At 46.4% G+C, this 141,864-nt stretch overlaps 7 protein-coding genes across 12 annotated transcripts in view; 3 read left to right on the forward strand and 4 right to left on the reverse strand.

Moving 5' to 3' along the window:
• Positions 1-11,997: 11,997 nt before the first annotated feature.
• Positions 11,998-21,440, forward strand: LOC108921482 (T-box transcription factor TBX2b-like). Its single transcript, XM_029249487.1, has 7 exons — positions 11,998-12,718; positions 13,549-13,816; positions 15,879-16,025; positions 17,308-17,384; positions 17,614-17,774; positions 18,497-19,044; positions 20,038-21,440. The coding sequence occupies exons 1-7, from the start codon at positions 12,372-12,374 to the stop codon at positions 20,437-20,439; spliced, it is 1,950 nt and encodes a 649-aa protein (XP_029105320.1). The 5' UTR covers positions 11,998-12,371; the 3' UTR covers positions 20,440-21,440.
• Positions 21,441-34,050: 12,610 nt separating this feature from the next.
• Positions 34,051-37,636, forward strand: LOC108921481 (T-box transcription factor TBX4-like). Its single transcript, XM_018730954.2, has 6 exons — positions 34,051-34,283; positions 35,207-35,354; positions 36,094-36,246; positions 36,330-36,418; positions 36,532-36,716; positions 37,110-37,636. The coding sequence occupies exons 1-6, from the start codon at positions 34,168-34,170 to the stop codon at positions 37,634-37,636; spliced, it is 1,218 nt and encodes a 405-aa protein (XP_018586470.1). The 5' UTR covers positions 34,051-34,167.
• Positions 37,637-50,880: 13,244 nt separating this feature from the next.
• acaca (acetyl-CoA carboxylase alpha) lies at positions 50,881-85,937 on the forward strand. Of its 3 annotated transcripts, XM_018731246.2 has the most exons (54): positions 50,881-51,075; positions 52,305-52,566; positions 55,177-55,309; positions 55,392-55,530; positions 55,692-55,801; positions 55,894-55,975; positions 56,434-56,532; positions 56,628-56,734; positions 56,848-56,958; positions 57,032-57,241; positions 57,429-57,599; positions 58,243-58,404; positions 58,533-58,696; positions 58,981-59,131; positions 59,218-59,321; positions 59,438-59,665; positions 59,819-59,969; positions 60,480-60,614; positions 60,697-60,843; positions 60,921-61,109; positions 61,187-61,287; positions 61,495-61,583; positions 62,916-63,040; positions 63,140-63,253; positions 63,340-63,453; positions 64,900-64,989; positions 65,127-65,245; positions 67,598-67,621; positions 68,937-69,080; positions 69,335-69,437; positions 70,054-70,161; positions 70,331-70,387; positions 70,637-70,681; positions 70,834-70,875; positions 71,834-72,049; positions 72,574-72,729; positions 72,901-73,104; positions 74,900-75,055; positions 76,363-76,509; positions 76,647-76,916; positions 77,082-77,179; positions 77,406-77,526; positions 77,607-77,717; positions 79,665-79,808; positions 79,916-80,036; positions 80,503-80,599; positions 80,788-80,884; positions 81,060-81,195; positions 81,362-81,539; positions 81,846-81,958; positions 82,209-82,363; positions 82,509-82,679; positions 84,515-84,651; positions 84,982-85,937. In XM_018731246.2, the coding sequence occupies exons 2-54, from the start codon at positions 52,334-52,336 to the stop codon at positions 85,106-85,108; spliced, it is 7,056 nt and encodes a 2,351-aa protein (XP_018586762.1). In that variant the 5' UTR covers positions 50,881-51,075; positions 52,305-52,333; the 3' UTR covers positions 85,109-85,937. The 3 variants fall into 3 exon arrangements, with proteins under 3 accessions (XP_018586762.1, XP_029104902.1, XP_029104903.1); XM_029249069.1 differs by lacking the exon at positions 70,637-70,681; XM_029249070.1 differs by lacking the exons at positions 50,881-51,075; positions 52,305-52,566 and adding an exon at positions 52,782-53,103.
• A 3,730-nt stretch (positions 85,938-89,667) lies between these two features.
• Positions 89,668-96,979, reverse strand: LOC108921480 (LIM/homeobox protein Lhx1-like). Its single transcript, XM_029249400.1, has 6 exons — positions 96,768-96,979; positions 96,214-96,666; positions 94,683-94,906; positions 93,506-93,786; positions 91,335-91,506; positions 89,668-90,253 (listed from the first exon to the last, which is right to left on the reverse strand). Exons 2-6 carry the CDS (start codon positions 96,381-96,383, stop codon positions 89,880-89,882), a joined length of 1,221 nt encoding a protein of 406 aa, XP_029105233.1. The 5' UTR covers positions 96,384-96,666; positions 96,768-96,979; the 3' UTR covers positions 89,668-89,879.
• A 25,312-nt stretch (positions 96,980-122,291) lies between these two features.
• Positions 122,292-126,345, reverse strand: mrm1 (mitochondrial rRNA methyltransferase 1 homolog (S. cerevisiae)). 3 transcript variants are annotated; one of them, XM_018731017.2, is made up of 6 exons: positions 126,239-126,345; positions 124,420-125,226; positions 123,680-123,773; positions 123,314-123,434; positions 123,105-123,224; positions 122,292-122,754 (listed from the first exon to the last, which is right to left on the reverse strand). In XM_018731017.2, the coding sequence occupies exons 2-6, from the start codon at positions 125,202-125,204 to the stop codon at positions 122,705-122,707; spliced, it is 1,170 nt and encodes a 389-aa protein (XP_018586533.2). In that variant the 5' UTR covers positions 125,205-125,226; positions 126,239-126,345; the 3' UTR covers positions 122,292-122,704. The 3 variants fall into 3 exon arrangements, with proteins under 3 accessions (XP_018586533.2, XP_018586536.2, XP_018586534.2); XM_018731020.2 differs by having other exon boundaries at positions 124,420-125,243; positions 126,239-126,294; XM_018731018.2 differs by having other exon boundaries at positions 124,420-125,312; positions 126,239-126,294.
• A 1,476-nt stretch (positions 126,346-127,821) lies between these two features.
• On the reverse strand, positions 127,822-132,216 carry LOC108921349 (dehydrogenase/reductase SDR family member 13-like). The gene is made up of 5 exons (XM_018730803.2): positions 131,641-132,216; positions 130,053-130,171; positions 129,809-129,932; positions 129,031-129,357; positions 127,822-128,531 (listed from the first exon to the last, which is right to left on the reverse strand). The coding sequence occupies exons 1-5, from the start codon at positions 131,765-131,767 to the stop codon at positions 128,272-128,274; spliced, it is 957 nt and encodes a 318-aa protein (XP_018586319.1). The 5' UTR covers positions 131,768-132,216; the 3' UTR covers positions 127,822-128,271.
• Positions 132,217-133,151: 935 nt separating this feature from the next.
• Positions 133,152-141,864, reverse strand: part of LOC108921479 (PHD finger protein 12-like) — an 8,740-nt gene continuing 27 nt past the window's right edge. Inside the window, exons 1-15 of one of the 2 annotated variants that reach the window (XM_029249463.1) lie at positions 140,578-141,864; positions 140,254-140,489; positions 138,461-138,533; positions 137,700-138,090; positions 137,411-137,531; positions 136,908-137,040; positions 136,581-136,745; positions 136,302-136,451; positions 135,409-135,979; positions 135,193-135,237; positions 134,961-135,095; positions 134,718-134,816; positions 134,445-134,527; positions 134,104-134,242; positions 133,152-133,636 (exon numbers count right to left, since the gene is read on the reverse strand). The exon at positions 140,578-141,864 is cut by the window's right edge and continues 27 nt beyond it. In XM_029249463.1, coding sequence (XP_029105296.1) covers positions 133,263-133,636; positions 134,104-134,242; positions 134,445-134,527; positions 134,718-134,816; positions 134,961-135,095; positions 135,193-135,237; positions 135,409-135,979; positions 136,302-136,451; positions 136,581-136,745; positions 136,908-137,040; positions 137,411-137,531; positions 137,700-138,090; positions 138,461-138,533; positions 140,254-140,489; positions 140,578-140,619 — 2,757 coding nt within the window. In that variant the 5' untranslated portion in view covers positions 140,620-141,864 and the 3' untranslated portion in view covers positions 133,152-133,262. Of the gene's footprint in view, positions 133,637-134,103; positions 134,243-134,444; positions 134,528-134,717; positions 134,817-134,960; positions 135,096-135,192; positions 135,313-135,408; positions 135,980-136,301; positions 136,452-136,580; positions 136,746-136,907; positions 137,041-137,410; positions 137,532-137,699; positions 138,091-138,460; positions 138,534-140,253; positions 140,490-140,577 lie in introns of both variants that reach the window. The other variant, XM_029249461.1, reaches the window with a different exon arrangement.

A 141,864-nucleotide genomic window follows, 5' to 3' on the forward strand; every position in this document is an offset into this window, starting at 1 on the left:
AATGCATAAATGTAATGCAAATATACAGGTCAATGAAAATGATACCATTTGAAAGCAGTTCTAATCAAAGACTCTCAAAATGCATTTGTCCCTTTTTTTAGATTTCTTAATTAAATTTTTCCCCTGCAGCACAACAATACAATAGTTGATTCTGCTGACTGGTTCAGAAACACAAATTCCATTTCCCCAACCAGACAGTTCACGGTCTTTATCTCTTCCAGCTCAACCAATGCAGTCTCTCGCTTTTGACTTTTAGTCGAATTTCTGCCTGTTGTTGTGCTGCTGGGTCAATGTCGTCTCTTGCTGACCGCATATACTGCCTGCCGAATTTTCTGTTCTCCATTTGTGTCCCTTGTCACTGTGACTGAGTCCATCAGTCTGGTTGCTAGTCACGCTATTCTTCTTTTTCCTCCAGCTTTTTCATTTATCACCGTCTTTTTGAGAGAATCCAGTCTTCTCATGATGAGTCCGAAGTATGATAGCCTGTGTCTCAGAATTTGTGCTTCCAGTGAGAGTTTTGGGTTCCTTTCATCCATGATCCATCATTTTGTTTCATGGCTATCCGTGAAATCAGAACTCTCCTCCAGCACCACAGTCAAAGGAGTCCATGTTTTTCCTGTCTTGCGATTTCATTGTTCAGGTTCGAAATCAATAGATGGAATTTTATAGAGGGTACCATTGACTGAATAATTCTAGACTTTTTTCCAGGGGATACTAGCACATCTGAGCTCCTTTTCCACATCCTTCATTGCAGCTTTGGCAAATGCTGGTCTTCAGCATGTCTACTGACTGTTGGATTACTTGTTGTTCATTTTGACCCCAAGAGACAAACATACTGCTCCAGTGTTGAAGTATTCTTTATACACTGTGCATCGTAAATGTAGACAGGGAAGTGGAATGGGAGAAAGGGAGGAGTGCGGCAGAAGTAGGGAGACTGTTTATAGGAGTGAGAGAAGTTGGGAGATGGTTTTTTCCTCCCTATCTGCTCATCCCATTTTTTCCAAAGCATTCGATATTGACCACTAAAGACACCTACTACGCAGTTCACTTTGGTTGGACCAAGCGCCATGCAGTTCTGGGGAACAATCCAGTCTGAGTGCAGCCATTCCCCTCGATGCTGCCAGGTGGCCTTCAAGCCCGCTTCATGACTGAATGAATCATTTGCACGGTTGTTTATTATTCGAGGCCGGCTCCCTGGATTGATTAACTCCTCTGTGATGTTTGGCAGGGCTTCCCTGCTGCCCGATGTTATCGCTAACATTTCTTTAACATTAAATACAATGTGTATACAACAACGGGCGATTACAAAGCAATGGCATTTAATCTAATCTTAAAGGATACACTCAGCTCCGTGTTTCTGAAAACACACCGTTTAAGATTCATGTGCACCCTTTTATTTAAAGCCCTTCCAATAATGTTGATGATATTGGCAACGTTTTTCTCCAGTTTGTGAGTTTTTCCACATCGACTTGGTTTTGTCAGAGCTGCACTCATTCAATTTGTAATGCAAAGGTCCGAGAGAAGGTCCCAGTTAAGGGACCTGGGTATTTACCTGACTCGGACCGGATATCTGCGGGACAAACCATTGCGTCCTATAGATTGTGGGTATGTTCAGCACTGAAGGATCTTTTTGGTAAGAATTTTAATTTTCTTCCCAAATCCAAGGAAACGAAACACATCAAACCACAGGTTTCATATCATTCCAGCTGAGTTTCCCGAAGTGTGTGTTCCTGCTGACATTCTTAACCTGAAAGGCAGTACCATATTCATCTCATAAACTTAATGTCAAAAGTAAAAATGGATAACAGTGTTCCCCGAACATATCCAAGTGTGGTCTTCTTTCTTCCACTTCCCAAGTGTAGGTTTTTTAAATACCGCTGGTCAGACAACACAATGTGGGAGGATTTGCAGCAGTATGTGGAGAAACACATTGCTTTCCAGCTGTCCGGCCTTAAGGAGGTGCTCATACCGTTTCAAGTAAAACTCAGTTAGGGGAAGTTGTGTCGTAGTCTGCGTTCCTCCACGCCTGTCGCAGTCACACAGACCTCCCAGGCCGACTGCCCTCCTCCTGCCCGCACTTCCCCATCGCATCTGGAAGGGTTTCGCAAGTCCTGAAAATACGACACGCCGGAGAGCAAAACAAACACCACATGCAGCCAAATACAATTTCACACTGCAATTACAAAGTTCCAAAAAAGTGCAATTGAGCTGCAAATTATGGGGGAGGAAAGTTGCAAGCTTCCCTCTTCACAAAATTTCCTTTTGTTAGGGCGGTTATTCAGCAACAGGGGCATGACAGCATACGGTAGTTGTGGTGGGTTTAAACGGGACGTGGAGATACAGGTTTCTTCTTTCTTCTTGGAGAAACCAGTCTGAAGTGGAGTCGAGCAACCTGTCTGTACTATAGTATGAGGCTCATTGGTCACCCTTCACTGTAGGTGGCCTTGTGTGGTTTCCTCATCCTCAAGTCTGAATGTCAGTGCACACAAACCACTGATTTTCCATTCCAGAAAGTCTCCAGAGTTGAGCCTCGTCGCTTCCTGTACTTCTGAACCGTGCTTGGGAAAAGTCATATGTTATAGAATTGTTTGATGTCTGTTAAAATAGTCTTTTGTCCACAATTATGCACTTTCACCAGGGAAACCAGTCTGGCTCCTTAGGATGGATGGACAAAGACGTGCTATTATTACTTATCTGACACTTTTATCCAAGGCAACATACAGTGTTATACTTGTAAGCTAAACTAATTTCAATTATTTATACAGTGCAGCATGGTCATTTTTACTGCGTCAGTTCAGAGTAAGAACGGAGATCAAGGGTTCTACAGCAATGGGAGGGATTCAGACCCAGGAACTTATGACACAGCCTGCTGCCTCAAATTAAGACAGACAGATCTGAACAAGGGGCTTAAAGTAAAACTCAAACATGAGCGCAAAGTAAAGATGTACCGTGAGAGATTCAAGGTTCTCTGCATACGAGGAAGACTATTTAAGGTTCACCGAGTGCACTCCAGCTGTACACTAAGTCCAAATGTCCTGGAACTGTATTTGAATGTTTTAGCAGAAAATGTTGGTCACGTTCCCTCCGGGCTCGCCTGTCGAAGAGAACACACTCTGTTTCCCAGAGACCCTCTGTTTGACCTATGAGTGTGTAGCCGAGCCTGTGTGTACAGTGAGAAGTGAGCAGAGCGTGACAGCAGCCTATGGTCCTTGCTTTCCCCTCAATGCGCCCCAAAACTCCTGTTCACCTCGAGGTCACTTTTGTCGGCAAAACCAGGACCTTGACAGTAATGTGCTGCGACAGTGGGGAGCGGTGAAGAATAATTCCTGTGCTGGGAACTGTCATCGCAGTCTCCCCACCCCTCACCCTGCTCATTGGATGACACAGGGGGGGTCCGGACGTCATTGTATCGGTTATCCCACCTTCACCTCATCTATCCCGTACAGCAGCCTGCTAGCTTGGCATCTGTAAAAGTGGGACCACAGGGGTGGGAGGCTGTTTTCTGCTTTGCATAGGGGCAGATGGTGGGAAGTAAAAGAGGAAAAAGCCACTGAAAATGACAGACAAGTGGAAAGTGAGAGGAGAGACTGAAACGCGCTGTTTGGCTGCGTGTCACACAGAACCAAAGAGACACATTCAAAGCAAAACCGTAACAGAGAGACCAGGATTAATCATTATTAATGGTGACATTATCAACAATAACGATGCGCATTTATTATTTGTCAGATACTTTTCTCCAAAGCAATGCACAACTCGGAGTAATCAAAAGTGTTTCGGCAACGGAAGAAGATCCTAAAGAGCTGGATTGTCAAAACACAGCTTTTTTTTGTCCGATTCCACCGTGGTCACATCACTCAAGGTAGCTGCCTGTAGAAGTGACATTCGAATAGCAAATACATACATAATGCTTGCAGAAGGTGTTGGAGTTATTTATGTAGCTATCAGGAGAGAAATTACTCTGAAAGCAACGTTTTGGGACCTTCTTGAATGCTGGGAGGGATTCGGAAGTTCTAGGGGAAAAAAGGGATTTGTTCTTGCAGATCAGAGGCAAAACTGAGACTTTATCACGTAGGGGCATAGTCTTCTTGCTAGGGTGTGGTGAGCGATCAGGTCGTGTAGGTTTCAGGGTAGGTGTCCTTTGACCGTTTTATAGGCTATGACCAAAGTTCTGGGCACCAGGTCGAGTTAAAATGACAATAAGGGCTACAGGGGTGGGTTCAATTTACTCGTATGTTAAAACGGCCCCTAGTACACAGCAGTAGGACAAGGCTGTACTATAAACATGACTGAGGTTTATTTGGAGTTGGCAGCCCATAGCCTCACTTTTGACCCCACTGTTATAAGCTTCTTCTTGCATGGAGTACATATGAAGTGTGCCAGCTGAAAAACATGCACACTGTCTCTGATGATCATGGCTGCAGCATCATAGGTTATTATCAGCTGGAGAATGATGCCATTCGGGTTAGCCAAAGCCCCTTCCCATCTCTCAATCTCAAACCATCCCCAACCTCAAGCTACTTTCACTCCACGCCTTGCTGTAACACCTGCGAAAGGTGTCCGAGGCCTACTCACCGCAACAAGCAAACATTCTTCTTCCCTGCCTGGGTTGCAACGAATGGAGGTGAAAGAACCGTGGAGAAGTAGAAGGGGTAAATCAAAAAGGAGCACAACCTGTGGAGGAGGGTGAACCTAGAAGGAGTAGAGGAGGACATATCAAAGAGGAGGAGAGTCAGGAATTTTTATTAATGGTGTATGCTGCCCTGGCCCCGGATCATAGCTTTGATTACAAACTTTATTAAGTCAAACTCTAAGCCCATTCGTCTTGTGTGAAGCTGGTGAGGTCACATCCCGTTTTCCACTTCCCGCAGCTCAAACTATCAACATCGCTCTTCACCTGCAGCGTTAGCACGGTCAAAAGCTATGTTTGCTCCTTTAGAGGCTCTAGGACTGAAATTAAAAAGGATGAGGCTGTTCTTACTGCACATTGGCTCAGGGCACGTGTAGTGAAGAATGGACAGAGAGCCGCTCATTTTTCTTTTTAAAGGAACCCGGCCCATGTTTTCTCTTATTTCTGCCAGCCCTTGATGTCTGTTTGTAAGCTTCCCATCTGACTGCTGCCAAAATTCCTTCTTGCTTCCCTAATCTTCAGAACTGAAACTCACAACCTGCCAAATTAGTGCCTCCACGCACAGGCCTGTGCTCCTAGTAGGAGAACTAATCCCGAGGCACTGCGGCACTCCACTGCTTTTGATAAAATGAACCGAAACAAGACAGGATATACACGACTTCACCCAAATCAGCCGTTTTATTTTTATGTAACTTTTGACTAACTCTGGTAACAATCTGAGATGGGAATGAAACTTACACTTGACACTTTACACTAGAAAATTCTAGTATCACTGGTTGAAAGAAGCACCTTATGGGCTGTGCCAGTATGAACCAAGACTTCCCTTCAGGGCTTTTGGCCCAGATTTATCAGTCAGTGATGGACTCTGGTCTTGACTGAATTTTATCATTTTACTTGATTGGGCAATTCACCAAAAAGACTTTTCTGAAATCTCTAATATCCTAAACAAAACTCATTTTTAGGTTTTTAGCTTAAAGCAAATATCAGCATTTTTGGGATAATAGAAAATGGGATATAAATTTGCTTTAATGTAAATGTGTCATGTCTAAAGTGCAGTAAATATAAATAAATGGACACTGCTAAATCATGTTTACGTAATATATTACTTATGGCACTGAAAAATGTCAAATTATTTTGGAAAAAAACCTGTACTTTATTTGCATTTCCATATTAAAAATAAGAATTAAGAAAAGAAAAATTAGATATGTTAGATTGTTTCTTCAGATATATTTCATGCAGATAATAAAATGAAAAAAAGTTAATTTACTTGCTATCTATAACTTAAAATTGTTCCACTCAATCTGTTCTTTTTTCGTATCTTTGAAGAAGCAGATACAAATTCACTATTTTGTCTCATGACATGTTATTAATAATCAATAATAATTACGTATGCGCAGTTTCTAAGTAGTTTATAATTAGACACTAGTTGCTAAGACAAACCCTGATAATTATTGGGATGAGCTCACGTTGATTTACTCTTTGGACATTTATACAAACAGTCCAAGGCACAGAAAACCATCAGTCGTCATATTGATTTATGAGATCGATGAGATCAGGGACATCTTAGAAAAGGTTCATCATAAACCATAAACCTGTGCGCTCTTACAATGATTACCAGTTTATATAGCTGAATACTTTTTATTGTACCAGCTCAGAGTAAGAACCTTGACCAAGCGTATTACAACAAGAGGTAGGGTTCGAACCTGGACCCTTACAGTGCAAAGTCACACCATCAACTAATATGATACAAGCTGTGATTTTTTTTTCTTTTATTTAACTGCACCTAAACACATTGATACGTTAACTAATTTAAATGCGTGTAATGCATGAATTCCATCAGAAGGTGAAGTGATGAAATAATTAATGATTTTACATTGCTATAAAAATGTGAACATCGGCGCAAAACATCCGTCTGCTTGAATTAGTTACATGTCACTAATATATTTTTAAGTTTGCACTTATTTTACTGTATGTGCGGGTTTATTGACTTCGTGCTTTTTGAAAGTTTATTTTAAAGAAACACTTCTGTTCCAAATGCACACAATGGTTTTTAAGTTGTAAATAGAAGGTCTGAATGTTGTAATTATACTGTATTTATTTCTATTCAGTGATTTAGCATTTTTTTCCAAAGTGACTTATAAGGTTAAGCTATTTACTATAATCACTATACTGTTTACCCATTTATACAGCCAAGGGATTTCTGCTGGAACAACTGAAGGATAAATACCTTGCTCAAGCATAGAGGAAGAGAAAGGATGGAGTTGCTTTGTTGAGTTCAGGTAAATCGAGGTGTCCTCATGCAGCAGGTGTTTCCCAGCCACCTGATGCCCTAAAGGTCTCTATGTTCAGGTCAGGTGCTTTTCAGAACAGGTTGGTCAGCCATCCTAACCTAGACAACATGGGGCAGGGCACAACCATCATAGCCATAACCCATTCCACCTGTCTAGAAGGTCACAGACGCTGGGATGACATTGTTCCCGTTGGGTAACTGTAGAGCCCCCCCATGATACATGAGAACCCCGTGAATCTACCTGTCCTGTGCCTAATCACAAGTTTTTCTAACATTCACCATTTGCCCCAATTTTGTGAATATAAGGCTTTCTTTAAAAGATGTATAAACACCGAGTTGGAGGTTGGCGATGGTTGTTGGGGGCTGGTGAAGGTTGGAACTTGGTGAGAGTTCCTCAGGGTTCCGGCAGAGTTTGAAAGAGATGGTCGGTGTTGGTGAGGGTTTTTGAGACTTGCTGAAGGTCGGTAAGAGTTGCTGTGACTTGGTGGAGGTTGGAGAAGGTTTGTGAGGGAAGGTGAGGGTTTCTTGAGGTTGCTCAGGTCTGGTGAGGCTGACATTTGTTCATTTCCGTCCATCAGCTGTAATCTGCCCAAGCGATGGTGACAGGGGCGCCGGGACCCCCGCCGACTGGGGCCAGTGAGACAACAGGGCCTCGGAGAAGAGTGAAGTGCACAAGTCTGCAAACAAAGCAGGGAAGTGAGGGATTAAAACCAGACTTTAATGAGACGGAGGGGGGATGTGGAGGAATATAAACAGGCAAGGAGCAGGGGATGGAGGGGGTGAAAGAGCGGAGCAGAGGAGCATGGGGGGTGCGGGTTTGGTGGGGGGATGGTGAGGCTCCAGGAAGGAGTGTATATACACAAATACACACACGCACACACACACAGGAGGAGGAGGAGGGAATATGAAGGAGTTTGATGGCCCTTAAACGGTCTGGCGCCAGAGCTTCAGTCCATGGGGTAAATTGGGGGTAAATAGAGCAGGAGGGACGGGTAAAGGCCTGGGGGGTGATCCTCATGATCCTGCGGTACATTTTTCCCTTATAGCTATTTTTTCCCCACTATTATTATTTAATATTTGCTTTACTTTGTTTATTTGTTCGCTCGAAATAATTCACCCATAAATGCCTTCCCAACAGACGTGGCGTTTTTCTCAGTATCCAGTTGGAGAACCTGAGTGTGAGTTTGAGGATCTAAAACCCTTCAATAGAGAAAAATAACGCGGGAAATAACGCACTTCTCTTCTGCCTTCTGAAAATGCGTTTTTTTGTGATTCTGTACCCTTGGTCAATACAGCGCATCGAACAGTTGAAAGTATCCTGGAAAAAAAAAAAACTTGATGTAATAATATATCATAATATTTTACAAAGTGTAGCGCTAGGCCATGATTTATTATAGAAAACGGACACTTTTTTTCGGGTCGCTTTTTTAAATGAGAAAACCCGCCGCAGGTCCCGACCCCCCCTAGGAATCGATTTTCATTCTTAAAAAAATAAATAAAAATCAATTTCCACTTTTGTTCACATGCTTAGTTCCCATAGTGTACACAGGAAAATTTCATTTGTAACGTCGACTTGTCGTTAACAAATTTATTTTCGGGGGGGGAGAGAAACTGATGAAATACGCAAAGGGAAAAGAAATGAACAAAAGGTCATTTTCCGTAAATATGTAATTGTTGGAGGAGGAGAACAAAAAAAAAAAACATTTTAAGTCGCGTGACAGATATAACGAAACGGTTAATAATGACACAATGTTGCTAAATATTGTCAATGTGCTGTTCTCTATACAGAATGTGCAAGAACTTTATGATCAAAAGATGATCATTCAGAATGAAAACCTTCTTTAAGAAATTCTTGATACTTTATTTACGTTATTGTTTTTCATTATAGCAAAATAGTCTTTATTTTACAAAACATCTGAGACCCTCCACCAATACAGGAAAAAACACTCATCAATTGATCAACTGATCCCCAAAATTATATACAATACATATATATTATATATTATATCTTATATAACAGGTTTCAGCTGTAAATAACTTGTTTTTGTTGAGGTGGAATCGTGGCAGTAAATCGGGATTCCACAAGTAGAAAATTGTGTGTGTGTGTGTGTGTTTACTGCCATTAAAAGTTTATTTCTATTACAGCTGACAGCGCTGCAGAGAATCACAGCTGGTGTCACGCGTAAAGATGCGCACGTATAGTACTATACTATAGTACGCGTGAAGTACATCAAGTAAAAGTAATTCAAGCGTCAGTCATTCTTACTCTCGTCTGTGTTTCCAGAGATACATTTAATCTGAGTGATAATGTTGGTTGTTACGTAACATCTCTTTTTCTGTTGACCTCTTTTTAACTTACACGGTATTTTAAATTCGTGATCTGATCTCTTTTATTTTCAGCTGCAGCATTTCACCAGAAATGTCACGTTTGGAGCAAAGTCTCAACACTTTTGTTCAATGAGCAACAGCCTATTGCACCATACAGTCTCCAGCTAAAATAGAATATTTCAGTTATATTAACTACAAATGTATTGTATTATTGCAAATAGATTGTAGGAATTAGAGACTAAAAATGTTCACCATTTACCACACGTACAGCTGGACTCACAGGTAAACAGAGTATCTGTATAGAATTGCTATTTCAAAATAAATACATTTTCTTTCTTTGGCTGGACTTACTGCAGAAGGGGACTCATTTAATAGTCATTGTTTATTTTAACATCTTTGGATCATATTCTAATGTAACGGCAGAAATTACCAGTTAATGATATTTACAGATTTATCGGTTCCTTTTAGCTCCAGTTTTTTTCCCCGCTATTCTCAGCACCGCAAAGTACTGCGAACTGCAGCTTCGGCCGTAATAAAACGTTTCATTTCACCAACACGCTCCATGCAGCTGGACCTTGGAACAGAAACGGTTACAGGTGGTCATAGGTTCGAAAACCACGAAAAGCTGGAAGTCGCGAAGAGAAAACAGGGGTTTGAATCCCAGCACGTAACGAGGGCTCTTCCAATAGCACTGCTGAGGGAAAGCAGTTCGTAGAAAAACACTGGAAACTGAAAGCCGTTCGAATCCCACAGTGTATGTAAAACTGTTCGAACCCCGATCCCACAGGAACTCCACGTGTTTCCTCCTGTCTCGATTCGAGGTGCACGGTAATGGTTACTGATGAGAGCGACACACACAGTTCATCTCGCTTTTTCCTTTAGAACCCCCGTTTCTTTGCTCTTCTGTCTGTCTGTCGTCTCCCTGTTGCCAGCTCACCAGAAACGCAGCGAAAGAATGGACAGACCGCGCTAGCACTGCGGGAACTCCTCGGACCCGGAGCCGCACGGGACGCTGCGTAATTGCGCATCCACGAATGGACTTCTCTAAGGTCCGCACCCGACATAGGGGCATCGCTGTCTGCCTACGGATACTGATCGGGACACATGGACACCAGGACACAAGGGGACACATGGACACCAGGAGACAACGGGAAAGAGGGACACATGGACACCAGGACATTGGCAAAGACAGGGCGCAGTCCGGATTTTCCTCTCCTCTGACCACCTGTCCTGCAGCGAACATCGGGATAAGAGAAATATTGTAGCCTACTGTTTAAACAAGAATCTTGAAAAGCTTCCTGCATCATGTGCTTTGGACGCAGAGTTCTTTGTCCACATGTTCACCTGACCATCTGGACTGCCGTGGTTGGAAAGAACTCGAACGGAACACTTGATTAGAGAGCAGAGCTGAGCCCTAAGTAGCAATACCATAGTACGACCAGTGATAACAGACACAGCAGTATCTCCTCTTCCTGCAATGTACTCTGTAACAGTGTAACTACAGCAGCATACAGTACTCGGTATCAATAGTATAAATTCTACTCAGTAGTATAAACTGTACTGTATTCAGTAAAGCATTTACGTTTTTAGCTGATGCTTTTCTCCAAAGCAAATTACAGTGTTAGTCTACCTACAATTATTTACCCATTTGTACAACTGGATTATTCTACTGAAAAAATGTAGGGTAAGTACCGTCCTCAGGGGTACTAGAGCCAGAGGTGGGAATCAAACCTGCGATTTCTGGGTCCAAAGGCAGTTGCGCTGACCACTACACTACCAGCTCTCCTTGTAGTATAAACTGTACTGTATTCAGTGTAAACTGTACTATACACAGTATAAATAGTATAAATTGTACTGTACTCAAGGGGGGCGCGGTGGCGCAGTGGGTTGGACCGGGTCCTGCTCTCCAGTGGTTCTGGGGTTCGAGTCCTGCTTGGGGTGCCTTGTGACGGACTGGCGTCCCGTCCTGGGTGTGTCCCTTCCCCCTCCGGCCCTACGCCCTGTGTTGCCGGGTAGGCTCCGGTTCCCTACGACCCCATATGGGACAAGCGGTTCAGAAAATGTGTGTGTACTGTACTCAGTGTAAACTGTACTGTACTCAGTATTGATACTGTAAACTCCACTCAGTAGTAATAATATAAGCTGTACTGTACTCAGTATCAAGAGTCTGAGCTGTACCCTAATCAGTGTAAACTGTAGTGTACTCAGTATAAACTGTACTGAACTCAATGTAAACTGTCCTGTACTTAGTAGAAATAGCATAAATGTACTGTACTTGATATCAATGGTATGTACTGTACTCAGTATAAACTGTGTATTCACTGTAGTTACTGTGTTCACTGTCTTTACTTTTTTGTTTGTCACATGTACTTTCTTCATTGTGTTTACTGTGTTCAGGTTCTTTACTATGCTATGGTTGTCCACATTGTTCAAGTTGTTCACTGTATCTCAGTGCGTTCAGGCTGTTGTTGGGTTGTAATTCTTTGATCTCACTCCCTGGTTAATGTTTTATTGTGTTGACAGGTCTTCTTGCTTCTGACACCTCTTTGCTCCACCCCCTTTCTCTCTCTCTCTCTCTGTCTCTGTCTCTCTCTCTCTCTCTCTCTCTCTTTCACACACACACACGCACACACACACACGCACACACACGCACACTACCGCCCTCTTGTCTTATGCTGTCAGAGCCCACCCCTGAGGGGCAGCTATTGGTGCAGATGGTGGGGAGGTCTCGCCCATAGGGGGGAGTCCAGGCAGGAGGAGCACGTGAAGCCCTCAGAGCTCAGCAGAGAAGCAGGAGACCCAGCAGCTCCGTCCCGCCGGACGGCCTCTCCTCTCGCTCGGAGACAAGGAGATGCGTGCCGCGCTGCGACTGCACCTCCACCCCGGACCCCAGGGCACCGTGACTCCCACCGGCGTTCGCTTCCACTCTGACCGGTGTTAGAGGAGCTCCCTCCTCTTTGGCTCTACTTGTGGTCCGCTTTTTCTCTTGGCTTCCATCCCCGCGGGGACGCTCCTCCACCGGCGCAGGATCACTTCACAGGGAGATTTTGATCATTCTGACATTTTCAGCCATCACCTCATTTTGACTTTTCCGCCATCCCCCACCTCGCCGCCTCGGACGCACCGATGAGAGACACGGTCTTCTCGGGGTCCACCATGGCGTACCACACGTTCCAGGCCCACCGGCCGCTCGACTTCTCCATGTCTGCCTTCCTGGCGGCCGCCCAGCCCTCCTTCTTTCCGGCTGTGGCACTGCCCCCCGGCGCCCTCGGCAAGCCCCCCATGGAGCCGGCTCTCTCCGGAGCTCTGGGCGTCCCCCACCACCACCCCCACGCCGCTCAGCTCCACAGCCTCAAGAGCTTGGAGCCTGAGGAAGCGGCAGAGGACGACCCCAGAGTGACCCTGGAGGCCAAGGAGCTGTGGGACCAGTTCCACAAGATCGGCACCGAGATGGTCATCACCAAGTCCGGCAGGTGGGGACGCTTTATTGGGAAAAAGACAAATTTATACACCCTCGTGTTCCTTGGACAGTTAATCGGCGGTTCCAGGGTGCCTGTGGGTAACACTGAGAGTGAGATACCATGGTCAGTTGTTTTTGTTTACTTTTAAACAGTGATGTGTCTCCCGGGATCTCGATGACACACTCTGTTTTATTGGTTAACTTGGTAAAGAGTGCGGTGACATTCAGTACAGGAACAAAAGCAAACACAGAGCACTTCCACATCCAGTCTTAGCCTGGGTTTCACACACACACGCACACACGCTCACGCTCTCGCACGTGTGGAGATATACAGGGGGTGTTTGTGCCGCGGAGACAAGTGGTGAAAAAATATTTAATGGGAGAAACATCCAGCAATTCAGTCCCCAGCGTGTGCCTAGAATACGTGTTCTTAACTTGTGGGCCGTTTCAGGACACGGGGTAATAATAATATTGTCTATATTTCATATTGATCTCTTACATTTTTTATTTTTATAAATTTTAAAAAACATTGTGTGAATTTTCAGCTTTCGGTGGTTAATATTATTCTCAAAAAAGACCAAACTCAGCCTGTTAAGTATTTTTTTTGAACTGCAAGATATTGATATTTCTTGAACAATTTAAATTCCCCCAATGTCTTTTTTCAGTTTGCTTTTTCTCTCTTTGTGCTCGTGGGAAACTTCTCAACACTTTAGACGTGCCAACAGGTTCCAAATGTATGAGTTGCCTTTTATAATTATAATTTTCATTACCGTTTTGCTCCTTTCGCCTAAATATTACTCCGCTTCTCGCCTCTAAATCTGCGCTCCTCTTCTCTGGCTCCAGGAGGATGTTTCCGCCGTTCAAGGTGCGAGTGGAGGGTCTGGACAAGAAGGCCAGGTACATCCTGCTCATGGACATCGTGTCGGCCGACGACTGCAGGTACAAGTTCCACAACTCGCGCTGGATGGTGGCGGGGAAGGCCGACCCCGAGATGCCCAAGAGGATGTACATCCACCCGGACAGCCCGGCCACGGGCGAGCAGTGGATGGCCAAACCCGTGACCTTCCACAAGCTCAAGCTGACCAACAACATCTCAGACAAGCATGGATTTGTGAGTGTTGCCAACAGTCATATGTTCATATTCCACGACAGCTACAGCGTGGGAAAAACTGCACAAATAAGAGCAAACAGACCCGTTCGTAGCCACGGAGATGTGCGACAGAAGACGACGTCGCACTGGCCCATATATCTGGCGCGCAGATATATATCAAATTTTAAAATACGCAATAAAATTATTACCATTAGTGGGATGTTAATTTAGCATTTCTTCTGAAACCTCTTTTGTGAGACTAAGGAAATTTTAGTCGAATTTATCTGCGATATTCACATCTGAGAAACGGAAAATGAGATGAAGTTCATAGTTTCCCAGGCGGTTTTATATTTTTTTCAGTGCCGCTGCGTTTAAAAAAAAAAATGTTTAAAAATAGAGGGATGTGTGGTTTAGAAACCACCCCACACTGAGGGGCAGTTCAGGACCAGGGGGTGTGGATGGAGTGAAGGAGATGGAGCAGGACACATTCGAGCGGTTGTTTTGGGGTTAGGGGTTAGGGTTAGGATGGACGACAGGCGCTATTTTAGGGTTAGGGTGAAATGTAGCTGTTTTAGGGATGAAATGCTTTCATTGTCTTCATTTCCAAAAAAACACGGAGAATAAATACAATTGTCTGTTCATTTACGCACATATTTGGGGACACACATCCACTCACCTGTCACACACCTTTGATTCACGAATATATTTCAAAGCACACAGGGGAGACATTCCTGGTCAGAGATACAGTTTTAATTCTTTAGACTCTATTAATAGTTCAGTTGCCAATTTAATAAGGCCTCAGCTGAAGGGCCCCACTGCTTTTCAACACGTGAATCCCTGTTAAACACCAAGTTCCCAGGCTGAACAATGGGGCGACAGTCCGATGAGTGTAAACGAAATACAGGAAATATATAAATGTGGAAAATATATATGTAATGTTCCAAGTGTAAGAAAATGCAGTGAAGATGACGATGATGATCCTCTTTAAAGGATGCTGGTCGCGATGATCACATGAGCGCAGCTGTCACTTTCTCTATTTAATTCATTAAACGCCTGAATGTTCATTTTAGTTCACTTTATTAAATATATATATACATTATATATATTTTTAATATTCTCAAACGGGGTATTAATTCCGCTCTCCGCTCTACTCCTTACAGCCACTGTCCCCCCCAAAAGTTTCATTGTGTTTCAAAATGCAGCTTTACAAATGTCCTCATCATGAGTACCTCATTATGATTAATTATATTTAATAATGGATTATAAACTTTGCTTTTCAAAGGTGTCAAAACGCGGATATACTGTGTTTACATGATCATGTTTGTACCATATTTAAAGTAGCCCAGGGGGTATCACTATCTGCGGAATCATGTCTTTATAAATCCCTTATTTCATCATTTATACTGCAACCATAAAATTAAAATTGGAAATATTATTAATGTGAATAAGCGGGCGATTTCGACTTTTTTAATTAATTCCGGTTGTTAAAATGGAATTTGACAGTTTTCTTGTAGCGCTTCGTAACTCGTACAAATTGTCTTGTTCCGTATGACACCACCGTGCTCGGGATTTTACACGGAAATTCACATCTTTACCTCGTTTTCGGGTTTTGATCTCCTGTACCGCGAAATTACTCGTTTTCCCAGTCGTTCAGCCTCAAAGGGGAACAGTGAATAATAGCAGGAGTTTAATGCTGAACTCAGTCCCATTTGCACAATGACAAAGTATCTCATCTTAAAGTTTGAAATATTTTTTTTTTTTTAAAAAAAAAAAAAAAAAACGGGTTTGATAGAAAACGTTTCTCATTATCATTGTTACAGAACATGATGATATTGTTATTGTACCGGGAACCAGTGGTTTTCTGTAAAACCCTTCGCACTTTTCTCGGGTCTCTGTCCGAACACCGTTTTTCATCCGAAATGTAGCAGTTCGGTCCAGTTCCGTCTCTTTAAAACTTTCATCTTTATCATGTGTGGCGATACTGTAACCGATCGCGGCGTCTCTTTGATGATGACGATAATTATGACGATGACGATTATTATTTTATTTAATGTTCTTCTTCTTATGTTTTTAATTTTTTCAGACGATTCTGAACTCCATGCACAAGTACCAGCCGCGGTTCCACATCGTCCGGGCCAACGACATCCTCAAACTGCCCTACAGCACCTTCAGGACCTACGTGTTCCCGGAGACCGCGTTCACAGCCGTCACGGCCTACCAGAACGACAAGGTAAAATCGGGGTGAAATACACTACTGCGGAGAATTGATAATTGTCTTCGTAACAGAAAATCCATATTGTTGTTGTAATACTAATAATAATAGTAATAATAATAATTTATTACATGACATTTGTGGGGGGCGTGGTGGCGCAGCCGGTTTCAGCGGGTTCTGCTCTCCACTGGGTCTGGGGTTCGAGTCCCGCTGGGGGTGCCTTGCGACGGACTGGCGTCCCGTCCTGGGTGTGTCCCCCTCCCCCTCCAGCCTTGGGCCCTGTGTTGGCGGTTCAGACAATGTGTGTGTGTGTGTGTGTGTGTGTGTGTATGTAACTACATTTATTTATTTAACAGACTCTTTTCTCCAAAGCAACTTCCCATGAACTCTATGTAGTGTTACCAGTCCACACACCTTATTCACCAAGGTGACTTACACTGCTAGATAGATACCTACTTTCATCCATACATCAACTTTTATTACTATTACTAATTATTAGTAGTAGTCGTAGTTGTATCTGTTATATATAATATAATAATAACAATTATTATTAGTAGTGATGGTAGTAATAGTAAATGTTATTTATTTATTGTCAGTTGTGGTAATAATAGCATGTAAAGTGTCATTAATTAATTGTCCCCACTGTGCGCCCAGCGATCGTCATTTCTCTGATTTGTGTCAGTCCGATTATTGATACAGCTTTACATGTGAGATCGATATAATTGTCTACTGTTGTGTGTGTGTGTGTGTTTAAAAAGTAACCGAGGAATCAGTCAATTGTCAATAAGACACCGTGGGGTGCGAGGGTCCATTTGTTAAACCCTTCACTGGTGGATTTACTCTGCTTTCACACCCACTTCCACGGCGAATGTTAACATGATTTATGTTAGTACATTTATAGTATAAAATCTGTAATAAATAGTACATGAACATGGAAGCGAACACATAATTCAATACAGAAATATGCACGAAGCTGAACACAAAAAAGAAAGAATACTAACATAGCAGTGAAACGTATAATAAAAAACACTGGTCATTATAATTAGTGTGTAATGGAGCGGCGGCCCGAGGAGGGTCCCCCTGTCTCCAGGATAGGCTCCGCACCACCGGGCTCCGCCCTGCAAACGCCAGTCGATACTGGATGAATTACTGACAGTCAGCTTGCGGCAGGACGCGCTGGAGTGACTCCGTGGAGACCAGATCCACGGAGAACTTCACGCACAGGTGTGTTTGTCGCGAGAGGGACCCGTAGTTACTCATTAAAACGATAATCTGTCTTCTGTCTGTCTTTCTGTCTCAGATCACTCAGCTGAAGATCGACCACAACCCTTTCGCGAAAGGCTTCCGAGACACTGGGAACGGAAGAAGAGAGAAAAGGTAGGGCACATCATCATCATCATCATCATCATCATCCTTTACACAGGAAACATACAGTGTTATATGTCTTTATATATTTATTCTACTTATTCTATACGTGATATATATTCGATATATCATTTATTTTTGGAGTTACTGGTTGATCTTGAACAAATCAGATTAAATATTTTTGCAGATATTAAACTAGTAAATTATTATTATTATTATTATTTTGTGTGCAATACCATAGGAAGCAATTAACCCTTCCCGCGCTGCGCGGATTCGAGGACCAGTGCAAGGCGGAGCGGGACGTCGGGGACTCGGACTCGTCTTCCTGTGACCCCATCACTGGGGGGGAGTCACCCCCCCGGGTGGTGAGGAGTCCGCGGGAGGTCAGCCGCGCAGGAAGAGGTACTGGTGCTTCGCACACCCTTACACACTCTTGCACACCCTTAAACAATATCGAAACACACGTGGCACACCCTTTTTACACACCTTAGTGAGAGGTGGCGCTATTGGGAGTGTTTGAATGGTTCTGTATTAGGGAAATATTATGAAAAAATTCTTGGAGAAATAATAATCATGAAAGATTCAAAGAAGAAAAGGCTTTACTTGCTCGTAAAAGAACGAAAATAAACAAAAAAAAAAGCTATAAAAGCGACTCAAACAACATGGAAAACGAGGGAGGGGGGAATTTTTATATTGTTATAAACCTTTCCACATGACCCCCTCTTGATCCTCGATCCAAGTTTGCGCGTTTCAGCGCCAGCGCACGAAACTGGTGCCAGAGGGTAGCAGGAGTCCGCCGCGCTGCGCCCCCTAGCGGTCGAACCCCAAACAGCAACAGCGCGGTTAATGGAGTCGGACTGCCCCACCCCCCCCAGCGGCTTGGCGGTCACGTGACCCGGTGTGGGGCAGCTTGAATCTGCATTAGACTGTAGGGATCGAGAGCAGATTGTCCTTGCCGCCTGTGTTTGTTTCAGTGTGTTAAAAGCGGCTCACGGTTTTCCTTTACTCTAGTAAAACTTGACTCTTGTGACATCCATTCCCCCTTCAAGCACCACCACCTGCGTGTAAAGCTCTTCACAAACACAGGCGCACACACACATCTTGTGGATGTATCTGTCGAACAGACGGGAAAACGAGTGCAGACAGCGACCAGGAGCCGGAGCAGCCGGAGGTCCCCTCGACCGCACTGCAGAACCCTTGCCCACGAGCCCCCTCCCCCGCCCACCCCGGCCCGGAGAAGAAGGAGGACCCCGAGAAGGACAGCAACCCGGCGTTCAGGGTCGGCGCCCGGGACAGAGGCAGAGCCGAGAGCCGCAACAGGAAAGAGGCGGAGTCTAGGACCTCGGGTGGAAACGGCGGGGAGGAGTCTCCCCCCCGGGGGCTGCGCACGGAAAGCCCGTCCCACTTCAGCGCCGCCCACCTGCAGGCTCTCGCTCTCCCTGGACTGCACGGGCAACCCTTCTACAGCCCCCTGGCTGCAGGGCAGCCGCTGCTTCTCCACCCGGGGCAGTTCGCCGTGAATCCCGGGGCCCTCTCCAGCATGGGCATGGGGCACTTGTTGGCATCCGTTTCCGGGGCAACGGGCCTGGAGAACAGCGGGCTGGCTGGTCAAACCGCAGGTGGATCCTGCCCCTTCCCCCTCCACCTGTCGCAGCACATGCTCACCTCCCAGGTAAACACCCGGCGATGCGGTTGAACTGACACACGCGGTGGAGGTTCCCCTCATTTGCACACTTATACCACATTTGTCAGAAGAAGGCGCATCGCGGGATGTATTACGATACATTTCGTTTCAAAGCACCTTTTTACATTTCTCATCTCGTTTTGCACCAAGCCCTGCTGTGGGAGCGGCCTGATTGTGTTCGTGTGCAGCGCTGCATGTTTTTCTGAGGAACGTCCCGTTTGCCACGACAGCTGGGATCTCCTTGTGGCTCCTCAGCTTACAAACACACTTGGGACTGGGAGTCGGTTTGTAACTCGTTTTGTTCGCAACTCCGGTCACTTCTACCCCTACGTCACAACCAACAAAAGCTTAAAAACACTGTCGTCCCTCAATTAATTCTATCGTTAGGTTCTGTAAAAATCTGAAATATGAATATAATAAAAAAGCCCAATAAGACTTTTTAAAACGTTTTTGTTTCAGCAGCATCAAAATGAATGAATGAAAAACATTTTCTCCACAAGCTCCTACTCAGTGCTGATTGTTTGCGGATTCATCCTGTAAAAGTGCAACGTTCCTCTTCTTGTTATTGATGACTGACACTCGGGAGCAGCAGAAACAAGTTGTAAACACTGTGGAAGTGAGTTGAATTTAGGTGCCCCCCCCCCACTCCTATTTTCTTTGGGGGCTCTTAACTCCAATTAGTGTGGTGGGTAACCAGGTAACATTCACTCCAGTCCAGACAGAATTATTCAAAAATAAGTGAAGAAAACGCTACAGAAAATTAAGAAACGAACTTGAAAATCTTTGCATCTTCACAATTCCACGACTGGAAAAACATAAATCAAGAAACGGGGGAGCCGGTGCACCGTTTCATGTAGAAAGGAAACACTCTGGTTTGTCGCGTTTGTGGTCGTCTTGCCAGTTTCAGATTTCGAGTGTAGCCGTCGAGACGTTGCCGCGACGAGTGTGTGATGAGTGTATTGCTGTGTGTCCCCAAAACAGGGCATCCCGCTTCCTGCTTTCGGGGCCATGTTGCCGAACCCCTACACCTACATGGCCGCCGCCGCCGCCGCCTCCGTCCTGCCTGGAAGTCTGGCTGGTACCTCCATGTCACGGAGCCCATTTCTGGGCGCGACCCGGTCCCGGCTTCGCTTCAGCCCCTACCAGCTGCCTGGGTCGGTCACGGGACTGAACCCTGGATGGGACCTCTGCACGCCCAGCAGCCGCGACCCGAGCCCCACGCCGGCGCCAGAACACCACAGCCAGTTCGCAGGGCCAGGTGCCGCCCACCGGTCCAAAGCCTTGTTAAGGGACTCGACTAATGAGCTCCACAGTATCCAGAGACTGGTCTGTGGACTGGACTCTCTGAGGGACTCCTCCCCTGCAAGGACCTCACCGGAGTGACCAGGGGTCAAGTGTTCGGTCCAGCTCAGCACGTCACGGTCATCGGGACCCGGTTCCGTACAGCGCAGCACAGGCTTGGACCTCCAGCCTCGGAGACCAGAGCATCTGGTAGGAAGCCTGGTTCCGATCCCGCACGGTCACTAAGGGTCACACCACCAGAACCGTCGTTCGCATAATGATCCAAGGAGACTCTTTCTGGCCACCGCGTACATGAAAATGCAGCGGTCGAGCTCTGGTCGTGCTTCTTACAGCCAAACTGGATGGGGAAATCCGACACAGAGGTGGTACGCTCTGCGAATAATTTTTTTAAAAAAAACGGAACGTGTCTTAAAGCACTGAATTTGCACGCATGGGAGATGAATTCGTCCAAAGGAGGCGGAGCTAAAAAGGGCGGTTCGACACCTCGACCGCATTTGTGGTGACGGAACTAAAGCTGAAGGAAAAAGGAAAGGAGAACAAAATGTTTCATCTTGAAAACTGGTTCCCATAGCATCTAATCTGACGCATAACTGTATTTTAATTATTTATGCATTTAGAATAATGTAAATAAGTTATATCCACTCCCAGTTATTCAAATGGAAGTTAATTTATTCAAAGCTGTACATTGTTCTGTAAATAGCGTTTTTCATTTGGTTTTTTTTCCCCCCACTTTTCATTAGATATTGACTTTTGATTTTGAAAAAAACTCACCGAACTCATGCGGGCTTCAAGCAGATGATGCTTGTGGCGCGTTGCCGTGATGAGAACACGTGAGGAACACGCGTGACATGTATGGGGTCATTCTTCAATGACAAACCGTCGCAATGAAGCGCCAGCAAAATGTCTTGATTTATAGCGAGGGGAGAGTGAATGCTGGGAAACTCAGGTTTTTTAATTACAAAAATACTTTTTTCTGGTTAATATTAAGTCAATAAACATTTCTCCTTTACACTGTTGCCCAGCTGTAAAGGTTACACTGATGTCCCTTTCTTAAGATTCTCGAGTTTTTCACCTTTTAATAAAAGCGCAGTGTGTTTATTATGATGCTCTTGCTTTGTTTGCTGTCTGTTCTGCTGAGACTTTGCTCAACTTGAAATTTGGCCAATCTGGAGGGTAAATAGCCGGTGATGAATTCGATGAATAAAATCAAGCTTTAGCTTTTGCCTGTAGACAGAGATGGTCACAGGATGAGGGGAAATACTGAGCTGTGCTGGGAAAACCATCCCCGGTCCCGCACGTTAACTGGTGCGCCCCCTGTAGGTCAGGGCTGTCCTTGGTTTTAAATTAAGACAAAATGATTCAAAATACACCAAGCTGAACTCGAGTATGACGAACCCAGATTACATAGTTAAATGGAACTGTGCTAAATATTTAGAAATCCACTCTTTTAGAATTAATTTTAATCCATTTTTTCCATATGCATAGTGCCTGTTCGTAAATAAAACAGCAGTTTGCCGGAAAGGGTGAGTATCGGCCTGACAGAACGCAGTGACCATATTGCACGGGGACGTTGAGCCGCTGGTACCTCCAGGCGCAGGAGCCTTGAACGATGAGACACGACCCTTTCGTATCGACTCACGTTACAGCATGCGCAGTTATTGTATGGGGGAGGGAGGGACACAGCATCGCTATAACAGGGCAGCACGCAGGAGGGGGCGCAGACAGGCCATTGTCCGGGAGCCGCCGCCTGCCGCCTGCCTGCCCTCCCCCGCCACCCGAGCCCCCAATTAGAGCGCCCCCTCCCATAACGCAGCCACACTAACGGGCCCTTTATTAAGGGGCTATTGTCACACCCTGTCATCTCCAATTAACGCGGTGACTGCTGGACCACGATGCAGGAAGGACCAGAAAAAAGCTGTCCGACCCAATTAGGCTGGGGGGGGTGCGAGGGTGCGGGGGTTGGCTAGCGGAGACACCCACTGAAGGCGCAACATTGGCCACTTTGTGTGAGATTCTGGCCTTTCTTCCTGATGTCAGTTAACAAATGCAAGTGTCACTTCAGCAAATTTAAGTGATGTGGTGAAAATAATAAGGATTAATTCAAATTATACTATATTTGGGGAGTGCGGTTGTCTTTTCCCGTAATTCCCGCACAAACTGAGTGACTTTTGTGTCGAAGATGTTGAGTTCACACACAGGGCCCCCGTAACCACCTTCGCTGAGTGAAAATAACTAAATTAAATTAACGAAATGCAAATCAAGTGACTTCACCTTGCAGAAGGTTAAGATAGAAGTTTTTATGGCCGGAAAGTTGTGTGAATGGGGCTTGGGGGGGGGGGGGGGGGGTTCCTGAAATGTGTTACTTAAAAATGACATTTTAAGGCCCCAACTACTGGACGACAGCCTATGAATGTAGCCCACCAGAGTTTCAAAATAGCCTTATATATGTGCTTTTGGACAGTTTAATATTTGTATTAAATGATATTTTATATCATTACATATTTAATCACATGATGTGTCATTAAGTGTCATCTGTATGAGGATAGACAAAAAGTACAGGAGTTCCTCCAGGGGGCGTCATGATTTCAGTGAAGACCTTGACACCCTACATGTGTTGGAGTTTGAAATGGCAGAGTGCACTGGAATCAACATTTCTAAATAACTTTAAAATTATTATTATTGTTGTTGTTGTTATTATTAACAGCAATAGTATTGCTAGAATTATTACCTTCTGAATTCTTTTTGTTCTTATTTGAATACCTAACAGTGATACTATAGAATAATATTAACTATTACATTAATATTTATCTGACACCTTTCCCATTGTAGTTTTGTGTTAGGCTACTTATTTATATATTTGTACAGCAGGGTAATTTATAAGCCATTCATAGTGAGCACAGGCTTCCCTCATATAAAAAAAGGGACTTTTTAGGAGAAATTGGCCGTACAAGGAAAAGAAAATGTTATGCTAAAATTCACATAGTGAGCTACAAACTGACATTTGAAAGAAACTGAGACTTTAATTCAACATACAGGTCATGGTAAAGTCAAGTACACATTGCAACTGTCACTGTGAAACCTGAAGTGATAAAAACACACAGAATTCTCTTGAAAGGCAGTATCATTACAGATGACTGTGTGACTACTCATTTACTGCAAATTGTACTTTACGAATAGCTTTAAAGAGAGGGGTTATGAGTTATCGCCTCGAGTGAGAATTGTCTCTCTAATGTTCTAATAATATTCGTAACACTCATTATGATGACGACGATGATGATGAACAGACAGTTTATGTGATGTGAGTGACAGGTAGCAGAGGGTTTCAGAACCATGAGCAGATGTGTTTGACCACTGGAACCTCGACCACCGGTTTACGTTCCAGAAGAAGTACCATTTTGCTGGTGCATGTTAGATAAGTAGCTGCTTATAGACCTGATAGGAAATAGAGGTGATGGTGACAGATAATATAGTGCTACGGAGCAGTTAGAAGATCAGGAGGCAAAGAAATGGAAATAAGACTAGAAACAGAAATTGAGTGCACTTTAGTAGACCCACATAATTTGTAAATTGTTTTCCATAACGTAGAGAACTTATTTAAAATGTCCACGAAATTAAAACTAATTTGTCCATTATTTTCATTATAGATCTATATCATACACATATAAAGAGGTGTACAGTGCCCAAGAAGGCCCTGAGTGAGTGTGTGTGTTAACATAGTGTACATACACAGTATTTATTACACCTTATTACTACAGTTCCTGGGAAACTGTATGCCCTCAATGGAAGTGGTGACAAAATTTTTAAATCTCGAGTTAAAGAAATGTTTTTGTTCATTGATTGATGATTGATTATTATTATTATTATTATTATTATTATTATTACCATTACCACAGCAACAATAACACATTTTTCTAATATTAAAAAGTAATAGAATAATTAACAATCATTTCAATCATTCTGTATGATTAATAATTAATTTGGGCACTTAATTCTGAGAAAGTCGCACGTCGCAATTAATCATTAATGTGTCTTACAAAAAATCTGTTCATAATATATCCCCCATTTGTACATTTTCAGCCTGTTGCGCTTCTGCAAATACAAAGATGACACATTTATCCCAGCTGATCACACTGAGGTCAGTCAGTGTGTTCCAGTGTATTAAACAGTGTTTTTACTCCACATATTCAGTCAGTGTACTTTGTGTTCAGACGCTGTGGTGCCTCGGTCGTTTCTTAAAAGTGCGTCACAGTAACAGACTGACGTGTTGCGAAACACCACATAAAACTCTCTCAGATGTTCAAAATATTTAGGAAAAACTAGTGAAAAGTCATTAAGACACTCTATGACATGTTAGTAGTATTAAGTGTGAATAATAATGTAGTGTTCTCTCACGTGTGGACTGAATACTCCCGTCCTCAATATTTCTATAAAAAGCTCTTGAAAAATATCTATCTATCTATCTATCTATCTATCTATCTATCTATCTATCTATTCACACCTTTGTCCCAAGGCAACTATGCATAAAAAGTGTAAAATAATGTTGTTTTTTTTATAAATAATGTTTTTTTTATACCGGTTTTTAAAAAACTTATTTGAATAATAAGATTATTCGCATACAGGGTCGTCATTTATGTCTAAAATGATATACTGTACTAATTAAGATACAAAGCAAAGTTAACCTATAATTTATTCATCTATTTTTCGCGATAATATGCCATTTAAGCTCATATATAGTACTTAATTCGACTCATCCGAGGCATTTTTACAAAGTAAAACAAGATCAAAGTTCCGCACCAGACCGAATTGACTCTTTTCTAATAACCCGCTCCCTCTCGCGCTAATAGCTTGCGCTGTTCGGAAAGCCACGTGACCACGGAAAGCTCCTCGGAGCTGCTGTGTCCCCAGCGGGGGGGGAGGGGGGTCGAGTCGCACTGAGGAGCTCCGTTTATGAAAAGTCCACGCGAACTGTGCAGTGGGCTGGAGAGCGTCTGCGGTGCGGCGAAACGCGCGCGTGAAAATCCACTATTTTAACCCAACATAAAAACAAAGGATCTCTCACACACACACACACACACACACACACACACACACACACACACACACACACACACACACAGAGAGCTACACTACACTACAGTAAAGATCCATTCTCTAACCGCATTTAGTGACATACTTACTATGAGAACTAACTGTATATTTAGTACTTAAACTTTTTTTCTGGAAATTACACTCACAATGATTCTTCTTCTTCTTCTTCTTCTTCTTCTTCTTCTAATTATCATTATTATTCTTATTTATTATTATTATTCTTATTTCTTATTATTATTATTATTATTATTCTCACTTACCTTTATTTTGGGTGATTTTTTTGTTCCTTTCCTCCGCTTTGATTAATATGGATATTGCAGTAATTTAATGTACAGCCAACTTTTCATTTGTATTATAATCATATACCTCTGATCCTCTGCGTCGCTGTGTGAGAAGGCCGCTCTATAAAAATAAATTTAATCGAATGTAATTATTATTGCAGACAAACAATTTGTCATACCACGTAGGATGGTTTTTCTTAAAGATATTTCTGGTATATAATTTCATAAACCACTAATTTAGTTTTTTACTTGGAGCACAAGTGACGTTTCTCATTTTTCCCTCCTTAACATTGTTCCTTTCTTTGTTACAATTTCACAGTATTACATTGAAGTAACATATTAATTTCGCTGTATTGTATGAAAGTTTTTGGAACCTCCGTGTGGCGCGTGGGGCGCGTGTGCGGCAGCGGCGCGCGGCGGATCTTTTCCACGAGGCACCAACGTCCGCGTGGCGCGGGTGGGGTTGTGGGGGGGGGGGGGGGGGCGTCTGTGTGTGAGGCGGTGTCCGGTGGGGTTGGGGGGGGGTCTCTGTGCGCTGTGTTTAACTCCACTGATGGGACGCGGAGGAGCCGGATCCCCCACTGTGGACACGAACTGTCGAGTTCTTCATTAATTTCTAAGAATAAGAAGACCCTCGCGCGGGGACACCCCCCATCGAGCACCGAGAGGTTCGCGGGATTCCAGTTACGTCACTCAAAAGAAATGAAATAGCTTTGATTTATGGAAAAGGAGAAAATTCGGAAGAAAAGCATCATCACGTGAAGCTGCTGCCGTCGAGCAGACTGTGGGCTGAGGATGGAGAAGCCCTGCTTCTTTACCCCATGAGGTAAAACAACATTTTACAATAAGCTGCTGATTAAAAAAAAAAAAAAAAAAAAAAAAGAAGAGTGTGACCGAGGTGTCAGTCCCTCAAGGTCACTGCGAGTTTGCGACAGGATTAAAATGTTTAAAACTCGTTTCACCCTTCACTTTATATAGCTGAAAATAAATATGCTTTTATGTGCTTTGTCTAAAAATATTTCTGCAAACTTAAATTATTAAATTATTTTATTATTTATAATAATAAAACATATTACAGTTATATTTATTTTATTCTTATTTTTAGGAGCAGAAGCACTGCAGGCCCGTACAGTTTTGACATGTTTCACATCAAGCTGACAACAGTGAAGGGGTGAAAAGGAGGTTTTTAGGGTGAACCGCCTGTGTTTACAAGTGTGAGTAAATATGCTGATCTCCCTGAAGTAGGGTAACAGAGCGGGTGTGTGTTCACTTCAGCAGTGTTTTACTCTAAGGATGAGACCAAGTAAAGTGAAGTGAAATGAAATTCTGATCAATATCAGCATTTCAGTTACACAGTGTTTGCTAATGTATTAATAAAAATCACTTTTGGGTACTTGGGTACATTTTCTCTTTTTAAAATGTATTTCAATACATAAACATAAAATGCATGAACATTTTAGAGAATCTTTGCAACACGTCCGGTTTGTGCTGTTGGCTGTGGGCTCGATGAATTAGGTAGGAGTTATTATAACTACCGTAATAACAGCGGACAACAGTGTTTTGTATGTTTGCTGTTGTTTGCAAAAGGTTCAGCAGCACTGGGCAAACTGCATTTCTCACAGAATGTACCACGGTAACTGTAGGCTGCTGATAGACATGTTTCTACATACTTTAATTTTAGTTACTGTTTATTCTTTTTACTGCAAAGCGCTTTGAGAAGCTGTTTTTAAATGTGTTACATATAGTTATTATTATTATTATTATTATTATTATTATTATTATGCTTTTTGGCAAAAATTGCAGATTTTAAATATTTCCAAAAACCAAATTAGAGTCTTTTTTTTATCGATTTATGAATTTTTTCTCTTGCTTTCCGAACCCTTCTATCTCAGAAATGTTTTTAGATTGTCTTGCCCAAACCTTTACAGTCAAACTTCTGCATGTGATGCATTTAGTTTTATTTACATTCATTATGTTAAATTTGGCAAACGAACAGCAGTTGTGTCTTATAACGTACATAAAGATGTTTGTATGAAAGTTTGCACCCTTCGCAGGTTAATTTCTTTTCATTTAGAGACTCAGTGGAATGTGCCGTTTGATTAGAGCAGACTAAACCCCTGCTTACAGATGTGTAAATATTACGCATTTTGACTATTGGATTTATAAATTGTGAAACTATTTTTAAAAAATTTTTTTGTGCACTGGTGCATGTTAATTTGTTTTTGAGCGCAGAAATAATACAGGCCTCGTTTATTAATAAAAGACGGAGTTATTAGTAAGGTCCCTTTAGAGAAAGTGCTGGCATTTGTGTTGGCAAGTCAATATACAAAAGCTCACATGATGTAGCATTAAACAACTCAGTAATGGCGATGACACATGCACACACACACGCGCACACACACACACATACACATATACACTCGCACAGGCCCATAATGCTGTAATGTGTGGACAATTTCTACAGTCTGGAACCCATATGATGCAACTTCTCCACAGCCTTCTCTCAATCCCAAATCAAAAATCCCAAAACCTTTTTACTTGAACATACTCTAAAAATATAAAATCTAATAATATATATAAATTCATTCAAAATATTAAATTTTAAAACAATATAGAATATAGTTATGTATTATATTAATAGCTGACAGATAGATAATTTAATATTGCCTGCGTTTATTCTCTTCCTGTGTTCAAATAAACTCCCATCAGAGTTGATGACTTCCTTAGTGATAAGTTAGCACTGGCGACTTTACTCTGTGTGTGTGTGAGTGTGTGTGTGTGTGCGTGTGTGGGACATTGTCTTTACGTTTACATTTACTCATTTAGCAGATGCTTTTCTTCAAAGTGGGGTAAAACGCAGAGTAAACAAAAGTGCATGATTTACACACCAAGAGCTTTAGATGCAGACACTCACTGCAGGAAATTTAAATCTATCAAAATGGGTTTGGATTAAAACGGTCTGTGAACTAACGACATTTTAGTATTCATGAACGCGATTCATACGAAAACGAATTTATGAGCCGTGCAACGTGTGGCTTCCGTGTCCTACGCTGTGCTCTCAGCTTAGATACGCAAGTGGAACGCATTAATAAATGTGCTGAATGCCGGGACCCCTGACCCAGGACTCGCGTCACCCCGGCGCAGACGTGCACAACTCGTGCGGAATGTGGGCCGACGAAGGTAACGGCGCAGAACACGTCAGGATTCCAGAACGTTCCGCCGCTCCAGGGCGGATTAGGGCTGGGGTGACGCTGGAACAAACGCGCCACTTACTCCATCTTCTTAGTTCAAACAGCCGACGCGGCCCCCTGGCAGCGTGAGGAGCGTTGTTGTGGCTGTCGCGCGCACACAGCGGTACGAATGTGTGCGTCTGCGATCCTCGCTCAGGCGGCGCGGCTCAGATGGAACCCAAAGCCGGGCTCTTAACCGGTGTTACTAAATGCAGGGGTTGCTGTCACAGCGGAGGCATAAATATTTAATCCAAACTCTTTCTGAATGAAGAGGGGGTTTTAGAGGGTCCGGCGAGGGGGCAAGAGCCCGTTTACTTTAAGCGGGTTTCGCCCGAGGAGGAGGCCGAGAACGGGGGGCGGTGGAGAGGGAGCTGTGGAAGGGCTGAAAAAACAGACTTGGGAAGTTAAAGAGGAAAAAGGAGCAAAGTTAGAGGGAGCAGAGGCGGCCCCAGTGGAGATCAGTGTGGCCCCAGTGGGGGAATCATCTGTCCACCAGAGTCCAACTAGATGCTAGAACCTCTCACAGCCAGGTGCTGTTCCTCTTTTACTCTTCTTTGGAAGAGTGTGTGTGGAAAATGAAGGTGGCCTTGTTACCCCGCCCCTCCGACCCCTAATCCCTACTATGTTGCACCTCTGGACTCTCATTCCGCTCTGACCTCGTACGATCTCGTCAACAGATGCTCCAGGAGAAGGTGTCGGAGAGTGCCGCTGCAGCCAAGTTCACCAGACCTTCGGCCCCTGTGCCAAAGACCTCATGTCATGTGTTGGGCCAGGTTAGCAAGAATCTGCGCCCAGTGAGCAACCCGGTTTGGATTTGCTGGGAACTGAAACATCCTCTCTAATCATCCCAATGTAACAGTGAAAGATGCCATTAGTTTGATGAACCAAAGTCCAATATGGGTTGTGAAGGATACCTATAAACCTGTGGTCATTTGCCTTTATTCATTTAGCGCACACTGTCCTCCAAAGCGAGCTACAATGAACACTGTGTAGTATTTATGTGACGCTTAGGTCACCCAAGGCCACTTACATTGCTACAGATACGCACACACACAATGGGCAATTTAGAGTCACCAGTTTACCTGAAACATGTCTTTGGACTGTGGGAGGAAACCAGAGCACCCAGGCGAGACCCACTCAAGCGCAGGGAGAACATGCAAGCCCAACACAGATTGATCACGGATTCAACCCACATCCTGTCACACCCTTCAGGAGCTGTGAGACAGAAGGGATATGTATTTGCTGTGCCACCCACTACCCGTAACTCCCAAGTCCACGGTGATGTCATAGTTGCTGTCGCTCAAAAGACGCGACTTGAACAAGCTCTGGCCGACAAGTCATTTTCTCACTTTACACAAATGAGTAACTTTTAGTCTACAGGAAAATCATTTCAGAGTGTTTTTTTCACAAGATGTTATGCTCCCGCGAGGGGTGCGGTGGCGCAGTGGGTTGGACCGCAGTCCTGCTGTCCGGTGGGTCTGGGGTTCGAGTCCCGCTTGGGGTGCCTTGCGGCGGACTGGCGTCCCGTCCTGGGTGTGTCCCCTTCCCCCTCTGGCCTTACGCCCTGTGTTGCCGGGTAGGCTCCGGTTCCCCGTGACCCCGTACGGGACAAGCGGTTCTGAAAATGTGTGTGTGTGTGTGTTATGCTCCCTTCATTCATATTAGAGGTAATAATTCAGATCAGGGACTGGGAAAAGACCAAGACTCACCCTCAGTAAATTCCATGTGAATAAAAATATGAATCTGTGACCCCGAACCATCCCGGTACCTCCAGAATATGGAAGACATTAAAGTGACCCTTCAGGACCGGGAGCTTTGGAGGAAGTTCCATGAGGCCGGGACTGAGATGATCATCACCAAGGCCGGGAGGTGAGCGCAGACTCTCTGTAACACTCTTAATGGGTATTACTGGTTGTTTATGGCTTTTTTTTCCTCCCTTTTTACAGATGCACTCCAAATACAACTTCATACAACTGTATTTGTATGAAAATATGACAACTCTTAACACCAAACCATTCTCTGTAGATAAGAAGATTATGTTTGTCATTTTGCCACAACTTAATTAATGCACAATGTGATTATAGGACTGTACAGTATTTTTGTTTAAAAGTTTTTTCAAAAGTGTTTAAAGTGAGTTCAGTAAATGAGGGATAAAGTGTAGGGAAGGTGGTAGTGGTTAGTGCTGCTGCCTTTGGACCTGCTGGTTGCAGGTTTGAATTCCATCTCCAGCCGTAGTACCCTTGAGCAAGGTACTTACCCTAAATTGCACTAGTAAATTTCCCTGCCTGTATAAATGGGTGAACTATGGTAAGTTGCTTTGGAGAAAAGTGTCGGATTAATATGATCATAGCTACTCTTGGATCTTAGTCACTTTTTACAAATATTAGTATCTTACCCTTTTTCTTCAAACGTGTTTATGAGGTTTAACAGTTTTTTTATTAAGCAGACACATGGATGGATCAGTACTGACAAAGGACAGACACTTCAGAAAGAAATCAAACACAAGAGGATTTTTAGTAAATCAGTAAAGGTTGATGATGGAGGTGCAAAAAGATTAAAAAATGTTGCTGTTATTATTATTATTATTATTATTATTGAAAACAGGGTTTTTATTTGAGGTGACAGCAATGTTGCCAGACACATGCTGTAATTGTAGTGGTCCATAGGGGGCTCTCCTGAGCTCTGCTCACGCCCTATGGGTTGCAGGACACATGGAGATCTTTAAGTACGATCATCAGCTGAGAGTGGGATAACAAAGGACCTGCTGACATTAACCTTAATCAGTGATATTGACCCCTGACTGCCCATCCCAGCCGTGAGGTGGAAAACAGTCACACCTCCACCTACCCTCTCTACATGGACCCAGTGGAAGAGCCCAGGCTTGTAAAGATGGTCTGAGATGAACTATGACCCCCGAAGGCTTTCAGTCTCCTCGTACCCAACCTCTTTGAGCTCAAAAAGCCCCCTGTCCGGCAACTGTGATGAACGGAGTACTGCCATGTGTGGAGGCGACCTGGGGAGCAGTCAGTGGGTAGATACACCAGCTCCATGTGGACACCACACACACGTTCATAGTGTGTCCGGGAGCAATCGGCCATCTGATGGGAGATGTTATTAAAAAGCACTTAGGCAGTTTATTAGGAGTTGCCGAGGCGGGATGAGGAGCAGTCTGTGTTTTTTATGGCGAAGGGTCATAGAAGGTAGATCCGCCGAGTTTTATGGCCCAGCCTGCAGCGTTAGGACCCTCTGTGTGTCTCCATGCTGACATCTTGTTGACTGCAAGCTTCCCAGCAACATGAACAGAATAAGAGGCCTTCCTGGGGAAAAAAATCGATAAAAGTCTTGGCTAAGGTCAGGTGTTCCGACCGCTTTTTTTGACCATGGTTCAGTACGGTAACGAAGGAGCTTGCAAAGAATTTGAGTTCAAAAGTGGGAATACTATTGTGTGCTTGTGTGCGGTTGTTGTGGTTAAGTGTCATCGAGTTGACGTTGACTCTCACTGACCGCATCTACGGAATTCTTCCGTAACGTTCTGCCCTCCACCTCCACTGTTCTTCATGTTGAAAGGTGTTTGTCCATTGTCTTTGTGATTGAGTCCATCCATCTGGTTGCTCCTCATCTTCTTTTCCTCCAGTTATTCCAATCACCATCTTATTGATAGAATTCAGTCTTCTCATGACATCTCCAAAATACGATAACTTCACTCTCATCATTTGTGCTTCCGTTGAGAGTTGTGGTTTGATTTGATTCAACATTCACCTCTTTGCTTACCTGGCTGTCCATGGTGTCTTTGAAGGTCCATCACCACAGTTAAAAGGAATCAATATTTCTCCTGTCCTATCTCTTTAATGCCCACATTTCACGTCCTCATATTGTTAGAAAATAGACCATTGATTGAGCAATTCTAAGATGCTTAACCTAAATTCCTACAGTTAAATCACCCTTCTGGAGTATTAAAAGGATCACATTTGTAAAACAGTGAGCAATATGGGTCCCTGTATGTAAAGAACACAGTTCTGTGGATGAATGGTGTGTAACATTATAGCTCTACTGAGCTAAGCAGATGTTGTCGCTCTCTCCTTGGACACTCCGCTAATCGGATTGCGAATAGCAAATTGGACTCTGGAGCTTCCACAGTCTAAACGGACCTAATCCGTTAAAAATCGTCTTGCGGTGGTTGAGTAGAACACCTTCTAGCGCAGAGGGCAGACCCAAGAGCCACCTAAATCCCACCTAAATACCACCTAAATCCCAGCAACAGCTGGTAAGAGGATCTTCTCCACTCTTGCTGTCAGCTCTCTGTCACAATGAGACACCTTTGTGCAACCTGGATTATCAGCTTTTTCTCAAGAGCACCAACTAATGGCTCAAAACCCTCACTCAAATGTTCATGTCAGGGTTAATTCTATCATCTGATCTCCTGGCCACTTTGAGGAACATTTCAAGTGATCTGAGACACATCTAGGAAGCTGTAATCTCTGGATATGGTGATGAATATTCATGAGAAAGAAAGATGTCCTTCAGATTAAGTTTCACTGAGTCAATGAGTCACTCATGGTGACCACATATCTAGAGCTCTTTGTGTAATAAGGGTTGAAAGAGATGAGTCCAGTCTCATTCTGAGTCTATCCATCTGTACTTTTCTTTCTCCCACATTCCGAGTTCCAGCTACGATCTTGTCTTCACAGTGCTGGATTTTCTTTTCCCACATGGTAGCATCAGCAACCAGATCGCCAAGAGGCTTTAATTCCGCATCATAAACATGAGCAGTAAGATCCTTTACTCTTCCTCAGTGGTGTGTTGAGTACCTCCTGAGAATCTGAGGTCTGACATAACCTTCTGTGCAGTATTGGATAATGTTTTTGCCATAGTCATTGAAATAGATCTTCCACCGCTGACACCATTGCTGCTGCCCCGAATAGGTGGAGAAGAATATGACTCTTTCTCCAGGGGTTGGTAGCTTTAGTCTGGCATCTCAACATTAACTTTTCCACCACAGATAGCTCTGACAAGAGTTGACCTCCTGATCACATAGCCGTATACACCTGGACTTGCCAGCAAGAAGACCTGGAAATATAAATGATTGACGGCTTTGGTGTCATTTTATCACAGTGTGAGCTGTGACTGTTGGTTGCTGTCTGTGCTGTCTTGTGTCCCCGGACATGCTACTCTACCCAGCTTGAGTTCTGTTTCACTACCTACTCAGGAGAATGTTCCCCAGCTTCAAGGTGAAGGTATCAGGGATGGACCCCAAAGCCAAGTACATCCTCCTTGTTGATATCATTCCAGCTGATGGCCACCGATACAAGTTTTCCGAGTGCAAATGGTGAGTTAGTCTTCAGCCCCAATCCATCTCAGGATGGCTCCGCTAAGTGTCCTTAAGTTCCACCACATATAGTTATTGGAATGGACTTACTGTTATTAAATTATTACCTTTGAATCTGAGAAATGGATGCTCAAGTTGAGTGAAAACCTACACACACACTGCAACCTTCCAGAATCGGGAATGAAGTGGCAAAATCATGGCTTTTAGAAGCAGGGTCATGATTGATCTGCAAAGGTTTGGGGGAGGAAAATCTTGGAAAGTTTCAGACCCTCATGCCCCTATATCATTGGTAAAAGGCATGAAAGAAGGTGGCAGTTCGATTTACCTCAAATTCCACAAGTGAAGAGCTCATGGACATGCATGCTGTGAAAATGAGCGGATTGGATGCAGGTGAAGCTGGAAGCCAAATGCACATGGCTACCTTGAGGCACCCTGGGGAGCACGAGAGAGGCATTTGTTGAAATGCCTGAAGAGACCTCTTTGTTCGGGACAGATTAAAGTTAAACAAGGCAAAAAAAAAAAACCCCAAACACCACACTGAGTAAATCTGTGCATATGGCTGCAGGGCTTCAGCATTAATACTGTAAATAATGTTTTATTGCCACATTTTGAGATCTGTGGAATGGCCTGGAATGTTAATGTCTAACAAGACTGCCTCTGGACTTTTTCAGTGACACACCAGAGGCTCATTTCAAGAGTGAGATCACGTTTCCACCCTTATGACCTTCCATCTTTATAATGGGGGTTGTTCTAGTAGGGCCTCGGGATTCAAGTAGGGTTCTAGTAGGACCCCCATCTCATTGCCGCCTCCATGCCCTTTGTCAGCCTGGTTCATTGTTGAATGTGACCTCCCCCAAGTACAGTTCGGTGGATCTGCTGTTGTCGTGTTGATGTGGTGTAGCCATACCGTTCTGTCTTCTCAGGGTGGTGGCGGGCCAGGCAGAGCCGGCTACGCCCAGTCGACTATACGTCCACCCTGACTCGCCTGCCGTTGGTGCTCACTGGATGCGTCAAACTGTCTCCTTCCAGAAGCTGAAGCTTACCAACAACCACCTGGACCCCTTTGGGCACGTGAGTCAAAGCTGTCCCAGCAATGTGCTGGAATGTACAGGAATGTGAATGAGTGCACTGAATATAATACACTTTAGAACAGTATATGCTACACTGCATTTATTAATTCATTAGATGCTTATCATCAAAGTGACATACAGATCAGAGTAAACAGAAGCCCATCAACAACTGATGAAGAGCTTTGAAGACACAGGATTATCAAAGCACAATTTGTTTGTGTGATTCCACCATGTTGCTGGTTCACCTCCTTCAAGTAGCTGCCTATAGAAGTGACGTTCAAATGGCAAATATATAGATAGTCATAGCAGATTGTGTTGGACTCATTTATGTAGCTGTCAGGAGATCAGGAGAGAAATGGGGCTGAAATAGATGGGTCTGGTCCCTTCTTGAATGTTGGGAGGGATTCAGCATCTCTGAGGGACAGAGGGAATTTGTTTCAGCATGTTGGGTCCTAAACTGAGAACCAACAGGCAACAGACTTTTGGAGCCCTTATGAGTGAGACCACCATGCAGCTAGAGAAGGAGGAGCACAGCGCTGTTGGTGGGGTGTAGGGACTCCTGCCGGGAAGGACGGAATTTGTTCTGTTCCTTGGGGTCACCAGTTTGACAGGGCAGTGTCTGTGTTTGTGAGAGATCTCTTAAGGTATAATTAATCTCACAAAAACTTTCCACCAACATCTGATATGGTCCAACCTTAGCCCAACATCTAACCTCGGGCCAGCCGTCTTTGGTTGTTCAGATCATCCTCAACTCCATGCACAAGTTCCAGCCACGACTGCATATCCTCAAGGCCGACGCCAACGACTCCTTTGGTTCCCAAAGCGGCGCGTTCTGCACCCACGTGTTCCGTGAGACCGCCTTCATCTCAGTCACGTCCTACCAGAACCACAGGGTGAGCTTTCTGTCACAGCTCCCAATGCCTGGCTGACAACCGCGCATCTTTACCACGTATAACCGCCGTGCCACCCTCGGCAGATCACTCGACTGAAGATCGAGAACAACCCGTTTGCCAAGGGTTTTCGCGGAGGGGATGAGAGCAACCTGCGTGGGCCCCGCCCTTTCGGGTATGTACCCCACAGCAAAGGAAATATATCCACATTTAGAGGCGTTATCTTCTCCTCGTGCTGGATGGGGCAAGAACGTTTCGATTTGAAGCATCTTCCCTCCTTGTCTCCAGCAAGGATTTCCAAGGGGTGACCAGGGATATGCGCTCCATTCACAGACCCCACCTAGGAAGGCTGAGGTCGGAGCCTTATCGGCATGGCAACAGCGGCCTCCCTGCAAACTCTTGGAACCCCGAGGAAAGCATGTCCCGCTCCAGTGGGAGTCCAGGCCTGTTGGGTCATCGCTCCAGACACAGAGGTAGCGCTTATACCCCTGGAAAACACCCACCCATCCTTTACTCCCCCCACTCCCTTAATGAACTCAGTCAGGGTGGATGGCTGTTCACGCAATGCAGTATCAACTGCATACTTTTAATTTAATTTACAGTGTCATAAACCTTTCGTTTTAAATGGGGGGGTGTAAAATTAATCATGCCAGGAAGGCACAAAAGCAGCTGCAAATAGCTGTGGTGCGTTCATGGTCATAATGAATAGCTGCTCTGAGCGTGCCCTGAGAACAATGTAAACAGCCATTAGAAGGCGCTGCATGCCAGGGGTATGTCGTAGGTTTTGATCTGGGCAATATTTCCCTCATCCCACTTGCCTGCTCTCCAGATGCCTTTTTTTTTTGTTTTTACTGATCTCCTGGCAGACAGCAGCGGAGCCTGGGAGTCGGGACGCAAGCAATCGCACTCGGCGACACTGCCCCCTGCTGGTGGGGTGAGGGACTGCCTCTGTGTCACACCCTCCTATGAGTCATCTGGGGCAATGGGCTTTGCTGAGACCTGTGCGTACGTGGGTGCCGAAGGGGTTAGGGGCAGTACCTGGCCATTGATGGACACCTACCCCAAGGACAGAGTCCAGCCGGAGATCCGCGTTCCACGCCCACCTCGTGACAACAATTTCCCCAGAGCAGTCAGTCCTGTTGTTACACCCCCAGGACCCCCCTCCATGTGCCCCCAGGGTCAGGATCCATCGCAGGGTGGCCTGTCACCGGTTCCTCCTTTGCCCCCCAACTCCGGTGCACAGGACGCAAGTGCCAATGCCTCACACTACCACAGGGAGGCGCTGTCTGCTCCACATCCACACAGAGACTTTCCATCATTCACCTCCCAGCATGCCTTGTACCAATACCCCGTAGGGCTTTGCACCATCAGGGCACACTGGACTGACAGCTAGGCCCCTTTCCGCACATTTCCAGCACTGCCCTCCTTCAAATCGCTCCCACAAAGAATACCAAAGGACACAGTGAGCAAACACGACTTTTTCCGCTACTTTAGCCGCTGACACTCATTATTCTCACTTAAAAATATATCTACACAGGAGCTAACAAATGATAGTTATGGCAGCCCAAGGCAAAGGTCTCCAACCTGAAACCTGACGTATCGCTAAGTACAGGGGGGGGACAGCTGGTAACGTTGTGATTGCAGCTGCTAGAGGTCACAGGTTCAAATCCTGTCCCCAGCTGTAGTAGCCTTGAGCAAGGTACTTACTGTAAAATTGCTTCAGTAAAATTCCCCAGCTGTATGAATGGGTAAACAGTTATAAGCAACTCAACATTGTAAGTTGCTTTGGAGAAAAGTGTTAGAGAAATGTAACGTAATGGTGCTCTTGGAGTTTGGAGCTGTGATTTCTGCTTATGCTTCTGCACCCAGAACCTCTGATTTCTATCTGGGCTCCATTCCAGTTACCAGCAAGTTGCTGCTGTCTGCATGTTGGGTTTCTGGTGTGTCAACAGTCACCTGTTTTACTCCCACGAGGCAAACACTCGAAATAGGAGCTCATATGCCAGAGTTCATCCATCCATCCATCCATCCAATAAGAGTGGATCGATAAGGAGTGCTGGAGGTCCAGAGTCTATCCCGGAAACATAGCGTGTAAGGCAAAGTACACCCTGGTCAGGACTCCATTCATTCACTCACACACACTCATCAGTTCATGTGAATAATGTGTCTTTGAACTGAGGGAGGAAACACAGGGAACCCACATCTGAACCCTTAGTCCAGGAGCACGGTGTTATTTGCTGTGTCGCTACGTCACCCTTGAAATGAAGTTCAGGCGGAAATATCCTCACAACATTAGACGGTTATTTTTTTACGATGTTCGTGATTTTTAACACTGCGCAGAACACAAACGCAGAGCGTCATTTAAGACCAGGGTTTCAACCAAATGTTTGTGTAGAAGTCATCATTTAGGGACCGGAGCATTGTGTGTAATCCAGATGTTCTCATGCTCTTGTTTCTGCTCCTTTTATTTAATTTCGTTTGTACAGATCCAGACTAAATGGGGTGTGGGGGGGGGGGGGGGGGACGGTCTTTCCAATGTACCACATACAGTGTGTGATTTTTTTATTCATTGTGACAGGACAGTATAGTAATCTTTTTATGCTTAAATAAAATGTTTTATTTCAACAAAACACTGCATCATACGGCAAAATAGCACTTGATACTATTTGAATAATAAAATTAATAGATGCTGTACTGTAGTGGTACTGAACATTATATATCGAGAGTTGTGTGTCTGAAGTCACTTCAGATATTCAAGTGATTTTTTTTTGTGCAGTTTGAGACTCATTTTACCAATTATCCAACCATTTGAGTAAAATTAGCACTGAACCCCATACCATTTTGGAAGATGATACACTGTTTATGGCACTTTTTTCCAAATCTGAATTTGTAATAAAACATTTTTTTATTTTATTGTTTTTCCCAGGTAAATTACTTCAAATACTGAAATAAAGTACCTGTTTAACTATTTTTTTTTCAAATTTTCTCCTTTTTGAAAGTATGTATTTTATGATGCATTTCACTGTCCATTCATTGTAACACATTTATTTATTTGGCAGATGCTTTTCTCCAAAGCCACTTCCAATAAACTTTATGTAATGTTATTACCCCACACACCTTATTCACCGTGGTGACTTACACTGCAAGATACACTACTTACACTGGGTCACTCACCCATACATGAGTAGAACACACACAGTCTCTCTGTCACTCACACACTATGGGGGAACCTGAAGAGCAAGTCTTTGGACTGTGGGAGGAAACCAGAGCACCTGCAGGAAGCCCACACAGACACAGGGAGAACATGCAAACTCCACACAGACTGAGCAGGGATTGAACCCACAACCTTCAACTACCTTGGGCTGCTTTAGGGACTTTAAGTCTCCCGGGTATTATTGCATCCTAGCTGCACTGTAACCCAAAATGTTTCATCAAAAACGTTTTCCACTGAAACATGGAAACGTTTAAAACTTTAGAGCATGTGTACGGGTGAGGATTAAAGTCTTTTGATAAAGCGAACGTCCTGGAACCTTTAATGTCCGCACTGAGTTATTTGGTCACCGTGTCACGGGCTGGTCAGTTTATCCCGATTGGTTGAAGAGTCACGCGAGGCCTGATGGGACTTCCTTTTACTTTAAATCACCTCCATTTAAATGTCTGTCGAACCCTGGCTTTGATGCACTCTTGGGATCTCGCTTGAAAGGAACGAAAGTCCGTTTTCCATATGTAGGAGATTTAGACTCCCTCTGCTTTTCCAACGAAGATTAAACACAGAAGTAAGAAGTCTGGAGTCGACGTTTCAGATTTACGTCGTTGGGGTTCCGCGTTAAGAGCTGTCCATCTGCCGGTCGCCGTGGCACTCTCGCACAGGGGGCAGGGGGGACTGGGGGGGTCATCTCAGACTCATTCCCACACCAGCTCAAACCGCAATATACTCATCTGGTGTTTCTCCTCGCTTGCCCACAACCGTTACTCCAACTGGCCCCGACCTTTAGCTTATCCCATTAACTTTCTTCTCAATGTTTGGGCAAAACGCCAAACGACGATCGCTCCGTCTGCGTTACGATAGCTTACCGCATATTGTTAGATTTTAGGCATCTGGTTACATACGATAAATGACAAATTAAGGTGTTCGGGCAGCAATAATGTAGTACTTGCATTTTTTTGTTTGTGATTCAAATGTTTCGATGTAAGACCTTACAGTTTCAATAATTACCTCTGCCGTATTTTACGCTCTTATTTCACTGACACTTTTCTCCAAAGCAGCTTACAGTGCTGGCTGATTTACCCCCTTTACAGTATATTATACAGCGGTGCAATTTCAGAGGAGCCGTCTAGAATAAAAACCTTGCTCAGCAGTGCTGTTGCAGGATTTGAACCTGTAGCCTTTAGGCTCCCGCACAGCAGCTCTAACCCCTATGCTACCACTGTCACCTTTTTTAATTAGTGTACTCAATTTATATTATTTTTACATAAATAATTTGTGAAATTAGTGAAAAAAATAGCCCTATTGTACAATATAGTATTCATGCATGTTAATTGTTTTTGTATTTTGCATAATTGCTCTTTTTTGGGACGGCTGGTCATGTAGTTAGTAGAGCTACTGCCCTTGGATCCGAAGGTTGCAGGTTCGATCCCCACCTCCAGCTGTAGTCCCCCTGAGCAAGGTACTTACCCTAAATTGTTCCAGTTAAATTACCCAACTGTATAAACGGGTAAATAACTGTAAGCTTCTAACTGTAACCTTAACATTGTGAGTTGCTTTGGAGAAAACCGTCAGATAAATGTATGCATTTATGGTTCATACAAGTGAGCATAATGTGATTTACAGCTACTGACAATCGACTCGTCGTGGCGCAGGAAGACCACTGTAAGTAGAGGACCACCTGCACAACAAATACAAGCCCACAGATAAATGTGATTTGGTCAGAATGATCAAAAATATTTCTCGTGTTGGAGGAGATCACCTGGACCAACAGTCCACGTCAGAGACCGCGACCGTGACCGGGCCGCCGTTTCAAAGCAGCTAAATGGAGCTCGAGCGCTGTTATCCACTTCCCGCTGTTTAAACAACGGCCGCAGCGGCCGTCTCTGGACTTCAACAAGCTGTCAGCGCTCAGAGAGGCAACGCATCAGCTTTCAATCTGTGTATACACGGTTTCCCTCACTGTGTACATGATGTTGCGCAACACATCGCTGGGTCCGGGGTGACGTCACTCAAAAAAAGTGCCCAAACAGATCCTGGGTTTCAGCGAGCTGCCATTCACCGTCCTTCCACCCGTCCCTAGACGCGCTCCCGGGTCCGACGCACTGGGCACAAGCGGAGGATCTGACATCGATTTAGGTGTTAGTTGTCATGGAAACAGTTGCTCAGTAACAACCCATTACAACAACTCCACTGCCATTCCATCGGTGATACTTGTAGCACGTGCTGTTTATTTTGTTTCCATAACACGTATTTGTTGAACAAGTCGAAAGTTCAAAGACATTGCTATAAAAGAGGAATTAACAGAGGTAAATAATGATATTTACCAGTTTTCTGACCAGCAGGGGGAGTAGTGGCTAGAGTTGCTGCCTTGCAGTCGAAGGTCCCGGGTTCAAATCCCACCACCTGCTGTAGTGTCCCTGATCAAGGGACTTACCTTAAATTGAAAGGTAAAAATTAGTAAAAATTGCTGTACTGTATAAATGGGTAAATCAGTTACACAAGTTTTTTTATAAGTGGGTGAACCCATTCCTTTGCAAAAGAGAAAAGCGTTGACTGAACAAGAAAACGTTTTAGGTCCGTTTTTTGTCTTTTCACTGAACTTTTCATAGCCAACCATACAAATTATACGGGAACGATTTTTCTTTGTAGTGTAAAGTAACTTCACATTCTCTAAAATTATGATTATCACTCATCAGCCTCTGTAGTCGACCTCAGCCGATAACTGCTTATTAATTTCAAGCGCTAGCTGTTTTTGACCAGAAATGTTTATACTGTTCTGATTTATTGCAGAAACCAACATAACTGTGACGTTTTGATTCTGTGCGTAATCCGATAAATTGAGATTACAGTGCGGACAACGTGTAGTTGTTTGGTAACATGGTAAGCTGTCACTGAAAGAGTGCTCCTCACCATGACGGTCAGGGTCACGAAAGGTGAAGTGCGGAGGTTCCTGGTTCTGGCTTCGTTGTGGTGGAACGACCTCCCCCTCTCACTCAGAACTGCTGAATCTCTGTCCACATTTAAAAAAGGGTCTTAAGACTCATCTCTTCCGAACTGACTTCGCCCATCATCTCTTAAGTTCACGTAAGGTATGAATGTTCATGATGATGCTCGGATCAATCCTTTACAGAGCCACTCCTGCAATGTAACGTAAATGTGTCTATGTATCTCAAAAGAAAAATCTACTAGGAAGGTGATTAGGAAACGGCGATATTCTGGTAAAGTTTCATGCAACTTCTTGTGTGATGAACATCGGTTCATACGGTGAAGGAAACGAACTGTACTTAAGAGTCACACATCTGCAACTATGTCTCTTTCAATGAGATGTACGTCGCTTTGGAGAAAAGCGTCTGCTAAATGAGTACATGTTAATGTCAAAATAAAGTGCTGACTGCATTTGTTCGAAAACCACTTGTAAAACGTCCGCCTTCAAGCGCGTAGCTATCTGTCCATCAGAACTCCACTAGTGAGCCGCACTTCTGAAGCCATGATGTGGAACCCGGCCACATGGAGCTCTGGAACGGGAGGGCTGGTGGAGATGCCAGGATCTCTTTTGAGTCACTTCTACAAAACTTCAGAGAAGGAATTTGTGCTCCAAAAAGCCCACGTTGAAAGCCTCTTCTCTGGCCGCTTCCAGATTCACCTTGTTTTGTCAAGCGGAGCTTAACGGAGGGGGGATCAGCCTCTCTCAAAGGCGATTACCTGGCAAAAGATGGAGTGAAGGGACCCCGAGGTAACTGCGTTTGTCATTTACTTCGCTTAGCCGCAGCGAAGTCTGCCACGATAAGCGCAAGATCTGCTCTTCTAATCGAAGTAATTTTCAAATCCAAGCAGACACGCACCTCTTCTCTTGCCAGCTGACCAGGGAACCGCTTATCCAGACTGTGAGATGCACGCAACCCATGTGCCCCTGAGCATTGTGGGTAGGCCTGGAAAACATGGTGCGTGTGGTGTGTGTGGGGGGCGATGGAGATCGGGCAGCTCGTAGCAATTTGCTGCACAAGGTGGGCAAGGCAGGCATGACCCTGAGGGAAACGAGTGTCGCCCCCTACAGGCCGGGCCCAGAAACAGTAAAGTACTGAGAATGATATTGAAACATGTACAAAAATTATGATAGATTAACTTTATTAAGTATGTTTTTAGTACCATATATAATTTCAGACATATGATGACTACCCTATATGCAAATAAACTTATTATTTCAATAAGTTTTTCTGAAAAAGCATTATTTAAAAAAAGCATTATTTAACACTTTTTGATGGATAGATAGATAGATAGATAGATAGATAGATAGATAGAACTGTTACCAAGATTTAAGGGAGATTACACATACACACACACACACACACACACACACATTTTCAGAACCGCTTGTCCCTTACGGGGTCACGGGGAACCGGAGCCTACCCGGCAACACAGGGCGTAAGGCCAGAGGGGGAAGGGGACACACCCAGGACGGGACGCCAGTCCGCCGCAAGGCACCCCAAGCGGGACTTGAACCCCAGACCCACCGGAGAGCAGAACTGCGGTCCAACCCACTGCGCCACCGCACCCCCGTTCTTAAGGGAGATTATTCTGGTTATAATCCCAAAAAATAAGCAATGTTGACGGTGTAGCTTTTTTTACTGTAAAACCACTCCAAAAGGCTGCCGTGTTTTTTTTTTTACCCATTAACATCTGATGCTCATGTGCCCCTTCATGCCATTGCTCATGTGGTTGCTGCAAATCTCTCTGAGAAGAGAGTAAATTACCTTGTGCTGCTCTTTCGGTGCCGGGAGCGGATTTGCCTTTGGAGATGTGCTCCAAATGACACTAAGATGCTCAGACCCGGGGTTAAGAAAACTCCAATTTTATCTCCTGCCACTAAAAGCCCTTTAAGACGGCGATTACCTCGTCAGGGGCTTTGTGGGAGCGATAAAAAATGAGGAGAACCCCTGAGATGTCTGCTCACGAAAAGGCCAATTAGGGGCATTATTTGTGACAAACCTGCACTAGCTGACAGAAGGGCTCCAGAAGCCCGACCGCAGCCAAGTTCTGCTGGGTTTGGGTTCCACACAGACTGCAGGAGATGGTCACCACCTTACCAACGAGCCCGATGAGTGGGTGAAGGCCCTTCTCTTCACCAAGACTCAGTCTCACACTGTGGAGGGTGTGGAGAGAGTTACAGCTCACTGTCACCTAGTGGAAATTATTATTATTAGTATTATTATTATCAGATTTTCTCCAAGGTGACTTGCAGTGTGACATTTGTACCCTGAACTACTAACAATAATTACTCTTATACAGCTGGGTCGTTTTTACTCTATGAATTGATTGAGGGCAGTACAGCAAGAGGAGAGATTCAAACCCAGGACCTTCTAAATATGAGGCATGAGCATTAACCAGTACGCCCCCTACTGTCTTTAATTCTGTAATCCACAAAAATAGGAACAGAAAAGTGGTGCAGGTGTAAAAATAACAGAAGCCCAAGTTGCATTGGGTAAGCTAAGTACGTAAGTAGAATCAGGTGTGTTAATCATCGTCATTTATTCATCGTATAACTTTAAGATTTAAATTTTCCAGGTTTATTTCAATATTTTGTACAAGAATAATGGCCATCCGTATATTGTTCACATACTTTCAAGCATTTCCATATGAAAGGCTATTATACTTGTGCTGTTTCTCTGGGGGTTTTTTTGGTTGTATGTGTGTGTGTGTGTGTGTGTGTGTGTGTTCTTGTAGCTTCATGCAGTTTCTTTTGGGGTTATTAAAGGTCATTCATTCATTCATTCATTCATGATGTTGCATGAACATCTCTGGCAACTTAGGTTTACACGAGCCATCTGGTACATACTGAAATTAATGTGTAATGTTTTATGATCACTCCCTTCACTGAGTACCATATACTGTGATCAGCCTTACGGATGGAAACTTTTTGTCATTTGCTGATATCTTTAAATGTTTATTTCCTTTATTTATTTATTTTAGAATGATGCAACCAGTGCTCTATATTGTACATATTTTACCATCATGCTGGTGACCGTGGTGCCCTGGCCGGGCGGTGTGACCCTGACATGTTGTCCTCAGAGCGGTTGGGACTGCAGCCGTCTGGCCCAACGCCGGTCTGACCTTAATCTGGGGGAGCACCACAGAGAGACAGTGGGGTCCAGACGCACCTCCTTGTGGTGGAGAAGATGCCATTGTCGCTGTAGCTGGCAGATGAAGTTTTAAGCCAAGCTCCGCTGCGTCTTGCTCAGGGTTCGTCTGCCAGGCTGGGATCTAACCACCCTGCTGCCTTTGTGGCCAACCCTCATTTGCATCTACATTAATTCATTAATTTATTAATTTATAATATTTAGCTACTCTAAGTGGCAGCTCTAACCACTCTGCCACCTGCTGGCACATGTTATACTTTTATTTATTCATTTAGCATTTATTTGTTATATTTTTTCCTTCCAAATTCGAGGTTAACATCATTGTAGATACTATATGTGCTGAGAAATATCAGAGATTATGAACATTCAGACAGGTGGTTAACACAGTCCAGGGGCTGTGAGGGTGGTTCCCACCATACCGCCACACCACGTAAGAGCTGCAGAATAAAAGAGCAAAATTTAAAAAAAAAAATAAAACAGCAGAAAGATGGACACTGAGAGTGGACTTCCAAAATGAGATGTTAGGGTTAGTGGTGGACACACTGATTTCGGTTAGGGTCAGAGTTAGGGTTGTGGTTAGGGTTAGTGGTGGAGACACTGATTAAGGGTTGGTGGTAGAGACACTGATTTAAGGTTAGGGTTAGGGTTAGTGGTGGAGACATTGATTTCGGATGTGTACTGGTCAGCGCGGGGGACCAGAACAGGTCTTATCCCATACAGAAAAAGTGCTAATAGGATAATCCACACCAATTGGTGCATCATACCCACAATCTGGACTTGGCTCCAGTCAAGGTTTTTACAGTAAAATTTCCTCAAAAGGACCACAAAAGGAGGTGGGAATTAAACTCGTAATCCAGATTTAGCAGGGTGAGCTCCAAAAGTATGTAAGGGAGGAGAGCCAGAGGGGACAAATGTCCTGGGTACTTTGAGACCCCTTCAAATCCATGTCTCCTGTGAGTTGAGCTTGTTGATTCAGACTTGCTGCACATTTGCACCCCAGAGACACACCTCTGCAGTGAATGGACTGTGAGCAGGTGGCAGAAATTTGGGATGGTGATCAAATCAAATCTGTATTTATTAATGTGAAACTTTTCTTTAATGTAACTTTCTCTGATTTGCCCTTTTATACACCAAGGGAAATTTTTACTGCATCAATTCAGTATAAGAACCTCAATCAAGGGCACTACAGTAGGACTGCGATCTGAATCCGGACATTTCTAGTGCAAGGGGCAGAACTAACCACTATGCCCCCTGCTGTTCTCTCAGCAAAATGCTTTCTTGTATTTTCAACACAAGTTAACACAGTTCATCAAGAAAATAAAAAGCCAGTGGTGTTAAATATTATGTAAAATGTTCTAAACGTACTTTACAAGTATAATTTTCACACTTTGCTCAGAAAATGTGTTTCTCTGCAACCCGTTTTAAAAAAAAAAATGTAAATTAGAATTTGTTAAAAATATGGACCGGGTATTTTTTTTAGAATGTTAATTATTACTTAATGCCAGGGCCAAATTCTGGTTTCAAAGTTAAAAAAAAAAAAGTAATTTAATGAAACTTAAAATAGTGTGACATATTAATAAACCATGTCAAGTTATGTAAATCATGTAGTACAAGACCAAGCATGGGATTATGGGTAAAGTCCTGCACCTCTGGCTTGGTGATCCGAGGCCAGACCACAACAAGGACAGTTCTGACCCAGTCTGACCGGGTAGCCGAGGTCATGACCCAGTTTCGCACGTTAAATCCATCTCAGTTTCGGAACCTGAATAGAACACCTAAGTGGTTACAGCTGTTGCTTTGCACTCGAAGGACCCAGGTTCGAATCCCACCTCCTGCTTTAGTAGCCTTGATCAAGGTATTTACCCTGAACTGATGCATCAAAAATCACCCAACTGTATGAAGGGGTAAATCAGTGTAAGCAGATTAACATTGTAAGTCACTATGGAGAAAAGCATCAGATAAATATAAATGCAGTGCCACTTAAATTTCCTTCCCTGCCACTTCCTGTCCTGCTTTTCTGCTGAAAGGATTTAACTAAGGCCATCGCGGAATTGAGATGTATCCATGGTCGCCTGTTCTTCACGTGCCTTTGCTTCTCCATAATGAGGGCTGCTAACGGGGCCCGCTCACACGGCCACATCCGCTCTGTCCCCACCTACGCAAATCACTGAGTTGCAGCAAATCGGGGATTCGAAGCAGGACTGAGATGACTTTGAGTGGAGTGCAGCTCTTCTAAAATCACAGCAAAGAGCTACTTTGTTAAGGATGTCAAACCAGAAGCAAAAAGGCATCTACTGAAGATGCATGAGCGCCACCTGGTGGCACGTTCCAGAAGAAGCCATCGTCATGGCTACGCGCCTTTTTGTTATTTTACTACAACATTCGAGTGGGCTTTTTTCTGAACATGCAAGCCTTCCCCAAATTATAAATTTATTTTAAACTACATTTTCTTCAATGTTCTATTCTAAAATTTCTGAGATTCGCGAAGTGAAAATGACCTGCGTTTCCACTTTCTGCCTCTAGTTGGCAGCAAAACGTACTCAGATTGAAGAGGAACAGAGTAAAAACGCAGCACCGCCTCCACTGCACCTGCTTCGTACAGTGTTTGCAAATCCTGCATGTTTTCGTTTTCATACATCTCCAACATTAATCAGTGTTGATGTAGGTTGGAGTTTTTTTTAAAAAATGTTAAAATTAAAAGCCTTCACAGTCTGAATTGAGGGATGTCTGTTTTGTTAACAAATCGAAAAGTTAATTGACGTATGCATTTTCAGATTTTATCGATTGTGACTCGGCAAAAGTGATTTTTGAGTTGTGAGCAAATCGAGAACAGACTTGTACTGATAAGCTTAGGGCCCAGTGTATTATAAACATTTATTTACCTTTTGCCGTGGTGATTGCAATGTTACGGTATATAATCAACATTACACTGATTTGCCCATTTATATAGCTGCCTAATTTTTACTGGAGCAGTTCAGGGTAAGTGCCTTGATCAACAGTACTACAGCAGCAGCTGAGATCTGAACTATTGTATTACAGCCCTAACCCTAACCACTGCACCACCTGCTGCCCAATACCTCTTAATTACCATCACCACACAGTTATACCTTCTCCACCAGGTCACACCCTCACTCAGGCCCACCGCCATGGGTGTGACAGGGTTCGACACAGAGTCCAGCATCCACGATGTTGCAGGCCATAGGGGTGCGAGTTTGCATCCCATCGAAGTTCACGGGCACGACTGACACGGTTGGCGCTCTGAGACGCCAGTCAGGCTTGAGGTGTCCTCGTTAACCAAAAATACTGTATTAAAAAGACCGAGAAGAGCGTTCAGAGTGAAAAAGGCCATTAAAGTGGCGAAAAACAGTCACATTGGCGCTTCATTTGCAGGAAAGGACTTAACGGCAAGGAACGAGAGCCCACGAAGAGCGCACACTGTCACAGCGAATGGACCGCGAACGCTGCCGGACGAGGCAACACACGCTAATGAAGAGGGCCTCGGCAGCGCAGATCTGCCCACACACCCTACCGGCATGTGTTACACACCCATTAACCCCAATGTCCTGCGACGCATGTCACTAGTGTGATCCTGGCTGTTAGAGATTCTGACTGTGGGAACGGGGGTCCACACACACACACACTCCCATCGATCTGCTTTAATTAAATTTTTGATACACACAAATATAAAACAGAAGGGAATATTAGACAAAGAGAACAGATGCAACAAATACAGAGAGTTTAAAATAAAGTTTACTGGTCACTGGAGGTCAGGATAGTGTTTTTTTTAACCTTTGAATCTACCTTAATGAATATGGAATTTTACCAGTAAAACAAGATATTTTAAAAATCGTGTCCTTCGTCCCTCTTCCAATCGATACCCCAGAAACCAAGCAGTGCATTTTCACACAACGAAGACAAGTCTGCGCACAGATGACCATTAATGAATCTACAGAGATCTTTCCAGAACATTTGGGTTTTTGAACAGCTCCAAAAGGAATGCGGAGAAGTTTTTGAGCAACTGTTGCAAAAAGAGCAGTTTGTCCCCTGGCTCCGGGAGTTTGGCACATCACACCTGCGTTGGTGTGTCTCCCAGCGTTAACACAAACACTTTGATAAAAGTCCGCCACACTTCACCCCTGACCTCAAGTCCTAAGTCTCTCCAGTGCTGATATAAACACTGGTCAGAGGTTTGAATCCCCCCACTCCTGCTGTAGTACCCTTAAAGATACAGTAAAACATTCCCTGCTGTAAATAATCAATCGTTGCATATTGTAAGCGCACAGACCTAACGCTGTAAACATACTGTATCATAGCGTTTACAGCTGCTGGCTTTAGACCTGAAGGTTGTAGGTTCAAATCTCACCCCTAGCTGCAGTAACCCTAAGCAAGGTACTGAAACCTAAATTGTTCCAGCAAAATAATTGGGTAAATAATGGAAGGTAGCTTAACATGGTAGGTTCGGAGAAAAGCATTAACTAAATGAATGTAAATGAAAGGTTTAGCGAACGATAGGGTGTCTCTCCCGGTTGCAGAGTTGACGAAACACCACTGTAGTTCTTTGCTTATCTACAAGTGTCGAACCGCAGGGAGGCCGACCACGAGTCCCGATCGATGTCCTCGGCCTGTTCCGATCATCACCGGTGTTGAAACGTGCCGACTGGGCGAGGTGCCGTGCCGGCTGGGACCCGGGACCCGGAGCAACCCCCTTGCACAACGGCGCTGGCGGGGTACCAGGCGCCACGGCCCAATCATCCCTGGTAGACATGATCAGGGAACAGAGGGCAGGAGCCCCAGCTCGTGACCCTGGCTGACATCCCTCCTCGGCAGCCTGCAGCCTCCTGATCAGGCCAGGCCACGTGTCTAAGGAGGGGTCTTCTGGATGAGCAAAATGAAAGACTGTACCACATTTTTACCACACGCTGACTGTCACTGTGTGTGTGTTAATCATGTCACGAAATACCACAGACAACAATTAAAAAAAAAAAAAAAACACAAATATGAGCAACTGATTTTTACTGTATAATATACCAAATGCGTTACGAAATTTTAACGCCTGGCTCGCGAAATTTCTCTCCCTCGGGTTACTGTTACTGTTACTGCTACCGGTGCAGCGCGCGCGCCCGCTCCAGCCCCAGCTCCTCCGTCCGATCAGGCCATACTGTGGACGTCACGTGGGACGGAAAACGGCTCGCTGATTGGGCACGCCTCCGGAGACATTTGTTTCCGCGTGCCCGCCCCTGGATACGGAGGCGTTCTCCGATTGGCTCGTCTCCGGCAGCGTGAGGCTCCGCTCCGACGGGTCACAGGTCAACGCCCGGGAGTGAACCCTCGCGCACATCACCCCACCGCGCCGCCGCCGCGACAGACCCTCCGAGTCGCCGTCGCTCAGCTGCTAAATATGCGGCGAACAGCGCTGCTTTAGCGGACCGGGAGCGGCTGTTGCTGTGCGGGAGTAGCGCGTCAGGATTGCGTGCCGCTTTCTGTCCCACGGTGAGTTCCGACCGGCAGCTGGGCGCGTCAGACTAGCCGCGGCATCATGATCGATCGATCGGTCGACTAGTGACGGACAGGAGGACGCAGTGCGCGAGACGCTGTCTCTCTCTCCGTGTGTAGGCGCGGGAATTATCATATTATTATGATCGCACCCACAACAATATATGAACCATTATTATATCCGTTCAGTGCGAGACGACGTACGTTCTGTAAAGCGAAGCGTGTTCTTGCTGCGACCTGCTGCTGCGAAAAAAACGTGCCTCTGTCTGCGGGGAGGCGGCTGTACCGGTCCGACCGGTTGCGGTTCTCTCCATCGTCGTGGTGAACGGCGTGTTGACCGTAGAGCTACAACACTGACTGAGTCGTGTCTGCTGGTGTACCAAATGCTATGGCATGGTGACCGCGGTAAACTGTGTGGTGATTTTTGTGTTACACACACTCCCCATACACTGCTATGTCTGGTAATGTACCATCGTGACCGTGGTGAACCGTGGTCATTTTGTGTTACACACTCTCCATACACTACGTCTGGTAATAGTGACCGTGGTGAACCACGGTCATTTTTGTGTTGCACACTTCACTGGCACTGTGTCTGATGGTAACAGTAGTGAACCGTGGTCGTTTTTGTGTTACACGCTCTCCATGCACTATGTCTGGTAGTACATGGTGACCGTGGTGAACTGTGGTTATTTTTCAGTTACATACTCTGGTAGCACTGTGTATCATAGTGTACCATGTTAACCCTAGTCAGCCGTGGTCATTCTTGTGTTGCACAGCCTACTATCCCTATGTCTCACTGTGGACCGCGGTGACCATGGTATCACCTGCTCTTTGTGTTCAACAAGCATGGGCCTGGCTGCTGTGTGTAAATTAAATCGGTTGTGATCATGCCGTGTGTGAACTGACACATCACAACTGTTTGAGTCCTTTTTCATTTCCTAACATCCAAAAGACACTGGAGCAGCTGGATGACCGCGGTCTAACCGTGTTACATTTTTCCATAGATGGGCAGTATAATATAGGCCTTGTTTTTGAATCATATCACAGTCCACTGCTAGTGCAATATTGCAATATATTCATGCTACGCTCACGTTATTTTTCATATTGACCTGGCGAGATATGGCTGCGGTTGTGTTCCGGGCGATGCTCTAGGGATTGAGTGGTTCTTATGCGGTCCTTGTATCTGTGGCGAGAGGAGCGTGCTGACAGCTCGTTCTCCCCCGCAGTGTTTTCGTCCTGCCAGGGCGGTCAGGCGATGGCTGAGGAGGAGGCCCCGGGGGGCACAAAGCCTCCGCCTGCGACCGCGACCATTCCGGTGTCCCACTTCACCATCGGCTCCGTGTCTGAGGAGAACTCCGAGGATGAGATCCCGAGCAAAACGGAGCTGCGGCTCGAGGAGAAGGAGCGCTCGCTCTCTCCCTCCTCGGTCAGCTCTGACGGCACATTCGACATGGGCTTCGACCACGTGGATGGACCGCTGCACATGAGGTCAGCAGGACAGCCTCCTCTCTCTCTTCCTTTGTCACCCCCCACCCCCTTTTTCCTTGCTGAATTTTCATTTCAGGGGGAGGGTGGGGTTCAGTCCCAGTCTGGCCAATCGCGTTAATGACACATACGTGCGCTACTCACGTGGCGCTCAGTGTTCACGTGTGTGGCGGGGGGTCTGATGGCCCCTCCCTTCCCCACTCACTTTGAGTCTTAAAGGCAGAGGGAGCGAATGGCAGCGGAGGAGACCCTGCTGCATGGCCAGGCGCAACAATAGAGGGTGTGGGTGGGGCAATGGGAGGGGGCGTGGCCAGGACGCTGAGTGGATGGGGCAATATGAGAAGGAGTAGGAGAGGATGAAGGAGGCCTTGGGATGCCAGGGGAGTGGGGCCCCCAGTTTCTTTCCTCCTTTTTTCCCCACAGCTCCGCCCACTTACCTCTCACTCACATTCAGTGGGCGGGGCAAAGGGTGAGGGAGTGGGTGGAGCAGTGGTTCAGACCAGAGAGCAAGCTTTACAGAGCACCACTTTCTCCTTTCAGGTTAGTGTTATGAATTAATGTATATGCTAATAATATTGCTTCTAGCTGCCTTCATTGATACTTTTATAGTCTTTAATTTTTAAAATGCGTTTTAGTGGCAGCAGGGGGCGCAGTGGTTAACACTGGCGCTTTCCGTTTGGAGGACATGGCTTCAGCTGTAGGATCCTGGAATAAGATCCTTATTCTAAATTGATAGCGTATGAGTTACCCTGCTGTTAAAGTGAATACGGCGTGAGGTGAAGTGTGGGGTAAATAAACGTCGCATTTATATTTAATTTGGTTTTTTCACTGTAGCCATGTCATGAGAACTTTGCCAGGTTTTTGCTTGTCTTTTGAAAGACCCCATTGCTGCAGCAGTTCCCTCTTTTGCAATACAGCGAGTGTGTGTGTGTTGACACAGAAGGGTGGAATTTTGCACTACTAGGCCCACATTAACACATGTGTCTGTGTATATGAATGTGTGTGAGTATGTGTGTGAGACTAGCCGGAAGTGTTGCTAAAATAAACCCCAGATGTGGCGTTGTTGTCTCTGCCAGCCCTTATCACCTGCGCAAACACACACGCACACACAATAGCAGCAGATAAGAGAGGTCTCGCACACCTGTTAACGTGTTGGAAGGTGCCGTGATGGAGCTGCCCTCCTCCGTGTGTGTTCCTCTGCTGAAGGGATGACATCAGTGGGTGTGGCCTGCAGCTCTGTGGGAGGGACAGGCTGCGCTCGGGGTTGCGGTCCCGAGCGGGCATGCCGTTGTGATGCATCACGTGGTCAGACCACGTGAGTGAAGTGTGACACTCCTTCGGGTACAGCGCAAAGCCCCCCCAGCCTAGGGTAAGCGAGGATGTGGATCCCTTCCTCTGTTCCCAACTTTGTCCTCAACTCACCTTTCCTCGATGCCTCGGCTCTGTTGCCGTGGCGATCAGAGGTCACCTGGCTGCTTCCCACAGGTTTGCACACTGCAATCCAAATCGCCCTCATAAAGTGTGCAACTTTATACAGTAAAACGATAAACGCGTGAACTTATGTACGGTCTCCTCATATAGCGAACGGTGGAGTTGCACGTTCTATGAAGAGGGACGTTTTCCAGCTTAGTTTTATTTGCGTTGGCTGTATTTGCTGTAATATCTGACGTTTTACTTTTTAGTGGGTCACACTCAACTTGTGCGTACCCACCGAGCCAATTATGGCAGTAGAGAGCGCCCTAACTGGAGTATGAGCCGCATCACTTCAACTCACGTCCAAAGGTCGTAGGTTTGAATCCCACCTCCAACTGCAGTACCCTTGAACAAGGTATTTGCCCAAAATTGTTCCAGTAAAATTACCCAGCTGTGTACATGGGTAAATATTTGTGAGTAGCTTAACACTGTAATTTGCTTTGGAGAAAAGTGTCAGATAGATAGATGAATGAATGTAAATGTGAACCTATTTTGAATGTTTTGATCTGAATGCAGCACAGCGTTGGAAGTTCTCAAATTTTGCATTGTACTTCTAAAGGTACGATATAGTCCTCTGAGCTGTTTGCAGAAGGTAACCAGTGAATAAATCAAGGTAAGTCAGTGTTATTTATTTACCTTTTAGGGATCGTGGCTTTGTGGTAAAAGTGACTTTCTAGTCTGGAACGAGATGAGTTACAATCAGATGAGTGCCAGCTACGTTTGTGAGGTGAAGGAGTCGGTGTGTATGTGTTTTTGTAAAGGAATCTACTGAGGAAATAAGAGACGTTACGACAAAAGCGGCTTCCTACATAAGCGGAGGGGACGGTTCCCAGGTTCGAGGTTGGGAGCAGGTCATTGCCGTAAGATGGCCCTTTTATCTGAGAGTCCATAACTATAAAAGGCAGCAGGCAATAAAAATGAACGTGAGCCGCTTTGGGACATTCAGTCCCACGGGGGTGGGGCTGGGGGTTCACTTGTTAGACCGCTTGGCAACGTAGGCCTTATCGTGGGGGGGTGGGGTTCTGCTCCAAAACTGGAATTTCAGGGTAAGAACAGAGTGAAGAAATTATGATTTAGAGGCAAGCACAGGCACGATGAGCATTCTGCTTCGTCGAGGTCATCTGCATGTGCGTGTTGTAGGCCCAGCATGTCCGGCCTGCACTTGGTGAAACAAGGCCGTGACAGGCGCCGCATTGACCTCCAGAGGGACTTCACCGTTGCCTCGCCTGCTGAGTTCGTCACTCGCTTCGGGGGCAACAAGGTCATCGAGAAGGTTGGTCAGAGGTTTTGGGTCACGGGGCGCGGGTGATGGCGGGTCTCGCGGTGGCGCTCATGGCTCCTCAACCGTTCCACAGGTCCTCATTGCCAACAACGGCATCGCGGCGGTCAAGTGCATGCGCTCCATCCGCCGCTGGGCATACGAGATGTTCCGCAACGAACGCGCCATTCGCTTCGTCGTCATGGTGACCCCCGAGGACCTCAAGGCCAACGCAGGTGAGTGAGCAGGGAGTGGAACGGGGCGGAAGTGTGGTAAAATGTGTGTAGTTTCTTTGTGAGCCTGTTCACCAGTGTGACCAAAGGCTTAACTCAAGGTCACATTTCTACCCCATTTTTACTCTGACCGTGACGCTTTTACACCACTTCTATGGCGACAGAGTACATAAAGATGGCGGACCACTATGTGCCAGTGCCAGGCGGGACCAACAACAACAACTACGCCAACGTGGAGCTTATTCTGGACATTGCCAAACGCATACCTGTGCAGGTGTGTGTGTGTGTGTGTGTGTGGTGTTTGCTGTTGCACTTACGCTTCAAATGACACTCGAACCTCATTCCCTATGCCCTCACCCCCCCCAGGCCGTGTGGGCGGGGTGGGGCCATGCGTCCGAAAACCCCAAACTACCTGAGCTGCTGCACAAGAACGGTATCGCCTTCATGGGTGAGTCCAGATGGTCCAACACGGTCCAGTCATGTCCAATTATTTTTTATTATTTTTTTAACAGTGCAGTCATAAAAGGAAAATACAGTACAAAGACAAAATGAATGCGAGGGGAATAAATTTAACACTAAAAGCTTGAAATGTGTGCGGAAGTCAGTAGTTCGACAGGATTTACAGTTATTGGACATTAATGTTGTATTGATGTACTGCTGGGACTCTATTGTTTTTTAAGTTTCTTAAGGTTCCTTTCAGCTGGGTAAAATCTATGAATTCATATATACGATATTTCTCTTGCTATAGTTGAGACTAAACCTTAAAAAGGCACAGTCCAAACATTTTTCCACAAAATATGTTCAACTAAACCATCTCAATATAGCTTCACGTATGGAACCGTGGCAGTGTCTGTTTGACGAACTCTGATGCTCACAACTCTGTGTTTGCCCCTCCCCCATGGTCAGGACCCCCTAGCCAGGCCATGTGGGCGCTTGGGGACAAGATCGCATCATCCATTGTGGCCCAAACTGCAGGGATCCCTACACTGCCGTGGAGCGGAGCCGGTAATGGTCACTCTCCAGGGAGGGACTGGTCAGCTTTCCAAGTTTCCTGCCAAAACAGGTGACTGTGTGCGAATGAGTTTCATGGCCCGTTGCAGGGCTAACAGTTGAGTGGACCGAGAGTGACCAGAAGAAGGGCATCATCAACGTTCCCCCAGAGCTGTACGAGCAGGGCTGCATTCATGATGTGGAGGCTGGGCTGAAGGTAACCGTGGCAACTCGGGCCGTGACATCGAACTGCATGCCACAGCCACGCACTTGCTCTGCTTGGGACCACGTTAAGGCCACGGTCCTGTGGTGTCCTGATTGTGCCCGCAGGCTGCCGAGAAGGTGGGCTACCCGGTGATGGTGAAGGCCTCCGAGGGCGGAGGCGGAAAGGGCATTCGCAAAGTGAACTGCGCGGATGACTTCCCCAACCTCTTCAGACAGGTGCGCATCCCTCGTCTCTCCACCGGAACCCTGGACCGCACACAGGCAGCCCGCTAACGTCCCGGTTCTGTAGGTCCAGACGGAGGTTCCGGGCTCTCCCATCTTCGTGATGCGGCTGGCCAAGCACGCGCGCCACCTCGAGGTGCAGATCCTCGCCGACCAGTACGGCAACGCCATCTCGCTGTTCGGCCGTGACTGCTCGGTACAGCGGCGCCACCAGAAGATCATCGAGGAGGCACCGGCCACCATTGCCACCGCAGACGTGTTTGAGGACATGGAGAAGGTGCCGTAGCCAACGGGTTGAGTTAAACTGCCTGATTTATCACAGAGATTACATGAAGCGCGTGGAGTGGGTGTGGCCAAACAAATCATATCAGCCTGTGGCTTCATATCACAGGTCTTATGACCTGTTGTACCCTGTGGAGCCCCCAAGGAATGCTGAGTTGTGATTGGCTGTTGCTCTTCTGCAGTGTGCGGTGAAGCTGGCCAAGATGGTGGGATACGTCAGTGCCGGCACGGTTGAGTACCTGTACAGTCAGGATAGCAGCTTCTACTTCCTGGAACTCAACCCCCGGCTCCAAGTGGAGCACCCCTGCACGGAGATGGTGGCCGACGTCAACCTGCCCGCTGCCCAGCTGCAGGTGTGTCTGTGTGTGATTAAAGGCTGGTGAAGCCATAATGAAACACTGCTGTCAGAATACCTCTGTAACGCTTGCTTCACAGCACTCTGGCTGCCTAGTTGCCATGGTAACCAGCGACACCGTGGCACCCCAGAGTCACGTGAGTCCCAACTATTTAGGTCAGCAGTTACAAGGCTGTAGGACGCAGTATTGTGGATTCATCCCGCAGGGAGTCTGCAGCTTCTCTAGCAGCCTGGCCATATTCCATCCAGCTCAGACACAGTATATGCCAGGAGCACCGTATCCCACCCATAGCAGAGTATTTCGGGGTGGCATATCCTATCCAGAGCAGAGTATATTGGGGTTTCGTAACCTATCCAGAGCAAAGTATCATGCAGTCTGTGTCCCATGGTCAGGGGAACCGTATCCCATTCATCCCCAATATATTGTAGCAGGTCCAGTTTAGTCACTAAACTAGGTACCTGATATTAAGAACATTTTGTGCACTGGCAGTGCCATGCTGTAGGTTTGATTGCTTGCAACTGTTATTTTTGAAAGACTTTTAAAAGAAATGTTGGGTCAGGTTAAATGTCTCATGTATTGCGCACAGCAACGTGTTTTATAGCAGCCAGGTAACTTGTACATGTGTTCGTGTATCCCGTAGATTGCCATGGGGATTCCTCTTTACCGGATCAAGGACATCCGTATGATGTACGGTGTGCAGCCCTGGGGTGACACGCCCATCGACTTTGAGGCGCTATCGACCGCACCCTCGCCCCGAGGTCACGTCATTGCTGCCCGCATCACTAGTGAGAACCCTGATGAGGTAAAGTCTGCCCGTTGCCCTTAACCTGCAGTGTGTGACGATTGACCGAAGGACAGTTGTGCTTTCAGATGTGTGCTCCTCATAGTCTGGCCCTTTGACTTGACCCACTCTCCCTCTCCTCCTCTCAGGGATTCAAGCCCAGTTCAGGCACGGTACAGGAGCTGAACTTCCGCAGCAACAAGAACGTGTGGGGTTACTTCAGCGTGGCGGCCGCTGGCGGGTTACACGAGTTTGCCGACTCACAGTTCGGACACTGCTTCTCCTGGGGGGAGAACCGGGAGGAGGCCATCTCGTGAGTTTTCGCATCCTTCCTCGTCCTGCTGGCACCTCCGTGTGCTCTCAGGTGTAATTGTGTGTATACCTTCAGCAGCATGGTAACCGTGTGCATATTTTTGGTAAGATGGTTATTAGGTATATTCTCAGGAAAACGGTGACTTGGTGTGTATAATTTCCGTTATGCTAAATGTATGTGTCTGCCTTCAGTAAGATGGTAACTGGGTGTATGTACGCTGATTTAGTTGGTAATTGTGTGTAGGCTCTTTGTATGTATGTGTAAAGGTGCGCGTATCTTTTCAGGAACATGGTAGTGGCCTTGAAGGAGCTGTCTATTCGAGGAGACTTCAGGACCACGGTGGAATACCTCATCAAGCTGCTGGAGACTGAGAGCTTCCAGCACAATAACATCGACACAGGCTGGTTGGACAGGCTGATTGCAGAGAAAATGCAGGTATAGCCTCATTTTGCTTGCATGCGTGCGTGCATGTGTGCGTGCGGGGGTACCCAGGTGTTTGACCCACTTTCTGCGTTGACCAGGCTGAGAGACCGGACACCATACTGGGCATCGTGACTGGTGCGCTTCACGTCGCCGACGTAAACTTCAGAAACAGCGTCTCCAACTTCCTGCACTCCCTGGAGAGGTGAACCCCGCTGGGTTTCCCCCGCATCCTTTCGGAGGGATTTGGGGCTCTGAAGTCAATTCCATTGCTGGGTGGCAGGTGGCATTGTGGTAAAGGACACCCCTCTCTCCTCATAGGGGTCAGGTGCTGCCAGCCCACACGCTGCTCAACACCGTGGATGTGGAGCTCATCTATGAGGCCACCAAATACGTGCTGAAGGTGACGCGTCAGTCGCCCAACTCCTACGTGGTCATCATGAATGGCTCCAGCGTAGAAGTGGATGTGCACCGGCTCAGCGACGGCGGCCTGCTGCTCTCCTACGATGGCAGTAGCTACACCACTTACATGAAGGAGGAGATAGACAGGTATGTGGAGGGGGTTTCACATGTGGCTGCTGTGAATGAAGGTTGATGCGTCGTCTGGAACAGGTTAGACGTTGTGTGTCCACCTATTATAAACTTGTCTTGGGCGAGGGGTGCTCTCGTAAGCTGTCCCCTCAGTCAAACCGTGTCCTGCAGGTACCGCATCACCATTGGCAACAAGACGTGTGTCTTTGAGAAGGAGAATGACCCCTCTCTGCTCCGCTCGCCCTCTGCTGGCAAGCTGATCCAGTATACGGTGGAAGACGGCGGTCACGTGTTCGCTGGCCAGTGCTACGCCGAGATAGAGGTGAGTGCTAGTGGGAGAGGGGCCGTAACGGGATATTAAAATTAAAGCGCATAACACAGGAAGACCCTGTTGCAGGCGAGGAAGAGCCGGTTGTTATGCAGAAAAAACACATGGGCAGAGCCACGTATGGACAAGAACGTTCCGGTGAATATGCAACAATGGAGGAGTCTATAGTGGGAAGTGATATACAGATGAATATACAAAGTGTGGGAAGAGCTAATAGTCATGGATATAAATACTAATGTGCAGAATGAAATTGGAATCTTTAATGGTTACAGATTTTTTTAAATTTTTTTTTAATATAACTTTCTGGAATAAATCTGATAAATTGCATGTTATAACTCCCTTGTCAAATGATGCATACTTATAAAGTTCTCTTTCCTCGCACATCATCCCAAGACTACTTGCGGTATTCAGATGAAATATGCAAGATGTAGGAGGAGCCTCTAATGGTCAGGGATATTTGAATATGCAGAATGAAGGTGTGGTGAACATGATCGCCCTCCACAGGTGATGAAGATGGTGATGACGCTCACAGCTATGGAGTCGGGCTGTATCCACTACGTGAAGAGGGCAGGAGCTGCTCTCGAACCCGGCTGCGTCATCGCCAAGCTGCAGCTGGACGATCCCAGCAGGGTGCAGCAGGTAGGATGGGTTCGGGCCACGGTGCACATATGCGGGTGTGTGGGTGCGTGCACGTGACGGCCTTTTGGCGTGCGTGTTACAGGCCGAGCTGCACACGGACGCGCTGCCCCAGATCCAGTCAGTGGCGCTACGGGGTGAGAAGCTGCACCGAGTCTTTCACAACACGCTGGACCACCTAGTTCACATCATGAATGGGTTCTGCCTCCCAGAACCCTTTTTCAGTGCCAAGGTGAGTTTCTGCCATGCCCTGTATATGCACACACAAATAGACACGCATGCACTCTGATGCCATGTGCCCCACCCCAGTTGAAGGAGTGGGTGGAGCTCCTGATGAAGACCCTACGAGACCCATCGCTGCCGCTGCTCGAGCTCCAGGACATCATGACGAGCGTGTCGGGTCGCATCCCGCCTGCTGTCGAGAAGGCCATCAAGAAGGAGATGGCTCAGTACGCCAGCAACATCACCTCTGTTCTCTGCCAATTCCCCAGCCAACAGGTGAGCTGCCCCGCCCCCGGCGGCCAATCGAAGTCATTCGCACCCCAAGCTGACGTGCCGTTCCCTCCACCTCACAGATAGCCAATATCCTGGACAGTCACGCCGCCACCCTGAACCGCAAGTCGGAACGCGAGGTCTTCTTCATGAACACCCAGAGCATTGTGCAGCTGGTGCAGAAGTGAGATCACCTCACAGGGGGCTGGGACTAGGGTTGCCAGGGCAGGGGGTGGCAGGCACCTCATGCACACCGACTGGGACCTCATCACTCAATCGGTGGTCTAGTTTTGGTGGATTAATGTTCATGGTAGCGGCAGGGATCTTGCAGCGCTTTCCTCTTTTCTGATGCCACCTAGTCTTTCTCACCCCTCACCCTGGCTCTTCGCAGGTACCGCAGCGGCATCCGTGGGCACATGAAAGCAGTCGTGATGGACCTACTGAGGCAGTACCTCAAGGTGGAGGTCCAGTTTCAGAACGGTGAGGACACACACCCGCACTCCTACCCGCTTATTCACAACATGGGGTTTTCAGCTTGGCCTTCATAGTGGAGGAGCTTCCCAAACACATTGCGTTATCGTGTGTTCGGGAAGTTTTTCTTTTCTCAGTTATTTGTCCTTTGTATGAACCACGCTAACAGGGCAGCTATTGCCTGTGCTATTTACTAATCATTCCAATCACATTCTGTTTTCGTCATCTTTATGGAGGTAATATGTCCCTGAAAAACCCTTTGTAAGGTTAATTATCGTAACTCAAAGTTATAATTACCATTAGTTTAAATGGTAAAAGTTTTTAATAGTGTTCCTGTGCTCCTAAAACTGGTGCCCTAGTACTGTTATGCTGAAATATCACCAAATACCACAAAAATGGACAGTTAGTTCAGTATTTAACATTACTCACCACCAAATACATACACACACACACACACACACACACACACACACACACACACACACAGTTTCTGAACTGCTTGTCCCATACGGGGTCGCGGGAACCAGAGCCTAACCCGGCAACTCAGGGCGTAAGGCTGGAGGGGGAGGGGACACACCCAGGACGGGACACTAGTCCGTCGCAAGGCACCCCAAGCGGGACTCGAACCCCAGACCTACCGGAGAGCAGGACCTGGGCCAACCCACTGCGCCACCGCACCCACCACCACCACCACCACCACCACCAAATAGTTTCTCTTTATTAATTAGTATTATTAATACTGTTTGACTGTCGACCTGTTTTCTTGCTTGGCTCTTTCATAGCTATTACATATCATACTCTTAAACGCAACTAAAACACACACACTGTCTGAAACCGCTTGTCTCATATGGGGTCGCAGGGAGCCAGAGCCTTTGGCAACACAGGGCGTAAGGCCGGAGGGGGAGGGGACACACCCAAGATAGGATGCAAAAAAACAAAACTGCAATAAAGATGAAAGAAATGAATCACTCAGTTGCATGTCTGAGAATCACTTAAAATGTTCAGTTGATGAGTTATTCACTGTACTTTTTTTGGAAAATATATTTTAAAATAAATGCACTGGGTGTACTGGAAAGATTGGTCATTGTAATTCCGGGTCACTAGTGTGACAGTGCACCGATAAACTAAACTAATTTATGTTCCGCGATCGTCTCCTGGTGGGTTTCCTCTTCGTTTTGGGTCCTGTTTCAGTGTGCGGCCACGTGGCAGTGGCGGTGTGACAGTCAAGCTTCCTTGGCCCTTCTGTCTGCTGGAGCGATGGCAAGCCCAGTTCCTCCTGCTTCACCAGTTTCATTCTCAGATTATGTGTGGAGTTCAATCCCATTTCCTCCCCCTACCCAGGTCACTATGACAAGTGTGTGTTTGCACTCCGGGAGGAAAACAAGGGCGACATGGCCAACGTGCTCAACTACATCTTCTCGCATGCCCAGGTCACCAAGAAGAACCTACTAGTGACGATGCTCATCGTGAGTAGTCAGTCTTGTTCTCGACTCTTTCCTCGAGGCAGGGGGTCCACTTTCTGCAGGTTCCGTGTGGATGTTACATCAAACCCCCAACTTCAACAGGACCAGTTGTGCGGCCGAGACCCCACCCTGACGGACGAGCTGATGGCCATCCTGACGGAGTTGACGCAGCTTAGCAAGACCACCAATGCCAAGGTGGCACTGCGGGCACGCCAGGTAAGTTCCGCCTACCCCCAGCTCCCTGCTATCACAGGCTGCTATCCTCCCCTCCGCTGCTGTAACAGCTCGTGGATCTTCGCCAGGTGCTGATCGCCTCCCACCTCCCCTCCTATGAGCTGCGTCACAACCAGGTGGAGTCGATATTTCTCTCGGCCATCGACATGTACGGACACCAGTTCTGCATCGAGAACCTGCAGGTGTGCAGCGGGCCACCGTCATCGGGTTGCACTTTGAAACGTCTCGCTGTCATCATTTGCCTCCTTTATGGGTCTGAGTATAATAGTCTGTCTGTCCCTCCACAACTCCAGAGTTACAGTGGATTAAAGGCTAATAACGTAGATGCTGTTCAATCGATTCACTTATTAGTAAATAATAGTGTGTGTGTGTGTGTGTGTGTGTGTGTGTGTGTGTGTGTGTGTGTGTGTGTGTGTGTGTGTGTGTGTGCGTGCGCCCACCACGTGCACGCCATTTATTAATTTAACTGATGCTTTTCTCCAAAACAACTTACAATGTTAAGCTACTTAGTTATTTACCCATTTATATAGCTGGAGCAATTTAGGGTATAGGGTAAGTACCTTGCTCAAGGGTACTACAGCTAAAGGTGGGATCAAACCTGCGACCCTGAGGTCCAAAAGTAGCAGCTCTAACCACTACACTATCAGGCTGTTCCATATAATAATAATAAGAATAATAATGTAATAAATCCTTGATATAACAAACCTCGATTTAATGGACAGAATTCTAAAGTTCACATATTGGTATTTATGCATTATTTTCCCGTTTGATGTTTATTGAAGTGTCGCTATTTCAGAAATTCTTTATAACGGTCCATAACAGGTTTATACTGTCTCTATGTACTATGTTAGCTGTTCTGTGAATGAAATGCATATCTATTATGTATTTGGTGTTGCACTTTTAGAAATATACGTATTTTAAAATTGTCGTCGCAAAATGGGTCGCCTCCACAATCTCCTAGTCAGCGCTGACTGTTGACTGAGTCATCCCATAAACACATGCTCCATTACTCAGCTTGTTACAGATGACCGACACGAGCTGTAAACACTGGATTTGACGTGAATTAAAGCAGTTTTAGACCCCGTTCTGTTTGGGTGCTCTATACTACCATTTGTTAGTGTCTGGGGTAAATACAGGTCCCATTCGTTGTACAGCAGTCAAAAGCGTTAGAAAACAGATAAGAGCAGAAATTCCATAAAAATAAACAGGAAAATTTTTTTAATCTTTCAAAATTCATAACTCCGAAATTTGCAGCACAAGGAGCCGGTGTGTATTGTAAGCAAATTTCTGGAAAAGGTTGTGCAGTAACATGAGACATGGGCTCCAAATGGGGAGATGTGGAGTAGAGTTTAGAGGAAGGACCTGGGTTTAAATCCCACCTCTTGCTGCTGTAGTACCCTTAAGTAAAATATTTCCCTTGAACTGATAAGTAAAAATTACCTAGCTGTCTAAACGGGTAAATCAGTGTAAGCAGCTTAACATTGCATGTGGCTTTGGAGGACAGTGTCCAATGAATGAAGAAATATAAATCACAAGTTTCAGATGCCTCTGTGACCCCAACGTGAGCCAGGAGGACGGCTGGTGTCCTCAGTCATATCTAACAGGTGTCGCCTCCTTCTCCTCACCAGAAACTGATCCTGTCAGAGACTTCCATCTTCGATGTTCTGCCCAACTTCTTCTACCACAGTAACCAAGTGGTCCGGATGGCTGCCCTGGAGGTAAGGGCTGAGGACCTGGTCGCAGTACTGCCACGTGACAAAGGTTCAGCCCACTTGCTGCCACTGGTCTCGTCTTGTTGGATGAGTTTTGTCCGGTCCGGTCTGCTCCAGTCTGGTGCCCTCTCTGTGTCACCCAGGTGTATGTGCGCAGGGCCTACATCGCCTACGAGCTCAACAGCGTCCAGCACCGGCAGCTGAAGGACAACACCTGCGTCGTGGAGTTCCAGTTCATGCTGCCCACATCGCATCCCAACAGGTGCCCACAATTCACTGCAGCCTCTCTGTGGTTGTGACCTGTCTTGATGGGGGTGGTGTGTTAGGCTCTACAGGAGCGCCCCTTTTTTTCCTGTCCATCCTTATTCTCTGTTATGGCTCAGGGCAGCGCTGGTCCTGGTCCAGTGTGTGGCGGGATCCTATAGGTCGTACACTACACCTGTTTTTTTAGACCTTTCTTTAATGCTTGGAAGGATTCAGCAGCTGTGAGGGACAGAGGGGTTTCGTGCCATCACGCCAGGCCAAAATCGAGAATATATCAATGTTCGATTTGGGACCTCAAGCAAAGGTTTCCATATGAGGAGTCCTTCAATAGAGAATGTATAAAAAGATTTCCGTCAGAGGAAATTGATCCAAAACCGCAGAGCACTTAAAGGACCAGGACTGACCCTGTGAGCAAAATCATGATGGTTTCACACCCAAGGCTCACTCTTCCTCTTTCGCCGTTCTGTGAGAAGTCTTCTTGACTCCAGGCAGCGAAAGCCCACCCCTTTTCAAGGTTTTTAAAGTGCATAAAGTCTAATACATGCTGATTGATCAAACGCGTCCCAGTTGCCGACTAGCCAACTAACACGCTAAAACGGGCGGCTCGCCCTTAGAAGCGGCTCATCCACAGCGACGGCAGCCACGCTTGCTCCCATCGCACGGTGCATGTTTGGCATTCTATCCTATAGCTGTTTCCATTGCCTGCTGCCCCCGGCCCCCTTGCAGGTTTGTACCTGTGTTACAAAGTGTGTGTGTGTCTTTGTCCCTGTGTCTTAGTGTATGCATGTGTGTGTGTGTTGACAGTTTGTGTTACAGACAAATGCATAAATGTAGATCAGGTCTTGACTTCAGCAGTTGTCCAGCGGTCCACGACTTGTAATCAGCTTAAAATTTCATACTTGGACAGTTACAATCGCTCTGATTAGATTAAGGCAAAATATTACGAAATTCGATGCAAAAATGACAACTGCCATCATTGTAAAGAAACAGTGTGATGTCACTAATTGTGTCATTTGCATTTCCATTTTGAAATAATTTTCTTGCTAGACATTACCCAAAAAGTAATAATGTGCTGAAAAAATAAAGTGAAATAGAGCCCTTTGTTGGGCAAGATACTGGGGCTTTCTACACATTGGAGTCTTTCTATTATTGTGCTTCCTTTCACATGATACCCTCATCACCTTTAGTTTACAAAGATATTTTATTCCCAGACACATACAAGTAGTCCTTGCCTTTCAATGGGGTTCTGTTCTAACAGCCTCGTTATACGTTATAAATCTCCTTCACACTCTAAACCCTAAGGATATAGAAATAATTAACATCCATCAGTCCTATCTTGTATAACAGGGTTTTTTTTAAAACTAATTTCACAGATTATTCATGTTATAATAATAATAGAAACACAGTATAGTAATTTCATGCTGCACTATTGACTTTGTTCTCTAAATCTCTTGTCTTTAACTTTCATTTCTGCATCACCAGAACACCCTCCTTTTCACTTATTAGAATGTTCTGTAAGTCAAAACAACATTTTTGCAAATAAAGCACAATTGAGGACACATTGAGTCCATACGAAATATGCTGATATATGGTACAGCAGGTGATGCGGTCGCTATTAGACCAAACGTCGGGGACTTAAACGTAATACAATAAAGTCGACAGGATCACTGTCGTAAGTCTGGGTTGTCAAAAGTCGTATGTGTCATTTGTTGAGGACTACTAGTAGGTATTTTTTAACATGTTCAGATATGTGCAAAAAATGGATGGGTTCCAGATATGCTGGTACAGGTAAAATGTACCTGTCCAATGGACAAAAAAAAAAAAAAACCTGTCAAGCCCATTTATTTATAAATGTAAGATTTTGCATCTTTGCGCTTGTCTGCATTTTGTACGTGTGTGTATTTGTATCTGTGTGCTGCTCAAGGAAGCTCTCCAAGGTTTGTCCCGTCTCTCTGAGCCACATTCTCCCTGGAGCTCAGGTTGGGACACCCTTGTTGACGTGGAGGGGGAACAGGAAGGCCAGTGTAAACGTGGGAAAGGAGGTATAAATGCATGTGAAAGGGGAGAGCGGTTGTCGATTTCTTGTGTGTGTTTTGAGGCTGTCCTGTGTCTGCCCGCTGCAATCACAGTAACTGTCCCAGTAACCCCCAGTGGTGCCAGTCCGAGTCACCGTTGTGTGCCCGGCGCTTTGGTAGTCAGGTGCTTTGGGCCCAGGTGTGTGTGCAGTTAAAGCATCTCGCCCCTGCACAGCCACAGCTAGGACAGCCTCACACACCGCTGGATATATCGACAGCCAGCCCCGCTGTTGCCTGCCACTAACCAAGCAGTAATCTGTGTTGTCTGATTGCAGGGGCAACATCCCCACCTTAAACAGGTACAGTACACATTCTTTCTATCGCCGTTCAACGAGGAAGGTCCGTGTCAGCTGTTAGAGCACATCGCAGCATGGTCGCGTGTGTTCACAACTCCACTAAATTCGCACCATCATTGTTCTCAGTTCACATTTGAGCTGCACTGATGGAAAAGTTCAGTTCAGGCTAAACAAGTGGGTTTCTTCCGGAACTTTGACCCCACCACCCATCGATCAGTGTGTGTGGGACTCAACCATGTGATCATGCTGCCGATGGTAACTGAGTAGTGCTGTTCCTGGCCTTTGATTTTGTTGATGGGGAACCAGTGAGACCCGTCGTGGCTCAGGCCTGCACGCTGGTTCGCCACCTGTCTGTGTGTAGGTGTGGGGTTGTGGGAGGTCTGTCTGTGTGGATTTGTGGGTAATACGATAATGGACTACAACTGGGGATGTGTCCCGTGGTTCCTCTGTGTAATTTTTCCTGTGTGAAAGTGACTGTCGTGTGCTCGACCCATAGCTCTGCCGTGTGTGTGTGTGTGTGTGTGTGTGTGTGTGTGTGTGTGTGTGTGTGTGTGAGAGAGAGAGAAGTGCTGAAAGTAGATGAAGATAGTGTCACTTAAGTCCCACGTAGAGGAGATTGTGATGCAGTTTCTGTCCTCAGTGTTCTCACCTGCGCAGGTGATGTATCGGGTTTGAGGCCGAGAACGTTGAATCCCTAAATAACCTTTATGCGCCAGATACATACCAACAGTTTCCAGTTTAAAAATTTAGTAACGTTTTCTTCACTGATTTATTTTCTGAACGTTTTGTGTTTTATTGAGGGAACATGGCCTGTTTTAAACCTCCAAGGCAATAGATGGCAGTAAAGAACATAATAAGAGCATGAACTGCTTTAATCCAACTCACCTCCACGGTGTTTACAGCCGCTGACTGGTAATGATCACGGACAGCAAGGAGCAACAAGATGAGGAACGTTATGCATGTTTATTAGATGAATCTGTCAACAATCTGTAATGAATGAGAGCTTGTGTAGGCTATTATCCTAACCTGCAAATAACTGGAGTCTCTGAATTAGGTAGCTTGAATTTATTCTGACTTAGTGGGAAAAGTAACTTTGGAGTTGTGAACAATACGAGTTATAGAGTAGTAAGGACTGGCTGCACCTTTAAGAGTGAATGTTGCTGCGGAGATACTGGAGGGACCAGGGAGAGGGGTTCGAACTGAATCAACTTGGGAAGGAGTGATGGAGAATGTGGGCTTTTTGAGCGAATGAGGAAGTGGGTGTGGCAGTATGTCAGTGGGGCTTCCCACCTTAACCGTCTCTGTGTTGCTACACCAGGATGTCCTTCTCCTCGAACCTGAACCACTATGGCATGGCACACGTGGCCAGTGTTAGTGATGTGCTCCTGGACACGTCCTTCACCCCACCCTGCCAGCGCATGGGCGCCATGGTCTCCTTCCGCTCGTTCCAGGACTTCACTAGGTGGGTTGAGTCCGGCTGACCAGAAGGTTGCAGGTTCGAAATCTGGTACATTATTGCTCAGCTTGTTCACACAGCTGGACATTTTGCAAACAGCTTTTCTACATCTGTTAAGCTAGCAGCAATGTAAATAAGAATAAAAATCAGAATAATAATAATAATAATAATAATAATAAGGATGATGGCAATTATGATAAGGCATGCTATAGATGAATAGTGTGACCCAGTGTCCCCTCTCCGTTCCCCTATGTCTTAAGGAACATCAAGGATGTTATGAGCTGTTTCTCAGACTCTCCACCCCCCAGTCCCACCTTCCCCGAGGGGGGGAACCCAGTGCTTTATGGAGAGGATGACAGCAAGGTGACGGTGGAATGGGGGGGCACTCAGAATTTATCCTTCATTTATACAGTTTGAGTCACAAAAATCTGATCGGCTGCAGAAGAGATGTGTGTTGAAATATAACATGTTATTTAATTTCCACATAATTCACCTGTCATATTTGCACAGAAAATGTAGTTTTAGACTTTTTTTAAGGTCCCTCCCATATTTAGCTAATTAAATGGAGAATGAGAAATGGGAAGAGGATAGTTCTCTAAATGCCAAAGAGAATGAAATATTGGTGGCAGTGTTAATCTTCTGCTGAAGCAGGCAAACGACTGAGAACCATGAAATAACCCTAAATGAATTAGTGCAGGCAATGAAATTGCATCAGCACTCAGAAGACATGAGGAAATACTCAGTACACTGACTCTTCAACTTACAAACACAGATTCCGCCAGAACTCTGTTCATAACTGAGTTTGTTTGTAACTTGGAAATCACAAGAAAAGGTGAAAAGTTGTCCAATTCAGATTTGAGCAAACGTGATGTAAACTCATCAGAAATAGGTAAATTTATAACTCAATCGTTCATAAGTTGAGGAAATAGTACATGGGAGTGGGGCTGACCCAGACTTACGTGCATGTTTTTCTTTGTAGAGCACTCAGGACGAACCCATCCACATCCTCAACATTGCCATCAAGACGGACGGGGACATCGATGATGACGGCCTGGCCGCCGTGTTCCGAGAGTTCACACAGTCCAAGGTGCGAGCACCGGCTGTTGTGGTCCATCCCTCTACGCTCCCTACCCTCACTCTTCTAGATGACCGTGAAGGAACATCTTAGCTGTTGATGGCCTTGTTGACAATGATGTTGTCTAGGGTTTTCAGTTCTTATGGTGTCATCACTCTTGTTCCACCTTGATCTTTTCCAGAAATCTCTGCTGTTTGAACACGGCATCCGGAGACTGACCTTCCTCGTGGCCCAGAAGGTGAACTTTTGACCTTGTTTTATAACATTGTCATTAACACCACATTTTCCCCTCAAATAGCTTTCTAATTAATATCTCTTTAATCGAAACAATCACTTCCCTTCAGAATTTATGTGCAGCAGTGTTTTGATCGTGTTGATTGATCTGTCTTGTAATTGACATTAATTTCTCTACTCATAGTTCGCCATGTTGTCCTCTGTCCTCTCTGTCCTCTCTCTTTGTCGCTGTCAATACGCCATGTCCTGACAGGATTTCAGAAAGCAGGTCAACTGTGAGGTGGATCAGAGGTTCCATGTGAGTACTTCTGAGTTGGTGGAGTTGGCGTCCCAGCTTGCTTTTCCTGTCTCGCCCTACATCTCATTTCTCTGACGGTTTCCTCCACGGAGGGTGGAGGTGGCAGATGACAGGTGAGGCAACACCTAACCTTTTGCTTTGTGCCGTTTCAGAGAGAGTTCCCCAAGTTCTTCACCTTCCGTGCCAGAGACAAGGTGAGTGTCGCTGCCTTTGCAAAGAATCGTAAATTAACATTGACATGTTTCTCACATACTTAGGGGATACCTAGAAGATTCTCAGGGGACACCTAGGGATCAGAAGTTTTGGAAGCAAAACTCTTTCTGGGTGGAGAGAATCATACAAATCTGAACCCTTTTTATTTTCTTTTTTTAAAATCAAACTGAAAAAGGAGTCAATACAATAGGAAAGAAATACCGTCCCTGTACAACCCCCACCCTCCCCCCCGCCCAAAGGCTGCACCTATAAAACTCATTACAGAAGTGAAGTAATGAACTTCTTATATGACCATTTTAATTAAATTCCCTGTTAGAGGAATGACTTCTATTAATGCAATGTGGCTCCATTTATTTAATTTGCTGTGTCCAGATCTTTGACTTCCGGTCAACTTGTAGAGACTTGTATTTCTTACAAATCATGAATAGATTTGTGGTGTTTCGGGATCCTCTGTAGCATGCATTTATTTTAATTTATTTTTGTCCTTTTGCCTTGAAGATAGCCATCCTTGATCACATGACATTAATCACACAAAGACTATATAAAAAATTAACGTTAACCCTGGTTTAAGAGGTTGTGTTGAGTTTAGTGCTTAAAAATAAGAAAATTACTTTAACGCTCATTGTTTGTCTATATGAAATTGTCTCGTGATTGGTGACCTAGATCATACTGCTTACAGTTTAAAGTGCAACTACAGGTTTCAGTCCTCCAATTTTGATTCCAAGTCCAAACCAAGGATTCCAGTCAGGCTTGCGTTAGTGTTTGTGAGTAGTGTTTGGTCAGTTGTAGTTTGTAGCATTGAGTTCCTCTGGTGAACCATACAGAATTCTTGGTTGAATCTGGATCACATTCTGCCAGTACAGTAGGGTTATGCTTCGTGGGGCATGTGAATGGTGGTTTTCCTGTAACACGAGTTTCTCATTTTATGTATACACCCAGTTTGAAGAGGACCGCATCTATCGGCACCTGGAACCCGCGCTGGCCTTTCAGCTAGAGTTGAACCGCATGCGCAACTTCGCACTGACCGCCATTCCCTGCGCCAACCACAAGATGCATCTGTACCTGGGTGCTGCTCGGGTGGAAGTCGGTACAGAGGTCACCGACTATCGTTTCTTTGTGCGCGCCATCATCCGCCACTCAGACCTGGTTACCAAGGTGGGTTTGTCTCTATCACCAGTTGGCTTTGCCTAGCCGACTCTTACCCTTCCTATTTCAACCAGTCTGACTTCAACCTTAATTGATCATACCAATTCAACCACACTGGCTCCATCCAATCCAAAGCTAAATCTTCTTGCTCCAGGCAATCCAACCCCAATTATATACTTTATACAGCCATTTTTCCCTCAGCAGTTCCTGCTCCAAACAATCCAACCACCAGCCCCACCTCCTTAAAACAACCCTAACCCCGATGATACTCCAGCCTATTGAACCCCAGCAATCTGTCATCAACATATCATTCTTAATCCAACCAACTCAAGCTCAGCTGTTGTTCAAACCAATCAAAACCCAAAGAGACTTGATCTAGCCAGTCCATCTCTATCTGCTCCAACCTAGCCAATTATAGATGCAGGCACTTCAAACAATCTCAACTCAAATCCATAATTTTTATAGCCACCTAAAACCCCTCTGATTCCAGTTCCTCCCTTCCTAAGCCTCTTCTGTGCTCATGTGTGTTTCAGGAAGCTTCATTTGAGTACCTACACAATGAGGCTGAGCGTTTGCTGTTGGAGGCTATGGATGAGCTGGAAGTAGCCTTCAATAACACCACCGTGCGCACCGACTGCAACCACATCTTCCTCAACTTCGTCCCCACCGTCATCATGGACCCCTCCAAGGTTGGTCAGGACTCTTTTACCTGTGACTCCTGATCTACTGCCCCAGAACCCCTTCCAACTTACTTGCCCCACCACAGAATTGTGATAGAAGAATAGGCAGAGAACCCAATATTGTATTGTGTATGTGTGTGCTGGTGTTTATCTGATCCTTATACCATCTCCACCCTCCAGATTGAGGAGTCTGTGCGCTCCATGGTGATGCGCTACGGCAGTCGGCTGTGGAAGCTGCGTGTTCTGCAAGCTGAGCTGAAGATCAACATCCGGCTGACGCCTACAGGGAAGCAGATCCCCATCCGCCTCTTCCTCACCAACGAGTCAGGCTACTACCTGGACATCAGCCTGTACAAAGAGGTCACCGATTCCCGCACAGGACAGGTGGGACTCATTCATCTCTTATCCAGTCACCTTTACCCAACTCCATACTGGACAGCACCCACCTCAGGGCACAGCTCCCAGCATGCACCATGCTTCTACAAAGATAACATTGTGAAGGCTCTGATGAGGGCTTTTTATATAGATCAGAGGTTGTGGTCTACACAAGTGGTCCTCCGCTTACAACAGGGTTTGGTGACCTCGTTGCAAGTAGACTTTGTCATTAAAAATCCTTTCATACTGTATTATATAAACCATTAGGATATCGAAACAACATTCATGAATGCAGTGTTCTATAACAGGACTTCATTGTATATTTTTTGTTAATTTCACACATTCATTTTGAAACAATACTGAAATAATATGCAGTACAGTGTTATGTTTTCTTGCTGCACAATTATTTCAGTTTCTAAACCTATTTTGTTTTGCTTGTTCTTCTTAGCCCCACCAGAACACTCACTTTTTCACTGGGCAGCATTTTAAATAGAAATTAACTTGAAGGGAATCGCAAAGAAAAGATTTGTACACAAACACACTCACTGCTAAACATCCAAAGATTGATCGAGACCCAGATAGTGACAAGCATGCAGCCAGCCGACGTTATCCTACAGCAGATGAAGTGGTTGCCCTTAGATGTTACAGGCTAACATCTGAACTCGAACATAATGTAACGTTAATGGGAGAGCCGTTGTAAGTCTGGGTTGTCATAAGTTGCATATGTCGTAAGTAAAGGACCATCTGTGAAATCAAACTTATATACACCATACCAAAAAAATCAATTTGTTTGGTGTTGAACCTCTACTTTAAAGTCATCTGCTCTGCATATCCATATAGCATGTTGTGTAGCTGTAGGAGCGGCATCTCAGGTGTTGTTTTCCCTGATCAGACTTCCCTTGGGCCAGTCTCTGTTGGATAGATGTTAACCATGTTTGCTCGCTTTGTTTTGTACCACCAGGGGAGGAAGTAAGTGCGTTAGCATCATCTTTGCCCATTACATCGTAGTTGGCAGCACCGCTAACATTGCTGCTAGCTGCTGATCACCACAGACTCGCACCATTGACATCACATTATTCATTTTCGCTTGGCCAACACCTCCATCCACAGCAGCTCTGCACCAGCTTTAGCCCATTTATGAACAGCTGGATTAGAGATGTGGTTTAAGCACTTTCTTCAAGGGAACAGTTAATTTCAGTTTCAGGAGCCCCGCGCCTCCTCATGCAGAACCGTCACATTAATCCCCCGCCGAAAAGTACATGGGGGTGATATTAACTAAACAAGTTCTTTACCTCTGACTACTTCAGATGTCCTCTTTTATCCAAAGTGTAATGGTACATTAATTTTCTTCTCGTTTAAATCGCTAAACAAGGAGCTTGTTAGCGAAGAGCTTCATTTGGCGGTACTCATTAACACCCGGCACTGTAGCCCCAGGGTAGGTTTTTTTGTTACCTCCTCAATGAGGTGACAATGTATTCTGCTTTATTACTGAGTGGCACACTTTTTTTTTTCTTTTTTTTTTTTTTGTGATATTTGTCCACATTGAACACAAGGTGGCAGGACAGTTTATGGAATCCCTCGTGGCTCCTTTGTGCAGCCTCCTTTTATTATCCCTTTCTCCCATTGCTGTCTGCATGTTGAGTGCCTGACATAATCCCATGCACTCCCATTCTCCTCTTTTTCATATGTTCTTTGAGTTCCTTTGTCATTCAGCTCCTTCTCAGAATTAGTTTGGCCCCCCCCAATTTGTGATTCGGCCCCTCCCATAGTCAGTGTAACCCATCTCTCTGCTTTTTCTTTGCAGATCATGTTCCAGGCCTATGGGGACAAGCAAGGCCCCCTGCACGGCATGCTCATCAACACCCCGTACGTTACCAAGGACCTGCTGCAGTCCAAGCGTTTCCAGGCACAGACTCTGGGTACCACTTACGTGTACGACTTCCCAGAGATGTTCCGACAGGTACAGGGGTGACGTAGATTCCCTTCCCTCCAATATACTGCACCAAATACTCCTCTGCCTATAAACACTATTAGGAGCAATACTTCTTGTTTCGTATGCACCTCCAAAGTCACTTTCGCCACTAAGCTGCAAACAGAAGCTCCATAATATACATTTATTTATAGGTTATGTCCTGTAAATATCCCAGATATTCCTGTAATAAGGTTAAAAAAGGTTATAACAGTTCTTAATTTCAAATTACATTAAAATTAAGGCTAAAATGGTTGAAGGTAAAAAATACTCTTTCTACAAACTCTTTTCCAGTGCTCATTGTTAGTAAATTTATTCAGTAAACGTGCAGCATTTGTTGATCACCGACACTGGATGTGAGACTAAGCGTTCTGACACTCTTATTTTGCTGGGGTGCTGTTTACCACTTAGGAAGGTAAACACGGCTCACGTTCGTTTCTCTGCAGTCGCAAATTTTCCAAAACAGGAATGAACAAATTAAAAATGAACGAACTAGAAAACGTTTTTTGCCTGGCTGCAGCATGGTGGCGCTGGCGAAGAAAGTGTCACATGATTGGATTTAAGCTTCTTAGGTGATTTAAAACTCCCGAGACATGCTTTCATGATTTTATGACCTGTTCACTCTTCCTGGCTGTGTAAGCATCCTCAGGATATCACCCTCGCTATCTCTCTCCAGGTTGTCTGCAAGTGAGCCAGAGTTGAGAATGTTGTATAAATTTGTGAAACAAAGCAGATTACATTTATTCATTTAATTTAGCTGACGCTTTTCTCCAAAGCAATTTACTGTGTTGATCTACTTACAATTATTTACCCATTTTAGGGAACTGGGTAAGTTCTACTGGAGCAGTTTAGGGCAAGTTCTTTGCTTAGGGTGACTGCAGCTGGAGGTGGGGATCGAACCTGCGACCTTTGGATCCAAAGGCAGTGGCTATAACCACTACACTACCAGTTAAGCATGCGTAGTTCTTTGGATATACTTTCCAGAGATTTATTTCGAAAACTGCTACTCCTGCTCCATTACCCGTGCTCAGGGTGTACTTACTCTGAACTGATGCTGTGAAAATGACTCAGCTGTATAAATGGGTAAATCACAAAGTAACTTACTGCTGTAAGGGACTTTGGAGAAAAGGGCCAGCTAAATGAATAAAATGCAAATTCATGCCTCAAGCATTTGGAACAAGAGGAGCCAGCACATGGTGAAACTTTCCCTGTAATGCATATAATTGTGGGAAATACATGTAAAATAGACATTTTCTATGGTTACAGCTTCCTCTTCTCCCTGCTTCTGTCTCCCTCAGGCGCTCAAGAAGCTGTGGCACTCCATGGAGGCCTACGCCAACCTCCCTCCCTGCCCCCAACCCTCTGAGCTTCTTACCTTCCGGGAGCTGGTGCTGGATCCCCAGGGCCAGCTGGTGCAGATGAACCGCCTGCCAGGGGGAAATGAGGTCAGTAGGGGGCTTCAGAGACTGTGGATCTGCCAAAAAAAAAAACCCAAAAAGATACCAATGTGGGTGGAGTCTAGCAAGAAAACTTTTCCATACAAGTAAAGCTCTCTGTGGGTATATGTCTGCTCACCACACAGATTGGCATGGTGGCCTGGTGGATGACTCTGCGCACCCCCGAGTACCCAGCAGGACGCGAGATCATCGCGATCAGCAACGACATCACGCACAAGATCGGCTCGTTCGGCCCACAGGAGGACGTGCTCTTCCAGCAGGCCTCTGAGATGTCTCGTGAGAACGGCATCCCTCGCATTTATATAGCCGCTAACAGCGGCGCGCGCATCGGCCTGGCCGAAGAAATCCGCCACATGTTCCACGTAGCATGGCAGGATCCCTCCGACCCTTACAAAGTGAGCATCTGGAGGACGGGGGTCAGGTGTGCCAGGCTTGGGAGCAGTCCTCAGAGATACGGTGCAGCTCCACAGGGGAATTAGTTGCCCTCAGTCAAGTGGGAACCAGGTTATATTGGGTTCAGTTTTTCCTTTCACTAAACCCACTCTTCATCTACTTTTTAGGGTTTCAAGTACCTGTACCTCACCCCTCAGGACTACAAGAAGGTTTCAGCCCTGAACTCGGTGCACTGCGAACACGTGGAGGATGAGGGCGAGTCAAGGTGATGCCTTGTGACCCTTGACCTGCACTCTCATGCCTCATCCATAACATTTGTTCTGATCTGTGTTAGTTTACATGGGTGCATAGTTGGTTGAGGTTGGTATGGTAAGCCCTGGCTGCGGTCAACATGCTGTAGGTGGTTATAGAGTCCAGATCCAGGAGATAAGCTCTTGTTTTCTCCTTTGTACGTGAACAATGTGACTGAAGTGTTCACAACATCTTCATAGGTATAAGATCACTGATATCATTGGGAAGGAAGAGGGGCTTGGCGTGGAGAATCTGCGGGGTTCTGGGATGATTGCAGGGGAGTCCTCGCTGGCCTACGAGGAGGTCATCACCATGAACCTGGTGAGCTCACACACTTGTGCGTGCACACATGCTCGAGGTTCATCTACATTCCTGATGCCATCACGCCTGTCTCTGTGCAGGTGACCTGCCGCGCTATCGGCATCGGGGCGTACCTGGTGCGGCTGGGCCAGCGGACCATCCAGGTGGAGAACTCCCACATCATCCTGACTGGAGCTGGAGCACTCAACAAGGTCAGTGTCCTGGGTGAGAGACATTTGCAGTCATCAACAGATGAAGAGCTTTAGATACAAACACTGGATTATCGACACACAGCTTGTTTTTCAGAAACCATCATGTTACTGGTTCACATCCCTCAAGTAGCTGCCTATAGAAATGACATTCAAATAGCAAATTCACAGATAATTATAGCAGATGGTGTTGGACTCATTTGTGTAGCTGTCAGGAGAACAGCAATTCTGAGAGGTAGAGGGAGTTTGTTCGACCACATAGAGACCAAACCCAAGAACCAAAAAACTTTCGATTTTAGACCTCTTGTGATTGGATCCATCAAACAGCCAAAGATGGAGGAGCATAGTGCTCTTGCTGGGGTGCAGGAAGTGATCAGGTTCTGTAGGTGTTCTGGGAACAGGTCCTTTGATTGTCTTGTAAAGCAGCTTGAGTGAGCAGCTAGCAGTTTGGTTCGCCTCCACACCACATGATCAAGGTGCAGACATTGCCCACCTGCCAAGCAAAGCATGGTTACAGTCAGTAGATCGGAGCTTCAGCCTGCCTGGCCAGTCAGAGGGTTTCTGTCCACTCAACTCAGTGCTGAGAGGCTGACCCTTGGTGTTGCTCTGCGCTCCGTCGCCCGTGACGCAGAGAGATTGTTTCTTTAATCATACACTTAATGGTTTGGTATTTTCATGCGGAACCTCATTACTGACACTCATTAGCTGGGGGTGTCTGTCACTGTGGTAACGCCTGCATCTCTGCAGTAGTACCGGACACATTTCGGTGAAGTTGCCGTGTGTCTTTGTCGGTGTGTGGTTGTTGTTATATGTGCACCCCTCTCTCTCCCTCGTCCCTCCCTTGAGGAGCTGGGGTGTCGAGAGAGGTTTGTTATTTGCATAGTAATAGCGCAGTGCCCCAGGCAGCTGGGGAAAAGGACACTAAGATCATTTGTATGAAATTTTAATGGACTGTTTTTTTTTTTTTTTTTTTTTTTTTTTTCCTTCCCCTTTTATCACACCACCGTTATAAATCCACCACTGCTTCTTGCCATCTTACTCAGTGAGCAAAAACAAGCAGCCATTGCTATAAAATTTGAGTACACAATGCGTATTGCCGTGTGCCGGACTGCAGTAATGTTTGAGGTGGATTTTAAAGATTTTGAGGGTTGGGGGGGTGTCAGTGGAATGTAGTTTTCTTTCCATGACCCAGAGTGGTTAGGACCTTTTTAATCATCACTTTATGGGCTCATCTTTTATTATTAGGGTTATGTGGGGTTTTTTTTTTTTTCCTCTCCTCCATTGCTGCATGGGTCCTTCATCACTGGGAAAGGTCCATCTTCGATCATTGGATTGGTTTCCCTTCATCATTAGTATGAGCCCTTCCATCATAGGGTTGACTCCTTCCTCTACCATTGGCTTGGGTCCATCCGTCATCATGGGATTGAGTCCTTTTTTCATTGAGGTGGCGCCCTCCTCCATCTTTGGGTTGGTCCATCCTTCATCACTGAGTTGAATCCTTTTCTTTTTAATTGGGATGTGTCCTTCCTCTGCCATTGGGATGGATCCATCCTTTGTCACTGGGTTAAGACCATCGTTTGTCACTAGATTGAATCCTTTTCTCCATTGTGGTGGGCCCTTCCTCCATCACTGGGTTGATTTCCTTCTTCTGCCACTGGGTTGGGTCCATCCTTCATCACTGGGCTAAGTCCTCCTTTTTCATTGGGGTTGGTCCTTCCTCCCTTGTCTTTAATTTCTCATTGGTTGTGGTTGCTTTCTCCATCACTAGGTTGGCTTCCCTGTTCATACCTTTCAAGATTCTCTTTGGCCATTGTGTCCTAGATGAACCAAATATTTTCATGCTGAAGCCTCAGAGCTGAAATGTGGTATATCTATACAGAAAAATAGATGTGGAATACAGGAAATGGGATCCAGAGGAAGTAAAGTTGCCCTCATGTGTGTTCTCCACAGGTTCTGGGACGAGAGGTGTACACCTCCAACAACCAGCTGGGTGGGGTACAGATCATGCACAACAACGGTGTGACACACAGCACTGTCTGTGATGACTTTGAAGGTGTCTACACCCTGCTGCAGTGGCTCTCCTACATGCCCAAGGTAACCATTACCCTCCTCCCTGGAGACACCCCACTTAAAGGAAATACCTGACATCAACCGTTCATCCCTCTGTGTTCTCGCATTGTCTCACTCTGTGTCTTCCACAGTGCAAAACCAGTCCGGTTCCCATCCTGAACACTAAGGACCCCATTGATCGCCCAGTGGAGTTTGTACCCACCAAGGCACCCTATGACCCCCGCTGGATGCTGGCTGGCCGTCCCAACCCAAGTAAGTACATGTCCTTCACCCCTTAGCACAGATCTAAAATTTCTGTCTGTGCAACACATTTATCCTTCAACCTGACAGATGGCGGTAAAGAGCACCCAAACAAAATAAGTGTGTGGGACCACCTTAGTTCAACTCACTTGAATATTGTTTACAGTACATGTTTATTGTTCGTGAGTGTATGTGAACAATAACAAGATGATTAACATTGCACATTCTTAAGTGGTTGAATCAGCCAGCTATCGGCATAGGGTAGGACTTTGGGCAAATTTTTTTGCTATTTTAATTTTTTAAATTTTATTTTTAAAAAAACATGTTTACTATTACCTTTTTATTGATTGTGACTTAGTGGTGCAAGTAACTTTGGAGTTATGAACAAAGGAAGTTCTGTATTCCAGTCCCCACTATTCGCTGTGGGTTTCTGACTGTATTTGAGGAATTAAGATGTTCCATTTCTTTGTTTCTACAGACCCCAAGGGCCCATGGATCAGTGGGTTCTTTGACCATGGCTCCTTCATGGAGATTATGCAGCCTTGGGCACAGAGCGTAGTGGTGGGCAGAGCCAGGTAGGCATGAATAAACCTCTGTAATTTCCCACTGTCTCCAGCCCACCCCCCCACCTCCGTGCTTTTACTTCTTAGTACTCACACATTTCTCAGCTAAACACTTTCCTTGCTCAGTGCCAATACCATATGCACACTTTGGGATTTGAATCCACAACTTTTGGGTACCTGACCTTTTTCCTCAACAACAGGCTTGGAGGAATACCTACCGGGGTGGTTGCCGTGGAAACCAGGTCCGTGGAACTGTCGATCCCAGCCGACCCCGCCAACCTTGACTCTGAAGCAAAGGTAAGTGCTCACAATCTATTACTTCGACGCAGTCATTTCCATACATACTGTTGGACACATTCACATGTATACACAGATTACATGCAAACAGAATCGGGCAGCTGGCTTGTGAGACAGGCAGTTACGGGTCCCTCTCTCTCTCTCTCTCGCTCTTTCTCTCATATCCAACTCTCAGATCATCCAACAGGCTGGTCAGGTGTGGTTTCCTGACTCAGCTTTTAAGACAGCGCAGGCTATCAAGGATCTGAACCGGGAAGGTCTTCCACTCATGGTGTTCGCCAACTGGAGGGGCTTTTCTGGGGGAATGAAAGGTATGTGTGTATAAGATCCGTTAGCAGCTGCAAACTGTAACCCGCAGGAGTTAAGTTTGTGTGTTAAGAGCACTGCAAAGTGCAACTGTGATTATGAAAAGAGGTTAATTGTGTGTGTGTGTGTGTGTATGAGTGTCCAGTAATGTCGCGTGCTCCTCCATCCCAGACATGTATGACCAGGTGCTGAAGTTCGGGGCCTACATTGTGGACGGACTGAGGGAGTACCACCAGCCAGTTCTGGTCTACATCCCTCCACAGGCTGAGCTCCGAGGAGGCTCATGGGTGGTCATCGACCCCACCATCAACCCCCGCCACATGGAGATGTATGCAGACAAGGAGAGCCGGTAAGATCCACCATAGATGAATCCTGCAACGTTGGGCTAATTATTACATCTGAATAATGATAATCAGTTGGAACTCAGGACAGTTTGGATGCCATTAGTGTGGTCACTGTGATGAAGGGAAAACAAACTGTACTCCATGAGAACAAAACTAGTCCATGCAGAATACTTTCTGGAGGAAGTGTATAAATATGGCAGTGGTCCAAATACTGAACCTTGAGGTACACCTGATGTTAATCTTGAGCAGAATCATTTGGTTTTATGCTTTTCAAAAGGAATCGGTAATTAAATAAGTCATTCTCTCTTCAGTGGCGGTGTTCTGGAGCCAGAGGGTACAGTAGAGATCAAGTTCCGCAGGAAAGACCTTGTGAAGACCATGAGGCGCGTGGATCCCATCTACATGAGTCTGGCTGAGAGACTGGGTGAGTATGCTGACACCACACTGGCTATTACACTCCCCTTATCACCTCTATCAATGTCCTCCTTCGGCATTTTCCCCACAATGCTCCTGGTCATGTCTACTTAGTGTCCTGCAGTACATTCACAGAAGTACTTCAGAAATCAGTGTTAAATCTGGTGTTGCTTGTTTGACTGGTATCCGAGAAGGTTGCAGGTTGTTCGTGTTGACCAGAGAGATCTTTAATGTTAGACTCCTGACATTGTCCTGGACAGGAACACCAGAGCTGAGTGTGCCAGAGCGTAAGGAACTGGAGACCAAACTTAAGGAGCGGGAGGAGTTCCTACTTCCCATCTACCACCAGGTGGCTCTGCAGTTTGCTGACCTGCACGACACTCCTGGGCGCATGCAGGAGAAAGGCGTGATCACGGTTCGTGCCATGTCAAGTTTGGAATGCTGCATGCAGGATTCTCTACACACTTTAGTTTCCCTGTTCAGATGTGGAGTAGGGTCTGTACTGGTTTGTCCACTTGGTGTTTGACTGCTCCAGTTTGCTTGTATTTTTATGTTTCCAGGATGTTCTGGAGTGGCGGATCTCCCGCCAGTTCTTCTACTGGCGACTGCGGCGCCTGCTGCTCGAGGACACTGTGAAGCGTAAGATCCAGGCAGCCAACAGTGAGCTGACAGACGGCCAAACGCAGGCCATGCTGAGGCGCTGGTTTGTGGAAGCCGAGGGCACGGTAAAGGTGAGCACTTATTGCCCTGTCACCTCACACAGGCCCTTCCTCACCAGCACACTCCTAACCCCCATGGCTCTGCTGTTGAAGCATCAAGAAACTGATGGAAGCATGTCTAGTGCTGCCCTGGTGACCACTTCCTTACTGCCCTAAACTGGAAAGGAACTGATCTAACAGGAGCTGTGGGTGTTAGGGTGAGGCCTGTGCATGACGAAAGTGACAGTCAGGCTGAGACAGAAAAACACACAGCATCCATACCCCAAAAATTTCCTGGATGCAAAGGCAACGTCCTGGGCAGCATGATGGTACAGCAGATATCACTGGTGCCTCACAACACCTGGGCTCTGCGTTTTGAAGTGGGTTTGAACCCGGCCCAGTCCGCATGTAGTCTCGTACAATTGCCTTTATTGGCCTGCAGACGCCTTATTAATGTTTTACACCAATCGGGTGCAGTCATCTTAAGCCGCCATTAATCTGCACCCTGTCACACGCTGATAGGACAGCACCACGCTGTTTCTTAATTAAAAGCCAACACTTTGGAAATGATTAATGGCCGCATTAAATGTTCCCGTAGACCGCGGGTGCCGGGGGATCGGGGTTTTTAAAAAGAGCGTCATTAACGCTCTCGCAGCCTTTAAGGGCCAGCGGTTCGCTTTGTTTGGGAACAGACGCCACTGACTTCATGAATATGCATTTATCTGATGGCTTTGTCAAGATAAGTGATTGCTGGACACGAGCTTCCCGTGACAAAGCTGTCTTGTTTTAATTTAAACACTTTCCTGTTGTGGGGTCTTGGGTTTGAACCTGAGCTTCAATCCTGATCTGTCACAAGGGAAGCTGCAGGAAAGTTGTGTGTGTGTGTGTGTGTGTGTGTGTGTGTGTGTGTGTGTGTGTGTGTGTGTGTGTGTGTGTGTGTGTGTGTGTGTGTGAGAGAGAGAGAGAAATTACTAGGAGGTTTTAGCCAACTAAGAATAATACAAGAATGTTGCATATAGCATTTAAAAGATGGAGAATAATATGACTAAAGTATTGACTTCAATGTCATTCTTCACACCTAACCTTATAGGTGTGAACTCTCATCTTCACACACTTTTGACATTTCACTGCATAGTACATGAGCAGATAGAGGGAATTTGACCTGGTGGATATTCACTCACACATGCCCATTAAAAAAGGATGACGGTTTGAAGGTAGAATACTGTAAAAACAGTATAATAATTTAAAGCAATGTTTCTCAACAAATCTAAGGTGTACACCCATAGAGCTGCTGCCTTTGGACCCAGAGGTCACAGGTTCGAGTCTCACCTCCAGCTGTAGTACCCTTGAGTGAGGTACTTACCCTAAAATTGTTCTAGTAAAAATTACCCAGCTGTATAAATGGGTAAGTAACTGTAGGTAGATTAACACTGTAAATTGCTTTGGAGAAAAGCATCAGGTTAACGAATGGACGTGTGTAGTTGTCGAACAACGTTAGTGGTCAGTGACACCTTAATGAATATTTCAGTAAGATCAGCATTCTGTATGTATATTCATTGGAATATTAATGTCCATTTAGGAGTGTGTGGATTATAAAATGAACTTCAGAGGTTGAGAAGCAACACCGTTTAAAAGCGAAATTGGGTTCTTGTGCCTTGCTTAGGCTCTGATTGCTCTCAGTGTGAGAGTGTTGTAAACAGGGGTCACATACCTGACCCAGTGAACCAAATCTGAATATTTGTTTAATTGGTCAAACCATTTAAAAAAAAAAAAAAAAAAAAAACAATGTTGTATTGGTGGAAATCTGTGCTGGTTTTGCGCTCAGTGGCCTGTGGGTGACCGACACACTGTCTCCACCCCCCTGGCAGGCCTACCTGTGGGACAACAATGAGATGGTGGTGGAGTGGCTGGTCAGGCAGCTGGCTGAAGAGGAGGGCGCCCGCTCAGTCGTCGATGAGAACATCAAGTACATTCGCCGGGACCACCTCCTCAAGCAGATCCGCAGGTGAGGGACCACATTTTGGAGTCCATTCCTCCACCAAACCCTACCTTTCCAACATGGTTTCCTGCAGCTCTGATTGGGTCTGGCTCTCTGCCAGCACTGCACCCTCATTTAAGACTTAATTAATAATCAATAACCAGAGATTCGGAGGGATTCATTCCAGTGTGTGGCTTTATATACCCTTGTCATTGGGACCACGCTCTGCGTGGGATACGTGTGCCCATCCCAAGTTGCAGACCATTTCATTGTTGTTAGTTAGGACTCTAGATGAAACTGGTTTTAACTGAGTCATGGGGTCCAGACTCAAGAGTTGTCTGTGTGTCTGTGCTGCAGCCTGGTGCAGGCCAATCCCGAGGTGGCCATGGATTCCATTGTGCACATGACCCAGCACATCTCGCCTACCCAGCGTGCCGAAGTGGTGCGCATTCTGTCCACCATGGACACCCCCGCCTCCTCCTAGACAGTCATCACAACCCCCCGTTCCCTGAACACATACTGCACCGGAACAGGAGTGCTATGGCAGATACACACGTGGAACAACCAGTACAGTGGTGGGAAACTGAGGGCCAGAAGAGCCAAAATGGTGTCCTCAGGGGACCGGAAGAGCCAACATGGTGCACTTGTAGGGGGCATCGGGTCTGTCCTCGATCTCATCACCAGTGGGTAATGATTCCATGGGGTTGGTGGGGCTGAACTCTCTTAATGGGTTTGACCCCCTAGTGGATCTAGGGTAATGTGTACATTTAAGAAAGGTATATATAGTGTCATGTGTTAGTTGTTATATTTATATACTTAGGTCGGTGTCATGTGGAGCTTGTTGTTGCTCTTTTAAAGTGAAATTTTAACATTAATATGATAACTGGAGATAACACAAAAAAAAACTAATAAATCTATTAATAGCTAGCGTTCAACTAGAGAGCAGACGAACAGACGCACAAAATCCCCTGAATTAGTCGTCAGAGAAAAGGGTACGCCACCAAATCGAACACTGCCGCCATGTAGGTGGCTCGAGGTTCCCTGGTTTACAGTGCATCATGATGATAACATTGTGGTTGAGGTCCATGGTAAATTTACATGTAGAAGAGGAGGGATGCATGGAGAAGTTATGAACTTTAAGCTAACACAGAAATATCCAGTGTCGTATACATGTGGTGTTTACAGTGCTATAAGTTTGTTCACAGCAGGTGTCTGGCGATTGCGTTTTTACGGTTTGGAGAAGGTTGGTGGTCATTTTGTTACTGATGAACTTAACACAGAGGAGTCAATTGAATTAAAGGTCAACAATGCTTCGTTTCCTCTCCTTTTCTTCTTGTCGCTGAGTGTGTGAAATTGTGTGTTTTTGGTCATATAAAGTGGTGTCTTGCAGTTTTGTCACTCTAGTGTGTTCATACAGGTTGCCTGGTGTGTGTGCGTGTGTGCGTACACACACGTGCGTGCAGCCACTGTAGATGGCCAAGGAAGCTGCAACCTGATTGATCGGTAGGCCCCCCACAGTGAGCCCTTAATTGTTAGCCCATGGTGACGACAGATGGAGCCGAAACAAATCAAACGGCACCATTTGGCTTTCGAACAGAGCCAACCAGCAATGGCGCTGGAAGTGTTTTCCTTTAGAAATAACATCTCTGTGTGTTTAAGGCAAGTGAACTAGGCTGCTTCAGAAACTTACACATTTGCAACCAGATGTCTGCCTGTAATTGGACCTGTTCTTAATTGCAGACACTAGTACCGCAAAGCTTCAGTCGTTAAACGCTTAATAATAAAAACATCCCTCCGCGTATTCATGGGGCGGAGCCTCTAAAGACATCGGCTATAGTAAATACAAAAAAAACTACACTTGCACGTGTTCATTATCAATAACTGTTTGCCTGTCACAGTGTTCAGGAACCTATACTGGAAGCATAAGGTGCGAGATAGGGTACAGGGTGGAGAGAAAATCAGTGCATTGCAGTGTAACACATCATTAGTTTGTATTAACTTCAAGCTACATTTAAAAACAGTTTAAAATGAGCAGAAATAATTACTTCATCTCTACCACCTATAGACCATCTGCATCTGACCATCTATATTCAAGGTTGGTTACTGATTTATTCCTCTCATATACATGCAAAATTGCTCATCTTGTTACTGATCACCAAGACTCTGCAACACCAGACGTGAGCTGTAAACACTGTGGAAGAGAAGTGAATTAAGGTGGTTCCGCACCCCTGTTACGGTACTACGGACTATGTTTACCCTCTGAGCCAACAGGTAGTACCACCAACTGGTTTAGGGGTGAAACACTATTTGTATTTCCTCCACAACTCCCAGAACTTCTAGACAGATAAGTGGCAATTAAAAATAAGCTGAAGAGAAACTCAGAAAATGCAATTAAAAATAAACTGGAAAATGTTTGCATTTTTAAAATTCATGAGTCATTCATTAATACACTGGGTTCTTGTGTTGTTAATGTATAAGTGATTATTGTGGGGTTTTTTTTGCCCCTGAAGCAAAATGCAAACCAGTTGTTTTCCCAGAATGCTCTGCTAACACTTGACAATTATTCATAGGAAAAATTGTTCTGCATCCAACTGCATGAAGGAAGAGTGTCACCCATGTCTCATCAGCAATTTAAACAAACAAACATGGTACAAGAACAGCGCAAATAATAGATTTTCTATCAAGAGAGGAATTTATTTCATTGCTCTACATGGCTTTTTAAATTAATATTCCAAGTAGGAAATTATATGAGCCTCAGTTTATCGGGTACAATGGGGAAAAAAATTCCCATCATTTTCTCGGAAAATTGTTTCCGTGTACGAAAATGAACTGCAGTGACCCATGGGGACTGGCATGTTCAGCAAATGAAAAGCAGTTTTTTTTTTGTCCTACTGCATTGCTGGTGTGGCTGTCTGTGTCTGGTAAGAACAAGGTTTTTAGTCGGAAAGAACTTTCCTCAATTTACGAGATCAGATGGGATCCTAAAAGATGTTCCAATGAGATTTAGTTTTATGTTCTTATGTCCTGCACCTAGAGAACACATAGTGAATGTTAAAAACAGCTTAAAAAAAAAGGATATTTCCATCCATCAGTCCTACTTGTGCTACCATCCTGCCCCTTGGATTATTTTACTTTCCCAACCAGGTGAAGACAGAACTGAGAGGAGATTCCAGCAGGGAAAAGCTGGGGGGCCTGGTGGCATCAGTGTACTGGGGGTGTTGAAGGTCTAAAGGACCATCATCAGAGTTAAAGGATTGTCAGCAAGTTCCTCTGACTTTGCATCCCTTGAAGACTGTAGAAAGTCTGGTGTCAAAATACCTTGAATGGTCAGGACAGCAGTGGAGTAGACTTTGCTGTCATTTATCTGCTGAACAAAGCCAACTCTACTTGGAAAAGGCATGCAGCACTGTAAGTATCATGTTATTTCATTTCACCAGTGTGCTCGCCACCATAATACCTGGGCTCTTGGAAGAGGAGCTTCAGTCAGTGCAGGTGGATCCTGGGTTATGGACTACCTATCTGGTGGACCAGAATTTTTGAAGTTCCCCAGTTGCTCAAGGGATGGTCTTGGCTCCCTTATTCACCCTCTACATCATGTACTATCATCTGGAGATGTTCTAAGATGATGTAGCAGTAGCTGGGACTCAGGGACAGGCAGGAGGAGGAATACAGAGGCTTGTTGAAGGACTTTGTTGACTGGTCCAAACTGAACCACCTAGAGCTTAACACTTGAAAGAATAAGGAGATGGTGGCAGACTTCAGGAGGTCCAAGAGTCCTTTGAGTCCAGTTAGTAGTGATGAAGTGGAGGTTGTGGGGATTTTAGTACTTTGTGGGTGACCTTGTACAACCTGCTGGAGCAAGCATGTAAAACTGAGGCTCTTTATAAGAAAGGACAGTAACCTTTCCATTCTGAGGAGGCGCAGGTCACAGATGCAGATGTTCTACCAGTGTAACGGGTGAAGTCTTCCGTGCTGTTGTATGTTGAGCCGATGGCATGTTCACATGTGATGACAGCAGGCTAAAGAAGATTGGCACCATCAGGGGAGTTGGGCTGGACTCTAGAGGAAGAGGTGCAGTCACTCTCACCATCTACACACCACAGGACCAGGTCATTCCAGCCAATGGCCTTCAGGCTCTTTAATCCGTCCCTTCGCTGCCGGAGAAGAGACCTCCTATTGTCAGAGTAACACTAATCTGTCTGGTTTTTCTTCTTTTTGTTTGCACTCTTTTATACCTGTGTAAAATATATTTATTCCAGTGTCCAATTCTCTCACCCCTTCCTTGTTCGTATGTTTCTGTTGCCATGACGTCGAGATGAAAAGAGTGGTCCAGAACATATCCTGGAAGCACAGGGCACAAAGCAGGGTACTCATCACCAATTTTCTGTCCATAACAGACACATTGTGAACTGGTTATTGATGCCAAGGGAGGGGTGTGTTTAAGTGTATATTTCAGCGCTGATACATTACCAGAACTAAAATCACCTTTTGGCTCAAAATACAGCTTATTGGTCCAAAGGGCTGACACATAAACACATGCGATTTAGATTGTGCTTCCAATACTTTAAGACATTTTAATATTAATTGTGCTTTTTTTTTTTTTTAAATTAATTTATTTTATTTTTTGTAGGCATTTCACTTTTTTGAAAACACATTATGCACAAAAGCGACCCAGGGCCTGAAAGGACCTTGATTTCCCGCAGGTTATAAACAGAATCCGTACAAATGTTTGTTTGGCTGCTTTTCATCTGAAGCAAGAGGCTGTAAAACACGGCTGATTTCCAGCGTCCTGAACTTGAACGAGTAAACAGTCGACTGTGTCAGAATCCTGTTACATTCACATGTAGAATCAATTTAACATTCAAGCTCCTTTCTGTTAAATAAAGGTTTTTGGTCCATCCAGTCCATACAGACATGAGAAGGGAAATATTTTTGGCATCCAAAAGCACTGAGTGATCTCGTGTACTGGGGGCGGGGGGGAGTTTCCTCACCACCTGCCTACAGGTCTCTCTCGGTAACATCTTCAACGGTCAAAGTGACAGGTCCGACGTCCCACCCGTCAGTTAGCGTGAGTTTGCTGCCATGGTAACGGCTGTTCCATTCCATACCCGTCTTTTTGCTGACAAAATTATACTGAGGAAATAAATACAATAAATACATAAACGGACAAATAATTTAATAAATAAGGTGAGGGTAAAGTGATGCCCCTGCCTTCATCTTCTTGAGTCTAGCCCCACCCCTCTCCCCCCCCTTGGCTACCACACGCTGCCTTCGCTCATTTCCGAGGTGGGGTGGGACAGGGGACCGAACCCGGTGGCACCACCCAAGGACAGTGAGGTGAACGACACATTGGGGGCGGAGCCAGAGGCGGGGCCGGGCTCGAAGGCTTCGGAGGGGGTGTTGCGAAGGGGCTCGGGGCTGGGCGAGTCCCCCGGCTGATGAGCCAGGAGGTCCGAGTAGCGCTGTCCCTCCCCGGGCTGGTGGTGCTCCGATCCCACCCCCGGGTTCTCGCTGTGGCCTGGGGAGGGTACGAAGCTCAGTTCACAGGGAGTCTGCCCAAGTACGGGGGGACGGCCCTGGGGGAAGTAATTGTAGTTGGTCCCAACACTGTAGTAATCACCACGGTAATCTGTGGGAAGAACGCAGCAAATGGGATTAAGATATTGAAGGAATTGTGAAGGAAAAATAACATTTAAAGTTGAATTTACAGCCATAAGCTCTGCTAGAAGTTCATCAAATTCCCACTGACTGCTGTAGCGCTTTTTGTCGAGGTAGTAACCTTGAATTTACAGTAAAGTTTACCCAACTGTACCAGGAGGTAAATCAGTGTAAGTACCTTTAATGTAAAGGCCTAACAGTGGGGCTGTATGTAGTGCAGTGGTTAGTACTGACACCTCTGGACTCACAGGTTTGAGTCCCACCTCCTGCTGTAGTACACTTGATTACAGTATTTACCCTGAATTGCTGCAGTAAAAATTATGCAGTTGCATAAATGGGTAAGTCACTGTAAGTTGGAGGAAAGCATTAGAAAAATGCATTAAAATAGCTTTACTAGAAGTTTCTCCTGGACTGGTCATGTCTCCAGTGAGCACCTGTCCTCTGTCTTTTTCCTGACCAGGCTGGAGTTAGGAAAGGGGGACAGCTCTGCTCTTCCCACAAGGAACCCTTGAACCCAGAGCTTTGCTCCCTAGACCCCCGGACCCTTGTCCGTACTGTATATTCCCAGAACGCCATCCAAGGCCATCGGTGCCGACCCTCTCCCTGTTTGCGGTACGAGGGTTCGAGCTCCTCTGGTGCCACAGAAATGACTGTGTCAATGTGCCTTTACACTTCATAATCAATCTGCGGGCGTATAACTCTGGGCTGTAAACCCACAACCACCCGAGGAAACCCCTGTGGCCATAGTTCTAGAAGTGTACTTTCCCAGCTGTGTTACACTTCTTTTGACTTCTCTCAAGTCACTGACGGATAATTGCTATAATAATAATAATAATAATGTATTGAGCTAGAAGTCTCCGTTTTACAAAGGAACATATACAGCAAGATTTTTTACTCTTATCAACTCAGCGTAAGGACCCCGATCAAGGGCACTACAGCAGAGTCACGTTCGAACCCAGGACCTTCAGTCTACCAGACGACCGCCCTCCTGTCGTTGGCTGTGACGTCGTTCTGTTTCACAAAACCCCTGTGCTCCGCCGTGACTCTCTCACCCCCGTAGTACGGGAAGAGCCCGTTCGGGATCGGCTCCCCGGCCTCCAGTCGCCCCGCGAGCGCGAGCGCACGCATCCGCCGCGGGCTCCGCAGCAGCGCGTGCCGCCGCGCGCCGAGAGCACTCAGCTGCTTCATGCGCCGCTCCTTGGACCGCCGGTTCTGGAACCACACCTGAATGACAATAATAGTCACTGTTATTTAGGCCAAACTGAGAAGCAACAGTTAGTATAGTGGCTTTCCAGTTTATAGAACTGGGTCATTTCTACTGTACCACTAGGGTAAGTACCATGATCAGCTGTACTGCAGCAGGAGGTGGGATTCTAAGCTGAGTTCTTGGAGTGGAAGGCGGCAGCACTAACCACTATGTCGCCTGGTGACTTTTCAGTATTAATAATAATAATAATAATAATAAAAATAATAATAAATGTAGGTATCTTCAAAAACGCATGAAACTCGTTACACAACTCATATCTATTTTATACCAGAGGTGAGTCCTGCACTGGACGGGTGAAGAACCAGCGCTACCCCCTGTGTCACCTCGCCGTCCTTTATATTCTCTACAGTTACAGTTACATTTACATGTTTTCATTCAGCAGATGCTTTTCTCCAAAGCGAAGTACATCCCATAGAAAATACAATGTGTTCATTACATTAGGAGAAAGAGACATAGTTGCAGATGTGTGACTCTTAAGTAGAGTTTGTTTCCTTCACCATATGAACCAATGTTCATCATACGAGCAGCTGTATAAAACTTTACCAGAATATCGACAATTCCTAATCATTTTCCTAGTAGATTTTTTTTTTTTTTTTCCGAGATAACAGGTTAAGTCCATGTGGGCTAATTCTACAGTCTGAGAACAACTGAATGAGTCTGATAAATATGCGAATACAAATTTGCTTCGGGTAGGGACAGTTCTGTTGGACGATCGCGGCATCTATATATACTGTATATATTACTATTAAACGCGGGAAATAACAAGCGTAAAGCTCACGAGCCGAACAAGCGCAAGTGTCCAAGTGTCACTCTGGGGAGCCGTGGGCTTTAGGTGGGTGGGTTCCGACCTCACCGCGATCATCCTTTATAACCCACAGTTTTCAAAGGAGAACTACAGGGAAATAGGAGCAGATAATATGTGCATTATTAAACTCCTTATTATATTATTTTCATACAGTCACAACTTTTCCTTCTTAAACCTTTCCGGGAGATTCGCCGTTTTAACGCTGACTGGACGCTATATCCATTTAACAAATTAGTTATTATAGTAATTTAAAATAAATACATTAAAACACTCACATTGAGACATTTATAAAAGTTTTCAATTATGCTCGTAATTTTCTAAGTCGGATTTCTCCTATCACCGCCGTTTATACCAGTGCGCAGGTTAATAACGTAGGACAAATTCTAAATTATTATTATTATTATAACTACTGATCATTATACCGCGTAAAATATCTATATGCATTAACTGGTTCGGTATTACAAATAAACGGAGAGTGATAAATACAAATGTGGATACATTTAAGAGCAAATCCATTACTGATCTTTTTATCCTCGTCCTGAACTCGTGCGTTCATTATTAGCATTATTGATTCATTATTAGTTCATTACTAATTCATTGTCAGTTTATTACCAGAACATTACTAATTCATTATGAGTTCATTATTATCATTTCATTATTTTCCCATTATCGGTTCATTAAGACCGGGACCCTGCATTGGGCAAAGCGGTTATTGATAATGGATGGATACCGCGTTCTTACTGCATTATAGCTACACATTTACATTTAATATTTTCACTGACATGATTTTTCTCCAAAGCAACATGCAGTGTTAAGGTCTTTCCAGTGATTTGCCAGTTTATACAGCAGGGTAATTTTTACTGCATCAATTCAATGTATGTACCATCACTAAGGTACTGCAGCAGCAGGTGTCACTCGGACTTGGTCTTGGGTCCTTGAAGGAGGCGGCAGCTTTAATCACTCCGTCACTTGCCCCCCACAGTGAGAGTGACACGTGAACTCGGTATTAGTTCATTAACGGTTAATTATTAGTTCATCACTTTATCGCTTTATTACTAATCCATAAAACTTGGGCTCGCTGTCGATGTTGCTGTATTAATTATTGGCTCATTACTTCCAGTTCGTTATTCTTGAACGTGATGAAGAAGCACCTGGATGACGCGCATGCTGAGGCCGGTTTCCTGCGCGAGCTGCTCGCGCGCGTGCCTCGTGGGCTTCGGCGTGGTGGCGAACGCGGCCCGCAGGGTCTCGAGCTGCTTGGCCTTGATGGTGGTGCGGGGTCCCCGGCGTTTGGCGCTCGCGCTCTGCTCCTCGTGCTCCGCGGCGGTTGCCTCTCTGTCCGACGGGGGGCCCGTTTCCGTCTCCGCGTCGGCGACCTCCTCCGGGGGCTCGCGGGAGTCCGGGGACGAGCTGGGGTCGCTGCACGCGGCCACTGGGCAGGACGATGGAAACACGCGAGATGAGGACCAATGGAACTAACTGGATTGACTGGATTGTTTTTTTTTTTTTTTTTAAATGCTGGAATTAAATAGTCATAGTATCTGGCTGATTAGTGTGAAATATTACACCGGTGTCATCATCGTCCGCGGATCCAACAGCCGCATATACAGTATCATGTTCAGAACATTTGGTGTGTCCCTTTTTTCAGTACATAAAACAGGCTGCTTCTTAGAACGGATCATTCAGGCTGAGAATGAAAAGTGGAAGTGATTTATGCGGCGTAAAACAAAGTCACGTGGGAAAGTGAAAGTGACGGGCTATAAAATCATGACCATGTCATACGAAACGTAAACTGTTAGGTACAGTTGGTCACAAACAAGAGGACCGTTAGAATGAGAACTGATTCACGAATGAATGCCAGTTATGGAGCATTTCCATCTAGGTGGACTCTAAATGTAGGATTTGCCGTCCTTGCTGGTCGTCATTTGACATCACAAATAACTTGAATCCATAGTTCAAAATATAAGTACACACACACACACATATTTTCTGAACCGCTTGTCCCATATGGGGTTGCGGGGAGCCGAAGCCTAACCCGGCAACACAGGGCGCAAGGCCGGAGGGGGAGGGGACACACCCAGGACGGGACACCAGTCCGTCGCAAGCAAGGCACCCCGAGCGGGACTCGAACCCAGACCCACCAGAGAGGAGGACCCGGCCAAACCCGCTGCGCCACCGCACCGCGAAAAACAGAATCGGGTATATTTATTATTTCGCAGTGAAAAAAAAAATGTTTGGCGCGTGCACGAGGTGTGGCGATTCAGTGGACTGAGCGTGTCCCCGTAAAGCGCGGGATTCTGAGGGACTGTCGACACTGCGTGCGCGTACCCGAGGGCAGGTTCGCGTCCTTCTCCGCGCCCCCGCTCAGGAAGTCCTCTCTGCACAGGAACCTGCCGTCGTCCAGCACGTAGAGCTCGTCCCCGGTGGACAGCTGCCGGTGGCACAGAACGCACGTGAAGCAGTGCAGGTGGAACACGCGGCTGCGCGCTCTGCGCACGAGCGCGCTCGGGGGGATGCCGAGGCCGCAGCGCGCGCACCGCGTGCCGAACAGCCTGAGGGGCGACAGCGCGGACCGCAGTGAGACACAATGGAACGAAAAGGAAACGGGACCAAAATGAGAGAGGAGCGTAAAGGACCAAAACTGGACTCAAACGTGAAGAAAACGAAGAGAAGAAATAAGCAAAATGAACACGATGAATTTCGGCAGCAACAACATAATAATAATAATAATGATACACAAAATGGAAATCAACAACAATAATAGCGAAAATGGAATCAAAATGAAACGACGACAAATACGACATATAATAATAGTATTAATAATTATAATAAGCAAAACTGAATCAAAATGAAACAACTCCGGCAATAATAATAATAATAATAATAATAATAATAATAAATAATAATAATAATAATAATAACCAAAATGGAATTCAAATTTAAAAAATGAACCAAATGAACCAACAATGAATGAAATGAACCAAACGCATCGAATAGTGGGAAGAACTGGTCAGAGGACAGAAGCAGGACACAATCTCATGAGGACATTAGAATAAACTCCACTGTAAAATAATTACAGAAAAAAAAAGGAGAAATGATTTGATCTGCAGCTGCCATTCGCAGCCTTCACCACCTATACTTTCACGTCATGTCGTTATTTTCTATTTTAATAATTTTATTTTTAGGAGCGCAATATTTAGTAAGAAATCATTTTCATATTTAGAAAGCATTGTTTTTATATTTTTTTTGTTTCAGAAAATTTTAAAAAATATTAACTGCCAGTATTACGAATTGCTATTAAAACAGGTCTCTACCCGAAGGTTTGATTTAGTATTTTTTCCCACAAAATATATGTGAAACACAGAGAAAATCTGCTTAAGTAAATTATATGTAAAGCCAGAAACTGTTACACATAGTAGCTGCGTAATAGTACTGTACAGTCAAGTTAATATAAAATATTTTACGTTAATTACGGTAATAATAATAGGGATTTATCTAATTTTTTTGCGTGTTCTGAAACATATAACGCGTAAAATAATTATCTATTAGATATGACAAATATTTCTGTATACCAGAATAGGCGTCAGAAAAGGTGTCTGTAGTGTGAAATTCCATAACTATAACAGAGTAGATACGCTTCTTATGCCATACCTAATATGAGTATTTTGCGGTTTGAATGAAAAATCTGAAATAATAATGTGACCATTAGGACACGAAGTATATAAATATGAATGATTATAAGAATTAATTTATATCTTATAGACTTTTTCATTGACAGCGCGGTTTTGAAATCCACTGGAATGTTTACATGGTAATCGCTGTTACTGGTTACTGGTTAGTACTGGGGCTTATGTCTCACCTGAAGAAGTCCTCCTTGCAGTAGAGCTTCCCGTCCCTGGAGAAGCACCTGTCCGTCAGGTGACACTGACACTCGCAGCACTGCACGCACGCCGCGTGCCACGCGCTATCCAGCACGTGCAGGAGGAAGCGGTCCAGGATGGGCCTCTCGCACCCGGCACACTGGACCATGGTCCCGGACTCGAACCCTCCCCTCCCTCCTCTTCCTCCTCCTGCTCCTCCTCTCAGCCTCCTCTTGGCGTTGCCTCCTCAGAGCCCCATCTCTGGCACGGACGCACGCGCACACCGCGCGCACCGCGCACCGGAGCGGATCCTTTCGGGCCGAGTTAAAGAAGGGCAAGAGAACCGCGGGACTCCGTGTCGTGCAGCAAAGTGTCCGCGCGCGGGGGCTTCCGTGCAGGTGGATTCCCCCCTCCAGCCAGGTGAGGTGTGCGCCAGCCGGAGCGCACGAACCCTAAAGGTGGGAAAAGACAGTGGTGAGACTAGTGGCGGCTCCGCAGAAAGCCATTTATTCAATCAATAAAGTGTCAATAAGTACAGAATATTAATAAATACCGCGCAAATGAATGCAGTCACTCGGTCCAGATGAGCATCCGCAGTGTCAGCAGAAAAAAAGGAGACTCCGAGGTTACAACACCTGTATCTCTCCGCCGTGAGATCATACAAATGAAACGAGATCAGTTTATGACATCAAAGGATCCTTTCCTCGTGCTTCTGCTGGACTCCTCCTCCCGAACAGTCCGGGTCCGAGGGGTTCCGTGGGGTCCAGTCTCGGCTGCGCTCTGCATCTTCCCGAAGGATGCCGGAGGAGAAAGCCTTATTCGCAGATCCGTGACGTCACGCGGGACCGGAGCCAATCAGCACTCCGGGGCTTGTCCGAGCCCCTCCCACTGAACTCCACCGGACCCCAGAAATGGACCGCGGACCTTTGGCTGTGAAACAACACGGTTCGCAGGTAAGCATGGAGGCGGGTGGCGCACAGCGCAGCTCCTCTTGGGTTACGCGCGGTGAAACTGGTGAGGTGGAGCGCAGTTCTCTCCTGCTCCTGCTGGATAATCGATGAAAAGCCAAGGTTCTCCAGAACCTATGATTGGGAGCACATGGTCAGATGAACACTGATGAATGGGAAAAACGCTGCGTTTCATACACTCATCTCCAACAACATGATCAGAGGAGCGGTTTGTTCAGAGGGAATATTTCCTTGTGAAACGATAAACATAAAGCACGTGACACGATTCAGTCGGATTTCACCGTATAACGGGAATATTTTTCCATAGGAAATAATGGAAACCGACGTTAACGGGACGTAAATCATTTGATGCTAAAAGCCCTTATCAGTAGGTGCCCTAATGATTAATATTAAAAATAAAATTGCAAAGTTTTCAGTTGAATTCTTCTTCTTCTTCTTCTTCTTCTTCTTCTTCTTCTTATTATTATTATTATTATTATTATCATTATTATTATTATTATTGTTGTTGTTATTATTGACATGTCTGTGATTATAATAAATAAATATAACTCAAAATATTAACTGGTCAATATCTTGTACACTTATTATTCAGTTGTAACTGTATTACTATACACTTATTATTACACGTTGAAGAATCTACATTAGATAGCAATGTAGAAATGTGCATAATTTTTGCATCATTTTCATTTGTGATCCAGATATTAATTCACATTTGACAGGAGTATTACCATGAAGTAAAACAAAGGGAGAACATTACTGCGGAGCATAACACTGCTGGAGTAAATAGTGAACTTGCAGTCAGAAAACATTTGAAAAAAGTACAGAATGTTAATTAAAAGATGAACTTCGACAAACTGTTTGGGTAACATCATTACGCACACACACGCACACACACAAATACCCAGAGTACAATAGCACAATATAATGAAAAACTATTAAAACTTTGATAATTATACTCTAACAGGTGGAGGAACCTTCACCTTCTCTCTTCCCTTTTTGTCTTCCATACGCATGTCAGAAATGTCAGACTCAGGTATTCATCTTGTTTCCACCTCTTGAACTCATGTTCACCGTTGTCACCTTCCAGGCCCCATTTGTACCTATTTATGCAGATGTGTGTGGAGGAGAAGATCCCACCTTTGGAAACACATGGATTTATAATTACCCATAGAGCAGTACAGTGATGCTCACCTCGTCTTCCCAGGTGTAAGGTGTTCACTCCCATCCTGCAGGCCTGAAAAACACTGATACATCTTGAAGTGGTGAACGAACTAGATCTGTGTTCGCAGGTCAGACCGCAGGAGAGATCTTGTTTCTGTACCCAGAAAAAGGTACTTAACCTGAATTGCTTCAGTAAAAATATCCAGTAGAATAAATGGAGAAAATGTCAAATCTGATAAAACTGTCAGAGGAAGTTAATTAGATTTGGTGCGAAACTATATCAGTATCAGGTCACGCTGAAGACTCATGGTACTGTTGACACTCCGTTGCTCCAGTTCAGAAAGCAACACATCTGGGTTTAGAACTCATTTACATTTCGATATTTGTCAGACATTTCTCTCCAAAGTGATGTATAACTCAGTATAAATAAAAGTGCATCAACAGTAGATGAAGAGCTTTAGAAACAGACAGAGGATTATTGACATGCAGCTTGTCTGTCTGATACCACCATGTTGCTGGCTCACATCCCTCAAGTATCTGCCTGTAGAAGTGAAATCGAAATAGCAAATACATAGATAATCATAGTTGGACTCAAGGTGTTTGACTCATTTATGTGGCTATCAGGAGAGAATAACTGGTGGGAGGGATTCAGCAGCTCTGAGGGACAGAAGGTATGTTTGTTCCACCACATCGGGGCCAAAACCAAGAGGTGACAGACTTCTGATTTTGGAACCACTTAGAAGCCATAAATGGAGGAGCACAGAGTTCTTGTTGATGTGCAGGGACCAATCGGCTGATTTGGTGGTGTGAGCTGCGGCACGCCGTCACTAGAGATGTCCACGGTGGCGCCAGAATGGCCTGTCCATGTCCTGTTGGCGCTTTGTTCTCCTGTCCCTGCAGTGATCATCTCAAAGACGGAACCTGTCGCCAAAGACCACCGCTCTTTGTGTGAGCCAGCCATGGTGGTCTTATCAGCATGGAAACCTTGAGAAAGGGAGACGCAGTAGAAACTTTTATCTGTAATGTGCAGCAAAGATAGTCTGACACGTGGAGGGAATGGATAGAAACTGGAGGTTGATGTCTGTTTGTTCGGCTGCTTCGCCGAATATCAGGCTACACATTGATTGCCCTCATCCTCAAACATTCATCTCTGCCCATCTTTGGGACATGAGGGATTTTTTGAGGAACGGGGGGTTAAAAAAGAACATTGGTCGGTAACAAGTCCAACACTGTACCTACAACCTACAAGACAGTAAAAGGGTCTGAACCTTGATACCTAGAGGACCTGATCACTCCCTAATCCCTAGCAAGAGGTTTGTACTTCTCCATATCTGGCTGCTTGGTGGTCCCATTCAGAAGGGGTCCAACATCAAAAGTCTGTAGGCTCTCAGTTTTGGCGCCAATGTGGTTGAATAGACTCCCTCTGTCCCTCGGAGCTGCTGAATCCCTCCATTTAAAAAGGTATCAGAACGCATCTCTTTCGCAACCGTTTCTCTCCTGATCTCCTGACAGCTACGTAAACTTGCATCATCTGTCACAATCAAATCTGTGTGTCCTGTCAGTTCTTGAGCAGTTACCCATGTAATGTATCAAAATCTGCGGTATTGAACAAGCTTGCTTTCAACAATTGTATGTGTATCTAAAACTCTTTGTTAGTAAAATGCACTTTTGTTTACTCTGAGTCATACATCATTTTGGAGAAAACTGTAAATTGGAGAACAGAGACTGAGAGGAACAATGATAAACGTTCTGGCTTTGGGGACATGTTTCATGTAGCTATGTGGTCAAATCCCAGTCCACGTTTCTTCGTTGTTTCTCTGGTGTTCTTGTAGGAATGGCTCCGTTGCTCGTTTTTGTCCTGCCCGAGCTGTCCAGCCCTCAGATGCTGAATTCTTTGCGCATGAGGAAAAAGAGTTGAGGCCTTGTGCTCAAGACCGTGTTTCGGCTGTCATGTACAGCTGGCTGTAAAACTTGTAAAATCAGCAGACCGCGGCGTGAACTGTGTCATTTACCCATCTCCCTCACCTCTGAAATCTTACACTGTGAGTTGAGATTTTAGGCCATTGGTACTAAGTAGGATTTGGTTTCTTCTGCGACCAGAAATCTGTTTTGTTTTAAAATCCAACTGATACGCAATCAATGAAAGATTAATAATGCAGACGTCCATCGGTTCATTTGCTGGTTAGTTTTGGCTGTGGGTACAATAATAAATCATTTCTATCGCTATCATTTCTTTGTCATTTTTATTAACCTCGCACTGCATTAAAATTAAAACAAATTTTAAATTACAACAAATTTAATGAAAATAAGAGGGGGTGCGGTGGCGCAGTGGGTTGGACCGGGTCCTGCTCTCCGGTGGGTCTGGGGTTCAAGTCCTGCTTGGGGTGCCTTGTGATGGACTGGCTTCCCGTCCTGGGTGTGTCCCTTACGCCCTGTGTTGCCGGGTTAGGCTCCGGTTCCCCGCGACCCCGTATGGGACAAGCAGATCGGAAAGTGTGTGTGTGTGTGTGTGTGTGTGTGTGTGTGTTAATAAAAATACATAGTGTATACATAGTGTCCAATAGTCAGAGACCCAACTGCCAAAGTTGTGCTGTTTGGTTCCTTCACTTGGATCCTGTCATAAACCTGCCATTAGTTAGTGCTGAGGTCAAAGGTCATGGGAATAGGACGGGTTTTACCTTGTTTGCGGTAACAGCGGAACCTCTCATTTACACTTGCTAATTGTGGATAATTAACTCTAATGAGACAAAGAGGAACCCCTCCTGAGCCATCCTTGCGGAGCATCAGTTCACGTTCGCTCATCATAGCCAGTTAGTGGTGACAAAGTGCGGAAGACACACTGTTGTCCAGAGCTGGTGGACCCTGAAGTCCGTCCTGCCTTCTCACTGCCGGCGCGTCCGTTCTCTCGGAGCCACCGCCTCGTCCGAGAGTGCACGTGTCCTTATGAGGGACAGGGACTGGACCGGTGGGGTTTTCGGCTGCGCCAGCGGCAGGGTTGTTGTTTTTGTTTGGGTGGTTGCTGAGACAGTGTGTTGGACTGGAGAGGTGCTGGACAGTGGACAGGAGATGGATAGATAGATAGATAGATAGATAGATAGATAGATAGATAGATAGATAGATAGATGGGGTGGGGGGAACTCCTGGACCAGGGGGTTGGACAGGGCTGTAGCTCCAGGAACAGAGACTCCACGGCGGATGATGGATGCAGGCAGGGCGTCACGCCTTGCACATACACAAAGGAAATTAAAAGGCCATTTTGTCAAGTTGTAAAGGAGAAAAATGGCTGAAAGCATGCTGCCCCCCCCCCCCCCCCCATGCCCATCACCCCACCCCCCACCTTGACTTGTCAAGGCCATCGTCTCTTTGAAGAGCGGCCTTTACACACTTCCCCGTCACGCCCTCGTGGGTCTCGCTCCCACACCAGGGCTCGTGCGGTGTATCCATCTGCGGTCGTGCCACGCCGATCGCTCACACTTTCCGGAGACCCTGCTACGAGGGGCCGCGGTGGTGAGATGTTCCTCGACTGGAGCGCGACCCGCGCGAAAGACGCCGTTCAGAAACGTGTCTTTACGCCGAAGGCTGCCGCTCCAGGAACGGCGACGGCGTTCGTTGTTATTCGATTAGAGAGAAAGTTGAAAAGATGACCTTGATGAATTCGGGTCTTCCTACAAAGACACGCGCGCGAGCGCGCGCACGCACACACACACACACACACACACACACACACACACATTCACACGCATGGGTATTGTCTGCCTGCGAGGGTGGCGGCAGGGAGAGACGAAGGCGTCCCACAATTCCGTTTGGACGTGGAGACGGGCGGCAGTCTGTCGCTGGCGGACGGAGACGCACACCTGTCACGGTCACAAAGCCAAGAGCCGACGCCCCCCGAGCAAGCTGTGAAAGGGCCCCGCCCACTCTGACTGGAGTCACTCGCTTGTTTGTGTGTAATTTGCAAATCATTGACCTTCAATGTGAATTTAATTGACCAGGCAGCCCCCCTCCCCCCCCACACGCACGCACACCCCACCGTGAGCAGCTGACAGTGGCGGGCTGCCGGTGTGTGAACTGGAGCGGAGGTCAGGCCCTTTGGCATGGGAGGAGTGTGTGTGTGTGTGTTTCTGCCCGTTGCGCTACCGCCTGCAGCCAGTCAAAGTGAGCAGGCGGGGGGGGGGGGGGAGTGGTGTGATGACAGGGGGTGGAAATGGGAGCTGTTGTCACTTGTCACATCGCCACAGGGCAGCGAGGGCCGGCATATGGTGCGAGGAGAGACGGGTCCGAGCAGCACGGCCCCGTGGCCGAGCGCCGGTCGCACATGCTGGCATTCTCACACGGTTCACACCGTGCCACCACCTCCATCGCTCACAAGTGACGAGGCGTGTCGATCCTTCCTCCACTAGCTACGTATGGGGGTCCGGAGCCCTCTACGTACTGCCTGCTCTTGTTAGAGACGGGCTGCAAATTTTCCAAGATGCATATGTGTTTAGGGTTAATTTATCTTCAGTTAAACTCGATTCATTTACATATTTAGGAGACGCTTTTCTCCAAAGTGTTTCCAATAAACTTTCATGTTATGAGCCCACACCTTATTCACCGCGGTGACTTACACTGCTAGATACAGTACTTGCACTGGGTTACTCATCCAAACATCAGTGGAACACACACTCTCTGTCACTCATACACTATGGGGGAACCTGAACAGCATGTCTTTGGAGTGTGGGAGGAAACCAGAGCACCTGGAGGAAACCCACCCAGACACAGGGAGAACATGCAAACTCCACACAGACTGAGCGGGGATCAAATCCACGTCCTCTCCCACCACCCAGGCGCTGTGAGACAGCAGCGCTACTCGCTGTACCACCGTACCGCCCACTTCTCAGTTTTCTAAAGTTTGTCTGCGGTGGAGCAAACGACCCATGTTTATCCTCCAGGCGGAAACATGGCAGTAAGACGAACCCAAACGGAACAAGCGCGTGTTACCACTTTAATCCAACTGATTTCCACAGTGTTTACAGCTTGTGTCTGGTGTTCCTGAGTCTCGGTGATCAATAACAAGACGAGGAACGTTACACACGTTCATGCGATGAACCAGAACCAGAGTGTGTGGAGAGGACAGATTTTCAGTACTTTTAAATCACAGGTAGCCCTCAGTTTATGATGGGTTCTCCTTTCTGACGACACATTATTCATGTGAAAACAGTAAATAATATAGAACAATAATAATAGGAATACATTACAGTATTATATTTTCACGCATCAGTTATTTTCACTTTTGGGTTTTATTTTCTACTCTTTTGCTCTTAGACGTTACGACAAAACGTCGAGACTGGAAAAAAAATAAGTCGTAAGTCTGGGTGGTAATTAGTCTCGTATGTCGGAACTTGATGAACACCTGTATTTTTTTAATTGTAATGTTTCTTGACGTGAATTGAAAATTATGAAACAGAGTTCTCATGCAGATGTTTGCACATTTTAGCATGCGGCAGCACACACAGGCTTCCTTCTCACTGCCGCCATCTTTCCTGCAGATGGGGGTGTCGTTGATCCTCGGGTTCGAGCGGTCGAGCGCCGTGCCCCGGGTGAGCGCCGCTCCGCCTCCGCTGAGAGGGAGGGGTACGGGGCCTGGAGGCTGTCCTCCTGCTGCCGGGTTTCTGACTACTCCGTCGAAGCCTCGTCCTCCCGCCGTGCCCCACGCGCGCAGACCGTGGGGGTCCGAGGTGCCTGGAGTCACAGACAGATGGGAAGCTCACAATAGGCCTGTCACCTCCCCAAGCTGGTCCCCCGCACGCCCGATTGCCCCCCAAAGCCCGTGCAGTAATTTCTCCAAGCGTGGAGAGTCAGAAACCCCTGGTTGTGCTCTTTGGGGCCTTCACACGTAGATCTGAAGCGTTCTCGAACCCCAGATCTTTGAGGCCGAATGTGCGTCCACTTGATTCCAACTACATCCTCTCTGGAAAGTGTCTCCTCAGAGGAAGGCTCACAGTTTGGTGGTCGGCAGAGCTTCGGGAGTCACTTAGGTGGGCATTTGACTGGGACCCAAGTGCGAAAAGATGAGTCCAGCCAGATGATTTAAAAAAATACTTATGTGAGCGGAGTCACCACCTGGATGGGGAGGAGAGACCAGCACACGTATCTAGCAGATCTGACAAGAGTCACATCCCTGAGTGGCCGCCGCGGTTGACCTGCTCTCCAGCACCCGGTCGGCCCGTGACTGACCGCGACCTCTCTCAGGCCTCTCATCCAATGCTCATCCATCTGCTGACCCTCACGCCGAGAAGACCTCCGGACCGAGGAGCTCTCTACCTGTTTCACGCTGCAGCATCCACTGTTTCCATGGTGCTGCCATTTCGAAACTCGAACCGGGTGCCAGTCTTTCGACCGTCTGTGAGCAGTCGAATTATGAGTATTTAAAAATATTAACATTTTCCAGTATACTTATCACTTCCACGGTGTTTAGATCTTGCGTTTGGTCTCCTCAGTGTTGGGGACCTATAAAAAAATGAGGAAGGTTGCACATGCGGTAATCGACTAGGGTCCAATCGAGGGACGTCTATGTTATTAAGTTTTTGTTGACTGTGACTTAGTGGTAAAAGTGACTTTGGAGCTACGAACAAAGCAAATTATGAACAGATCTCTGGTGCCAGTTGTGTTTGTAAGCTGAGGAACTGGGGTACTGCATGACTTTGTATTTACTGGGACTCTAAGTGCTGATGCTAAGGGGCCTGCTGCACAATTTTAACACACACACACACCATCTGAACCGCTTGTCCCATACGGGGTTGCGGGGAGCCAGAGCCTAACCCACTAACACAGGGCATAAGGCCGGAAGGGGAGGGGACACACCCAGGATGGGACGCCAGTCCGTCACAAGGCACCCCCAGTAGGACTCGAACCCCAGACCCACCAGAGAGCAGGACTTGGTCCAACCCGCTGCGCCTCCGCCTCTGCACTCTTTTAAATAATACAAAATGCATTAAGATGACAGTAAGATTTTATTTTTCCATTAAACAGACTGATGACTTTGTACATAACAGGCCAACGCTGGTGTTGGGGAGGAGGGAGGTGCCCAACTGTGTCCCCATGCAGTCGAGTCCAGCCCAGTCCATCAGCGTGACAGTCCACTCACACACGCCTCATTGGACGGCGATGCCAGGGCCATCTGTAAACCATTTATCTCTTTCAAAGGACCGCGAGAGGTGGCCTCTAAACACCCCGCTCCACCCCCCATCTCAATCTGTGTGTGTACGTACACTGCTGGCTCACCGAGGTATCGCTGACAGCAGACACACATGAACTTCAAATCATTTCCGCAGTTTACATATCAACTAGATGGCAAATGTGTCTGTTGGTCAAACCACAGACGGATCGCAGAACGTATGAAATGCGCATCATAATCCATATTCACACTTTAGGCTAAGACATTAGGATTCCTCTACTGGTTTAGTTACCTATAAACAAATTTAATGCTGTTGAAATTTACGCCGGTACATCAGTTTACATTCTAAAGTAATAGAACACCAACACCAGCATTAATGCGACACCAGCTTCATCTATTTATGTTTAAACTTGTTGCTCCTTCCACCTTTGTGCTCATATTATGTAGACATGCTGAGACACATACTGGTATGTAATTGTAAGGTACTCTTTGTATAATATTTCTTTAGTGCATCCTCTTCAAACTGTATTACTATATACAGTTACCCTGTTTTTTGGGATGGTCTACAGGTTGAATGTATCTGAAGGAGCATCAGTTATGCCAAATTCCTTGTAGTGTACGTGCAAATGCATTGTAAATTACTTTGTGAGTCAACTTACCTGTTCCATTTATTTATTTAGTAGACGCTTTTCTCCGAAGCAGCTTCCACTGAACTCTATGTAGTGTTATGAGCCCACACACCTTATTCACTGCAGTGATTTACACTGCTAGATACACTACTTACACTGGGTCACTCATCCATACATCAGTGGAACACACTCTTTCTGTCACTCACACACTATGGGAACCTGAACAGCATGTCTTTGGACTGTGGGAGGAAACCAGAGCACCCAGAGGGGACCCACACAGACATGGAGAGAACATGCAAACTCCACACAGACTGAGCAAGGATCGAACCCACGTCCTGTTGCACCGTCCAGGCGCTGTGAGACAGCAGCACTACTCGCTGTGCCGCCATACCCCCCCTTACCTAAGCTTACTTAAAGTGATTAGTGCACTTCACAGTTGTCTTTTTTCTTGTTCCGGACCTAATAATTCTCTTAATTTTCTGTCCCGTTATTTCCTGCTCCTGGAGTATGGAATTCCTGTTTTCGTCCTTTTCTTGAAGAACACGATTTCTCTGACAGCCTTCAAGGAGCACGGTGATGCTTTAGACCAGTGCCCCCTGTAGGAGAACACAAACTGGCGTTACTGCCTTGTTTCATAGAAACCAAGGGCTAAATGGAACCCAGACCAAAACAGGAGTACAACACGGGCCAAAAAGGGGGGCTCAACGTGGGGCCAAAATGGGGCCAGGTAGAGGGCCAAATGTACGGCAGACGAGAGGGTGAAAGAGAAACTCAAAAGATGACCAAAGAAGCAGCTATAGAGGGGCCAAACAGAGCCAAAGAAGGGGCCAAAGACTAGCCAAAAACGTGTCCAGAAAAAGATTCGAAGCGGGGCCAAAAACGGGGCCGAAGAGCGCGCCATCTGGTAAAAACCCTCGCTGTCCAGTGGCTGCAGACAGATGGATGGTTCCTGCGAGCCGCCCCAACGCGAACACCTTGACAGGCAATTCTCCAGGCTCCCTGTCCAACGGAGGGCTCCTGGGGCCAGTAAGGACTGCTGGTGTAATTGAATGGTTCGCTGTGAGCACACCTGGGGTCCAGATCGCTGCGATCCTCATCGTGAGTCTGAACCCTCTTTGAGCACCAAGTCAGAAGAGTCCTGGTTTGGTCATCATCGCCATGGAAACAGGTTCCTATTAGATTTTAGCTGTACTGTGGAGGTGGGGGTCTGTCAGTGTTACCGAACCGCTCCATCCCAAAGCTGAGCTTGTTCTTAGCATGCAGTGTCACACACACACAACACACACACACACACACACACACACACACACACACGCACGCACTTCTCGCAGTCCCAGTCTCACTTGGCGGTGCAGTATTGCTGGGTCCCGCAGGCCACTGCTCGGATTAGGGTTGTACATGTTGTCATCATTTCAATCACCGACTTCAACGACTGAGATAATTCAGAAAAAATTAGATAATCCAGATTAAAGCTTTTTAAAAACACAGATGACATAAATTTAATTTCTTAAATGTCACTTATTCGTGCACAAATTAACGCGTGTAAATAATTCTGTTCACACCTCTAAAATTTCTCTGGATCACATGGAATCTGACGGTTGTATAAAGGCAGAACGGTACAGCAGACAGATTGCCTGCTCCCTCCTCCCCTCCCTCCCTCCCTTCGAACCCCGAGGCGGAACGTGGCTGTTTAGCTGTTCACAGGTTAATGGGCCGATTAGTTTCACGGCGTGCCCGGAGGCGATGGGCTTTGGCAGCGGGCTGATACCCACCAAATGCTCCTTAGAGACAGCTTGGTCATCTGTCCCTGATGGGGGTACCATAGCGGAGGCAGACAGCCACCCCCCACCGCCACGCCAAGCCAACCAGGAGACAAAACAGACAGACTGCGGGCCACCACACAATTCCAGCAGCATGATGGAGCCACAAACATGCTCACAGAGCACGGCGTGTTCACCCCTCCCGTTCGGGATGTCTGTTCAGCGCTCAGAAGGACTGGGATGTTCCTCATGGAGTCGCCGCCAGGGTGACCGGGTCGGGGCCGCTCCTCAGGGGGGAAAGAACACCTTCGAGATCTTCAACCGCAAGGCAACGACCGCTCTTCTGCACGACGCCACAGATGGATCGAAATCGGTACTGAATCTCATCCTGAAGCTGAGCGCGGCTCTCACGCGGGATCTCAGCCGAAGTAAGCTGAAATAACAATGGTAATAATATTTTTGTTTTTTAATACTATTAGGAGGAAGCGGTGAAACGGGACGGCGATGAGGTTCGGGGGATCATTTTGTGCCATTCAGAGGCCCTATTACTCTCTCCATGCGCTCCTCGCTAAATAACCCTAATTCACGGAGCCGCTCCGTTGCCGTAGCAGCAGCGCGCAAACAGTCCCCCATCCAACGCTGCTGGTTCCCTTTGTACCAGCACACACGCAGCGGTTCATCTTTTCCATTTTGCAGGCTCGAACCCGGGAGCTGTGAGGAAACTGCTGTGGATTACACCGTGTTCCTTCACTGGGCACGTGGGCCAGGCCGTTGCCACGGGCCCCACTTCCCAAAAAAGGACCTCAGGTGCTGCAGCGGTTAAGGAAATAGGTTTTTCGCCAGGAAGTTCAAGGGTCAAACCCCAGCAATCAGAACCGCCGTCTTGTACGCAGCACGATAATCCTAAACGGCTCGGTTAACGTCAAGTTGTGTACAACTTACAAACGCAGTTGGGACCGAAGGTCCGTTCGCAGTTCGATTTGTTTGAAACCCCACGGTCGCTGTTAATAATACAGACGTCCGTCCACTTATTTACAGGTTAGGTCCTAGAGAGCTGCTTGAATGAATGTGAACCCTGTAGGGATGGTCATTATTCTTGTATAACATATTAAACTTGTAAAATTTAAATGCAATATATTTAACATTTTAAAAAGGATGAACGACTGTGATTTATACACCTGATTCTACTTACCTGCTTGGTTTAACCAATGACAATTGGGATTTACTTATTTTTGCACCTGTACTACTTGTGTGTTTCTACTACACACACACACACACACACACACACACACACACACACACACACACACACACACACACATTTTCAGAACCGCTTGTCCCATACGGGGTCACGGGGAACTGGAGCCTAACCCGGCAACTCAGGGCGTAAGGCTGGAGGGGGAGGGGACACACCCAGGACGGGACGCCAGTCCGTCGCAAGGCACCCCAAGCGGGACTCGAACCCCAGACCCACCGGAGAGCAGGACTGTGGCCCAACCCACTGCGCCACCGCACCCCCTCACTACACACACAATTTCCTCTAAAGCAACATATGGAATTGATCATTACACGCCTATTGTGTCACATGGGAAACGCTGATTCTCATTAAATAACCAATTTGCGGTAAAACTAAGGGACACAAGGGCTTCACATCCTTTCAAGCAGCGCTCTATACCTAATAAATAAAAGAAACTTTGCTCTACTATTATTACTTTTTTTTTTTAAAGTTTGAAAAAGTTATTTTAAATGACCAAAAACTCCACACAAACTGAACTGGATTCAAACCTGCAGTGCAGGTATTATGGGGCACCAGTGCTACCCAGTGCACCACCCTATCACCTGTGAATAAAACAAAATTAAAAATAAATAAATAAATAATGTGGGGGTGCGGTGGCGGAGCAGGTTTGGCCGGGTCCTGCTCTCTGGTGGTTCCGGTTCGAGTCCCGCATGGGGTGCCTTGCAATGGACTGGCGTCCCGCCCTGGGTGTGTCCCCTCCTCCAGCCTTACGCCCCGCGTTGCCGGGTTAGGCTCTGGCTCGCCGTGACCCTGCTTGGGACATGCGGTTTCAGACGCTGTGTGTGTAAATAAATAATGTTCATATTTTCAACAATTTATAAGAGGGGTCAATGTGTCTGTAGAAGTATAGAAAAAGCCATATTTACACACCAAAGAATAAACAGCTGAGTTAAATCTAATGCATTGACAGCGTATGTGCGTAAAGTTTCATGTGACCTTGCTGTCAAAGTGCACGTTTCCTGTTGCCCCAACAAACACAACACACGTACACATTTCCCACAATGCCCTTGCGCATCTCCAGCAGCTAAGCGGACCCCTCAGCGAGCGCTCTGGACCACACAGATGCTTTGTCTGCCAGGGCGGATTAAAATCAAATAGCCGAGGGCTTGCGCACAACGTAAAAGGCAATTAAATCCTCTGAAAAGCCTTGAAGGGCTTAATTAATTGGGTTTTGTAGGAAAGCGGAAAAAATCCGGCGCAAATGTAAACACAAGAGAAAAGAAACTGTGCGACGGGCTTTGTTATCACACTCCCACTGCATTGTTTCAGCGCTCAGGGAGAATTTAGCATCTCTGCGTGACTGAAATCCCTCATAAACTAAGACCTGTCACATTTCGCCCTGGACCAACGGCAATCGCGGAGGTTTTATTGCCTTTCTACCTATAAGGAAGGGGGACCAGTGCAAGAGAGTGGACAGGCACTGAAACGGAGCAGGAAGGGAGACCAGATCACACAGAGCGCTCTTACCGGATCACCCGTCGATCACAGACTGCGTTCTTACTGGACCACTGGTCAGTAATGATGACCACGCGCTCTGTGGGCTTCAAGGAACATGGCTGTGAGCAGTACAGACAACCAAACCCCACTATGGACCCTGTCCAAGAACCCCCTGCAGGCAGTCCTCAAATATAGAGCAGCATGCTGGGAGCGATTAGACTGTTGTTACTCTTAATGAATGAATGAATGAATGAATGAATGAATGAATGAATACTTTACTGATCTCGAAGGACATCTCAGGAGTCTAAAGCAGCATAATTACCTCCAGCTTCTAATTAGATTATAGCGAATATTTCAACGTTTGCCTGATGCTTTAACACAAATTGGCATACAAGTTTACCAGTTAAGACTGGCTGTATATTGGAGATGCACTGAGCTGGAGATTTCTGGGTTAAGCACCTTGCTCAAGGGCACCACATCGGTGCCACTCTTGGGACGTGAACTGGCAACCTTCAGGTTACGAGACAGAAAGGGAGCACGATCTTCCACTGACAGCAAAAGAAGGAAAAGCCACCAGGGAAAAGACTAAATGAAACCGGCTGATAGCAGGGAAAAAAAAAACATAAGTGGAGGAGGGACAAAAGGCCCAGAGGTTTCATACCAAACGCCTCGTGGGGCTCAGCTGTATCAGTCAATCTGGGGGCTAATTCATGTCAGGGCTTGTATCCTGTCTTCTGGAGAGGCCAGCAGAGGCCTGATAAGATTGGAGTGGAAATGAGGTTGGACACACAGGAGGACGGGTGCGACAATGGTGGGTGAAATAGGTTTGTCTCGCTGGCGCCCCTTCGTCTCGCAAAGCCGCATCCTCCCTCCGCATCCCATCCCGGCCTCTCGTCACTTGAGTCGCTTCTCGCTTTCTCCGTTTTTGTGCGTAGCGCTTCGGTTCTGGGTAAGAGACCTGAACAGAGAACCAGCAGGGGGGCGTGATGGTTACAGCTGACGCCTTGTCTTCGAAGGAGTCAGGTTCGAATTCCACGCCCTGCCGTAGTAACCCCGATCCAGGAAATTACCCTGAACTGATACAGTAAAAATGATCCTTCTGCATGAATGGGTAAATCAGTGCAAGTAGCCTAAGGTTGTATGATAAAGGAATAAACGTAATGCCGGAATTACGGAGAACACAGAGACCAAAAAGGGAAAACATTTGGCGAAACAGAGAAACGGTGGAAGAGAGCAAAGGTGGAATTGAAATGTGGAGAGAGAGAAGAGGTTCGGGGGGGAGCGGTGCGGGGCAGCAGGTGTTGACTGCGGGGTCCCGGCTCTTCAGGAACTCCCGCTCGGGGGGAGTTAATCTGCACGCAACCAGGGAGCAGGGGCTCTGAATGCACGGCATCACCTTTGATATTCAAGAGGATTTGGTCCCATGTTCACACAGGAGGAGAAGAAAGCGCAACACAAAGCGGAATTAGCGCCTGATGGAGAACCCGCTGACTGCAGTTCGTTAAGCCTAATCCTCATTGCGCCGAAAGAGCCGGATCCGAATGGCGCGAGATGTGTGTCTATTGTGTCGGGACGGGGTTAATCCCCCTTCTCTGGTGGGGGTCTTGATGGCAATGTTCATGGGGTGTGTTGGGGGTGGTGGCCAAGTGCTGCTGAGCGCTTGGTCAGCCTGTGATAAGCATAAACTACTGAGTCATTTCTTGATCACCATGAAAGCCCTCCCACCCTCTACAGCTGCAGGGACATTCGGTGATCATGTAAATGCAAGTAGAGGGGATTCCTTAATGAAGCCATAAAGGAGAATTAAACCAACTTCTTTAAGTTACACATCCCTCCGAGAAACACCGTGCTAGATGGTCTACTGCAGCAAATACAAATTTCGGCTTTTTTAACGCTCTGTGTCACTCCAGGAGACAGGGAGAGGGACTGGAGCTCAGGCTCCTGATTCCACAGGGGTGAGTCTTCATGGTTTAGATTTATTTAGCAGACGCTTTTCTCCAAAGCCACTTCCGATGAACTCTATGTAGCGTTAACAGCCCGCACACCTTATTCACCGCGGTGACTTACACTGCTAGACACACTACTTACACTGGCTCACTCATCCACACATCAGTGGAACACACTCTCTCTCTCTCTCACTCACACACTATGGGGGAACCTGAACAGCATGTCTTTGGACTGTGGGAGGAAACCAGAGCACCCAGAGGGAACCCACACAGACACGGGGAGAGCATGCAAACTCCACACAGACCGAGCGGGGATCAAACCCATGTCCTCTCGCACCACCCAGGCAGTGTGAGACAGAAGTGCTACTTGCTGTGCCACGGTACCATATCACCAGACTTGACCATCAAAGGACAGAGAGCCAAGAACCCAGAGAAGAACCAAAACTGAAAGACCTTTCCATCAGAACCAGTCAGCCAGTCAACATCAGCGAGGAATAAAGATTTACAGACTGTTCCAAAAGAACCACAGACAGCTGAGGAACCAAACAAGAACCAAGATTTGAAGACTCTTCCCAACAGAACCAGAAATAACCAAGAAACCAGAGTGGAACCAGAGCAGATCTAATGTTGGAAGACCTCTCCATTGGAAACATCATCCCTGTTTGTGCCACAGATCCTTTAAGTCATTCCAGGCAGACTAGTCTGAATTCCACTTTCCTTCATTCTCAAGACTCCTTGCAACAGGGGGCCCTGGAGACACACTTGATTTGCCCTAGTTGCATTTAATTAGTTTGAAACGGCGTTTGGGGACACTGAGAAGGTTAACAAGGGGGCAGAGTGAAGCAGCTCGGTCTCCAAGCATCTCCGGCAAAGCGCTGGAGATGAATTGTATCAGAAATCCTTCTTCCCGAGGCCCATCGGCTGATTACCAGCAACTGTGTTACGCAGCCAGAGCTTAGTAAGAACTGCACCCAACCTCCTTTTGGAAGGCGGACATCTGACATAAAAGGTCTGACCCTTGACCTCAGACCTCCAACCGTCTCCTTTCCTTCCCTGCCTGCCGTTCCACCCCCAGCGCAGGACAACTTGGGATAATTGGCTGGCCGTGCGAACGCCCAGCTGGCCCGACTGGCGCGGTACAATAGATGGTCACAACAGGCGTGTGCTCGACCCGTGGACCATTCATCTGGGCTGAATGGCACTCTGGCGTGCTGCGGAGAGGGGGGCGGGACTTCGCGGTGCAACAAAAAGCCTCAGCTCGCTGCCTCTCTGAGTGTTGGAGGGTGGGGGGTGATCAAGAGGATGTTTTTCCTGATAGTATTGGAAGAGCTAAATGACGCCGATCAAGGCGACGGGGAGCCGCCACGGAAGGTGAAGGATGTAAATACACAGGTGAAGGCTGGAGAAACAATTCCAACTTAACTCTTGCTCATGCAGACGCTGCTGAGAATTCAAAAGTACTCAAACGGCTGTACCTCTCCATCGGGGGCGATGGGGCCTGGGGGGGGGGGTCCGGTGTAAAATACCTGTTTGTGAAGCTCACACAAAGCTGCAGCTGCTTCATACCCAACAACGGGCAGCACGTTCAGACCTCCTGCTCATGCTGTGTGTGTGTGTGTGTGTGTGTGTGTGTGTGTGCGAAGTGCTCAACATAGAGTGCCAAAACAGCCTTGAGAAGCATGAAAAACACACCCTTTTCTCCAGGACAGCTCAGCTGATGGTTGACACTCAGAGAAGATCTCTGGAACTCCTCTGTGGTGACAGGGAATGAGAGTGAACACTGCAGGGTTCTTGGAAGCTCTTCTGGATGGGATTTCTGGAGGGATTTCCCTTTGGGTTTCATATCAGAACGGTTCTCAGAATGACTACGTATATTGTCAGTGCTATTCCCACGCAAGCTCTGGGACGGCAGCTTCCGGGAAGGGCTGGGAATTTCGGGTTCCTACAAGAGAAGGTGCAAATCGTGGACGACAAATGTCCCGCAGCTCCGTTCCTTCCAGAACCTTCTCCATCATCCATCTCTAACCCCGTAGGTGCTTCAGAGAAGCACATCGGTGGCTCTTGAGTAGATCTCCTTCACTTTCTGACCCTGACCACGTGTGCGCCTCACCTAGCCTCCTTTGTCACTGCTCACCCAGCGCCTGCTGACACAGCAGGAAAGCACCATGGAAACGTTTGTTCTGTCTTTTATTGAGTCTTTTTCAATTTGCTCTCAATAGCTGTGGAGTCTTGGAAATTTTTTTTTTTAAAAAGTCTTTCTTTCAGCCAAACGTTTTCTATAGAGCAGGGAGAAGAGCAGCGAATGAAAGCTGGACAGGCCGAGGTCACGACGCGACGGTGGAATGAAAAGATTGGAGGACTGAAGCGACAGAGGTAGAGGAGGAGGACAAGCGATGTTCTGAAACCTGAAGCGAGCTTTGCTACATCCTTCTGTCTGTCTCTCTCTGCTTGTTTTAAGGCAAATGTGGTGGGAGTTCATAAGTGGTAACACTACTCAAGTGCAGCAAAGCGGAGTATTGTGAGAGTGAGGCCTCAGCACCACGTACAGGTTGGGGGACGTGACCATGGTGGCCTTAAAGTTGATGGTAGATGCAAAGTCTCTATTCCATCACGATTTTGCATTTAGATTTTTTTTCAAAGAGTCAGAAAAACCTCTTTATTCTTACACAACTCATGAAGTTCTAGAAGGAGTTATTAGATCCTGCTAAATTTGAGGTGGCTGAAAAAGATGAAGGCAGAGCCTAAACAACAGATCAGTACCTGCCCCCCCCCACTTCCTCCCACACCCCTCAGCCATAAAAAGAACTTCTTTGAATTCCATGGCAGGTTTCCATTTTTCAGGAGAATAACATTATTTGAGTCAGCAAGTATAGAGGCTGTGGATCCCGGCAGGAGGGATACTTTCCACCTCCCCAGGCTTCCTTCTTGACTCCCTCAGAAGGAGCCCAAAATCTAAAGCCCACTGGGTCTCAGCCTTGATCCCAGTGTGGTGGAATGAACTCCCTATGTCCCTCAGAGCTGCTGAATCCCTCCCAGCATTCGAGACGAGTCTCAAAGCTCATCTCTTTCAAATTAATTTCAAAGTATGTATGGAAAGGTGCTTCAATAATGCTGTGTCTGTATCTAAGCCCTTTGTTTGTTGTTGATGCACTTTTGATTACTCTGAACTCCAGATTGCTTTGGAAAAAAGCAAAGGCAAAGAATATAAATGCAAAATGCAACTGAAAGTCGGGTTAGGTGTTCGCGCTGGCGCGTGGCCCTGACCACAACGGATGTTGCCAATTCCCTGTAATTAAATCGATTCACTCCGACTTTGTGCCGTTGCTGCCAAACAGACTTCCAGCCCACTCAAGAGAACAACAGACAAAGGTCGCTGACACATCGTACTGTGTGACTCCAGCAGAAACTGGCTGAATACCCCAGGAGCATCTCTTGGGAACCTGCCTTGGTTACACAGAGACAGCTGTCACTCGATTCACTGTGCGACATGAGAAAAAAAAAAAACATCTCAATAACATATTGATGAAATGAGACTTGACATACCATCAAAGCGCAAATAAAAAAACATGATGGCGTTATTCTTTTGGTAAAATAAAAAGTCTCGACTTAAAGGTAATACCCTCAGTTTATATTTGAGTCTTTTACGTGAAACAGTACAAAACAATTTTTTCACGTCTGAAACTAGGAGAAGAAGAGCCTCTTCATCATGCGAGTTAAGCATTTTTACATGCAATAAAAATATATAATTGCATATTCCTGCTGTCGTAGCTTTGAGAAAGAGATTTACCCTGAACTACTGCGGTGATAAAATTAACTCAGCTGCAAAAATGGGTAAATAATTTTAAAGTTGTCTAACATACAAAGCATCATCTAAATAAATATTGTAATGCTATTTATGACAATATTTAATACAATTTATATTATTCATATTAACTGCTCTAGGAAACAGGAGAAAACATTTTGATTGCTCAGACCACAGCGAAATATTTTGGCCATGTTCTTATGAATACGAAACAAGAGAGCTGTCCATATTCCCACATCTGGAGCATCCAGATATTGACAAAGTCCACGGAGGTTGTGTTTCCCCATAATTACACCGCTGCCTGCTGTTTTCATGGAACATTAACTTTTTCCATAAGGCCATAGTATCCGTGAGAAAGACACCAACCCACACACTCACACGCACAAGAACACGGTAAACGCACAGCTGTTCGGAGGAATGAAGTGTAACGTTTTAAGCTGCCGAAGTCAGCCGAGGTGCGCTAAGGAAACAAATTATGCAAACGTGCGAGAACGTATGGAAACAGCGACAGAAATTAAATGTAACGGTGAAAAAGCGAAGAGATAACCGTGACAGACACTACAGCGCAGAGACGCGTTCGAGGAGTGAAAAAAAAATAGTGAAATAGGAACACAGGTACACAGCAACGCAGCACAAATCATAACTGTGTCATATACTGGCAGGACAGCATTAAACCAATACAGATTTTAGAGATACAAACTTTCTCCAAAATTGCACAATTTTTTCACTTTCTGATTTTTGAAATCGCCTTGAAGTCACCTTGGTGAATAAGGTGTGTGGGCTGGTGACACTACAAAGTATCCATTGTAAGTCGCTTTGGAGAAAAGCGTCTGCTAAAAAAAATGAATGTAGACGTGAACGAAATTTGTGCGTAGCGCAGTGAACGTACCCTGCGTTTACCCTCCGAGCCGACAGATGGCGTCAAAGGGATATTCTCGAAGAAATATACTTGCTCACTTCCGTGCAAATAACTGTGCAATTTGTACAGTATTTATTGCATTTTCTTCAAACTATATACTTTATGACTTTAATATTCTTTTATGTTAAATGTGCCTGAAATGCAGTCCGTGAATTGGTTAACCTAACCCTACTTTAATAAACTGCTATGTTGTCTTGAGATAAAGCAGAAATTCTCTTGAAAGGCGACGTCATTACGAATGACTGTGTGCTCTGTACGTTGAACGAGTCTGAGTGAGCGGGAGACGAGTCAGATTCCTTGCACGTGCAAATGTCGTTGACCAGTAAAGCGTTATTTAATCTTGAGTAGTTCAGTTTGTAGAGGAGTATCTAAAAGCAATGCTAAAACAAAAGCAACTGGACTTGCATGAGTTTTCTTGAAGACGTTTCCACCGCTCATCCAAGTGGCTTCGAGCCACTTGGATGAGCGGTGAAACGTCTTCAAGAAAACTCATGCAAGTCCAGTTGCCTTTGTTTTAGCTTTATTTTTAGATATACCATGACCTGGATGATTGAGAGTCTTCGCAGACATGTTTGTAGAGGAAAGTCACCTAAAAGTCCTGCGGATTAATGAATAAAGGAGCAACAGCAGCATTATCAAGCTTTCACAGTAGTACCAAAGACCAAGTGACCCACTGAAAATAAACAAGCAGGATTCCTCTCAGGATTCTGATGCTGTGTGGCCAGCGGAGGTCGGATGTTGACGCTTCATTGGCCGATCCATGACTTCTTTCCTTTCCCGATTGGCTCACGGTGGTCACCACGTGAGAGCTCCCTCTAAGTGTCTTCAAACTGCTGCTGACAAAGCATCGAGCTGGATGTGGCCAAAGTCAAGAAAGCCGCTGAAGGAAGTGGCCCGATGTCCGTGATGTGGCCATCAACATCAGACACCCCCCTGTGGCATTATGTTGCTGGTGGTGCCAGGGATGGCAGTACGACCAATAGCAACCCAAACTGTGTTATCATCCCCGATTGGCGGCGGATGAGGGGGGTGTCGAGCAGCAACTGGCTGTATCTCTCTGACCAAGTCCAGCAAGACCTGGCACCCTGGAGCCTTGTCCCTTACTGATCACTCACTTCAGTATTTACATAGTGTGAGCTGGTTCACGGAATTCCATTGCAGGGGACTTAGAGGACATGAATGACGGCTCGGTACTTCCTGTCGCTGTCAAGCCAGATTAATGACGACCAGCTGCTGCCACTTGGACCATCAACACTGACATATAATAGGCAGCTGGTCTGAAGGACTTGGTGAGTTGAGCGGTTAACCTACGAAGCAGGTTAGTTATTTTCTCCAATAAAAGCCCTTCGTGTTAAGGAAATCCTGCTGCTGGCCCTTGTTCCTGTCCTGCCTGGCTCAGCCCCGGCACTTTGCAACTGGCCACAATGGTTTATGGGAAATGTTACATGCTGATGACACACAGAGACAAAATGTGAGGAACTGCAGCCATTGCTGCTCACTGGCAGCTGCACAACTACCTGACCGCCAAATAACAACATTTAGTGACACGTAATAAACCTGGCATTTTGAAAGCAGCCAGCCACTCGCATCCGCGATGGTATTCATTTGGAGTCCCGTTACCATGACGACCACATCAACAACACAGTGACCTTGCCCCGCTAAGTGACATCTGTCAGTCCAGTTCCTGGGAGTGTGCATGTATGGCGGGGGGGGGGTGAGCACCTGGACTTCTGTGCAAGAGAATGTGAGCATTTAAAATGTCAAAGTGAGGCTGTGTGCGTGCGTGTGCGTGTGTGTGTGTGTGTGTGTGTGTAGGGCCTAAAGCTAATTGACACAGCTACATTTACATTTAAATTGATTTTCTGGAACTCAGTCATGGACTATAGCGCTTGTTTCCAGTGCCCATGAACCAGCTCTTCCTCATTTTTGTCTTCATCACCGAAGACCACTGATCATCAGCTGAAGGCTTTCCCTTCTTACACTGCTATTACTGCCATATTTACACTGCTAGCTGCCAATAAGTAACAATAGAGAACCCATTCATAGACTGCAGCCAGACACTAACAAATCACTATGTCACTACTGAAGTGAAATGCTTTAAAAATATATTCACATATGTCTTCCACAACATCCAGCAGAGTAAAAGAATAAAAGAATTTGTCAGTATGAGCAGCTCTTAATGAACGTTATGAATCATTAACACCGAGAGACCCACTGGAAGGTATAACAGACGTGAAAGTCATTGCCTTGCAATCGAAGGACATGAGTTTGAATCCCACCTCCTGCTGTGGCACCCTTCATCAAGGTACCTACCCCGGACTGACACGCTAAAAACTCTCTTGCTGTATATTCGGGTATTTACCATATTTATTTGCAGTACAAGCCATTTATTTAGTGGACCGACTTCACACTGTAAGCTGCTTTGAAGAAAAATGGTTGATAATTCAATCAATACTGCAACTGACTCATTTATTCAGTTCATCCCGGCAGTTGTTTCAGTTAGTGACCGCTGCGGAGTAAAGCGTAAAGGAAAACGTGACCAGTACATCACAGGTTCAACCCCTGGGGAGGTTCATTCATACTCCAGCGAATCGCTGGTATCGGAAATGGGAAAGTTAATCGCATTAGCAAAGCAAACAGTGACTATGAAACTCATATTTAGTCTGATGGGACTCAGGTGAACTGGTCATTTCATTGCTTAATCGCGTTGTTCCGCTAAGGCGGTACCTCACGTTTCCTGCAGGGTAACATGAAATATTAATAATTACATAGAGGTATGATATTAAATATTTACACCCTTCATTAAAGGCATTTGAATATTCCCTCATTCTTCAGGTGAGGCCGAGGACTAAGCGAACAGGTGTTTCTGCAGTGATTTTATTCCTGTTGGAGTGATGCACGGTTGGCGGACGAGACACGATTGCATTTACCCCGTCTCATTTACGTCCACCCCACCCCACACTGTCCTGCCCTACCCTACCCACAGCCTTCCTAACACAAGTATAACATGGTTCCAACATATAAATAAAATAAAAAAACATACAGTATATATATTCAACTGAACACCCAAGTTACGAATTTTCAAAGCTAAAAAAACTTATTTTAAATTGTATTTTATCTGTTTTCAGAAATGTCACCTGCGTTTCCACATCCAGACAGTATTTCGCAGTGAGGAACATTGTTCATTTATGGGATGAGTCAGTCAACAATAGGCCCCGAATGTGAATTTGAAGAGACGACACATTTTTATTTTTAGTAACTGTGAGATCAGCTCCGTCAATCAAAGACAAAATGTTAATAAGTCTTAGAATGGTATTTTTTTATTCATTACAGCTTTGTCCCGGACTTCTACGGCACCTTCCCCATGAATAAATTGAGCCGTGTCCCTATCATTCCACTTTTATTGATTATACACATACCGCAGACTGAAAGTGACCAGATGCTGAGAAATATTGCGACATGTTGTCTGAAGTTATTAAAAGACAATTAAACGGAAATCCTGCGATGGACTGGCACCCCGTCCATGGCGTTCCCTACCTCAGCGTTTCCACATTTGCGCTCTGGAACACAGCAACCCTGCGTAGGACAAGCAGTTGATGAAAATGGAGTAAATATAGTCTTACAGTGAATTTTAATTGAGTTTGGCATTCAGGTTTCTAAATGTCTATGAATGAAATGAAGAACGGCGGTATGATTAAGCTAATATTTATAGTGACACGGTGGTTGAACTTAGAACATCAAGTTATGAACGCACTTCCAGTCCCAATTGTGACGAGCTTGGAGCGCCTGAAATCCAAGAATAGTAAAATGAGACATATACACACGATTGGCCGGGAGACGAAATGGGCTTTCTGCAGTAGGTTAGAGGCAAGTCTTATTAAGAGGGAATAATGATTTATGCCATGGGTGGCAGGGCCATCAGGGACTGAGGGGTGTGTTAGCAATAATTAATGCCCCTTCCAGTGTGGCGCAAAAAAAAAGAAATCAGAACAGCTTTCCTCCTTCAGGCGTGTCTCAGCTTTCAGACCTCTGTCCATCACAGTGGCCCGGCCGAACCGGTCCAGTCCATCGTTTTCTCACATGTCCAATCTCACATCCCCAACTCCGACACCATTCCCAGGGTCTCTCCACGCACAAACCATCGTTTTCATCTCCTCGCAGACATCTCACCTTCTGACTCATATTGTGCTTTGAAAAATTACACTGCCAAGTATGAGCGATGAAACAGCCTCTCAATTTTGTCTTCCTGGAAGTTCCTTCTGGGATCAAGCAGGGACTCAACAGGGAACAGAAGGCAGGGTTTTGTCCTGCACCATGGCCCCGATGCAGGAACTTCATCTTTCACTTCTGTGGGTGCTGAGCTCAAGGAGGAACCTTAGTCAGATGGTGTTTTCTGAAAGCTTCAACACTCAGCCTCTGGGGCACCACTGGAGATGTAACCCATGTAGCAGCAAAACCAGAACCTGGAGACGAACCCATCCATGGGAGTTTTTCTCGGTTAAAAAACGATTCAGCACATGGACGGTCTATGGATCTACTTTCATTAAATTCAAACTCCAGCCACACTAAAGTCCCATAAAACCTTGTTCCAGCACTAGGATGAATGACTTTTTATAACACAGCAACAGAAAATCAGACTCTAGTTACTACACGGCTGTGTGAAGAACACCAGAGGAAGAAAGACCTGAAGACGGGGTACAGGACCTCATCACTCATGGCCTGTCGTACCACAGCTTCTCAATGGGCTGCCCTCTCCTGGGTCATCTCCTAGGCAACAAGCATCCTATTTTGGAGGTGTCACGTTGTATTATCATTGCCTAAAACACACACGTCATTCCACTGAATATAGTGATGTGTGCGTAGAACGTGTCACTGACATGTGAAACTGCAGTAGAACGTTTACCTCATGAACCAGGCTCACGAACGAATAATTGCAAATAAGCATATACCAACCACAGAAAAATGTTTCACACAACAGACAAGGTTTAATACAGAAGGGACAACAAATAAACCTTTAGGCTTTATTACTGACCGCTCTGTACATACAGTGGACACAGAACTGTTTAAACTGTAGTTTAAAATGTACTTTAAGAAACACATGTTCCAGTTCCTTTGATGCCTGTCGCCCAGTAACGCCCCCTCCCATGGATGAATTTCCCTCCCCCAGGGAATATAATCACAGAGTGCTTTGCTCCCGTGTGTCTCATTCCCTGTACTCACTGAGGTGTCACCCAAACAAGTAGCTAACAACAAGGACCAGGCAGGACTTTGTCTGATGACTTTCCGACCCCTCTGCCGGGCACATCTACAGCAGGTCAGCTTGGTTTTATCTCCGTCATGAACCCCTTGACGGACTCCTCTTCACACGTGAGGTACAGTGCCCTCAGTGAGGATGATCACTCGATGGGGATGTGCTCATGGGTATGGCTTTGGCCTGGAAGACAGCAGGGAGTGCAGCAGGATTCCTGTTGAGCGAACAGTAAGGTTGGACACAGTCAGACACAGGGTGTTGGACCAAAGGTATCATCCTTTGGATCACTTCAAAACACACATGATCCACTTTGCTACCCCTTTTGTCAATAATCTTTCTATTACATCCTTTTCATTTTGGTGTTTTATTCCCCCATACTTTTATTGTTACAATATTTTAAAAACTGGTATTTATTGTAAATTGCTGTAGAGTTCCAAAATGTTTTTGCAGCTTTACTGAAGTAATTATGGTGAGCTGAACCTGGTCAAGTCCCCTGCTCAAGGGTTAAACGGGAGGTCCCTGAACCAAACTCGTGTTGGAAACAGCGTGATTTTCTTTCACTACCTGCAGCGACAGAGACGTTGAGGGACTCGACGGCGGGATGCAGCTCACGGCCAGCTGGGATCGTGACCGTGGAGTGGCAGAGTTCAAGGAGCTCCGCTGACAGACCAGTGCCCTCTCCACCTGGAGAGGGCAAAACATGCATGACACATGCTACACGCTTGAACATTCATGCAGAAACTGGGTCTTTGTTCCCTGCTGGAAACACTCACCCATAAGCAGCAGCGTGGGTGAGGTCAATTGAAACTGTGTGCAGCTCAAGACAGGGACAGTCACACCTTTGTCCTCCGTCCCCACGGTGCCCACCACCTGCCAACCCTCCCGCACCTTTGCCTTCAACCAAAGGAGAACAGAGCTCATGGGTTAGGTGTGAAACACTGTGCAGGAAGTGCAGTGCAAACTTTCTCCTGAACAGGACAAGGCAACATGGCAGCAGAGTAAAAGGCTTGACAGGGGAGAACAGTGTAAAATATCCTGATTATTATGGTTTTATATTCAGAGAAAGAGTCTGTGCTTGGTGCGCCCCCTGGTGGACATCGGCATGGAGCAACTCGGACAAACGGAGAACATAAGGATACCTTCAGCATGCCTGCGAGGTCCCTGCAGCCGTACACTCCCATGATCTCCATCACGCCAGAGCTCGCTTTGCTCACTACTGGGGTTAAGGGGCAGCTGAAGATAAAATGAATTTATAAAAATAAAAAAAACTGTACTGTAGAACATTTCTACTTGCAACTAGAAATCTAAGCTCTTCACGCTAGATATTGGTCTTGTATACAGACCACGTAGTATCCCATGACATTTTGGGAGCTATAATGCATAAATGTAGAAATTCTGTCATTTTGCCGATACTTTTCTGCAAAGTGACTAACAGGGTAGCTGTTATAATTATTAACCCATTTTTACAACTGGGCAATTTTTTTTTTTTACTGGAGCAATTCAAAATAAGTAGCTTGACCGGGGTACAACAAACCTACAACCTCTGAGTCCAAAGGCAGCAGCTGTACCTATTATGCTAACTGCTTTTTTTCTGATTGGTGGATTCCATTAGCCCTAATTTATATTTATTAATCTGACTTGCAAGTTTAGGCTTGTCCACTTAGCTGCTTACACTCATTTACCCATCTACACAGCTGGGTCATTTTTACTGGAGCAATTCAGGGCAAGAACCTCGATCAATGGTACAACAGCACAAGGGGGTATTTGATCCCAAGACCTTTGACTGAAAGGTGACAGATCACGTACTGTCCCTAAATGTCCCCAAAGGTCCTCGCATATAGAGTGCTTTTGGAGAAGAGTCTATCATCAATAGTGGTACCTGTTCCGGATGCTGCTGGCAACCCTGTCCACGCCCAGGAAGTAGGCGGAACGCAGAATGGCGCCAAAGTTCATGGGATCCTGCACACTATCCAGAACCAGCCAGAGCGGGGTCTGCACGGCCCTGTGCTGAGCCAGGTCACCATGGTCCGTGAGGAAGTCTAGAGGACTGGCCTCCAAACAGACGCCTTGATGGACCCGCCTGGCGCTCATGCTGTCCAACTCTGCCCTGCGGCAGCGCCGTATGGGGACTCCCTGCCTCCGGGCCGCTTCACACAGCTGCCTCACTGACACCCTATCGGGGCCACTGGACTCCTTCACAAACAGCCTGTGCAGAGTCCGCCGGCCCTGGGTGAGAGCCAGGAGGCAGGGCGCCACACCGAAGAGGACCTCTGTGTTCTCGTCCTCCTGTCTGGGCTCCTCTTGGCTAACGGACCCCCAGTGGCCCTCGGCAAAGTCCTCGGCTCGCAGCCTGAGCAGCTCGGGTGATAATCTGCTCTGGCCGAAGCGTGCCACTTCAGAGCCTGCAGACTTTTTGGGTTTTTGATGGGGAACACGGGACCGAGGTGCACCCCACCCAACGGAGGACCGATCCCGGTGCCACGAGGACATGCGTGGCTCTCCGTCGCTCCTGCTGCGTTCGACCACATCACTGACTATCCTCATCGTTGATGCGGAGTCATCATCCCCAGAGGAGCGCCGGAGCCAGGAGCAGTGGTACAACCTGAGCTGCACACCTCTGGATGCCCAGCGCAGCGAAACCATCATCTTGCCGACCATCCTCATCACTGCCCATCACTGGGAGGAGCTGCAGGGGAGGAGCATCTTCATCATGAGGGAAGATCAAACTGAGAGGAAGCTCATGGCACAACCATCAGGGGTGAAACCAACAGTCTGGATACAGAGACATGTTATCAGTCAAAGCGCAGCCCATTTTACCACATTACACTGGAGGGTAAAGCCAGACATCTCAGGCACTCACATTCATTCACGGTTCTGCCCTTAAACAAAAATGTTACACAAAGAGAGACATTTTCAAACTGACAAAAACTAAGACTCTCATAAAAATACGAGTTAAGAGCCGAGTTCCACACACACGCAGCTGTTTCACGTTTTCTGAATCAGTATTTTCAGCGATGTACTCTTCACTGAGTATTTTACCTCACAATTTTCTGCAAAGCAATTTACAGTGTTAAGCCGCTTACGCCGATTTACTCGTTTATACAGCTGGGTAATTTCGGCAATCGATCCGGGACGAGTACCTCCACGAAGGGCACTACAGCAGGAGGCTTGATTCGAACCTCAGACCTTTGAGTGCAACACCAGGCAGTTTCTAACCACTACGCCACCTGCTGCCCTACTCACCGAGGGACTGTTTACTGTGACTATCCAGCCTTGCACATTCAGTCAGTCACTATTTACTCTGGATATGTACCAGGAGAATTTACTCTATTTGCAGTCAGGGAATACTGAGTCTCAGTACTGAGGTAACTACTTCAAGTAGTACTTGCTCACAGTATTCAGTCTGTGTGAGTTTTCAGTTTGCTGCATCATGTCGGTGAAACTCTGAGGACTCACTCTCTGAACGACTACAGTACTTACTCAGTATTTTAATTTAATTTAATTTAATTTACACCATTTTACTCAAAATTTGGACACACCACCACGCAGTAACTGGTGCCCGGCCAACGACATCTACATGCCTGCCATTATTAGAACAAGTTCCACCAATGCGGGAATACCGCGATAGAGCGACTGCGCCGCAAAGGCAAAACCTCTGAATTTACCACAACATTAAAACTGAAGTACTTTTTACTTACACTGACCGACACACGAATCCTCAGCTCTTCCGGACGGCGCGCTCCGTCGCCCGAGGAGGACCGGAAGTGAACGCCGCTCTTGACGTCGACGCTCAACGCGCCGGTCCGGAAGTCGGATGGTGCCCCCAGTGGCCGGATGTGGGAACTGCAACCACTAGGAGTAGACTGGTGAAATCAGTGCCGCGCAAGGATTTGGCTTGGACTGTTGCGTGCATATCTCGTGCTCACATAACTCGCGATTCGGGGCTACAAAATTAAATTTATATCATATATGCAACCCATGTTTTGCAGTCAAAATTGCAAATTCATACCAATTAAAGAAGAGCAGCAGGTACTCTAGTCGTTGGAGTTCCCACATTACGCTCAAGTTTGAATCCCACCTCCTACTGTAGTTCCCTTGGATCAAGGTACTTACCCTGAATTGACACAGTAAATATTACCCAGCTGTATAAATGGGTAAATAAGTGTAGATGGCTTTAGATCATTGAATAGGTCACTATAAGAACCTCTGCAAAGCCATGGCATTGTGAACTACATAGGTGCCACTAGGACGCAGATTTGAATGAGGAAAGGTTTTCCTCGCTTTCTGAGATACAGGTGAAAGTTGTACCATGGGCTATAACCTAGAGGAAACCGTGGTTTCTGAAGACAGGGTCTCGGATGGTGCTGAAATCAGTGGCTTTGCATGTTTTTTCTGGACAGAGAGGTTTTCTCCAGAGAGTGAGGCTCCTGTGAAACCCGCCAAGCTGGTCTATTCGCTGCGGTGAAGGAAAAAAAAAAAACACCATTCTGCGCTCATACGCAATCGACTCGATTGCCAATTCAGTTGATTGGCTCGATTCAATCCCGCCTCTTGTCAAAACATGAAAAAATATGCAGTCAGCACGAATCAGTCTGTTCTTGCCCGTTTCCTCTCCAGTCTTTGCATGTGAGATACATCATAAAGACTTTCCGCGCAATGGGAACACGCAGTCGTCACGACAGAGCCATCCAAAATCACACGCAATCAAATCACATGCAACGCATCTCATGTTTATACTTTCCTTTGACTGCAGGTTGGATTAAACATAAGACCTTGAAACTTGGACAGTCAGTGTCGTGACCCTTCAACATTAATGCATGAGGAATTTTACTCATTTAGCTGACACTTTTCTCCAAAGCGACTTAAAATGTTAAGGTGCTTGCAATTATTCACCCATTTATACAGCTGGGTAATTTTTACTGGAGCAATTTAGGGCAAGTACCTTGCTCAAGGGTACTACAGCTGGAATTCAAACCTGTGACCTTTAGGTCCAAAGGCAGCAAGTCTAAAGTCTACGCTAGCACCTGTCCCAAGAAGGAACTAGAGCCCCACGCAGGGCTCGAACCAGCAACCCTGCAGCAGCAGCACATGCATTTAAACACAGCATCAGCAGGCACCTATCATGTAAGGAGATGCTGGAATCTTGACTATTACCAACCAACAGAATGGTTCAGGTCATTTGTTTCAGTTACAGACAGTTACAGTTTGGAGCACCGTTCCACATAGTGGTGTAAACAGTTTCTTTCTGAGCTGTAATCATCAATCAAGCGAGGAAAGAAAGTGTTTGCATACATTTATTTCCATGGAGGGATGAACACGTGCATACGTCACATCGCAGCCCAGACGGGTCCGTACAAACATGACTCCGAACAGCTCCTCTGAGCTCGGTCCTCAGTGTGGGCAGCACCGTACCGCTGTACAAAAACAAGGGTAAACGAGCCAGTGTGGTCATCGCTGCAGCTGAGGCTCAGGCCGATTCGAAATGTGGGCGGGCCAGAATGGTTGGGGTTAACTTCACAGCGGTCGGGGGTCTACAGCTCACAGTATGGTTCGTATACGTCCGTTGCAACCCTACTTTCAGCCAAAGCAAACAACACAGAGCAATGTCAATGATGGCGGTGGTGTCGAATCATCCAGAGAAATACACGTACACCACCGCGCAGCTGAAGGCCCCATGTGTGGGTGTCCTCAGCGGGATGGGTGTGTAGTGGCCCCAGGAGGGTGCACTCCCTCAGCACAGACCACACAGCCTTTCGCTCACTTCCCACAGCTTTCGAGCCACGGCGTCGTCAGTGGCGCGGGCGCCCAGCTCCTGCGGCTTGCAGCAGGAGAAGTAGCTCCCGCTGAGCGGTTCGAGACCCTCCTGCAGCGCACAGTGCAGGGTGGTCTGGGCGCCGGCCTCTGGGTCCAGGAAGAGCAGCTGAGCCACGGGTTCGATGAACACCTTCTGCCACAGGCTGATGTGCCGCGAGAGCTCAGTCCGCACGATTCCTGTAGGATGAGGGTGGGACAGGTGGGTGTTAGGCTCTCAGATGCTCGCATGCACACACACTCCAGACAGTCGCTGTGAAAACAGTGTTTTCGAAAGGAATCGCCCATATCTCTCCAAAAAACCCCGCGAATACGTTAGTTTTTGTTCCACACAATCTTCGATTTTCATTAAGCTCTCCATTAAACAGATCGTATGGTTCGAAGTGTTAATGACATTCCACAATGAAGATAAATGTTCCGTTTAAGACTCACCATAATTTAAGTTGAAATTTATTTGCATTTTGCCAATAGCTCAGTTAAGGGAAACAAATTAATTGGCCAGCGCAAAAAAACACGCTGGGGGGTGTTGAAAACCTGGACCAGGAGTGGGAACCTCTGCGTTGCACCTTGCGAAGTTCCAACATGAAATCAGCGTGGGACATTGAAATGGAGCCGACTGTAGCATCACCATCTCAGTATTTGGAAGAGCTCAAAGGTCCAAGGGGAGCGAGGGACACACCTGGGTGGACACTGTAGCAGCTGATGTTGGTGCCCTGGAGTCTCTTGGCCAGCTCGCGGGTAAAAAGCACATTGCAGAGCTTACTGTTGCAGTAGGCCTGGAAAAACTGCCAGCTGTAGCGGCCCGAACCCAGGTCCTTGGTGGCCATGAGGCTGTCAAAGTCGATGTAACCCCAGCGGTGGGCGACGGAGGACAACGTGATCACACGACCCCCGCCGCCCTCGTTCAGGCGCTCCAACAGCAGGCAGGTGAGCAGGAAGTGTCCCAGGTGGTTCACGCCAAACTCGATCCCGAAGCCGTCCTTGGTGCGGCCATCGGCCACCAAGCCTAAGCCGCGATCAAACACACGGGTGAGCACACACGCACACACACACACACACGCACACACACAGAGTAGAACACATTGCTGAGGCTCAGAACCACTCTTTTATATGCAGTGCTACTTGAAAGTATGTGAACTCCTTGTGTCCCTTAGTTTTACCACGAAATGGTTGTTTAATCAGTCTTTCTCATGTAACATTTCAGGTGTATAATGATCAATTCCATATGTTGGTTTAGAGGAAATCTTGCGTGTAGTACAAACACGGAATAAATGAATAGTCATTTATTCATTTAATAAGTTTAGGATTTAACATTTAGATTTTATTAGTTTAGTTTAATATTTAACAAGAATAATGAGCATCCGTATAGGGTTCACGAACTTTGAAGCAGCCCAGCATGAACAGATATGATGAACATGATGAAGAGCAGTGCAGTGATGATGAGCATCAGGCCCCACCTGCGTTGTTGATGAGAATGTCCAGCCTGGGCTCGGTCCGCAGGAACGTGTCTGCGAATGAACGCACAGACTGCAGGCTCCCCAGATCCAGCTGCATGTAGACCACCTCGCTGTTCCCAGTTGCCTATGGAACAAAAAGCATTTGGGCCACCGGATGAGCACCTATGGAGGAAATCCTCCCACACCATGCCGTCATCCCCCATCTCAACCATGAAGAAAGTCAACCACGCAGCTGGTCACTCACCTTCTGGATATCACGGATGGCAGACTCTGCCCTCTGTTGGTGCCGACATGCCAGGATGACCCTCGCCCCTCTCCTGGCCAGCTCTGTGGCTGTGGCCTTCCCAATGCCCGTGTTACCCCCTAAATAGGAGAGAAGGACCAAAAGACTGGACTTGGTAATGGGGTCAGAGGTGAAAACACACTGATTAATGCATCTTGGTTTATGATTGAGGTTCTATGAGATGAGTGAGTTGTACACTGGGACAAAGAGCTCTTGACATGGGGAAGAACCAGTATGGAGGTGAAGGATTTCAATCTTGAAGAAGTGGAGTAGCAGGTGGTGATCATCCAGGTGGATGTATCAGAAACATGTTTCTGATTCATCCAGGTGGATGTATCAGAAACATGTTGCAATGAGAGGGTATGTACCTGCGTTGATTAGTGGAAAAGTGAGGAGCAGCAGTGTGTTGTCTAGCAGTGATGGGAGAACCCGTGAAAGGCAACAACAGATCCAAGGGAAGAGGTATAGATGGAGAACAATAAGGGGCCCAATACTGAGCCCTGTGGAACACCTACTGAGAAAGACTGAGAGGCAGAGGAACCATGCCAAACCACCTGGTAAGATCTACCCAGCAGGTAAAATTCAAACAGCTTCAGTGCCATTCCTTTGATTCCAAGTTGTCTAAGAGAGGAAGGTAGTATTCAGTGGTTGATGGTGTCTAATGCTGCAGAGAGGTTGAGAAGAATGGGGACTGAGGAGAGAGATGCCACTCTAGCTAATTGGGGATTATTTATTCTGACGCAATAAGGAGAGCAGTTTTGGTCAAATGGCTTATTTTGAATCCAGACCGATAACTATGAAGGAGATCGTTCTGGGCAAGAAATTCAGACAATTGTTATACGCTGCATGTTCAAATGGTTTGGAAGGAGAGAGACTGGTCTGTAATTTTGGACTGAGTTTGGATGCACATAAAGTTCTGCTAACAAGAAGGAGATGCTGAGAGTTTCAAAGCCAGATGGGAGGCAACCAGAGGAATTAAAGTCAGAGGAAATAAAATGAAAAGGTCTGTAACTTAGAGAAGGGATTTTAAGAGGGCAAGTTGTGCTTTGGTGAAAAAGCTGTTCTTCGGAAGAAAAAAAAAAAACAAAAATGAATTCTAAAGCTACACCGAGGTTGTAAGGGTTTATTAAAAATAAATTGGCAGACCATGAATACATTTTAAATCCCGTGTCAGCCGGTCAAAGGTGACTGGTTCAACCCGGGCCGCCGCGCGTAAAGACGCATGGGCGCGTCCTGTCTCACGTGGACAGGTGATCGTGATGCATCGGAAAAGATAGGTAAAACCAACCAGCCTTGCTCAACGCATGAAAATTGCTCACGGAGGTAACTTGAGTGGTAAAACCGCGTGTAACACGCTGAAGAAGAAAAAAAAAATCCAGAAATCCTATTTTAAAACCGCATGGGACGGTGACTGTTTGGACGCAGAAGATCAGACGTCCACATGTCCTTCGACCAAACCCCTTTACACACACGTTTTACGTCTGAATCCCCCCCCACCAACAGCTGGAGACACTCGGGTGGACAGGGGGTACGCACCGCGCGCAAATACCTGTGATGATCACCGCTTTGCCGGCCATGGACGCGGCGCTCCGACACTTGGACTTCTTGAAGGCGGTCTCCACCAGGAGGACATAAAGCGAAGCTAGCAGGACGGCCGAGGCGAGCAGAACCAACATGATCGCTGGTCGGCAGCTCCTGGATCCTCCGAGACTCTGATCTCCTGGTTCTTCTGGGCTCCTCCGCTCTTTCCTCTCTGCCTGATTGACCGGTTTTCCAAATCCACTTTCCTTCAGCCTGGATACATGTCGCGAACTGGCCGAACCGGTCCTTCACCGACGCCCCATGCAGCACCGACCCCCCTCGAAAGAAGCGAGGAGTTTCGTGCCTGCAGCCGCACAAGCGTCACCGCCGTTTGCGTAACGAGGTGGTTTGGCTCTGATTTGTCCATTTAAAAGCGAAAATATGATCATAAGAAGCGTTTTTCAGAAGTGCCTACTCTAGAGGACTGCTGAAACCCAATTTGCCTGCAGAAAGACAACCCAGTACATGCAGTTAAATGCCCAACACTAGAGTGACACCAGGTGGCGTGATGGTAAAGGACCTGTACTTTGGCCCAAAATGATGACACATTTTAAGGAGACCCCTCAGGAAGTGGTGGTAAATATGTGGAATGGCAAAGTCATGGATGTAGACATCGACAATGCGGTTTTAGAAACCGGAGTGCTGTGTGACCACTGATATAGGGCAGGAGGAATGTAGGTGGGCTGGTTTTTCCATATTGAAGTGACTCCTGAACGCGACTGTGCCGTTATGCCCACTGCTTTGCTTTCACACCCCCTTTGTTCAGGTGGGTGTAGGGTCAACGTGTTTCTACCCTGCCCGAACTGAGGTAGTCGACCGCAACGTGACCACGCTGGGGAGGAAAGGTCCGTCTCGTTGCTGCGAGGCATCATTTAACATGCAATGTATTCAAAGTTTTGTTGCAAGACATCAGAAAACACATTCTACAATTTGTTCTTAGAAAATCTTCATGTATTTTCACTTATAAGATAGCCAGACCAAAAAGATTTGTATTTACATATGTGAAAATCAAATTAATTTTAAAACAATGCAATACTGTATTTACACACAACTCAATTACTGAAAGAACAGGACTAAGTTAACACTGTTTTCATCTTAATGCTACTGGAGCCACTGAAATAGAAAAAAACTGGCTGTACACGGAGCAGACCATAGTCTCGGACTGAAAAAAAATTACCTGTGTATTCATATACACAAATACCGTATGTACATGCACACATCCTTGCATGTACATTTATCCATGTTTAATACAACTACCTGTAGTGCAAAAGTAGAAAAAAATTGTACAATCACATTAAATAATGAGTAAAGTTTTCATGTATGAAAAAAAAAAAATAAACTTGCACAAAATAGAACAAATTTTGATAATTCTACACGTCTAATGAAAACATTAGTTATGAACATTGAGGATCAAAGTGTCCCTTATTTTATGCAAATCTATCCCTTTTGAGTTTTTAAAAAAAAAAAAAAATTCCAGGTGCAACTATCCCAGGACATTTGAGCCTCAAAATAATTGACTTCATGCAATACTTTCCTATGAATGCTATAAAAAAAAAAAAAAAAAACAAAAATAATTGTACAAGGTCAAAGTCATTGAAAACTGTTGCCAGAGAGGAGGGCGGGAGGCTGGTGGAGCTCAAGCGACTCGGCAGTATCCCGCGTCTCTCTGTTGCGACCGTCCTTCCCGGGGGGTTTTGGGGCAAACTCCACCACGCTGAACACAAACTGCAAACAGCCCACCTTGACACAGCTGCCGTGGTGCAGCAGAGCTGTGCCCTCCCACCCCGCCCCTCCATCAAAAAGCCGGCTGGAACCGCTAGCCTTGCAGTTGCACGGGGTCCACGGACTGCCTTGGAGTCCGCTCTGGGGCCAGCCGCTCGTCACCCCCCTGGGCTTCGCCGGTTCCGTCCCTGTGCTCATGGCACCGCCTGCTTCCAGCTCCACCTCCTGCTCCCTACAGCGCCCTAGTGAAGAACAACATGAGCACAGCTCTCTGATGAACATGACTTATGAACTGTGATTTTCCATAAAAACCTCAAGCTGGCCTGTTGACCAGTGGTGGCCAATGAGAACGAGTCCACTACTTCAGACATACAGGATTTTTTTTTTAAACCAGTAAACACAATTTACACTAGTTTTATCTGATTTTTACAGAACTTAACCATACATAAACGGAGGGATGTCCTAGTTATTGAGATTATGAATGTTTAGTGATTAAAGTGACTTTACATCGAAGGGAGAAAAAAAAAAAAAAAAAAAAAAAAATTACAAAAACTTCAGTTCCCCAACTGTGTTTGCAAGATGAGAAGTCAGAATATTGGCAGTAAAATATTTTTTTTTTTAACACCAAGGGGGGGGGGGGGGGGGGGGGAGTTAATGCAGCATTCAATAAAATTTGGCCACTACCCCGTCACAGCAACTGCACACTCACTGATTATGTTCTGTACTTTGGTGACCACGCTGCTGGAGTGGCCTGGGCTCGTCTTCTCCGAGAAATCGCAGGAGTACAGAACGTTGTCCACCATTGTCCCGTGCTCGCTGTAGTTCAGCAGTTCGTAATGCTTTGTGTTCTACATACACAGAACAATATTCAAAATTTACACAACACCAAAATATCACCTCATGGCATCAAACTCAAACAGGAGCCTAGTTACCCTAACTTAGGTGACAATGTCTGAAACTTTCCCAGGGTTCTCGTTGAGGGATCAGATACAACTCCAGCAGTATGTCCAAGAGAGACATGGTCCAAACACATTTTCAGGATCCACCCACCTCATCGTAGAAGATGCACGCGTGTTTTCCTGACACGTAGTTACAGTGGCCGTAGTTTGTTAGACACACGTCCATATCGGCACCTGTCCGTTGGAGAGCAGGAGGACAGGGGTGTTGATCCAGGACCCGAACGTCAATCAATCTGACCTCAGTGGTGCATTCATGTAAAAACAATCATTGCAATGTGTGGAACTTGTACACAACACAGCAGAAACATGCAGACCCAGGAAGAGGGTGAGGCTGAGTGAGGTCACAGCGAGGTGTGTAGCTCACCTGTTCCAATGTAGAGCGTCCTGTAGCACATGTTGACAGCGCCTCCTTTCCCAGTGAGGGGGTAGAAGGCTGCTCGTGCTCGTACCTGGGACCTTTGCACTGGACGGGAGAGGAGGAGGTTGGAAGCAGACAAGAGGAGAGGGAATAGGTGGTTGGTACAGGAGGATAAGGGTGGAGGGCCAAGGGAGAGAACACGGAGGTGGGCCGAAGAGTGTGGGCCCAAGAGGGGCCAGTTCTCCTGACCTGCAGCTTGTGGGGTTGAGGGCACTCTTGCACAGCCATCCAGAGCAGGGCTGCCTTTGTTGTGGAAAAGCTGCTGGATCCTCTGCCAGGCCAAAAGACGAACAAAGCGCTCATCCAGCTGGCTGAGCTCCACATCTGGGGAAAAAAAGTTCAGGATGAGCACTTTTTTTTTTTTTTTTTTTGACTGCAATGCAAAAAAATGCCTCCGGCCAGGCTGTCTGGCGGCACTCACCCCCGTCTCCGTCGACTACTGCCTTCACACAGCTGCCGATGCGCCCTGCGTGTGAGGAAAGCAGGCCTGGGAACGAGGACTCTCCACTGGGAGACATGCCGCACAAGCCCACCACTCTACCTGCGCAGACGTAAGTCAAGCTTTCTCAGAGTCCCTCCCCAGCACTGATCCGTCCACAGGTGGGGTGAGAGGATGTTTAGTGAAGAGGGAACTTACCTGCAGCACATGTTGAGGAACGAGGCTTGGCAGATGTACTGCTGTCTTGGGTGGCTCTGGGTGGGGCGAGGGTGCAGGTCGCCACAGTTGGCGAGGAAACACTGCGACTGCTTAGCACACAAGTTTGCCCTCGAGCCAGACAGGGGGTGCCAGCAGCTTCGTTTTCCATCTTCACCAAACTACTGGCTGGAGAAGCCAGTCTCTGCTGCAGCTCCTGCGGGTGCCTGACGTCAGGGTCCCTGCTGCACCCCAGGGGTCTGTTCGGGCTTCCGCTTGGCAAACAGGATGTCTCCACAGGTGAACAGCAGCTTCTTTCTGGCTCTTCAGAGTGGCTAAGAGAGTTCAGCAGTGAGGCCCCCTGGGGACTAGCAGGGGTATGACAGGGCTTGGGGTAGGAGATTGCTGACGCTGCCCCCTCTGGGGGACATAAAGAGCCAGTCTCCTGTGGGTCCACGCAAGGCTTGACATTGGTCCGGCTGACCTGGTGACAGTCCGAAACTAAGGGGGTGATCTGCTTGGCAGATAAATGTTGTACGATGCTGCATTGGAGAGCAACGATATCCTGCAGCCACTGTTGCACAGGGAAAGGAAATCCAGAGAAAACAAAAGATACGCATTAGTGACCCATTTCACCACTAGGGGACAGCGCTGTTGTATTTTTACACTGGCCTCTGCTCAGCATTGAGTAGGAGTCTGTGGAGAGATTTTTCTCAAATATTTTCCAGCTAGGAATGGATTACTTTTACCCCCATAAGGAATAAATGTAATTTTACCCCCTCGCAACAGAGACTTTTACAGAACCTAACCAGTGAGTAAACCAAGGGACATTTGTATCAACCTTTAACTGATTGTGGATCACAAACAAATGGATTTATGAAAAATTCAGGTCCCACCTCTCGCTGCTCTGCCTTGCTGGTGCAGCGCGGAGACGACAGCTGGGTTGTCTCATCTACACTGTTACAAATGAGCTCTCCGCTGCGCACTCCCATGGGGGCGTTTAGGGCCGAGGGACATTTGTATTGGCACTTGACAGCATCAGGGACCTGCAGTGGTGGTATGGAGGAAGAACACGGTGTCAAAAGCCTTCCATGACACTCAGGTCTGTCCCATGCACAAGGATTTCCTATCAACTCAATTAAGTAGCACTCGTAATAATCCACAGCTCCTTGTACCTTGAGCACTCGTGTTCTGTGAGGCTGCACCCTGCCGAGGTCTGATGGGCGCCGTTGATACGCTCGCTGCAGGAAGTCCAACTTGATGGCATTCTGCGACACCATGTCCTGGAAGTGGTCGAATAGCTGGCAGCGACTGCTTTGGGTCGAGTCCGCCTTGCTCAGCTGCAAAGACAAAAAGGAGTGCAAGTCAACTGTACACGTCTCACAGAGATGACTCTTCTCTCTGATCATCTCCTGTGTGAACAGTGGTGCACTGAGGCCACAGGCCATGGTCAAATCAACCCGTATGATTAAATCACCACTGCCAGCGGTGGCGAGTCTTACCGAGACGTGTTCTTTGTGGTTGGGGCACCTCCAGCTGCTGGTGGGCATGGCTGTCATCGGGGGGTCCACGCAGTCCATGTGGAACAGGAGGGGGCAGAGGTCACACTGGATCAGTGGGGCGAGCCTGCAGCCCCTGTATGACGACACCCACCGAAAGTGAAATTATCAGTGTGGCGAAAACATGAAATGCATTGGATGACATGGAGTACAATACAAAACGTTAGTCACTTGGAATGTACCCCATTCCAACAAGACTGTTTTCACTAAATGAATATTTGTTTGAGCCCTTTGCCTCTACAAATACGGAAATACTGAAATAACCTAATCTGTTACAAAACACAGTGCCTATGAAAAGGACAAAGCACTTTATATACATTCACATCATTTCTCACTTTTCCGCCTACTGTGTAACAGACAAATATTGTGCTGGCCTTCATTTTAGTTTTGAACCCTTATAAATTTGAGGGGTGGCACAATGTCAAAAGTCAGATCGAAGGTCTCACCTGCCACAGGAGAAGCACACCTTCACTGGCAATGGGTCCAGCCCATTGGGGTCCAGCTCACGTTTTTTCCTCTTTACGTTCCTCCCCGTTGCCTCCTCTTTCCTCCTCCGCTTAGTGGTTCCTGCGTGTCCGTGTACATGAAGATTAAAATATGTGACAAACTTCCTAAAACTGAATATAAACACAGAATATGACTTACAACCCCTGTGAGGCAGCTAACACTAGACACCTTAGCCTGGGGTGGGTGTGAAGTAGACCACAAAAGCTCCAGCAATGGGCAGGTTCAGACCTGGAAGCGAGGTTGTGCATGTGAAGCTGCCAGGGAGCTGGAACTGTGTGGGGTTCCTCTCCATGGCGGCAGCGATGAGGAGCTCAAAAGGCCTCCTGAGGTGTGACCCGGGACCGTCTGCGTCAGCATCTGGGTCCGAGCCGGGGGCCTCGTCCTCCGCGTCCAGCAGGTCCTCTTCGTCTGCGTCGTTCGGCTCCGAGGGCGTAGCCGTGTCAGTAGAGGTGCTGGAGGCCGGTGTGCCGGGCCGCTCCAAGAAGCGCACCTGGGCCACTGCCTGTAGCCCTGCCCCCTCTAGTCGCACAGCACCCAGCTCTGCCACCGGGGGCGATAGCTGCTTGACCATCCGACACTCCAACAAGCCGTTGATCTGGTCCTTCCTCTGCTCCCGCTTCTGAAAGCATTTGATAATTTATTAACGGTGTTTACCAGCAACCCCAGGACACATCGGCACTCATTTACATCTATTCATTTATCGCTTTACTCTAAATTAAAGAAGAGTAAATAAAAGTGCATCAACAACAAATTAAGAGCTTTAAGCACAAAGAATTACATAATCAAGTAGCTGCCTCTAGAAGCGACATTCAAACAGCAAATACAAAGACAATCACAGGATTCATCAGTCAGCAAAGTGTCTTAAGTATCAGGGTACCAGCATATGCTGACACAACACCAAGTCTCCAAACTGTACCACTGAAACCTTACTGTAACAGAGCTATTTTTCATAAAGGATGAATAAAGAAACCGCAGACGGTGCGGCATACCTTCCTGCGCGCCACACAGCGATGACACATCCAGTCCCCTGGGGGCAGCATCTCTTCGCTCAGAGGTGGGTTGCTGGTGACACCATGGAAACAACAGGTCAATCCGCGCTGTTCACGTGGATTCAAGGTTAAATCCGGTCAGAAAAGAAGACAAACAGAGGCACTCCTCTGCACGGTTTTACCATACAGGGAGGAAAAAAAAGGGAGCCACAGCCAGCTGACAGGTCACAGAGTTTGTTATTTAAAAAAATAAAAAAATAAAGCTTACATTCCAGTGGATCACTGAGGTATGCCGAGTTAAACAAAAATGCACAAGCATGTCAGAAGATTAACAATTTAGCCCAAGACATATTACTTCAAACGATTAACTGCTTTTCTTACACACTGACTACTTGGAGTTCTTGGAATTCTGAAAAATACGTACGAGATGTTCGGATGGGTCAAATCCAGCTCAGTGAATTGAGTTTGAATGTTCTCCTTCTGTTGGTGTCCTGCTTTCCCTCCCACAGTCCTAAGTGTTTCAGGTGCTGGTGACTCTAAACCGCACATAGTACAAGACTGAGTGTGTGCGATGGCCCCGAGATACACTGCTGTCTTACCCTGGGTGTACCTTGTCTCACACCCTGTGCTTCCAGGGTAAACTCTGGACCATTGCGACCCTGCACTGAACGTACGGTTATTCGTAACGGATGGACTAATGAGACCTTTGACCACAAATCCCACTATTACACTTAGGAAGGTAATAGTCTCACACATGTTTAGGACCATCCTGAGTAGGACCACAAAACCCATCCAGCCACAGAAGGGCAGCAGACCTTGAGACTACTGATCCTGTCGAACGCAGTCGTATCTGGGCTCTGCACTCGATCTGGTCACAGAAATAAACTAGAGAAGCCAAAGCAGACCTTAAAGAAATAAACTACAGGGGTTTAAATGCCCGTGGCACATGCCTGACACTTTCTGGAGGACAGTCTTGTTTTTAAACTCCTGCTGCAGAAAGCAGATGAGAACCATGTAAATGGAAAGAGGTTCTACAAGGACCAGAATGGGACATCAGGGCTTTTATGTTGAGAAATAAACCAGAGAACGGTCCCTGTGGAAACCAGAGTGCCCTCGGAAAGCCCTGAAGGCACGATCCCGGATCTGCGTTCAGTCAATCGTCAGCTACTGACCATATAAAGTACTGATGGTCAAGGATCACTTGGGAGTCTTTCATGGCCACAGATCAGCTGAGGGGACTAATCACGTTAATACACCGATATATTGATTCACACCTGCATTTACACTCAGTTTTACCAGGTGTAAATCTCCATCCAGTACCCCGCTGTGCGATAAGTTGAGTCCAGCAGAAGACGCTTCTACATGCTAATTTGATTTAACACTGAGGTGTGTGGTGCCAGGTGACTGTTGCATCTGCTCATTCCAGAACACCCTTTATATGCCGCTTTCTTACACTCCTCACGTTTGCTCTGAGGGCACCGCTTCTCCAGCCTCCGCGCTCCGTTTTTGTGTAGGACTCACTCCACCTAGCGGCCACGCGAGGAAACGCACGGCTCGATGGACGTGTATTAGGAAGATCAAGGGCAGCAACGTGCGCCGTGACGTCACTAAGGGACTCTCAGGGTGAGGTGCATACACGCGCACACGGTGAAAAATGCACCCCTCCTTGCAAGAAGAGGACTTTCCGAGACACTCGAACGCAGTGCTACTGGAGGACTGACGCGGCCGGGCATACATGATTCGTTCGTGTTGCGTTCGTGCGTGTGCAGAGGAGCGCGCGGCCGCGCACGCACCAGCAGCGCAGGTGGAAGGCGGCGGGGCAGCGGTCGCAGCTCAGCAGGTCGCCTCCTTCCCCGCAGCTCGCGCAACTTTCGCGCGCTGCGATCCTGCCGCTCCGCCGGGGTCGCGTGTCTGACCTGCGGCTCCCGCGCGCGCCCTGCTGCTGCCGCTGCTGCTCCTCATCCTCTTCCTCCTCCTCCTCCTCCTCGCCCTGGGCGGCGGCGCGCGGCGGCGCGAGCAGCGACTGGATCTGCGGCGGCGTGACAGACGGAGCTGTCAACAGATCATGAGATGCGACAACAAGCAACGCGCAGGGCGCCCGCACGTAACGGCCTTACCTCCACGAGTCCCGCGCTCGCGCTCTCCATCGTGTCCCACATCGACTACGGCGTCCGCCGGCCGCTCCGTTCTCTCGGCAAAGCCCCTTCAGGCTTTCTCGACGAAGAGACAACAGCTCCTGGATGGCGGCTATAGGCTAACGGTCTCCTGTCGCTCCGACCTCAGTCCTCCGGGGAGGTCGCGTCCAGTCGACGGTCCCACCGAGGCCTAGTCTAGTATCCTATGGCGGCCGCCGCTCGTCCGGCGGCCGTGGCCGGTCGATGCGATGGGCAGCTGAGCGAAGCGGCGGGACCCTCGCCTCCCGGCATGGCGCCTCCGTCATGCGGTGAGCGGCGGGGCCCGGAGCGGTGATGAGGGGCCGAAACGAACCGGCAGGAAACGGACTGCCTTTTTGTTGTAGTGAGAAGGGGGGGGGGGAAACAAACCGCTTCTCGGTAGCGACAGCGCGAGCCGCGTCCCTCGAACGAGCTGGCGCAAAACCTGCGTGCGCATGCGCACTCACATTATGGCGGACCTAGCCTCCCCGAGCCGCCTCAATAACCGCTCTCTTTCGTCAGATATTTTTATTTCTGCACCTACAGTGTGACTCTTTACATACAAAAACATCAGTAGCGAAAACATCATGCCAGCGGAACCCATTAATCAGAACGTATTAGATGGAATCCGTGACATTTGTCCCGCCCACCGTCAACAGGTTTGCGCACACCAATTATGCGTGACTTTGAATGGTTCGAACGTCGGGTCACGTGGGACGTGCGGAGCCGCCGTTTTCACCTTCGACTAACGATGACGTCTTCGCTGAAGGCAACACGCGCCGTGATGACGTTGCAGGGTCCTTCGCGGGTCTTCTGGGGGTAGTAGTTTTCTGTGTTTTTAGGTCCGCAACCGACTTGATGCCAAAGCTATTGCAGTGGAAAAATAAAATGTAATAAGCATTATTTACAGGCAGGGTGTGTAATGAAGCGGGTGCAACCCAGTCTCCAAGATCACCATTCAGTCATCATTCATTCATTCATTCATTCATTTGTACAAAATGCATAATTGTGGTGGTCTAAAGTCTATCATGGAAACATAAGGTGTGCGGCAGGGTACACCCAGGATGCAGATAAACACAGGGCAGTCACACACATTCATTCGCTCACACACCCTACGAGGACAATTTACAGCCACCAATTAATCTGCACTGTGGGAGGAAACTTGAGCATCTACAGAAAACCCACCTGACCATGGGAAGAACATTCAAAACTTTGCTCCTGGAATAATAAGAATAAAAATAATAATAATAA

Source organism: Scleropages formosus, chromosome 25 (genome assembly GCF_900964775.1).
Source record: "Scleropages formosus chromosome 25, fSclFor1.1, whole genome shotgun sequence".
NCBI lineage: Eukaryota > Metazoa > Chordata > Actinopteri > Osteoglossiformes > Osteoglossidae > Scleropages > Scleropages formosus.

Excerpts from the sequence above, each read along its gene's own strand:
- LOC108921482 (XM_029249487.1), top strand. The coding sequence starts at position 12,372 with ATGAGAGACACGGTCTTCTCGGGGTCCACCATGGCGTACCACACGTTC. Across the intron at positions 12,719-13,548 it reads GTCATCACCAAGTCCGGCAG|GAGGATGTTTCCGCCGTTCA; the intron begins GTGGGGACGCTT and ends CTCTGGCTCCAG. Across the intron at positions 19,045-20,037 it reads AGCACATGCTCACCTCCCAG|GGCATCCCGCTTCCTGCTTT; the intron begins GTAAACACCCGG and ends TCCCCAAAACAG.
- LOC108921481 (XM_018730954.2), top strand. The coding sequence starts at position 34,168 with ATGTTCCCCAGCTTCAAGGTGAAGGTATCAGGGATGGACCCCAAAGCC. Across the intron at positions 35,355-36,093 it reads ACCTGGACCCCTTTGGGCAC|ATCATCCTCAACTCCATGCA; the intron begins GTGAGTCAAAGC and ends TTGGTTGTTCAG. Across the intron at positions 36,717-37,109 it reads TCATCGCTCCAGACACAGAG|ACAGCAGCGGAGCCTGGGAG; the intron begins GTAGCGCTTATA and ends ATCTCCTGGCAG.
- acaca (XM_018731246.2), top strand. The coding sequence starts at position 52,334 with ATGGCTGAGGAGGAGGCCCCGGGGGGCACAAAGCCTCCGCCTGCGACC. Across the intron at positions 58,697-58,980 it reads AACCGGGAGGAGGCCATCTC|GAACATGGTAGTGGCCTTGA; the intron begins GTGAGTTTTCGC and ends GTATCTTTTCAG. Across the intron at positions 76,917-77,081 it reads ATCCCTCCGACCCTTACAAA|GGTTTCAAGTACCTGTACCT; the intron begins GTGAGCATCTGG and ends TCTACTTTTTAG.
- LOC108921480 (XM_029249400.1), bottom strand. The coding sequence starts at position 96,383 with ATGGTCCAGTGTGCCGGGTGCGAGAGGCCCATCCTGGACCGCTTCCTC. Across the intron at positions 94,907-96,213 it reads TGCAAGGAGGACTTCTTCAG|GCTGTTCGGCACGCGGTGCG; the intron begins GTGAGACATAAG and ends GTCGCCCCTCAG. Across the intron at positions 90,254-91,334 it reads GCTCTTCCCGTACTACGGGG|ATTACCGTGGTGATTACTAC; the intron begins GTGAGAGAGTCA and ends TTCTTCCCACAG.
- mrm1 (XM_018731017.2), bottom strand. The coding sequence starts at position 125,204 with ATGAGGATGGTCGGCAAGATGATGGTTTCGCTGCGCTGGGCATCCAGA. Across the intron at positions 123,774-124,419 it reads GCCAGCAGCATCCGGAACAG|CTGCCCCTTAACCCCAGTAG; the intron begins GTACCACTATTG and ends TTTTATCTTCAG. Across the intron at positions 123,225-123,313 it reads ACCCACGCTGCTGCTTATGG|GTGGAGAGGGCACTGGTCTG; the intron begins GTGAGTGTTTCC and ends TGCCCTCTCCAG.
- LOC108921349 (XM_018730803.2), bottom strand. The coding sequence starts at position 131,767 with ATGTTGGTTCTGCTCGCCTCGGCCGTCCTGCTAGCTTCGCTTTATGTC. Across the intron at positions 129,933-130,052 it reads CCATCCGTGATATCCAGAAG|GCAACTGGGAACAGCGAGGT; the intron begins GTGAGTGACCAG and ends TTTGTTCCATAG. Across the intron at positions 128,532-129,030 it reads CTGCTACAGTGTCCACCCAG|GAATCGTGCGGACTGAGCTC; the intron begins GTGTGTCCCTCG and ends CTCATCCTACAG.